A 110,168-nucleotide genomic window follows, 5' to 3' on the forward strand; every position below is an offset into this window, starting at 1 on the left:
TTAACTCAATTTAACATACTGATTTTTCAAGAAAAAATTCGGGTAGTTATTTTAGCAATCATTATTACACCTTATTTTATATGAATTGCACAACAAAGTTATCGAATACCAATTAGATTTTAATAGAATTTTTTATTTTTTCTATTAAAACACTGCACTTCCATAAGTTAGATAAAATTTTTAACTCAAAATTTGGATTATATAGAAGTTGATAATCTTTCTAAAAAAAAAAATTATTTTTTCACTTCACAATATTTTGAATGCTTTGATAACTTTACACCACCTTTTCAGGTTCGAACTAACTACTAATTGATTCAAAACGATAAATAAAACAAAAAATTGAACGAAAAGTGTCGTTTTACACAAAACTGACAATTTTTTCTTCACTATAAAATCTTTTTCGTTTTTACTATCAATGATTAAGGAATCTAATTATTTTAACAAGATATTGAATCAGTCCGAATATCTTTGGAAAATTCGGTACTTTTTGATGAACAATGTGACTTTAAACTCCACCGTCAGCCTCAAATTTGTGAACAATTGTTTCATCCGTCGAAGATTTCAATAAAAAGATAAATGACGCACATTTTTGAATGGAATACATTATGCTTAAAATCAATTTCAGAATTTTTACTATCATTTATTCGTTGCTCTTCTGATTGGGGAATCCTTTGGTACTGACGCTGGTTGTGGTTTTCCGAACACCCAACCGCCTCTTACCACCGTAGCTTGCGTCCGTTGCTGTTGTTGCTGTGGATGCTGCTGTTGCCTTCTTCCATTTCTTTGCTGCTTTCCGCCGCGTCCTGTTCCTTGCTGCTGCGCTGGTGGCGGTGGCTGCTGCTTTGCCGACGTCTGCAGCACTGGCGTCGCCTTCTTCGGCTGCTGCTGTTGTTGCCGCTGCTTCTGTTCTTGTCCGCCTCTTCGCGAGCGACCTCTATTGCCCTTAGGCTGCGGCTGCTGCTTCTGTTTCTGTTGCTTTGGCATCTCCCGGAAGGACTTTGGCGTCGGGTATTTGTCAAGGATGGCTTGCACCTCAGCAGTGACCGGAATTGGGAAATCATATTTCTGGTTGACAAGGAATGCCTTAAGCTTCTCCATACCATATAAGTCGTTGCGACGATATGTTCTTAATGCCTCACTTTCGAAATCTTTGAATACATCCTCATTCCAAAATATTTCTAAGCCATACGAGGCAAAGCGGAAGAAGCATTCCATCCCATAATGCGAATTGGAACTATAATCTTCACGTGCAAACGTGAGAAATTCTTGATACATCTCGGCATCAAAATGTTCGCGGAGATAGAAACACCAGAAACAATAAAGAGAATTCATCTCAGATGATTGCCCAATGCCTAAGCGTGCACGTTCAGCAACGGCTTTTTCCTTGAACTGGATGTATTTGGCTTCAACAAAGAAACCATCAGCCATGAGCTCATGTGATATATGATCGTAGTAATGATGAATATCATTATCAATTTCTTTGCTGATGATATCATCAGCAGTAATTTCACTATTCTTTTTAAGTGTGCCTTTCTTGACTTTGGTGATGTGGATGATCTTAGAACCGCCTCCTGCGACATAGTCTCTGCTACGACGACTAATGTTTGGAACTAAATCATCAATATTTGAAAATTTAAGTTCCTGCATACGATCACTGTATGAGTGATAACCTTCATCATACAGCTCGAGTCCATCTCTGATTGTTCTGTCATTGCTCAAAAGAGGTTTTCTATAACCCGCACCAGTCCTATGACGATAAGCAACTCTATCTTGCCTCTTTTGTTTGAACTGGACATGAGGTCTGTTGCTACTTTCGCCTTCTTCATCTCCTTGATAATATGCAGAATCAATCATATCATCATCTTCATCTTGGTCAAAATCATATGCATAGTCCTCTTCCTCTTCTAATTCGAAGTCATACTGTTCCTCTTCCTCTTCTACATTATCTGTATGCTGGGAAATTGGAGCAATAACATCCCAATCTGACATTTTTGAAATGTGATATAAAATAAACGTCTCAAGCAGTTCACCTTTGAAAAACTTAAGATAACTTTCAATTACTCAGTAAAAGAGATTTTAATTAATACAAAAAGTTTGTCTATTGAATTGAATTTCATCGTGATTTTTATTGTTTTTTTCGGTGTTTTGGAACTAAACGAAACAACTTTAATGTTCTAAAACTTGTAACCATCAAGTCCTTGACATGAACAATCTAAAAAATTTGGGAATTTGATGAATGAATAAAGTTTAACAGGAAATCATTTTTCCAATAATTTCTTCAAATCATATCTTCTCTACGTCAAGCTTTTTAATAAAATTGCTAAGTTTTGTAAATAAGCGCATGCTCCTTCAAAAGAAATCATAACAATAATTTTAAAAAAGGCTAAATATAGTCAGTAAAAATGCTTAGTTTAGTACAATTGACATTAACAAATGGATATGAGAAAGTAAGTTTCATTTAGAAATTATAACGAGCAATTTGTAGAATTGATTTTTGAATTATGATTTTATAAAAATTTAAAAATTATAATATTTAGTAATAAGCAAGCACATGAAAGATATGTTTTTAAAAACTAAATATCAAAAATTAGATGTACAAATATTTACAAATTAAAATAAACAATCAAATTAGTACTTCTTTTGTTCTAACCCATATAAATAAAATATTAATTGTAATCATAAGTTTTTTGTTGATTTTTTCTTGGATGTAATATCATATTTTGGCGCATTAACCAATTTCTCCAAATCACGGCTTGACATTTATACAATTACATGTAAAGCATTGAAACTAATAACGTTTTCTCCGCGCTGTTTTAGTAAATATCTCAATTTTGTACGTTACTATAAAAACATATCCAAATGTTGCTTGCTGCTCGTTCATCTCCCAATCAAAGATTACCACAAATCAACCCTTATGCATCTCCATCAAGGATTGCATATCAGAGAACTTTCCCAGTAAAACAAAAATTAAATCCATTAAATCCAATTCAAGATAACCAACCTAAAAATAAACATGAAATCTTTCAAGCAATGCTGGTATCGTTAAGGACTGATCCTATTCATCTTGCAATTGAACGCGCTTTTTCAACTTTACTTGATACCAAAAATTGTCTTTTATGGATCTGCAATCAAAAAGCCGATGCCTTAGTATCTCCAACTCTTGGGAAGTCTATTGGGGTGAGCACAGGGATTGTAGGGGATACTTTTCAAACGAAAAAACTTCAAAATCTCATGAAGCCCATAGAGCATCCACGTTATTGCCGTGCAATCGACCACGGTAAATGCCCATCCATGTACATTCCATTAATAACAAAAAATGATAAAATTTTTGGAATTGTTCAAGTATATCGTCTCTCTAGTTCTGTTCCTTTTTCATTTAATAACGAAGAAGAAGTCAAGTTCTTCATGCAAAGCTTTACACAACTTTCCCATTTAATTCTTCGTCATCAATCAATTCCTATTTCAATAGAAATCAATGAAGTCATAGAAACATTTGATCAGGTCAAAGAGAAACTCAGAAATATGTTCAAGTGTCGTGATGTTCAATTTTGGGTCCATGATTTATCATCAGATGAAGTATCCCAAATCATTAAAAATGAAACAGTCAAATCCGAACATGAAGGGCCCATTGAACAAATCATTCGAAATCAAATGTCCAAAACATATATTCGTTCACCTCCATCAAATCTTCCAACTGAATCAAATGAATTCACTGAAACATTACTTAGTTCAATGATCGAAAATAAGCAACAAAAACTTTTTATTATCCTTTTAGGCAAACAAACGCGTCGTACATTTAGTAATACAGATTCATTACGACTTTCACACATTTCCCCATTAATATTATCAGCGTTAACCCATTCGAAATCGAGTGGGGAATCCCGAGACTTTGCCTTACGTCTTAAAGCGTTATTAGAAGTTGCCGAAATGATCTCCGAACGCTTAGATATTGATACATTAATTCCTACCATTATGGATCGCGCATGTTCTTTAATGCATACTGAGCGATGTTCATTATTCTTATTAGATAATAGCAAACAATCACTTGTCACTAACTTCCATGGTGGATTAGACCGATCTATCACTATCCCAATTAATATGGGTGTTGCAGGTGCTACAGCTACAACTGGCTCAATCATTAATATTAACGACGCATATTCTGATCCAAGGTTTAGTAACAAAGTTGATTTAGAAACAGGCTTTACTACAAAGACAATATTATCAGTACCAATCTATAATAATCGTGGCGATATTACAGGCGTTACAGAGATGATCAATCGAATTGATGGCTCAGCATTTGATGAAGAAGATATTCGAATGATGATGGCGTTTAATGTCTTTTGTGGCATCTCATTAGATAATGCTAAGTTATATACAACATCATTAAATTTAACACGACAATTACGTGTGTTTGCACAAATGGGTACAGCTATAACTAATTCGAAGACAATACAAAACATGTTAACAGAAGTATTAAATAATGCAATGAGTGTTATTCAAGCGGCACGTGCTACAATTTATTCACGTGATTTAGATACTGATACTATAACAGTATTACAAAACGTTGGCGAAAATGTTGATAATGGTATTGAATATGCGGAAGAAGTTATAAAGTTACAAAGGCCAAAAATATTTGGTAGACAACAAAACATTTTAAAAGTAGATGAAAGTAGACCAACATTATCTCGAGTTTCAAGTGTTTTATCATTTGATTCTAATGATGGGTCAATGGTGCCAAAGAATTCATCAAATACTAATTCTAATGAACCGAATATTTGTTGTTTCCCTTTAATGACTAATGATCAAAAAATCATCGGCGCAATGGAATTAAAATGTAATTGGGTATTCTTATCAGAAGATATGAAATTACTTGATTGCTTTGCTATATTCGCTGCAATATTATTAGAAAAAAGTCAACTCGAAGATATAGCTAAATATGGACAAATAGAAACTACAATGAAAAAATGGATATCAAAAGAAGAAAGAAATACTTATGAAATACCAAATAACTTGAAAATACCTGATGAAAGAAAGCCAATAATATTTACAATACAATTCGATGCTTCGCAATGGGATGGTATTGGCTTATTTAAAGTTTTATGGGCAATAATGGATAGCTATAATTTATTCGAAGAATTTGATATTACAAATGAAACATTTTATCATTTTGTTTATGAAATCTCAAATACTTATAATAAAGTGCCTTACCACAATTGGCGTCATGCAGTCGATGTAACTCAGTTTGTGACATATCAGGTGAAAACGGCCGGTTTGGATAAAACTTTGACAAAATTCGACCTTTTGGGACTGACGATAGCTTCGATCTGTCATGATGCTAATCATGAAGGATTTACGAATATATTTAATGAGAAAGCAGAAACACCATTAGGTATACTATTCAAAAATCAAAGCGTTATGGAAACACATCATTGTACAGTATCAATTCGAATTATCTCAAAAGAAGAATGTAACATATTCCATAAGTTAACACCTGAAGAATATAAGAAAATGTGGACATTAATAATACAATTGATTTTATATACTGATATGTCCAAACATTTTGAATTACTTAAAATTATTGGCGCTGAACTCGATAAAGGTCCACTTGATATTAATAATAATGAACACAAACTAATGATAATGAAGATTATATTAAAATGCGCTGACATTTCAAACGTTTCAAGACCTTTCGAATTAGCTGATAAATGGTGCGATGTTTTATGCGAAGAATTCTTTAGACAAGGTGACTTGGAAATCGAAAGTGGAATGGAATTAACTTCCCCTTTAAATGATAGAGAACATTCCGATAAGCCAAAAAGTCAAATTAATTTCTACAATTTCGTGTGTTTGCCATTGTTTAGGATCGCCGTTAGAGCTATGCCGAAATTGGACGTAAATGTTAAACAGATCGAGTCAAATTTGGCAATTTGGCAAAAGGAATCTCAACAAGAAGCTCAAAACAAACAAGAAAATCAATAAAAATGTTCTTTTTTCATTAATACATTTTGAAGGTGTATGTGCAGAAATGAATTTCTCTTTTTTTAATTCTTTAGATTTAATTGCACAAATTAAAGCATTTTGTAAAGGCAAATAGATAAAGTAACAATGATGTTCAATAATATAAAGAACAATTTTGTAAATTTATTAACATTTTTGCTATTATTATATTAATAGATCAACATAGTTTCAGGAAGACAATTACATTTAATTGTAATCGTAATAAGATTTTTAATACCATTGAAGAATTCTTCGGTAATTACTGAGATCCAAAATTATTATTAATTTTTATATGATGTTAACATTTCAAAATGATTTTTTTTTCTCATTTCTCAACAAAATCAGAAAAAGGAATTTAAATTTTATTGATTTATACATATATGAAAAACACAAAACCATTAATTTCTATAAACCAATATTTTTACGAAGTTTTATAAAGTTAAGGAAATATTGTCTTCCCTGCGCTTTGCGATCTCTTGGTCTTTGGTTCATTAACACCATAAAGTAATCATTTAACATTTGTTGTGTAGCGCCGAATTGTTGTAATGTTGCACAAATTAATTGTTTTGCATTTTCTTCGTTAATCTGTAACAATTTCAAATGGAAGTTCATAATTTTTTCGCAAATCTTAAACCAATCGTTTGAATTTGGGTCGAATTTATTTGTATTAAAGAAATTAAGCATTAAAGGCGACAACATTGTTGCAATATTTATATCTATTTTCGCGATTGATGTCACAATGTTTACTGCGTATTGCATTAATTTCGGTATATCAAAACGTCTTTCGAAGATATCCTTAATAAATGCAATTAATACGTTAATTGTTTGTTGATTAAAACATTGTGGAGAAATATTTAATAATTTTGCACAGAATTGTAAGAATTTATAAATCATTTCCATAATTTCTTGATGTTCATCACTCATATATAATAATTCACCAACATTATTAAAAGTAGAAATATTAACATTCATTAATAATTCCAAGCATTGACTAATCCATGTGTTATCACGTTGAGGATCAATTAAAGCAAATAATGCTTCTGATATTGCAGTAATTGATTTAACGCCAATATTAGATATCGATGCAATTGCATTAGCTATAATTGGAATAGATAAATAACTTAATGATGAAAATGAACTATGTATATATAATGAAAATAATTCATCTTCGTTTATACATATGTTAAACATATCTTGTAAATATTTAGCAATGACATTAATATATGGAGCGTTTTCTTCGAATTTTAAAAATTTAATAAATGATAATATGACAATAAATGATTGATATTGGTTTCCATTTTCGGATAAAAATTTATTTAAATATTGAAATGATTCAATAAAGATTTGTGTTTTGTTTTCATTATTTAAACTACTTATTAATATCGCTGCTGCTGATACAAGTGATTGATTACATGTCTGAATGAAATTATATATATGAACAGGTTCAAATGTAATTCGTTTTGATAATTTCTTTACAAACAAAACAATACTTTCTGATATGGATTCTTTAACAAGTGGATTTTCAGATCCAACTAATATTGTATTTAGATCAGAAAATATTTGTGTGATTTGTTGTTCATTAAAAGATTCATTTACAGCTACAAATAAACTGATTATATCTGTGATACAAAATAAATGAAGTGCTTCAATAGAATTAGGTGAAATTTTTAATATAGGATAAAACCCATTTATAAAAGTTCCAATAATCTCTTTAACAAATGGATCTTTGGTAATCATCACATTAAATATAGTATGAATAATTGCTGCTGCTCGTGGCATATTAGAATAAAAGTCATTTTGTACAGCAATTTGTGATAATGATGTTGACGTAACTTTGATGTTTGTCATCATCGTGGAATGTAATATCATTGTTAACTTTTCACCATAATCAATAACTTTGATGACTTCATTCTTAGGAAGTTTCTGGAAATAGAGTTCAAAACGATTTAATGCTGAATCAAGTATTACTTGATCATACTTTGGATATGTTTTAATAGCTTCTAATATAAATGGTGTAACAGCTTCACTTACATCATTACTTTCATAACCAAAAAAATTAAGCGCAAGCCATAGATAACTATCAAATAAAGGCGTTTGTATGATCTCTAATCCGGCGGTGTTAATTGCATTTGATAATGAAAATAATAATGAATCTGAAATATCATAACGCTCATTAATAGCATTTACAATTGCTGGTAAATTAATGCTACTAAGAAGTTGTTGCTTGTTCTCTATTGGCATGCCACGTGAGGCTAGAGAATTAAAGATATCAAGTGAATCTTTGATAAGTTCTAAATGATTAAAACCGTTCAAAAATGAATTCAAACCGTTCGGATTCATAAGGTAATTGATGTTGATCCATTTACAAAAGTGTGCAAAGCAATGGAAAGCTACTTTATCACCAGTACTCATCTTGTTAATAAGGAAATTGGCTACTATTTGTTCTGTGCCGGTTTGACGCATTTGATTTTTGATACGATTGTAAATATTGTTGTCTTCGCCTGTAAGAAAAGAGGCGTAATCACACAAGGCTTCAAGGAAGTAGAGAATATCTTGTTCTGGATTTTGGATTTCTTGTTCCCAAAAATTAGGCCAAAATTGAGGATATGAATTCCACATAAAGGCAACTTGAGCATCGGCAAGAGATTTTACAAAAATTATGTTGTTTCTTTGGGCTTGTTGAACTTTTGGATCAAATAAAATGACTTGAAGAGATCGTAAAATCTCGCCTGGTAAGTTAGCAAAACGAACACGACACGCCGCACGAAAGATATTTAATGAGAACATTATAAGTTGAAAATTTGTTTGACTTGGATATTCTGATATTGCCCATTGAAGACCTTCTGGTGAATTTTGAAAGTCTGTTGCAAATTGACCTGCTTCGTTACGGACTTCATTTGGAATTCTTGGATCTTGACTATAAAGGATGAGGATTTTTTCTGTTGGATCAGCCATATGGGCATGAATAACGTTATCAAAAAGTGAATTTGAATTATTAAGTAAATCAATCAAATTAAATCCGTTATATATGAACCAAAAAAATCGAAGATTACATTTATATAAATATATATATATATAATCTTATACAAGAAAGACTGAGAAAGCGTCTACATTAGGTGTTTAATATGTAAGCACATGCAATATTATATCACTGGATATCATTACGTGCTAAATTTTGTAATACATATAGCATTGACTAATTTTTGAAAATCATGTCAGCAATTCTAGAAAATTAAAAAATATGAATTAATTTATTAAAACATTTTAAAATTCAAATTCTCAAATTTGATTGTAATAGAACAATTTACAAGATAATCTCAAAATTTAAAAAAACAAGTTGAACGTATGTCATCTTTTTTTATGTTCGAGAGTTCATGTTTTGAAAGAAAGCGAAATAATGGCATTAGCCAAAACATTGAATTAAGTTGGACATTGTCAAAAAGTTTAACGGGGCGCCCCGATTCCACTTCGTCCAACTGGGCGCTTCGAATTTTAATGGAACCTGTTGAGGAAATACAATCCCAAATACAGCCACATTTTACAACAGAATATCATAATGAAAATAGGAGATGTATTGATTGGGATTCTAGTGGATTAATTGCATATGCAACTGGAACATGTGTAAATCTTTCTTATGCACAAAATAGCAAACTTACCCATATACATTCAATTGAAATAGCTCCTTATACAATTTCTTCTCTTCGTTTTCATCCTACAAATCGAACAATTGCAATTGGAGATTCAAGCGGGAGACTTTTTTTATGGGAAATTGATAATCGCAGATTCATTGCATCAGCAAAGCCACTGCTTTCCAAAGCAGACATGATCACCTGTATTCAATGGAAAGATGATTTAATTATTGCTTTATTAAGTTCCAAAAAATTAGTTTCTGTAAAGTATACAAGAGGCAGTAAAACTGATAAGTTAATTAATTTTTCCATTATTTGGAAAATTACTTTACCTCGAAATTTTACAGATTTTTCATTTGACCCATTTTTTGAAAATCGAATTCTTTTTTACGGGTATCAAAACATTTTTTCAATATATTCAAGTAGTTCCATACAAGAAGCTCCTGTATCATTTCTTGAAGAAATTGAGCTAAATCAAAAATCACATATCAAAGACGCGCAATGGTCATTTCATCTCCCAAACTTCATATTAATTTTGGTTGAGCGAGACATGTTCTTTTTTAATATAGAAAGTCGATCACTTATTCCATTAATTGATCCCAAATCAATCATTTCCGAATTTCTTTTTATAACACAATTCCAAGATGACCACACCAAATTCATTACTTTCCATAAACATAACGTAATATCAATATATGAAATGCGAAAGAACATGTACACAGTCAAAGCTAACATCCAATGTAAACTTTCGAATTCAACTCCGGTTTCAGCGGTTTTAAGTCCGTTAAACGATAGATACTTAACGGTCTTCTATGATCCTATCGGTCTTTCATTTTTTGATTTGAAAAAAACGCGTATTACATCAATTGATCCAACATTTCCATCTGAAATTACTTCGTATGATAGTGATGGCACATGGTATGTCTTAGGAACCAAGACAGGGTATCTTATTTTTGGCAATTTATATGATACTATTGATATGAAACGTTTTAAAGTTTCAACGGAACCGATTACATTTCTCTTATATGATACACCTAAACTCCGTGTTTATTGGCAAACCAATAAAGACATTGGAATTGTTGATCTTGGCACGCGTAAAGTTACAACATTTAAATCGCATGGTACAATCATTAAATGTTATGGTTCACATCATGGCGCAATTATAGTTCAACGTGACTCGCATGTATTAGGGATATTTATCGAGGGCAAAGAGCGTCCATTAATACTTAAATCGGAGATCATTGATTTATCAATTGATGAAATGTATTCTAATCAAAAATCGGGAAAATTTTATGTGTTACAACGAGATCATACAGTAATGTTTTACACATATTCATTAGATGGGATACAATTTGTTGGCGGCATTAGGCCACGTCAAATCGAAGGCGAAGTATTAAGTTTAGCGACATTTAATGAGTTATTTGTAATAGGTTATAACGATGGTTCGATTAAGTTTTATAATTCTAATACACAAGAATCAAGTCATGAACATTTAAATTTGTTTGGACTTCAATCATTACAATTTGGTATATATAATAACATATTATTTGGTATATCGAATGGCCGCACATTATTTAAGTATGAAAACAAAACTATTAATATTTGCCCATATTTAATCCAAAGTTATAAAGTCATTAACAATTCATTGTTATTGATAAAAACTATCGATAGCATCGTTAAGTTTATACGTATTTCTGATTGGAAACAAATCAGTAACAACTCTAAATATTTACCTGCGCCGACTGAAGATGAAAACATTATAAATTATATTAGAAATAGAAAAGAAAATCAATGCTATTCATCTTTGGCACGTGATTCATGGATATATCTGAACAAAAGAAATGAAACTATAATGAGATTACACACTAAATATTGCACAGGGAAAAATGGAGAATTCGAAAAATTATATTTGCAATTCTATAGAAACATTATCGAAAATGATATAAACATAATCAAAAAATTGAAATTTTCATCCTTAATATTTCTGGGTGATTTTAAAGAAGCAGCGGAATTGTTATTCGATCCTGATCCTTCTAAAGAAAACTTTTTATACCTTTCGATATATTCCATAATGTTATTAATGATTAATAATAATAAAAATGAATTGGACGAGAACGTTAAAATGCAATTGAAAACAACAGCGATGTCACTTTTCTCAATGAAAATGTATGAAGAAGGATCGTTCCTATTGAAGATTGCCGGTTATGATAAGGAAGCGGCCGTTTATTTGATGGAAGATAATATGTATTCGATTAGTTATAAGTTTATTAGAAATATGAATAATGTTGAAGACCATAAAGAATTGTTGATAATTTTGGGATGCAAATGGTGGAAAGTTGGAAATGCTAAATTTGCTATTCCAATGTTTGCAGGTGCTGAACAATTTCATCCAGTTTTGTATATAATGTTCGCAAGTGGAATGATAGTGGACGTGTATTTCTTAATGAAAAAAGTCAAAGAAAATGGTTTGCTGAAACCTTTAAATGAAAAGTTCAAAAAATTAATACCACAACTAACTGAACTTGACCAGCTTTGCATGATTATAGAGCAACAATTTAATATTCTGTTGAAAAAATTGGGAATTAATAAATAAAATATTTTATTTGTTAGAATTAATAAATATTTTATATAATTTATTTGATTTTAAAACTAAATTTTTAATAATGTTTTGTGTATGACAAATAAAGAGATAACAATCTGATTTATTTAAATTATTTTTTGTAAGTAAAAAGCATATAGCAATATACCGAGCAATATAAAATATTAATGGAAAGATTTCAAATGGAATGACTGATAATCAGGTTTAATGATTATATGTTAGTCTTAAACAAGTTTTGTCTGCATAATTATCTTCCATCAATATAAACATCTCAAAAATTGTTACATGTAAAGACGTTTATGTGTACGTTAATTTAATTTGTAATGCTTACTCACGTTACTCTATTTTTTGATGATACCAAGGAAGAGATACATGCAGATGACCTTTTTTCTTTTAATTCAAGCCGTGATTTTACAAAATTATCATCCTTAGAAGCTATTGTAGATTTACGAGAGTTATCTCTTTCATTTCTTGGTGATACCTTCCCTAACATGAAAAAGCTTCGATTGAGTAACTCCATTATTCCAAGTATCCGAGATATTGGCTGTACTTTAGTTAACTTGCGATATCTTTCTTTAGCTCGCTGTAATATCACATCTTTAGATGGAATTTCAACTCTTTCTCAAAATCTCGAAGAGCTTTATCTTGCTTTTAACAATATTTCAGATCTTTTTGAACTTATGGGCATGGAAAAACTTCGAATTTTAGATCTAGAAGATAACAAAATCACAAACATCAACAACATTGAAGTTCTTCAATTATGTAGTAGGCTAAAAGCAATTACGTTAGCAGGAAATCCAGCAGCACAAATACCAGATTACAAAGAAACAGTATCAAAACTTCTTCCTCAGCTTATATATCTTGATGAAAAGCGAATAAAGCCCAGAGAGCATTCGCCAAGACCTTCTCGAGCTGAAAGGAAAGTGCAAATTGATTCACCGCTTAAAACTAAACAAAAGTCTGAACCTCTCTCGCCACATGTTTCATCTCATGTTAACTATGGTTCACTTGCATTCAAAGACCCTATTGTATCCGAAATGATGAGAGATAAAATCGAAGAAAGACCAACAACTGCAAACCCACATTATGGGAGAGAGCTTCAACAGCCCAGCCCAAAGAAGAGCCAAAAATCTGTTCCAAAGATTATACGTCCGGTTTCTTCAAAAGCAAAACGATAATATTCATAATGGTTATTCGTATTTAAAATATTTGTTAATAAAACAATATTAAAACATTTTAAATATTTAAAAAATATTGATTGATTTTGTACAAGCATTTTTAATTCAAATATAAATACTAGCAGCTATGTTCTTTCAAATAAACATATATCTTTTATATTTCTTTAATAATGGATAAATGAATAGTGAGTCAATGTTTAATCAATGGAAGGGTTACTACAATAACTTAGATAGAAAAATTTATCGTATTTAGGTCACATTACTTGAAATCACTTTTAATAACAGTTCTTTGATATAAGCAATATAATTTGTAAAAATTGGTATAATAATTAATATTTTTGATTGCATAATATTGTCATCTTTGAACAAAGAATTCTCAATCTCACAAAACTATATAACCACTTTCAATGCAAATAATTATCCAATTATAAGCAAATCACAACCAATACCCGCAACATCATTCCTTAAATTTTTCACGATAATGCTCTTGTTTTCAGCGCAAAGCAATTCAAACAAAAAGACATTTTAAGGTAAATTAGATGTAAAAGATCAGAACTATCTTAAGATAATTAATATTCGAAAACGGAATTCATTTCTTTACCAAAATCACATTTAATACGAACGTTTATTCAGTCTCTGCAAGTATCTGCGGAGAGTTTCTTTAATAGTCTCTTCAAGTCGTTAGAGAACGCGCTCCACTTTCCTGCTGTTTCCTTCAGCACCTCTATTGACCCCCTCATTCTTGATCTTGACGAGGAGCCCGATCTGGAGTCAGACCTACTTCCTGAGCTTCTTCTTCTTCTGCTGCTTGTTGACGACGTTTTCCTTTGCTCCACTTGCCCGAGCGCGAGTGGCGTCACCTTATTATTTTGCAACTCTTTGCACACGCTTTCGCTCCACGCGGACATAGCGTCCAACTCTTTGATTGCCTTATTTAAGGCGATACTTTCGCATCCAATCGAAGACTTTGACAACAATGTAATTGCTTCTGATATTTGTCGTAAATGTTCTTTACCTTCGCCGGATAACTTTTGCATGTTTTCATATGAAACTGGTAATGTGACTGATGACATCGCTGTACTTCGCATGTTCTTATCATTGGAATAATCATTGATCTCTCGGAAACGTGAAACTAATACTTCTTCACATTTGTTATAATATTGAAGACATATTTCACGTGTGTCATAACTCGATTGTTGTTGGAACTTATGAACTTTCCATAATTGATCTTGATTAGAAAGTATTAACTTCTTTAAACTTGTATACATTTGAAGTTTTTGAGTGAGTTCAGTATTAAGTTCTTGGATTTGTTCTTTAAGTATTGTGATCTTCTCTGATAATTGTTGTGATGCACACATCGTTTCATTTGTTTTGTTGACGTTAACTTCTTCGACATTACTATCAATCGATTGCTTTAAAAGTGTTAATATTTCAATGCGATTTGATAAACTTTCTGCTTCTTGAGTGGCTGTTTCTTCATATTCTTTAAGTTGTTTGCGTTGATCTAAGATTTGTAATATCGATTCATGAACATTTGGTTCTTCAAAATTTGGTATTTCATATTTAATTTCAGTGATCTTCTTCTTAAGTGAGAAACAAAAGTTAGCAAGTTTCGTCATGGAATGATAATTCTTTTCGATTTGTTCTATGGAATGAATCTTATCTTCTGTCCCAAGACCATTAGATGCTATAAGTTGACGAAGACGTTTCTTCATATCTTTGACTACTTTACGTTCTTTGGCTACTTGTAACAAAATTGGTGGTGTAAGACCTTTGAAGATATTCACCCCAGAACGTAAGTTTCGCTCTAAAAAGCGAATGTATTCAGGGTTATCACAAGAAAAGGTGTCAAATTTGTTTTGAAAGATTTTATAAACTATGATTTGTGAAAGATCAATACCAACCATTGAGAATGAACCAGGGTCTTTAGGGTTCTTAAAACAAAAGAATGGCTCAAAAGGATTAAGTTTTGGAGATGATAATGGAATCCATATCTTATGTCCGAAATGAAACATCATTAACTCTTTGATGTTTTTCTCTGGACTTCGATTCCCGGAAACCATTAGAAGATCAAAACAATGTGTAACATTAACACAATCGACATCAGCGTTGTGATAATCTGTTTCCACTTTTTCAATGCTTTTTGATTCAATGTCAACAAGAATTATGTCCGAATTTACTTTCTTTTGCTCGTTATAGCCACCTATGAGGCAAACTTTGTTGTCTGGTAATTGTGTAAGAGAATGATTATAGAATTTGAAGTTGAAATCAAAATCAATTTTGGTGACAACATTTGTTGTGCAATTGAGTACATAAAAATCATCAAATACTTGATCCTCATAACGCCCTCCACATATTACAAGATTCCCATTCGGATCACCTGTAGCTCCATGAAATGCTCTTTGTGAAATGGATGTTGTAATATATGTCCATCTCTCGCTTAACTTATCTTGTGTTGGGTGGAAAATCCATGCATCATTGAAGTAAATGCCATTTTCATCCAAACCCCCAAAAAATAAAATACTTTGTTTAACAACTGACATTGATTGGCCATAACGTCGCTTGAAAGGAAGAAGTGGATCTTGTTGCCATGAATATGTATGTCCAGGAGATGATAAATCAACATAATAAAGAACTCCATTTGATGAATAAAAAAGAGTTTGATTAACAAAGCAAATATTATAAGAATATGGAATAAGAGGTGATTGTTCTGTGTTGTCTTCAGGAATCTTTAGTTCGGGCTTGTTTTCGAGTGTAATAGTGGTGACTTGGGTGTCTGATGACATTTCTGAAAAGTGACAAAATTTGTTTGGGTTGTTAACGGTCGTTTATATTTATTTATTCTTTGAGTAATTATCTAAAAGATAAATAAGTCTTTACTTGAAGAAAATGATCTTTCTAAAAGATAAATATTGGGATGTTTATGAAAGCATTAATAGGCGTTAGTAATCCAAAGATGATTTTTTTTTGATTTGGAATTTCAACTATTGAATTAAATTCTATTTTCAAAAATCATAAGATCATATTAGATATATTTAAGAAATCAGATAAGATAGTAAGAGCAATATGTTTCAAAGATAGGCATCGTATTAATTTGTCATTTTAATGAATATAATTCCATTTTTTGCTGTTTCCTCAACCGAGCGATAAAAAAATTTAATCGAATTTTGATCGGCATATTCAATTCTTATCATTCCAAATTCAATTGCAATTTGGTTGGTCTTGGTAGTTTTAATATGTCGAACGAAGATTGCCCAGTTGTTGCAACCTTTTTCTCCTTCTTAGGTGTTGCCATCGCCCTTGCATTCACAGCCATAGGTTCTGGTTATGGAACTGCCAAATCAGCCATTGGTGTTTTTGCTGTTTGTTCAATGCATCCTGAATTCATTTATCGTGGTTTAATGCCAATCATTATGGCTGGTATCGTTGGTATTTATGGGTTAGTTACAGCAGTTATTATTGCACCAAGCGTTAGACCACCATATCCACTTTTCAGAGGATATGCAAATCTTGCAGGTGGTCTCTCCGTCGCTTTAACAGGTCTTGCTTCAGGCATGTGTATTGGTGTTGCCGGTGACGCTGCCGCTCGTGCTATGGCTGAACAACCACGTTTGATCATGGGAGCAATGCTTATTCTCATTTTCGGTGAAGTTTTGGGTCTTTACGGATTCATTGTTTCAATCATTTTAAGCACAAAGACTGCACCATGTGAATAAATCACACCCATTAAATTAAACATAAAAACCAATTGATTTCTTTTTTATTAATTAGCTATCTGTGATTTTTTGTTTACAATTATTTTCGTTTAAAAAATACATTTTAATGGCTTGATTTTAAAAATTTGAGGAAAATTAGGCCTAATTTTCTGAACAATGGCCATGGAGTTATTGACGATAACATTTATAAATACAGAATGTCTAATGGTGATTCGAACACCAAAATAATTGAAAATTCTAAATCACAGTATGTTGAAATCAATCTTCTAGTTAAACTTGAACATATCATATTTAATTTAACTGAAGAAAATCTAAATTTATCAATTGAACAAACAATGAAATTATTTGACCCAAAATTTCCTTATTCATGTAACTTAACTATTTGTGCTTTAGTATGTCATGCATTTTGTTCGAAAGTCAATGTAAATGATTTGTATTTAAGATATTTAGAATTAATTCAAACGAAAGAAGAAATTCAAAAAATTGATCCTAAAATATTAACAGTTTTTAAAACCCAAACTTTTATACCATATTATTTAATAGAAAAAATGATATCGCAAAATCTAATAGATAAAAATATCACTAAAAACATTTTTTCACCTTATTTTGCTCATTACAAAACAGAAAGAAGAGAAATCATAAAAATGAATTATTACCATCCATTATATGGTTCTTTTTTTAAAAATTATGATGAGCTTTCAAAGAATAATTGGGAACTTCATAAGAAATTAATTAGAGAAGGACATAATCCAAATGAAATTGCAAAAATAATTCGAAATGATGAAATAGAAAAACTTCAAGAAATATCAACACAAACAAATTTTGATTTTAATAAAACAATTGAACCATCAATTTATGAAAGATATTCATTAGTTAATCAAAAACATGTTTCATTAATTGATTATGCAGCATTTTTTTCTTCTGTTAAATGTTTTAAATATTTACTTATGAATGGCGCTAAAGTCGAAAACACAGGTAAATATGCAGTTGCAGGTGGAAATGAAGAAATCATTCATTTATGTGAACAAAATCATTCATCATTTGAAGATGCATACGAAACTGCAATTAAATTTCATCAAAATGATATCTTCATATATTTATACGAATACAAAATAAAGAAAATTGATAATTTAGAAGAATTAGGAAGGAAATGTATTTTTTATCATAATTATGAAATTTTTGCTTTTTTATTGAAAGAAGGAATGAAAATAAATGATGATATTATTAACGAAACTTCAAGAATCGGAAATATATTTCTCGTAAAATCTTTTCTTAAAAAAAATCAAACACCAAAAGATATTTTAGTTTTTTCGTCAGAATCAGGAAACTTTGAACTTTTTAAATATATCATGGAACAAAAAATTGACGTAAACATTAAAAATATAATTTGTTTTAATAATTTAATGTTTCAATATAATATTTGAGAATTATTTAATATGTTTGATACAGCACTTATTTGTGCATCTTTAAATGGTCATATCGAAATAGTTAAATTACTTCTTGGCCAAAAAGGAATTGATGTTAATGCTAAAAATATTTATTTATTTTATTTAATATTTGTTTTAATTATTTTATATTTCTAAATAATATTTGGAAATTATTTAAAATATTATGGACAGCACTTATATATGCATCTAGAAATTGTTATATAGAAATAGTTAAATTACTTCTTGAACAAAAAGGAATTGATATTAATGCTAAAGGTATTTATTTATTTTATTTAATATTTGTTTTAATAATTTAATAATTTTAAATAATATTTGGAAATTATTTAAGTTATTTTATACAGCACTTAGAGAAGCATCTTGGTATGGTCATATAGAAATAGTTAAATTACTTCTTGAACAAGAAGGAATTGATATTAATGCTAAAGATAAAATTTATTTGTTTTATTTGATGTTTATTTTAATAATTTTATATTTCAAAATAATAATTGGAAATTATTTAAAATATTTTTTACAGCACTTATATCTGCATCTAGAAATGGTCATACAGAAATAGTTGAATTACTTCTTGAACAAGAAGGAATTGATATTAATGCTAAAGGTATTTATTTATTTTATTTAATATTTATTTTAGTAATTTAATAATTTTAAATAATATTTGGAAATTATTTAAGTTATTTTATACAGCACTTTTTGAAGCATCATCAAAAGGTCATACAGAAATAGTTAAATTACTTCTTGAACAAGAAGGAATTGATATTAATGCTAAAGATATTTATTTGTTTTATTTGATGTTTATTTTAATAATTTTATATTTCAAAATAATAATTGGAAATTATTTAAATTATTTGAAACAGCACTTATTTATGCATCTTCAGAAGGTCATACAGAAATAGTTAAATTACTTCTTGAACAAGAAGGAATTGATATAAATGCTAAAGATATTTATTTGTTTTATTTGATATTTGTTTTTATAATTTCGTATTTCAAAATAACAATTGGGAATTATTTAAATTATTATGGACAGCACTTATTTATGCATCTTCAAAAGGTCATACAGAAATAGTTAAATTACTTCTTGAACAAAAAGGAATTGATATTAATGCAAAAGATAAAATTTATTTGTTTTATTTGATGTTTATTTTAATAATTTTATATTTCAAAATAATATTTGGAAATTATTTAAATTATTTGAAACAGCACTTATGAATGCATCATCAAAAGGTCATACAGAAATAGTTAAATTACTTCTTGAACAAGAAGGAATTGATATTAATATCAAAAATATTTATTTGTTTTATTTAATATTTATTTTAATAATTTCATATTTCAAAATAACAATTGGGAATTATTTAAATTATTATGGACAGCACCTATTTATGCATCTTCAAAAGGTTATACAGAAATAGTTAAATTACTTCTTGAACAAAAAGGAATTGATATTAATGCTAAAGGTATTTATTTATTTTATTTAATATTTATTTTAATAATTTAATAATTTTAAATAATATTTGGAAATTATTTAAGTTATTTTATACAGCACTTTTTGAAGCATCATCAAAAGGTCATACAGAAATAGTTAAATTACTTCTTGAACAAGAAGGAATTGATATTAATGCTAAAAATATTTATTTGTTTTATTTAATATTTGTTTTTATAATTTCGTATTTCAAAATAATAATTGGAAATTATTTAAATTATTTGAAACAGCACTTATTTATGCATCTTCAGAAGGTCATACAGAAATAGTTAAATTACTTCTTGAACAAGAAGGAATTGATATTAATACTAAAAATATTTATTTGTTTTATTTAATATTTGTTTTTATAATTTCATATTTCAAAATAATAATTGGAAATTATTTAAATTATTTAATACAGCACTTATGTCTGCATCTTCAGAAGGTCATACAGACTTATTTAAATTACTTCTTGAACAAGAAGGAATTGATATTAATGCAAAAGATATTTATTTATTTTATTTATTATTTGTTTTAATAATTTTATATTTCAAAATAATAATTGGAAATTATTTAAATTATTTGGAACAGCACTTATTAGAGCATCTTTTTATGGTCAGATAGAAATAGTTAAATTACTTCTTGAACAAGAAGGAATTGATATAAATGCAAAAGATATTTATTTGTTTTATTTATTATTTGTTTTAATAATTTAATATTTCAAAATAATATTTAGAAATTATTTAAATTATTTGACACAGCACTTATTTATGCATCTGAAAATGGCCATACAGAAATAGTTAAATTACTTCTTGAACAAGAAGGAATTGATATTAATGTTAAAGATGTAATTTATTTTAATAATTTGATATTTCAAAATAATATTTGAAAATTATTTAAATTATTTTATACAGCACTTATTTATGCATCTTCAGAAGGTCATACAGAAATAGTTAAATTACTTACTTACTCTATCAATTGATAGAGTGGTTCCGACCAATTATTGTCACAAAAAATAGCCAAGTAAAGTTAAGAATTTTACTTAACGTTCATTCTTATTATTTTCTTTTTTTGACTCTGGAGAGCTATAAGAATAATATTTCATCAATTTATCGAGATCACCGCCAAAGCCACTGCTTAGATCTTTAAGTTTATTATCTTCTTTCTTTGTCCAAGCACAATATTTTCTTCCAGATTGATATATTTTATGTCTTCCTCATATGTGAGATTGAGAAAATGGGTTCAACGTTATGCACTATGTGCTGCATACAGCACCATTACTTTTATTATGTTTTTTTCCAGAAATTCCTGATTTCGTTCGTGAAGGCTTCAAAAAGTGAATCTTTCACAATTAAGTAAATAAACTTTTCAATTGAGTATAATAAACCATTAAAATTTTTCATAAAAAGTGCCATCAAGCTATTTAGTTTTTCAAAAATTAGTTATCCTGTGTCTGATCACTGTTTTTATGAATTTGCTTTTGAGTAACCTAACAAAGTTAACCCTTTTTGTGGCATTGATAAATTTACAAATAGAATCATGATTTCTTGCATTTTTTCTTCGATTGACGATTATTTTCCATCCAAAAAGTTAATAACTGTAAAATATTTGAATGATAAATCACGGTTTTAAACCGTCGTGCAAACTCAATAATATTCACTTAATAAAAAAACCTAATAGTATACTTAGCAATGTTATTGTGCATATTAATATGTATAAATAATCAGAAAATTATGTAATAATTTTTTGATCAAATTTCGAAATATTCGATTTATATAAATAAAAGTCATATACTCAAGTAATCAGAATTTAACCAAATAATTTTTACTATAAAATTTTATTTATATTTTAAGTGTATATGCTTGAAAAAAAGTTCTGAACACCAAATGAAGAAATGCATTATTATCATGAATATTTTTCAAATGTTGAATAAAATACAAATCAAAAATTCAGATTCCAAAAAAGTTCAAATTATTTTTACTTAACATTTTTTAATTTAAATTTGGAACAATATTTTTTTGGAATTCCTCAACTATTTGATACAACTGATCAATCACACTATACATTCCTGGTAATTCTGTCTCAGATAGTTCATGTGATTCGATCAGTTCTGTTAAAATTTGTAACATTTGAATCCTTTCTTCTTGTGATTTCCCATTACTTAACATTGTAACTATTGAAAAAATTGCACAATCTTGGTCCCAAAAATCTATATAGTCCACAATTATTCTAAACAAGTTAATATTAACTCTTTCCATGAAGTTAAATCGATAAATTAATTCCAATGAATAAACTATTGAATGCAATGTAAACTTCTGAATACATTCAAGAATTTTTATATATATATCTTCTTTCTCAGTCTGATTCCATTGTTCAATAAAAGTTAAAAACACTTCAAGTGTAAGCTCGACGGAAAGTTTAGATTCGGATTCTAAGATTTCAAGAAGACGTTTAAGAAATGCATGAGGTGCAATTTTGGAATATCTTAAAATTTTGAGGTAGGCTATGTTAAGCTCTTCGTCTAAGCGAAAAAAGATTCGTTCAGAAAATGATAATATGATTTCAGAGTCAATTTGAAAACCATGAAAATGAAGAAGTTGAATAAGAAACATTAACCCGGAATCATTATCAATGTCTTGGCATATGTATAGCTTTTGTAATAATTCATAAATCGCTGGAAAAATTTCAGCTGGAATTCCATCTGTTGATCGTAATAAAAAGAGTAAAAGGAAAATCTTTTTGTGGTTTTTGAGAATACCTTCAAAAAGGTCAGAATAAAATTTGATAGGAATATAGTTTCTTTCTGTAGTATCTTCGAATATTTTGATGAGAATTGAATCTGCTATTTGTGCCTTAAAAGGATCAGCAAATGAGAAATGAAGCAAACTGGAAACACTATCCTCATTACAAAAATCATGAGAAGGAAATGAACTTAATTTAATGGTATCAAGTAAAAATTTTCTAAGGAATTCAGACATCGGCGATGCACTTTGTTCTAAAAAAAATGTTTTAGCCAGAGTTGCATTTATATTAAACGTTTCTTTACAATCCATATTTGCCAAGATGTCATATAACTGGACACTTGTTTCTGGACTAAAATTTTCCAACAAAATTGGTATGGAATTAATTGTTTCTTTCCCTAAGATTATTTTTTTTTCATTTCCTTGAGATGTGCGATCTTCGTTTCGAGCCGAAAAACTCATTTAGAATTTTTTGAAAAGTTTACACTCAGGGAACGTTAACAAATTAAACGTTTCAAATCTCTAAAGTTTACTGAGAACTCAAATAAATTTATTATAATATTTTATATGCACAACAATCTCTTTTGAGAAGAAGTTGGGGAAAATTATATAAATTTTAAAATTGGTTTTTATTGGTCATACAAAGATGAAAGATTTATCTTCAAATTAACGAAGGGATCTTAAGAATGTCTCAGGAAGCCAATCCACATGATTTTCTACCAATATTTGTTTTAAGCCTTTTTCACTTGGATCAAATATTGAAGCAAGTGCTTCTTTCTCATTTTGATTTGTTTCATATTCTCCTAAAAACTTTGAAACGAGTTTAACCTTGATGTCTGTTGGCATTGTAGCTTTTTTAACTGTTCTTGCAAAAACAAATACATCAAGTTCATCTGAAAGATCTTCAATTGGGATTTCTAAAAGATATTTAGTAAGATAACTCTCAAGGGCTTCTAATTCAGATGGTAGTTCTAAGTCATAGCATTTCTTAACAAGCTTTAAGATATTGGAAGAGTTCAAATTATTGTTGAGAAATTTGTGTAATTCGCTAGTAAGCTTGGGAATAACATAGCACCTTGAAATTGCCAATAAAGGGACAACTTGTTCAAAGTTAAAAGAAAGTTTTCCATCATACATCCATGAGATAACTTTTGGAAGAAGGTTTTCAGGATTTACTTTTGCAGAAACAATACATGTAGATGCTTCTTTCATACCTGACGTGAAAATATTAAAGAAAAATTCAGATGAATTTGATAAAATGTAGCGGTGAGATTTTATTGTTTCATACTCTGTTTCGTTCTTAAAAACATGAACTTCACAGTCTGAAAGAAATCCGCTGTTAAGAAATTCTTTGTAGTCAAATTTGGAATTTAGGAATATTTCCTCTTGTTTGTTCATTTTGCCACTTTTAAAAAAGAGTAAGTTGAGGTGACTTAACGTCTTTTTGAACGTTAATGATGTTTTTTCTTTTTTATCCCCATTCTGAAGGAGATATCAAGATCACAGATAATAGTACAAATCAAGTTAAACATATTGTACTTTTTAAAAATTGAAATATATTTCTTATGATTCGAAAAAATAGATTTATATTGGAAACATAACCTTATTAAAAGACACTGTCAACCAACTTTCCCTCTTATAGATTTATTTTTAATTTTAAAATTATTTGTAATGTATTTAATACATATCAGATTTTAACATATAAGAACAGTCGACAAATTTTTATGAAGATATAATAATTTTTTTTGAAATTTCCTTTGAATTTAGTCACTTTCCATTTAAATTTGTGTACGATACAATATACAAACGGTCATCTAAGCGAAGACTGGATGTACCAATTACCACATCTAAACCAGTATATACAAGTATTGCTCAAAAAATGTTTAGAATATTTTTATTTTCTGTTTAATTTTGTGATTCCTTGTTGTGACTATCGCTCACTCGTGAAGGAACGAATCTTGATGGATTTGTAACCGCAAAATTAATTCAAAAAGTTATTTTTTCTTCTTTGTCAAGAGCCTCCAATAATGAATAAATTGTTTCAAGAATTATCCTATTGATAGAACACATAAATTATAAAAAATTGCAAAGACAGATTTTTGAATTTTTGCTCTGATCTATATATATTGAAAATCTTGTATAACTTAAAAACAGAATGAAAACTATATAAAAATTATATCAATTAATATTGACTATTATTAGTTCTATATATTTATTGAATTTGAACTTCTGTATTTAATCCTAAAGCCCAAAAAAGCATTTTGGAATTTTGGAGATTGCTCATAAAAAAAATAAGAAAACAAAATTTGGTTAAGATAATTTTATTGAATAGAATGTGTATACTTATTTATTTATATTTTTTTTTAAATTTAGTTCAGTGGAAAATGAAAAAAATTGATTTTCTGATTTGAAAAGACCGTTTATTTGGTTTACAGCGTCTTATATAAGAACATAAGAAAAAAAGCCAAAAACAAAAGCTTCTTTTTATGAAATTCATCATTATCCCGATAATTCTTCGATAGGAAATATGAAGATAACTTTGTAACAGCAATATTAGATTTTGTATTTTATTTAAATTTATATCATAGAAACTTTTTGAATCAAAAATAATCACTCGAACGATTATAAACAAATCAAAGTTACATTTGATATAACTGAAATCCAACAACAGAAAAAACTGTTGTGAATAAATAAAATGTAAATATTTTTAATTTGTACTAATAAAATAGAATATAAATCGCAAAATAATTTAACCAACATATGTCTATAATAAATATAAAATATAAATGAAATCTGTAGGAAAAATCAGAGTAAATTCAGCATCTTTTAAATGTCACCTTGTATGTTTCATATCTGACTAACCGTAGAAACATACCAAAAGTGATGACGATAATGAGGTCATTTTCACTGAATTTTACACTTTACACCACTGAATTTTTGACAACTCCAGCGACAGTTTTTAATAAAAAACGATTAATCTGCTCTCAAAAACCATGTTTTTTCTGATTATACAATATTTAATGTTGTCTGTTTGTCACTTTCATCGGGAAATTAAAAAACATAATATTATGCTTTCCTAAAAATATTTATCAAATTACTTAATAATTAGAAATAGTAAGACGAAGTCCTAAACAAATTTTTTTTTCGAATGTAAATAAAAATTTTTTGAGCTAAAATTCATATTTTTGCTTATAACATGCCCCATAATTTTTCTCCACAATTAACCGTTTTGATTTGATCCGAATGAACTGAAAATCGACTTTTGCGAATCATTCAAAAAGTTATACCACCAATCATTTGTGTGGATTTCAAAGGGCTTTGAAATTCAAAAGGAACTTCCTCCTCTTAAAAAATCTGATGAATAGAAGCCACTTCACTTGGATAAATTGGATTGCATTCAAGCTCGTCCCCGTTTTCAGCGAATTCATTTTACACGTGAAGAAGATGATATGCTTAGAATGTTAGTTGAAAAATATGGTGAGAGTGAGTGGAGGCGCGTTTCAAGAGAAATGCCAAATAGATCGACGAGACAATGTAGAGAAAGATGGCAAAATCACTTAAAAGTTAATCCACTTAAAGAAAAATGGAGTCCTGAAGAAGATGCTTTGTTGAAAATAAAGTATAAGGAACTTGGTCCAAAATGGAAATCAATGGAACCATTCTTTCCTGGTAGAACTTCAATCAATATTAGAAATAGATTTAATTGTCTTCGTAGATTTAGTGCTTTATATTCATTTAGTCAAGACCAAAAAATTGATTCAGTAGCTTCAAGTGATGCAAACCCTAATTCATCAAACGTTCCAAATGGTGCGAATGCCAATTCTGAAGAAACAAGTTCAGATGGGAAAAACAGTATATCACAATCATGGGCTGATTTTATTGATCCATATGAGCCTATGTTTGATATATATTTCAATTTAGATTTTTTCTATCAAGATATATAGAATAGAGATACAAAACTAAAATAAAAAAGAAGAAAATTCATTCGTTTAGAATAAAAACTGATTTGCTTTTTAATTTCGTTTGAATGTTTATCATTCTGTGTTATATCATAATACAAGGTTTATAAAAGATATTATAATATAGAAATTATTTTATATAAACAAAGAATTTTATAAATAAAAACAATAATTGAATGTTTTACTATATAATTTTTTTTTTTTTGTATCTCATGTATAAAAGTATTTCACATTAATTATTCATTGTCTTGTTTTCGACTGTTAATTTATACAGAGCATACCTTTTTTTTTATTCTCGAGATAGAATAATATATTTATGAATAAAAATATGTAAGCATTAAAAGCTTTTATCTAAAGAATATTATCAAAATAGTATATAGTATACTTATGCAATATAATTAATGCTACTTCTACATTTATAATTTTAACTCTATTCTATAATAAGAAATAATATCTGAAGATGGATATAAAATAGAAATTATTATTATAATATATGATTAAAAATAATAAAATTAAACAGTAAGATAACAATAACATGGTTTTTTTGAAAACGCTTATTTAAATTGAGAATACTCGTCACTTATAACGAAAAAAAAAAGCTTCACAAGATATAAAGTCAAAATTTCCTTCAATAAGTTGAATCCCCAGATAGATTGGTAACTGACCGATGAAACAGCACTTTTTGTGAATTGGGATATTGTATCCACTTTTGATCGTTTTGTTGTTTGTTTCAAATTCTCGAAACGACACGTCAATTCACATCACTTTATTTTTAATGGATACAAAAGACTGCTTAGAGTACTGCAACAAAGCATGGTCCGAAGGTGGCTTTGCACTTGAAGGCTTAAAGGACTTCATCCGTGTTCCAAACCTTTCACCAGACTATGACAAAGATTTCCTTACAAACGGATTAATTATGAAAGCTGTCGAAACAGTTAAGACTTTCCTTGAATCACAAGGTATTGATGGACTTAAGACAACTGTTTTTGCTGAAGAAGGTCATGAACCACTTCTTCTTGCTGAAATTCCTGGAACATGCCCAACAGCTAAACCAATTCTTGCATACGGTCACCTTGATAAGATGCCTCATCTTGATCCAAAGGGCTGGTCTGAAGGTCTTAGTGCCACTAATCCAGTTGTTCGTGGAGATAAAATCTATGGCCGTGGTACCAATGATGATGGTTATAACTGCTATTGTGTTATGACAGCCATTAAATATCTTCATGAGAAGAAGCTTCCATATCCAAAAGTTACAATAGTTCTTGAAACTGGTGAAGAATCAGGCAGTGCCGAAATCGACAAATATCTCACTGATCTTCGTCCACGCATTGGTGATGTTGGCACCATTCTTATTCTTGATGCCGAAGCCCAAGATTATAAGACCGTCTGGTGCTGCCAATCACTTCGTGGTGTTGTTATTGGTGTTCTCTCTGTTGAACATCTTGCATCACCATGCCATAGTGGTATGGCCACTGGTTTAGTTCCATCAACATTCCGTATTGCACGTCAACTTCTTTCCCGTATCGAAGATGAGAAAACCGGAGAAATCCTTATCAAGGAAGCACATGTCAAAGAAATTCCACAAAATCGTATTGATCAATGCAATGCCATTTACAAGCAACTTGGAGCTGAATCATATTCTATTGTTTCACCACTTCCAGGCTGCCAACTTATTGCCGAAGGAGGTCAACTTCTTGTGAATAAAGGATGGGTTCCAGGACTTGCCGTCACAGGTTGCGATGGAATACCATGCATTGCCGAGGGATCAAATGTTATGCGCACTAAGACAGCATTGAAGCTCTCACTCCGTACTCCACCAGGTGTAAAGGCGCAAGTTGTAGCCGAAGCTGTTAAGAAGGAACTTGAAAGAGATCCGCCATATGGAGCTAAGGTTTCATACACTATCATGGGCATTGGCGACGGCTGGTGGGGCCACGACTTTGACGAAAAGACTGACGCCGCTCTTAAGAAGGCTACAAAGGAAGTGTTCGGTAATGAGCCTTTGTACTATGGCGAAGGCGGCTCTATCCCACTATGTAACACATTCCAAGAGTTATGGCCAGATGCACAATTAATTGTGTCTGGTTGCGCTGGTACTGATTCTAATCCACACGGGTTCGATGAGAGCTTAAATATCGATTACACAAAGAAGTTCGCAGCAGTAACTGCAGCACTTATGACTGGAATTTGCCAGTAAAAGTCTTTGAAATTTAACGACTCCTTTTTGTAGTTTTTAATGAAAATGTTCTTTGGAGATGTTAAAAGAAGTGAAAAATTTTAAATTTTAAAGAAAATATTTCTTCTGATGACTATAAACTTTATAAAAATTGAATTCGTTTTCATTTTTTTTTCAACATCGACTGCATGAGGTTATTTTTGGGAACAATCACTTTGACAATGGGATTGTTATTGAAAGGTTCATGACTATACACCTTCACGAAACTCATTAGGCTCTATTTGTTGATGATTTGGTTCAATATATTGTTTACGCATTCACATGGCTTATACTTCATTAAATAAACCAATTTCATTATTTAACCAATTTGATTATGCAAACAATTTCATTATTTAACTAATTTCATTATTTAACTAATTTCATTATTTAACCAATTTCATTATTTAACCTATTTGATTATGCAAACAATTTCATTATTTAACCTATTTCATTATTTAAACAATTTCATTATTTAACTAATTTGATTACATCATTTAGCTCATTACGTAAAATAATATTTCAAAATCGTTCAAATGCTGAGAAAAGAATTGTTTATTCACATAATTCTTTTCATCAGATGTATAGTCCCTCGGGTATATTTTCCTTTTTCCTATACATCACCTTCTCCTGCGCCTTCTGGAAGTCCGCCTGCGTCACGTGCATTCTTCCCTCTCTAATTGCGAGCATTCCCGCCTCGGAACATATTGCCTTAATGTCAGCGCCGCTAATTTCTTCTTTTGTCATTGCGAATTCCATCAACGACACGTCTTTCGCCAACTGCATTTTCGCTGTGTGTATATTAAATATCTTTAGCTTCGTCTTAATGTCAGGTAAAGGAAACTCTATCTTTCTATCAATACGTCCTGGCCGAATCAATGCCGGATCCAAAGTTTCGATTCTATTCGTCGCCATGATAACTTTAATGTCGCCGCGGTCATCGAATCCATCGAGTTGATTCAACAACTCTAACATAGTACGCTGCACTTCTTTCTCGCCGGAACTTGACGAGTCATAACGTTTGGTACCAATAGCATCGATTTCATCAATGAAGACAATCGATGGAGCTAACTCATGCGCAGTCTTAAATAACTCACGAACTAATTTGGGGCCATCGCCTAAGTATTTTTGGATAAGTTCAGAGCCAACAACACGTAAAAATGTGGCACTAGTACTGTTGGCAACTGCTCGCGCTAAAAGAGTTTTGCCCGTGCCAGGCGGTCCAAAGAGAATAACACCCTTCGGCGGTCGGATACCAATGTCATCATACATTTCAGGATGCGTTAATGGTAATTCAACAGCTTCTTTGATTTCAACAATTTGTTCCTCAAGACCACCTATGTCAGCATAGCTTTCTAATGGGGCGTTCTCTACTTTCATTACATCAACTAAGGGATTAACATCATCATCTAAAAGACCAACTATCGCTAACACTTTTTCTTGGAGAAGAACAGCTGAACCAATGGCAAGGGCTTTGCGATCAACAAAGGAGGCAATGGGAACATAGAAATCTTGCATAGAGCGTGAAACTATGGCATGATCATCATCTATCATTTCTTCTAAGGTACCAACAAGCATGGTTTGACCTCGGATTTCTTCAAGACGTTTACGTTGATCTTCTTGGGTTTGTTCTCGTGTGGATAAAGCTTCACAATTGTTGATAAATTCTTCTTCCATGGTGAGCCAATCTTTAACACGCTCAAGTTTAAGTAACCGAAGCTTACATTTGGAATGTGGGGTGATTGCTGGTAGTTGTGATGCTTTTGATGAACGTTGGATTTTCTGTTTATTTAATGGATTTGGTCTTCCTTTCTTAATTTCTGCTTGTTTCTTACCATTTCCCTCTTTCTTTTCTTCTTTATTGTCTTCTTGCTTTTCTTCTTCTTTTTCTTCGTTTTGTTTTTGAACTTGTTCTTCACTCATTTGTTTGATAACCGTTTATTAGTTGGTCAAGTTTTGACATGTGATATGAACAAATTGTTCTGTAGAAAAAATTTCTTCAGAAAAAAAATTATAAATCACATAATTTTTTGGTTTTATATTTAATATAAAAATGTATTTTATTATCGTTTTAGTGTGCTGTGGGTAATATTATAATATTAAGAGTAATACGAAATTAAATTCAAATTTAGAATAAAAAATCATTTTTAAACTTTAATTAATTGCTTACCATCATATTGTCTTTAGATTTATCATATACATTTATTTTATTTGCTCTTTGATTACTGAAAATTTAATAATTCATTCCCCGAAATTTGGAAAACCGTTTTATTCTGAACGTTATTAATCCTCTCTCTCAAAAAAATCAAATAAAGTATAGAAAACTATGGTTTAGAGAACACTTGAAAGTCCTTGTTTTTAATGTATTAAGAATCACTTACTCCCCAGCCCCGATATACTTTGGCTCAATACAAAACTGTGATTTGAAAAAATTAAGTTTTAGTTTTGAAGATTCCATTTTCAACATGTCAATAGCTTCATTTGCAATTTTCATAAATGGATCTTCTTTGACTGTTATACCTGTTGGCATGTTAGGAAATCCTTTTTGTTGAGCAAATAAATTAATTTCATTATTATTTAAATAGCAAAAAGGTCTTACAAAATAAAGACCTTTCTTGGGCATTTCTACTACTGAGTTGCATTCGAGTTTCCCACTGCACATATTTGTTAACAAAACAGCATTTAAAAAGTCTAAATTATCAACAAAAGCAATTTTGTTAAATCCAAACTCCTCTACTACATCAATTAACATCTGGTTATATTCAATCCTATTGGGTAATTGATCAATTTTTTTGAATATGATTTTTGTTTTTAATTTATTACAAAATTGTGATAAATATCTGTATGTTTCTGAATTAACATTTTCTGTTTGATAAATGTGTATAGCTGTGATCTGGAATTGATTAGTTTCCTTGGTATTCTTGAAACTTAACCAATGTAACAAACATTGACTTAAATAATCACAATCTAGAGGTACTAGAAAACTATCTGTGCCATCGTTTTTAATAATTTGGAAATCTTTACACGCTTGCTCAAATAACCTTGAAATTCTTTTGGCGATCTTCATTTGAGATTTGAAAAAACCCACACGTACAAAAGTGTTATAAAATTAATTGAATCGTTATAAAATCATTTTGAAATGATTTTATTGTCATAAAATCAAAACAAAATCAGGCTACTTTCAATTCATAACCGCAATTGTAAAAACTGTTTACAACAATCTGCCACAATGTTTGGCTAAACAACAAAAAAAAGATTTAAATTTATTTATTACCGATTTATAGAATGTACCAGATGCCTGCAAGAACGAAAAATGGCATTAGTGATGAAAATTGATGGTATTGAATAAAGAAATGTTTTTGCTTGAAGTTTTGCTTGAATACCATATTTAGCATGAAAAACAGGATAACCAAAAACATGAGCTCCCAAATTGGCACTAATCAAAGATAGTGTTGAACGGATATATTTTCCACCAATTTTATTAGGAGGTGGTAAAAACATATCTGAAACGCCATTCATAAGGTTGAAGCCAACTTGTGGAAGTACATTATCTTCAACTTCATCAAAATAACCTTTAAATGAAAATTTTCCCATGTTTAAATAATTGTTAATAGGAACTTCAATAACTTTTCCTACACATGTCGATAAAACTGCCATGGAACAAGTCCATGGAATCCATTTTTTGAATGACGTTAGATCTGGTTGAATCAATCCACATGCAATTCCGTCTACTAAATTAAACGACGATAATTCAACACCTGATTTAGTCATTGATAATAAAGTTTTTGGTACACTAAAATTACTTTTTTCTTGGCTAAAATGTCTAGCTAAAAAAGATTCAAGACCTCCATGAATTGAACCTGAAACAAATATTTCAGATGATTCTTTTATGGCTGCTATGATGTCTTTTCTTTGCTGCTCATTAAGTTGTAATTTGCTTTTTTCTTTTTGCTTCATCTGGTGTAAATACAATCGACCAAATTATAATTCAAATCCCACATGGGAAAATGAGCAGCAAAAAATTATTTTTCCTTACTCATGGTGTTGGTGGGAATTCAAACGGATGTTTTTTCCCATCACTTAAATCTTTTCTTGAAGGAAAGTCAATTAAAGTTATTGCTCCTTCATATCCAAATTCTCCAGATCCAATTTTCGATGAATGGAAAGAAGTTTTCCTGAATAAAATTAAAGAGGAATGGAAAGGTGAAGATATATATTTACTTGGTCATTCACTTGGCGGTTATTTCACATTAAGACTTTTGGGAGAATGTTTTGACCATGAATGGACGAAACATCTAAAAGGTGTTGTTTTAGTAGCACCAACATCAACGAAAAGACCTGAAAGACGCAGATTTTATTCAGAAGAAATTAAGTGGGAAAATATTTTGAAATTAACCTTCAAATTAATTCTTCTTTATTCTAACAATGATGAAAAAGTTGCTCCTGAGCACTCTCAGTATGTCATTGAAAAGCTTTCATCTATGGATGGATTTGAATTCAGACAACCAGTTAATCGAAATCATTTCATCTCACCCGACGAACCTGATGTGATTGATGCAGTGAATTCACTAATTGAGGCTAAGTAAACAATTATTTTCATTTAACTAATAATTTTTCTTAAAATTTTAAAACAAGTGTATATGCAGAATGATTGGGAACTTCATAAGAAATTTATTAAAGAAGGAGCTAATCCAAAAGAAATTGCAAAAATCATTCGAAATGATGAAATAGAAAAACTTCAAGCAATACCAACACAAATAATTTTGATTTTAATAAAAAAATTCCATCAATTTATGAAATATGTTCATTTATTAATCAAGAAAATGTTTCATTAATTGATTATGCAGCATTTTTTTCTGCTGTTAAATGTTTTAAATATTTACTTATGAACAATGCAAAAGTAAATAATACAGGTAAATACGCAATTGCAGATGGAAACAAAGTAGAAGATATCACTCAACATTTGAAGATCCATATGAAGCTGCAATAGAATTTCATCGATATGATATCTTTAAATATCATTATGAAAACAAAGTAGAAGAAATACGACCAAAGTCAATGCTCCAAACGCCTGGAATTTAATCTTATGATTTTATAAGTTTTTGTTTTAAAATAGATAGTTATGAAATTTCAGTGTTTTTAAAAGAAAAAGGAATTAATATTATTAAAATTCAACATATATAAATTTAATTGGTTGGTTTTAACTTAAAAAATCTTCATTGTAAATTCATTAAAATTTTCATTTTATTGTTAAGGTATAAATCATCTGTTAGCAAATATAAATAACATTTACAACTTAATTAGAATTTTTTTCTTTAGGTTTTTCGTCTAAGAAAAAATTAAATTTTGTCATGATAAAAAATATTTATTAAAAATTAAAAATTGCATTACCTACAAATGCTAATTCAATAAAAATTATATTTTAACGAATCCTTTATCTAAGAAATCTGTTCCAAACGGGTCTTCTTCGATATGTGAAGTTTGTACACCAGAAAAATCGGTTATTGTTTCTGGCTCTTCATTCGTAGCATTATTCATTTTACTTTTGTCCTCTTGAGTTTTTTCATATTCATATAAAATCGATGACGAACTTTTATCTTTAGCATGTTTAACAACACAACCAAGAGTACCAATAATTATTAAAACTATAACAATTGAACCACAAATGATTCCTATTAATAATTCTAATGAAATTTTATTATTATTTGAATCATAATTATCATTTAAATAAAAAACATTAAAGAAATCTGAATAATAACTATAGAATGTGGTGTATGTAATAACTTTATAATCATAAAATACAAATAACGAAACAAAATGTGTGTATGTGGTAACGCTAAAAGAAATTGTATCTGAATTAGTTAAATATGAATACGAAATTATTGTTTGTGTGAAAATCATATCATAAATTAATGTTTGGGAATAACTTTGACTTATAGTAACACCATCAGAAATATTATGTGATGATATTTGAGCATGAGTAAAAGCATCTGAAGAAGTGAATGTACTTGTCGCAGGAAATGTATGTGTTGGATCAAATGTCATCGACGGATAAAACGTAGATGATGGATCAAATGTAGATGTTGGAGAATATGTATTTGACCCTGTAAATTTTACTGTTGGTGGAGGGAACATCCTTCTACTGATGAAGTAAAAATACTTAAATGACCGAATTTATTATTTTGATATCCGTTTGTCACCAGAACATTTGGTGATGCTGAAAAAACATGTTCTCCGCCAAATGTTGGTGAAGTTTCTCCATAAAAATAAATACAATTAAGGCTAATGCATCGATAAAATGCGTAATCACCAATAAAATTTACATTTTCTCCAATGGAAATTGATTCCAATGCAGAACATTCATAAAACGTTTCATCTCCAATTGATTCTACATGGATTGGAATTATTATATATTGTAATTGATCACAGTCATAAAACGCTTCATCTCCAATTGATTCTACTTTAGCAATATCAACATTTGTTAATTTAGAACTTTCAAATGCTTTTGGACCAATTGATGTAATAAATTCAGGAATGTAATAGGTTTTATCTGTTTTTGCAATTAAGAAATTATGGAATAATTTATGATATCACAAAGAACGCCATCATATGAAAAATATTTATTTTCATTACCTATTATTACATTAATATATGAAAGATTATTACAAACAGCAAAAGGATTATCACCAATATATTCTACTGAACTTGGAATTTCTATAGAATTTATACCATGACAATAATAAAATGCTTCTGTTCCAATTGATTTAAGTGTTGAAGGAAATGTTAATTCAGATATATGATAATTCCCTTGAAATGCTTTATCTTCAATTGATAAAACTGTTTCAGGAAATACAAATGATCCATTTTCAATTCCTGCTGGATAACATATAATTTTCGTTATTTCATGATCATAAAGAACCCCATTTAATGAGAAAAAATTAGTATTATCTTCAGAAACATTAATATATTGAAGACCTTTACATGAGCAAAATGGATTAACTCCAATATTAGTTACGGATGATGTAATTGTAACATTATACAATGAATCGCAATAATAAAATGCTAAATAATCAATTGTTGTCACACCTTTACCAAATGTTAATGATTCCAATTTTTCACATGAATCAAATGCACGAATTCCAATAATTTTAACTGAGTCAGGAATCATAATGCTTACAAATGAAGAGCAACGTGCAAATAAATAATTTTCAAGTTTTTCTATTTTATCAAATGGAATTAATGTTAAATTATAGCAATATGCAAATGCGTATGTTCCAATTGAAGTAACTGAGCTTGAAATATTGATATTCTTTCATGAAGTACAATATTGGAATGCAGAATTTCCAATGGATGTTAATGTATCTGGAAATGTAATATTATCTAATTTACTACAATATGAAAATGCATTATTAGAAATTGATCCCAAGCTAGAACCAAATATAACATTAGCTAAGTTTAAGCAGCTGTCAAAAGCATAAATTCCAATTGAAGTACATGCTTCGATTTCAACAATGCTTAATAAAGGCCATTCATCAAAAGCAAAGCTGGGGATGCTGGCTATTTGATCTGAAATTACAACATATTGAGTCAGACTCATGTAGTTGTCGCTATTGTCCTCATTTGATTCGATATTAAGTTTCCCAGATGTTTCATCAAAAGATTGAAAAGAATACTCAACCAAAAAAAGAAACATGACAAAATGAGAATTCTTACTTCCACTTAATGTGATGCCAATTTTAAGATGTTTGGTTAAAAAATATATGATTATGGAGATAGTTAGAATTAAAAATAAAATCGTGTAATTAATGAATTTGGTTTCAAATATGCCTGCAATGCTAGTGCGTTTTGGTGCTTCAATATTCCATGGATTAAGAGTATCTGAAAAACTATTCATTATTGGAGTTTTGTTATTTTTAATAGGGAAATACTGAAAATGCACTTTTGGTGCCTGCAAACATTTGTCTCTTAGATAGTTTTGAAGTGAATTTCTTGAGAAAAGAAGTAAGAACTTGAAAATCATAAATTTTACAAAACTATGATTTTTATTAGAATTTTTCTATATGCATTCAAAGTCAAAACGGTTATTTATTAAAAAGTAGTACGATGGACCCAAATCAGGCGCAGGTGAAGTGAGACATCGGTCCAACGAACTTAGATCTCGATGCATATCTCAACAGAAACAATAACAAGTATTCGAGACTGAATCTACGGTAGCTATTTCACCTATGAATAAGACTATGTGCGGTGATAAATGTTATGATATTCCAGTATGTCCGGAAAATGCCAATTACTCAGAGGCTTTGTGAACTTCGCAACATACATAACAGTATAGCGAATCATATTTGGTTTGTATTTATTGAGATCAGTGTATTTACTGGGATGAAGTTCTTCCTCATTCCAGCAACACTTTGAATTCACTTTTTGATAAATTGAGTGACTTATGATCGTTTCTATAATTTTTATGGACATTCCTCCTCCACCTCCTCCACCAAGTCCATCAGTTTTGCAACTCGTTCCTGATGAAGCTCTTGCAATTGAAAAGTTGTTTTTAGAATTAAATGAAAATAATCTCGAATTAATTTTTCAGAAAGTTTCAAAAGTATTAGAAGTTCAGCCAAGTTGTCCTTTACTCTATGAATTTTATATTACTCAGTGTATTTATATGGCTTATTTTACGCAAAATAAAGATGCAAAATTATACATTTCATTTTTAAACTTGTTATTAAATACAAAAAATTTAAGTTTTTCAAAACTACTTAAGGTATTAACCATTTATCTTTACATAAAAAATACAAGTGAATCAGAATGTCTTCTTAACGAAATGAACGACCATAAAATGATACCTTCAAATCTTTATTATTATTTAAAAAAAATTATAAATAAAGAAGACAAAGAAAATCAGAAAGAAAATCATATATTGGAGATTCTTCGAAATGATAATTTAGAAGAATTACAAGAAATGTCAACGCAAAATAAATTTGACTTCAATCAAACAATTGAACCATCACCTTATGAAAAACATTCATTTGTTAATCATAAAAAATGTTTCATTAATTGATTTTTGTGCATTTTATAAGTCAATTAAATGTTTTAAGTTTTTATTAATTAATGGATCAAATGTTAAAAATACATTAAAATATGCGATTGCAGGCGGAAATTTAGAAATTATTCATTTATGCATACAAAATAATTCGACTATTAGCTATGTATTAGAAACAGCAATTCAATTTCATCGAAATGACGTTTTTTATTATTTTTATGATGAAAGAAATCAAAAATTTGAAGAAAGAAAAAACTTAATCTTTAACAAAGATATAAATGAATTAGGAATACAATGCTTAAAACACATTAATTATGAAATTTTATCTTTTTTAGAGAAAGAAGGTTTATCAAAATTAAATCTTTCACTCCAAGCTGGTGCATTAAGTTTGCATAATCTTCCATTTATACATATATTTTATGAAGGAAAAATGATTAAAAAAGAACTTTTTTCCCAATTTCTTGGATATGGAAACCCTATGGTAGTGAAATGGCTCATCAAACAAAAAGGAATTAAGATTGAGAATGACGATGTTAAATTACATAATTCTATGTGATAAATATTTATTTAAAATTTCATTAATTTTTTTGAAAAAGCATTTTTATGGGCATCAAAGTATAATCATGAACAATTAATTAAGTACTTTTTAAAACATGGAATTGATATTAATGTTAAAGATATTTATTTGTTTTGTTTAATATTTATTTTAATAATTTTATATTTCAAAATAATATTTGGAAATTATTTAATACAGCACTTATGAATGCATCTTATAATGGTCATATAGAAATAGTTAAATTACTTCTTGAACAAGAAGGAATTGATATTAATGCTAAAGATAATATTTATTTTTATTATTTCATATTTCAAAATAATATTTGGAAATTATTTAAATTAATTGAAACAGCACTTATGAAAGCATTTTTTTTTGGTCATACAGAAATAGTTAAATTACTTCTTGAACAATAAGGAATTGATATTAATATCAAAAATATTTATTTGTTTTATTTGATGTTTATTTTAATAATTTGATATTTCAAAATAATATTTGGAAATTATTTAAATTAATTGAAACAGCACTTATGAAAGCATCTTTTTATGGTCAGATAGAAATAGTTAAATTACTTCTTGAACAAGAAGGAATTGATATAAATGCAAAAGATATTTATTTGTTTTATTTAATATTTATTTTAATAATTTCTTATTTCAAAATAACATTTGGAAATTATTTAAATTATTTGAAACAGCACTTATGAATGCATCTTATCATGGTCATACAGAAATAGTTAAATTACTTCTTGAACAAGAAGGAATTGATATTAATGCTAAAAATAATATTTATTTTAATAATTTGATATTTCAAAATAATATTTGGAAATTATTTAAATTATTTAATACAGCACTTATGTTTGCATCTTGGAAAGGTCATACAGAAATAGTTAAATTACTACGTGAATACAAAGGAAATGATATTAAATAAATCATTTTTTTTTTTTGTTATTATTATTGTTGAAATGATATGATTTTTGAAAAATACTACAATTCAGAAGATAATGAGATCTCATTCATTTCTCTTGTAAAAAGTCATTTCAAAATAATAAAAAAAGAATTTTCAGATAAGAAATCAATAAAAATACGAAGAATAACAATTGTATTAATGAGTGTTCTCAGAGAGTTCCTCAAACTTCAAATCATGCAATATCTTTTCAACAATAATTTTATGTTAATAATGGCATCGGCAGTAGATTGCAAAAATACCCTCGTTATGAAATTTTGACTGTTCAATCTTTCCAAATGCGATATGATTTCGACCATACTTTTTCGGGAATTTTGGAATATTTCCTATATAGTAATATTGTATGTAGATATATTTATTTTCTAAACTATTACCTTGATCATTTTTATTGAAATTTTGAGAAAAAGTGAAAATACATGAAAAAAACAACTTCTCCAAGATTTATGCAAATGCAACTTTTTTATATGAAGTGGCGCTCTTCTTTATTTATTTGTGAATAAAAAAAATTTGATTATTTTTTTAAGAATATTTTTTATTTAAATTATTACGAATGATCAATATTCTGGTGAATTGAAAAATGCAGATAGGAAAAGATTATTTTTAATCCGTTTTTTGTTCTTCATTATATTTTTTCTCTTTTTCCTTGATATTGAATATTTCTATGAATAGCTTGTGATTTTTTGTTTTCGTATTTTTATCATTATCGAATGTTTTTTTATTAAATTTAAATATATTTTTGTCTTTTCATCATGAATGTGAGAAATTTGAAGTAATTTATGATATTTTACAATATTATTTGTTAAATCTATCATAATTATATCATATTTTACATATTTTATTTTGATAAATATCAATCATAAATAAATTAAAAAATAATATCTGATGTATTTTTCTTGTTTAATTTTTCTGAGTCGTTAATGAATCAGACATCGATCGAATAGTATTATTAAATTTATATATTTCGAGTTGATATCTTTATCTCCATTATCTTTATTCATAAAAAATGATCGATTTATCATATTTAAATTCAGGAATACCGGATATAAATAGTGAGGCATCTGTCAATGGTGATTTTTATATTTTTATATCATGACTATATGGTCATTTTTGAATTTTTCGATCGAAAAAGCCAATTTGTGAGGTTAACGACATCATTTTCTATATGCATTGAAACATTGAATTAAGAAAAACCGTACATATTCAAATTACGAATTTTAATTCAAAAAGTTAACCAATGAATTGTAAATTATTCAATTTATTTTTTTTTGGGAAACATTTCTGAAAGAATGAAGCATAAAAAAATTTCAGCAGTACAAATATATAGTCAGGCTGGCTCATATATAAATGAATATTAAACTTTATAATTAGGTGGGCCCCATTAAAAAACTATTGCACAATATTTTTTTATTGCCAAAAAAATGTGTTCAAAATGTTCATTTTTTTTTATCAAACAAATAAAAATCTCATGTTTTTCAATCAAAAAATGCATATTTTGCATAACCATATATATGAAAAATATTACTAATCGATTATATATTATTTGACACATTTAAACGTTAGGTTTTATTCATCTCTTAAATTTTTATCAAATAATAATATCGAAAAATTAAAGTCTCATTTTCTGCAACCAATATATTTGTGAAGCCAAATAAAACTATTTTAATTACAAAAATTTTGATTGAAAATGATCACATATCAAAAAATATATAAAAAACCAATTTTTGAGTACTTTTTGACCATCGAAATATAAATATCTTGGTAAATCATTAAAATTGAAAAATATAATATTTATATTTTAATATCTACTTTATTTTAATATTATAACTAGAAAAAAAAGACCAACACAACTTCACAGAGCTTTTTAGATACGATTTAAAATAAAGTGATAATAAAATGAAGAAAATTGAATGAAAAAAATCATTCTTAAGATTTCAAGAACTACCATTTATAAAAAATCATATACATCAAAAATAATTAAGATTGGTCTTAAAAAATATATATTTTGAAAAAATCGGTTTCGAAATTTCCATTTCGATCTGTAATTTTTTTCTCAATTTGAAGACAGATTTTTACTTAAGTGATGATAAGGACTTAATAAAAATCAAAAAATTCATCAGAATATGTAAATTTTCCCAGTTTGAGTACCTCTAAAATAACACAATTTAAAAAATTCAATTCTTTCATAGGAAAGTTAAAACAGGTAGGATATTTAATTTACTTCTGTTCTCAGTTAACATTTTTGATTTATAAAAAATTGAAGAAGCAACAAAAAGTAGAAATTGTTGGTCAAATTTCCGCAAACATAACAATCCATATTTGTATTTCCACAAAATATTCATCTCTCTAAGGTGGATCTCTTTATCGCAAGTTTTCACAACTTTTTTCTCTTTAGTACTCTTCGATCACTGGGAGTTTTAATGAAAGATTTGGAGCAATATTTTCAGGATCACAAAAAGAAACATCATATACTTCAAGTATTTCTTATGCAAACATAACTTATTGTGGAGCCAAAGCTTAAACTGCTAGTGTATGTTTCGAGTTCACAGTACATGTTGGAGATTGCTTCTTTTCAGGTTCCAATGGCAAATCGCCAAGTTATATCTCTGTCTATAGCACAGAATGCCTCATAAAAATCCAAAATTGTGTTTTTGATAAACTTCAGAATGAGGCCATCGGCGAACGATACAAAGGAAATACAGTTTTGAAAAAAAATAATACATTTAGATAATTTATTATTTGCATTTAATTCAAATTGTGATAGAAAATTAATTTTTAAGTAAATGATCTCAACGTGGTAACCATTGGAGCACTACTTATAACTTTAATTATTTTTAGCAAGTTTTTTATAATATCGAAGACCAAAGGAAATTGAGAAAGAAAGAGACGAAAGCGTAAAGTCAGATAACCCAGTACTCATGAATTTAGTAGCATAAACGATTATTTCTGGATTAATAAAATTTATTTATCATGAAGTTAGTTAAGTGGTTCAAATCTAAAAGGCAAAAATCAACTTGACTCAATAATTTCCAGATCCATTATTTTGTTTGTTACTATTCTTTTATTCTTGGACTTGCATTTCAATGTCCATATGTATCAAATATACTTAAATTTTGGTTTCAAGAATTCTCAAATTTGCATTGTGATGTCAACATGTATGTTTTTCATTTCTTCGATAATAATTTATTTCTTTTTACCTGACACTAAAAACAAAGAAATCAAAACACGTAAACAAAGTTACTTACATGCAGTTAAATTATTTTCCATCATAACCAACAATCAAAAGAATTGGCGCTTGTTTTACTTATCGATTTTCTATATAATACATTTGTTTTATTACACACTCCGCGTTGGTTACTTACCTGAAAAAGAAGAAAATAAATGCGAACTCATCAGAATTTGGAATTTTGTTTAAAATTTGTATAAATAATAATATTATCACCAAATTCCTTATATTTTAAGCAAAAAATCTTTAAAATATACTGATTTTATTAGCAAATGAACGGAATCAAAAGAAGATTTCATCTTGAAGTAACATCTCAAAGCATATTCATAAATGATATTCTTCATTTAAATCTGATAATTATTAAATAAAACAATATTTTGTGCAAAATCATAATTGTCAAATCCTTAATGATATATTTCAGCTGATGACTAAATCCAAAACAAACATTTCAAATAAATATATATATAAATTGATTGCACTGTTTCTTATAAAATCACAAGAAAAATATTTTAATTTAATTTGTGATTTATTTCATTTCAATAACATTTAATCAACATAAAATATATAATTTATTCATTTAATCGACTTCTTCAACACGTGGTCCTGATGAGTGTCCACTATTTGCTGATGCTCCACTTCCTCCTTGCATGTTCGCGCCTGGCATTCCGCCTTGTGCGCCGCCTGCCGCATGTTGATAAGCCGATTGCATAATTGGCATCAGTTTGCCTTCGAGTTCCTTCTGCTTCGCTTCGATTGTAGCGACGTCTGCGTCTTGGTTAGCGTCGATCCATGCGAGCGCGTCATTGATTTCCTTGTTGATTGTGTCCTTGTCTGATTGTGACAATGCGTTAGCGAACTGCTCTTGATTTAATGAGTTGCGTACGCCGAAGCAGTATCCTTCGAGTGCGTTCTTCGCTTCCACTTTCTTACGCACTTCTTCATCTTGTGCTTTGTACTTCTCTGCGTCTGCAACCATTTTGTCGATATCTGCTTGTGAAAGACGTCCTTTCTCATTCTTAATCGTAATCTTCTTAACGTTACCTGTCGACTTATCTTGTGCCGAAACGTTCATAATACCATCTGCGTTAACATCGAATGTAACTTCAATCTGTGGCACGCCGCGTGGTGCTGGCGGAATGCCTGTTAAATCGAATGTACCAAGCAAGTTGTTATCGCGTGTTCGTGAACGTTCTCCTTCATAAACTTTGATTGTAACTGCAGGCTGGTTATCGGAGAATGTTGTGAAGACATTTGACTTCTTGCATGGGATTGTTGTGTTACGTGGAATCAGCACTGTCATAATTTCACCTGCTGTTTCGATACCTAATGAAAGCGGTGCAACATCTAACAATAAGATATCTTTGATTTCTTCATGTGTATCGCCTTTGATAATTGCTGCTTGAACTGCTGCGCCATATGCAACTGCTTCATCAGGATCAACACCACGACATGGCTGCTTACCGTTGAAGAAGTCTTGCAACAATTGTTGGACACGTGGAATACGCGATGAACCTCCAACAAGAACAATATCGGTGACATCGGACTTCGACATGTTCGCATCTCTTAAAACTTGTGCGACTGGATTCATTGTTGACCTGAAAAGTTCATCATTTAAGTTCTCGAACATTGCACGTGAGATGTTATCCATAAAGTCGTGGCCTTCATATAATGAATCGCAGACAATTGATGCGGATGTGGCTGTGGATAATGTTCGCTTAGCACGTTCGCATGCTGTTCGTAATGTACGGAGTGCACGTGGCGATTGTCTTAAGTCGCATTTGAACTTCTTTTGGAAACGATCTGCGAAGTAATTAACCATACGATTATCAAAATCTTCACCGCCAAGATGTGTATCACCTGCTGTGGCACGCACTTCGAACATGCCGCCATCGATATCAAGTAATGAAACATCAAATGTACCGCCGCCAAGATCGAAGATAAGAACATGACGTTCGTTATCAGATTTTTCGTTAAGACCAAATGCAATAGCAGCGGCTGTTGGTTCGTTGATGATACGAAGAACATTTAATCCGGCAATAACACCTGCATCTTTTGTGGCTTGACGTTGACCATCGTTGAAATATGCTGGAACTGTAACAACAGCATCAGTAACTTTGTTGGAAAGTTGGCTTTCGGCGATTTCCTTCATTTTACCTAAAACCATAGCTGAGATTTCTTCTGGATAGAATTGTTTGGTTTCACCCTTCCATTGAACTTGAATCCTTGGACGATCTGCATCACCACGAACAACCTTGAATGGCCAATGTTGCATATCTTTTTGAACAACTGGATCACTAAACTTACGGCCAATCATACGCTTGGCATCAAATACTGTGTTTGTTGGATTCATGGCTGCTTGGTTCTTTGCGGCATCACCAACAAGTCTTTCATCTTCGGTGAATGCAACATAAGATGGGGTTGTACGATTACCCATATCATTTGCTATAATATCGACACGACCGTGTCTGAAGACACCGACACAACTATAAGTTGTACCAAGATCAATACCAATTGCTGACATAATAAAAAAATGATCTTATGAAGGCATTTTTTGGTTGAGCATTTAATGATTCAATTTAAGTATTCGACCATTTAAAGTATTGAAATATTAACGGTTCCTATGATGATGGTAACAAAATAAAAAGTTTAATTAACTATATAAATATTTTTACTTAAATATTGAAATATATTCTAGTTTTCTACAGGTACAGTCAATTGAATTCATATTAAAGCATTAATTTATCAAAAATGTTTTAAATATCCAAAAGACAATTATTTGCGATATTTATATTTTTTGATAAATTTATCTTCATTAAAATCAACAACAAAATAATCTTCTTGAATGCTTGAACTAGATAATCTTATTGCAAATGTGTTTATAGTCTCATTTTGTTCTTATGTTTCATTTCCATTAATTTCCAATTTTTGATTTCGAATTCAAATTAACAATATAAGTAATGTTACAATAATAAAAATAATAACAACACAAACAATAATTACAATTGTTATATTTTTTTGCATATCATTTCCATTAATATATGTGAAGAAATTCGAATAATATTCTAATACGTTGAAAGAAACAATATCTGTTTTTTTGCATCTTTTTGATATCAAATAATTTCAAAAAAATTATCACAAAATTTTTGCATTTTTATGATGTAAGCAAACATATTCTAATTCAAAGAGTTTTAATTCAAATAATTTTTCTAATATTTATCATTTATGAAAAGTAAATTTTTCTTGATCCAAATTAAATGAAAGGAACAATTTCAGCAAATCTTCTTTTGACCTCATCATTTCCCAAATAGTTCTAAAGAATGAATTCCAATTCATGACTTCTTCAGTTTTCAAACACTTAAAGAAGTTTGTATCTCTGAAAGCAATTTTTTCGAAAAAGAGAAACACTTCCATCAAAAGTTCCTTATCCATAACATTAAACAAATACACAAGTGCTGCTTGGAAAGCTGCTTCTCCAGCATTTTTATCATAATGATTACAAAGTATTCTAATATTAGAAAGTATTTTTGTAACGAAGATAAACAATTTACCCAAAGAATTCATATTCAAATGATTATTCAAAAGTGCCTCGCAATTTCTCTTCATAACATTTGAATGCTTTACATTATCTGGACATTCGTATTTCGATTGAACATTTTGTAGAAGTGATTTAAATGATTTAATAAGAGAATTAATTTTACCGAAGGCACTAATATTTAAATGATTAAAAACGCATAAGTAAGCACAATATGAAAGAGGTTTTTGTTCCAAATTTCGATTACAAAATATGTTTTGAACACTTTCATCAATAGTTTTCGTTCTACTTAATCCATTTTCTAAAAATTTATTTATAATTTCAGAGAATATCATATTTCTATATTCTAAAATACGGTTTTGATATTTTTGATATTCATTTTCATAAAATTTTAATGTGATAATTTCTTCATGTTCGTTTGAAAGCTTTAAAATTTCGTTTTGTTGTTGATTTAATTTATTGTTATCATCAAAGAATATCGATGGGAAAATATGTCGATTTGTACCATATGAATGAAAAAAATCTATGGAAAGTGGTGAGAAAAGTGGTCTATTCCCAATATCGCGTTGAATACTTAAAATTTCATATTGACGAAGTTTGAAAAATGGAATTTTTAATAGAATTGAAATATCGATTGAAGAAAATATTAATGTTTCATATTGTAATGAACATTGCGTAGAAAATGAAGGTAAAACATCATAACATTTCCCATGTCGTTGATCTAAAAATGCTAAACATATCAAAAGACATTTATCCTCAATTTCGCATATGTTTGTAAGGTATTGATATACTCCTTCATTAAATTTAAAAAATGTGGAATTTTCATGGTGATTTTTCCATAATAAAAAAGATTTTTGTAGAAAACCATGAACCAAAAGTTTGAGTTTGCCTTCAAAATTTGAAGTAATTAATTCACGAATAACTAAATAATGTGGAACTGGAATAATCTTATTTAATGATTTAATGGTGCTACAAAGCTCTGATAGAATTTGACCATTGGTAATTTGAGAAAAATCAGTAAATCGTTGAGAAAAACAGTCCCAAAGGATATTTGTATAATAATTAAGAGAAAGAAGAAATGATGATATCATTGGAAATAAATGTGATTTGGGAGCTTCCATACTAATGAGACCTAGAAGAAGCTGTGACGCTGTTTCACAGGATTCATGTGTTGAAAAAAATCCAAATAATGCTGGAAATGTGGAAAATGCAAAAAGTGTACTAGAAAATGAATCTGTACATTGAAATATGGAGAAAATAAAATCACGAGGATTAAGAGATACCATCCTTATTATTTTGATAATAGCTTGGCTAGAATCTAAATCAAGTATATCTAGGTCATAATCTTGACTAAAAAATAAATCTTGCATGATTTCGCTTTTTGATATTTTCGGATCTCCTGATATTCGTGCAAAAAGTGAATAATATAATAAATAATTAGATCTTTGAATAATCACATTTTGCATTTGAATACTTTGCAATCTAGACAGTACTGCAGACTTGTATTTTTTTGTCCCTGTAATTTTCTGTTTTACTTCACAAATTCGTGCTTTGTTTTTCTTCAACTTTTTTTTTCTTTTGTGTAATGTACATAAAATAGTAATTTGAATGTTGTCAAGAAATATTGAATCAAAAAATATCGTCTAGTAAGTGGGAGTTCAAGAAATGAAAGGTAACATTCCAAAATGTTCAAAATAAATGGGAAATGATTATACCAATCAAGGAAGTAGTTTTTGGCTTTTCATACAAGTGATAGATTTTTATTTTAATTTTTCAAAGTAATTATTGTATCGAAAAAAATACGAAACTAAAACAAAATTTCTGAATTATTACTATAGCTTATTTTTATAAAAAAATGTAAGAATCATATTATCTTCTTAAAAGTTATTTTATAATTAATAATTTAAATTACGGTTTCCTGAATTCGAAATTTTTTTAACTTTTTTTTATTTGAAATCAATTTAAACCAGTGCTGTTTGCAAACAGTCATAATTATATTTATTTGATTAAATTTCATTGACATTGGAAAGCTGGAAGAAAACCACAACCAAATAATCACAGAAAAAACCCCGTTAAAACAAACGATACAAAAACATTTGACTACTTTATTTTATTTGCTGTTGTTTATATATTTTCATCAATTTTCTGAGCAAATCTGGCCTTTCCTCTGTAATTTAGTGGTTGAACACAAAGGTTTTTCAATTCGGTTTGATCACTTTTTCAGAATTTCGAAAACGATGGCCGACCAACATCGTTTTTATGAAACTGATCTCACTTTTACAATGAGGATTGTTATTGCCCTCGGAGGTAATGCTCTTCTTCAACGCGGTAAGAAGGGAACTTTTGAAGATCAACAAGAGGCTGCTGCTCTTGCCATGTCTCAAATTGTCCAACTTGTTAAGAATGGCTACGATCTTGTTCTTACCCATGGAAATGGTCCACAATGCGGTGCTATCTTCCTCCAAAACGTTAACAGCGAACCAGAAATCCCAGCAATGCCATTACACGTTTGTGGTGCCATGTCACAAGGTTTCCTTGGTGAAATGATCCAACAAGAACTTGATGCTGCTATCAAGAAGGAAGGCCTTAACAAGAAGAGCGTTTCTATTGTAACCCAATCCTATGTTGATCCAAATGATCCAGCATTCCAAAAGCCAACCAAGCCAATTGGCCAATTCTACACAGAAGAAAAAGCCAAGCAAATGCAAAAGGAAAAGGGTTACACAATGATGGAAGATGCAGGCCGTGGCTGGCGTATCGTTGTTCCATCTCCAGTTCCAGTTTCATTTGTTGAACAAGATGCAATCAAGTGCCTCGTTAACAATGGCTTCATTGTCATTTGCTCTGGTGGTGGTGGTATTCCAGTTATTGATGACAATGGCCACACCAAAGGTGTTGAAGCTGTTATTGATAAGGATCTTGGTGCATCAGTTCTTGCCGAAGTTACCGAATCCGAAGCCTTCATGATCCTTACTGATGTCCAAGAAGCTATGATCAATTTCCGCAAGCCAGATCAACAAGCTCTTCGTGATGTTACTGTTGCTCAAATGAAGGAATACATTGCACAAGGTCAATTCTACTCTGGATCAATGCTTCCAAAGGTTCAAGCATGCATTAGATTCGTTGAACGCACTGGAAAACCAGCCATCATCACATCTCTTGATCATGCTCTCCAAGCACTCCGTGGTGAATGCGGAACAAAGATCCTCCCATAAGTAAAAAAGTTACAATAATTTTGTTGTTTTCCCATGAATTTTGAATAAATATTTTAATTTGCAAATGGGAACTAATTTCATCAATAGGTGTCATCCATTTTCGATTTTTTATTTATGTCTCAATCTTTAATAGAATCTAATTCTATTAAGCAAATTGAGCCTGTTTCTGATTTATTAACTTATTCGAATCTTTATCAAATCCTTTCAATATAAATGATAAAAAACAAAAAATGCTTAGTTATACTTCATTACTATCTGATTCAAGTTTATCTTCGCGCTTTCAATCAGGATTTACAGATAATATTAATCGTGAAGGTACAACTATTTTTTCAGTCACTGACAAATCTTCCAAAAACAGATATGCCATTAAACTTATTAGAAATATTAAAGTTGAAAATATTTTTAATGAAATCTTCATATTATCAAAAGTTTCACATACTAATATCATTAAATTCTTTAACATTTGGTTTGAACATAATTCACAAGATGACATCTTTTCATTACATTCAAATGGAATTATGTTCTAAATTAACAATTATCGATTCATGTAAAAAAGATTCATTTCACGACAAACTTCAAAAATGCATTATGGTAACAAAAGGTGATAAATATCTTCATGATAACAATATCATCCATCGTGATTTGAAGCCTGATATTATTATTATTATTGGAAACGATGGCCTTCTAAAAATCATTGATTTTGGCATTTCATCATTTCATATGCTAATAAATGATGATGCTATTGAATATGGAACAGTGCCTTATGATTCTCCTGAACATTATGAAAAGGAAAAGCTTAGTCCTAAAGTTGATATTTATAGTATTGGAATCATTTTCCTCGAAGTATTTGGGTCATTTAATACTCAAATGGAAAGAGCACAAACTATAATGAAACTTAAGGAAAATGGCGAAATGAATATAAATATTGAAGAAAACTTAAAATCACTTATCAGGAAAATGACTAATAAGGATTCAAGCAAAAGACCAAACGCTGATGAGGTAATCAGTGCACTTGAGTCTTTGCTTTAAAACAAACAAAACTACTAATTAATTAAAAAAAAAAATAAATAGTTATAACTAAAATATAAAAGCCAATTAATATATTGGAATCGTATATTTAAGTAAAAAACACATTATTTTAATTGTTTTTAATTGAAATTTAGCAAAAAAAAAGTTCTTTGGGCGAATGTTGTTCATAAAATTAGTCTGGTTTAAGGTTATAAGTAAAAAATCTTCTCTCTGGAGAATATCATTGTTATACCTTCTCTAAAAATATAAATAGAATCATTTTGTTATATAAAAAAACTAGAAAAAGAAAGATTCGAAGAACCTCAAGAACTTTTGTTTATAATGAGGAGAATTATTTCACACACTCCTATTGAAACTATAACTTATTTAATGAGTACACACAAAGATGTAAAGAAGTCATCCAGAAAAAAGGTAGCTAAAATTAATAAACTAAACATAATTTCACATATTTTTGAATATAAATTTATATTTATAATGAGTAGGATTCAAAACTTAACCGGACACCCTATATTTTCCCATAATCATAAGACATCATAATTACACATTTCTTCATGTTTACCACCAATAACAAATTCTATTTCTATATCTAACACAAAAACAAATTTACATATAAAACATCATAAGTTAAAAAACAAATTCTAATTTAAATGATATTTAAAATATTATTTATTTTCCTACCGCCAATCTATATAAGAGGTCACCTATCCAAACACAATTCAATAGCAAATAAATCACGATCAGCACCCAATGCCCCTTTGATATATGATTTCTCAATCTAATCAACATTATTGCAGGTACCGACGTATGTAATGGGGACAAGAACATATACAAAACCTTTTGCACTATGTTATAAACTTGATCATTAATTGTTGATAAGAAAATACTTACAATATAAAGCACAATACTAAAAGCAGCCCACATTAGTATTGGTATTTTACCTTCGCTTCCTGATAACATTACCATTGACTTACAAGCAGCTGCTGTAGGTATTGGTAATGTACATATGAATGATAATGCCCATAAAATTAAGCCAATTTTTGTCGTAGGATTCGACGAATCTGTTTCTAAAAAGAAATTAGAGACAACATTAGGTAATGCAATGTATTGGAAAAGGCCACTTAAGAAATTATATACACCAAAAACAATTAATGATGATATAGTCGAATTTCTCATTCGCTCATAAGTAACACCTTTCATATTAGAATATGCAATGTTGATATAAGCAAAACAAAAATATGCAAAAGTATGATCACGTAAACAATTCGTGAATTGGCTAAAGGATTTATAAAATGTAAGACCATAAAAATATGATGGTTTGGACTTGGAATTATAAATACTCCAATAAATACTAATAACAAATGTACATAGAACCAAAATATATTTGACATCGGAATAAATGGCTAAAATTGAATCTTTGGTCGAAATTAATGTTGGTAAAAGAAGAATAAAACATGAGCATAATGGAAAGATATATGGATCTGTGGCAATATCTGATGTGGTACCAATGAAACTACCAAGAAATCCGTTGAAAAATGTTCGCAAATATTTGATATTATCATTTAAAACGGATATACAAGCTAAAATTATACAGACACTGATAGCCCAACTGAATGGATTGCCTGTTTTTGCCCACATTTTTTCTGGACATAATTCTTTGGTTTTTTTCATTACAAATAGAATCATGTAAATAGAAAAACTATAAAGAATAACACATACAACATTTGCAAGTAAAGGAATTAAAGCACCTCCATCATAGTAACGAGTCATTGTTGCAGGTGAAATGCTTAATATTGAATTAAGAAAAATAAATGATGCTTGATAAATTGATATTGATGAAACAGAATTTGGCTTTAGAAGAACAGTATCTTCATTTTCATTATTTAGGGAGTGGATCATACTTTGGAACATTTTGTATCTTTTAAAACGAATCAATATTCAAAAAGTGGAAATCTACAGTTCCCAAAACTTTTCAATGTTTTATACTAAAACTGTAATAAATCGAATGGCAGCCACAAGAATTTTCTGGGATGGTATATCAAAATTAAATGATCCAAAATTTGTACAAGACACCTCCAATTGGATTGAAAGTTTTATTAATACCCCAAATGATTTATTAATTCACATCAATTTTAATACAGATATTAATTTCTCTATTAATCAAAATTACTCATGCTGTGTCTCATTTTCGTTTGCCCTTGATGAACAATATATTTTAGCAATACATATTTCTCCTATTTTTTCAAAATATCTTTTTTTTACACCTCCATTCGACAAACTTAGAAAAGCCATCACAGATAAACAACACCGTATATTTTTTATATCAAAAGAAATCGCTGACGATTCGATATTGCTTTTTCAAAAGATGTTTAAATTTCATATTCCTAAAGCATTTATATTATATGAAACAACTAAAGAATGGGAAGAAGCATTTTATTCGACGTCAGCTATAGATAGGCTTCATGAACTTTTGGATCAAGTTGACATCAATAGGGATGAGATTAAAAATAGTATAAGAAAAGCTTCAACAAATTTGTCATCTCCACACCTCCTTCCCAGTGATGAGAGATATCAACTTGTTTTAACTATAATCATACTTCACCAAATGATGTTTGCAATAAAGAACAATGAATTTATATCAAAAACAAGAATTCCAATTGGAATGTAAATAACTTTAATAAATTATTTGTTGTGTTTTATAAAATTTATTTGAATATTAATTTTATGAGATTTAATGTCATCATCTTTTCAAAGGTAATAAAAGAAATTCTCAGTTTGTTTAGCAGAACCCCAAACAAAGTAAAAATTTATATCTATTAAAACAATACTGTTTTAGCTTTTATGTGTGTCTTTTGTATGCGACCAAATATCGACAGAAAAATATTTTTAGATGAATACCACCAAAATTGCTGATATTGAGATACCAGAAGAATTAACAAGAGCGCAAAAAGCAGAATTTTTCGTTTTAAAAAGAATGCTATCTAAGCTTGAAGGGCAATGGAATGAATTAATAGAAAATTCAAATCCTGAACAAATCCAATATAATCACATACTTGAAAAAGAATATGAAACAAAGTTTCAACAAATCGAAGCGCTTAGAGAGCTAAATCTTCAAATTGCAAAAAAGCAATACGAAGAAGAAAAAGCTAAAATTGAAGCAGACTTTGAGGAAAACAAAAAAAATTTATTTAAACAAATCATCCACGGATACCATAGCTATTATGTTACAATAATGAACCACCTGAAAGAACTGATGGGTTCTGATTTTAATTCATTTTTATCAGCGAATGAAATTGATTTCCCTCAGATTCAAGAAAAAACAAGAGGAGAAAAGAAGCCAATGCATCAACCTGAAGAAGTCAAACTTGTGCTTACACATTATGATAGTGAAAAGCAAATTAAAAAGATTATCAGTTCAGCTGCAGAATCAAGAGCAGCCACAACAACAGAATCCGATGGAGGCGAAAGTCATAGTCATAGTGAATAGATTATTAAAATTGTGTTTTGCAATACATAAAAAATAGCTAATTTATCAAAGAAATTAATTTTTATAAAATTTACTCGTTTATTTTAATATATTTCCCAAAAAAATTATCCTATTGGAAAAATTCTTCAAACTAACGTCTTCTTCGAAAAGTGCTGGTAATTTTTTTTTATTTGTTTTTTTCATTTTTATTATTTAGTGTTATCGTATTTGTTTATTATAAGAGTAGTCACTCGAAAATATAAATCGCTAGCATTATACCAGTAAGACGTTACTGAATTTACATATTTGAATTTAAATTTATTGACTAAATTCAAGTAACACTTATAAATTTACATTTTCGCCATTAATAATATATTTTTCTTTTGATTGCAAGTTCTTAAAATTTACCATTATGGTGTCAGAATCAAATTCATTTTTTTTATAAGAATAAAAGTCCATGTTCAAAAGTCATTTTTCACGGGGGTTATTTGAATCAAAATTAATACGACATAACGATTTGCATTGAATTTGTAGACAATTCTTATTCAGCCATGATTCAAAAATTTCTATGTGGTTATACAACGATATTTTATGTCAAAAAATTATTCGGGTTTAATTGATATAATTACAAACATAAGTTTTCAACCAGTAACTCATCTCATTCATCACATAAATTGAAAGATAATGATTATCATTTTCTTTGATAATTCTGATCGGATTTCTTCATGATCTCGTAAATAATAAGTGAGATGATCTGCTTTTCAATCAATTATTGCGGTTATTCAGCAAAACAGAAAATGAGCTCGTACAACAAATTCTGTTCAACTGTTGCAAAATTTCAGATAAAAACGCCGGAAGAAATCATGTCTTTTAGCAGTTGTGCGGATAAAATTACACCAAGAGGCTTCAATCTTTATCAAGAATATATGATATTAACCAGAATAAAACCTGTGTTTAAAGAGATCTATGACATGATCCCTTTAACTGCAGGTGGTTCTCAACCAATGCTTCTTACAAATTATAACAAAATTAGTCAATTGTTGAACATTGTGAAAGGCTTAGTTGCTGAATCTGATAAAGTTTCTCCAAAAGAGCTTCAATGCCAAGGAGTCATAGCAGAAATCGAGACAAATATTTCTAAATTTGGAGAATATGTTCCACATCTTACATCTTCAATGGCACCTACATACCAGGCATACATTCCACAACTTCAAGAATTCCTTCAGAACTCAATGGTTCTTATTGACAAAGCCATAGATTTGACATCCAAAAGTCAAGCTGATTCACTTAAGTCATGTCCCCCAATTAACCTCGAGCAAATTCCAAATGCACATCTTGAAGTTGCCTTAGCGTCAACGCTTACGTCCTTAATGATAGATCTTATTTTTATTATTTCAGCTGAGCAAATCAAAGAGTCACAATATGCCACAAACATCAAAGAATGGATTGACCACATTACCAAATCAATTGTTGCTATTTTTGCCAACATTAATCAACCATCACATATTATCATAAATAACATACGAGTTTTATCCTGGATCAAACCCTCCATAATCTCAATATTATCACTCATAGAATCCACATGTCCTAATATGGATGATTTTCTTTATGCATCAGTCCATGCTATTACACTTCAACAACTTTATTATACATTAGAAACTACAGACACAGTCAATTCCACAATCGAAATTGTACGACAAATTGGTTTATCATATGCTAATAAGCAACAAATGAAGAATTTCATTCCATCATTAAAAGCAATATTAGCAATTGTTGGAACACGTATTGAAGAAGGAAGTTTCATATATAGTGGGAGTAGTATCAAAGCAACATATTCCACATTAATTGGTGTTATGGAAATCTTTGAGAAAGAGAGTTATGAATCACAAGCGATTATAGCATATACAATATGTCGTCTTTATGCATTAACAATTGGAAGTTTTAATGGTGGCGACATGATATTATCAAAGATTTCCACTGAAATATCGGAAATATTAAAGAAAATCTTTGAAGAAGAACTTAATTCGGTTGCATTAATCCAAAAGGCTTATTCAACAAATTTATCTTCATTTGATGAGAAAGTATTAGGACAATTAAGTTATCATGTATCACAACTTAATTCCATACAAAAGATTGATCCGTCATCGAATTTCTTTATCGAAACAATTCGTAGAGCTCATGATTCAATCGGATCATTACCAATGGTAATATTACGAGTTATAGATAAATGTACAAATAATAAGATCCAAACCATATTTCAGAATGAACATAGTAACTTATTAACAAATGCAGAATGTTTCACTAAATGGACATCCGAATTATTATTAACATTATCTACAAATGTACAATTAAGAGTAGAAGCAGCAAGTAATACATTATCATATTTACAAACACTTAAAATCGATTTACCAAATGGAATTCCGACAATATTATCAAATATTAATGGTTTAATGCAATCTACACCACAATATATCTTAATGGGCTTTTCTGATGTTAATAAGTTATTAGAGAACTTAAATATTATTCGACAAAATTCTACAGCAATTTTAACTAAGTTATCAGAATATGAACAAACAAAAATATATACATTATTATCATTATTAGTTAAAGCATTTAAGATATATACAAGTGATTTTATCTCATGTGCAAATCAATTAACAAATTATATAATGTTTCAAGAAGTAGAAGATTTAGTTTCATCATTAACATCATTATCTACACAAATAGTACCAATGATTACTGAAGCAAGTATTAAATTTAAACAATCACAAGAATCATTTTATTATTTCTTTTCTAAACCTTATTCTGGTATTAATACGATATGTTCAATTATACAAAAATATCCAAACTTAGCAGGTACATTAATTAATTTCCCGACAACAGCTAAAACTATTTTAGAAGTAGTTTGGCCTATAGCTGCAGAAGTAGCACAAAAAATACCTACTGCAGATACTAATAACTTATTAATGTATACTAATACATTACCTAAGAAATTAACTGACTTATCAACAACATTATTAACTATGCCTCAACCACAAGAAAATGTTAATATTCCTGAAGAACTTCGAGAACTTACTAAGTTAGAACAAAGTTCACAAAAGTTATCACCACAATTAAAATATTATGCGCAAATATTATTAGGTTGGGTTAAAGATGGAAAGACACAAAATGCTTTACCATTAGTTAAACAATGGTTTAAAGCAGTAATTAATCCTTCAAATGATTATAATGATGCATGTCAAAAGTTCCTTTTATCATTATGGAAATTATTATCGAAATCTTCAGATACTAATCAATTTTTAGATTCATTTTGTTATTTCTCAGTATCTATGGGTAAACATGAAAATGCATTTGGTGAACAATATACAGAATTTGTAAAGAAAAGACATACGTCAATATATAACTCAGTACATACATTATTAAATGGTGAAAAACATTTAACACGATTTGGATTAAAAGTTATATCAGATCTTGTACAAATAATGTCAATTAGTACATATTCATCAATTAAATCAGAAGATATTCAAACGACATTAAAATCGGAATATATTAATGTAATATTAGCAATTAAAAAATATTCGGAAAATCATAAAAGTATTAAAGTTACAATAGCAGTAGTACAAAGTATTAATCAATTATTAACATTATTTTATATTGCAGAATTAAATAATCAATCAGAAAAATCATCAATTAATAATGATACATTTAAACCTATACTTACTGCTATAATGAATAAGAAAGAAACACAAGAATTAACTACATCAATTATCTCAAAGATATCACAACGATTATGGGAATTATCACCAAATCTTTATACAAAATTAACAAAAATGACTGAAGCTGATATAGTATGTGATGAAATTTATGATCGAGTCGAAATATTTAGATCAGTTGGTAATAATATATTAAAACAATCAAATATTAAAGAAGCACAACAAGAAGAATTAATTAAATATTTAAAGTCTTATATAATATCATCATTAGAAGCAGGAGAATTATCATATCATTCAATCCAATTAAGGAATCTTAAGAATACAACATTAACAAATTCATTTGTTGAAAGTTATTCAAAGATATTTTCAACACTTTATAACTTTTCATCAACTACTTTAACTATATTAACTAATACTGAATCACTTAATATGAAATTACGTATGCAAAATCGTTCAATAGCACGTGAATTAGATAATTTCATTAATTATTCCGAAAATCCTCCAAAACCTGAATCACCAGAACCAGGATTTAAGACACTTATGCAAACATTATTTGTTACGTTATCTACATTAATGATTCATATTTCACGTACTATAATATCAGCTACTAAATCTATTGTAAATGAAATGTATGAACAAAAAGATAAAACTATCCAAACTGATTTAAATGAATCAATTAAAGAATTCGAAAATATTTCAACTACTATTCGTTCTAAAGCTTTTGGACCTTTAGCTATGGACTTTTCGACAAACATTGTACAAATTGATTCGACACTTAAACAATTTGTTAATAATTCCATAAATTTAGACTTCAAAAATGAATTACCAGTAATAACATTATTACAACATATCCAAACTATAGGAGAATCATCATTACGATTATGTCAAATAGCACCAACGATTATTGATAAATCAGTTGGACCAGATCAAATTAGTGCTGATAAGATACCGAATAAATTCGAGTTACCAATAATGCCCGAAATTAATTTGATACCTATTGATGCATATCAAGAATTAATGGAAGAGAAGCCTACATATGAAGGATTAATTGATACATATAAGAAAACATTTAATAATACTGAAAGTCAAAATGAAGAACTTGTTGAAATCACATTAAAATTATTTAATGGGTCTAAAACATTTGTTAATTTATTATTACAAGTCGTTGTCTCAAGTTATGATAAACATTTACAAATCCAATTACAAACAGAAATTCATACATATGTAACAAATATTAATAATATATTACAATCGACAAAAGATTTCTTATTACGTAAATCGAATTATGAAGAAAACCTTAATGAATCAATTGAAGTCTTTGTCACACAAATACCAAAATTAATATCATTAGCAGAACAAATCTCTAAAGTAGAAGAACCAGCAAATAATAATGAAGTTGATGAAGAAGAAAAAGATGAAGTTACACGAGAACTTGCAGCTACATCACGTGCAATTGAAGAGATGACGACACGATTAGCGAACTTTGGAAATCAAATTAACATTGAAGATAATGAAGATGATGAAGATAATTATCAAGAAGAAGAAGTTGGTGAAGATGTAAACATTGATGATTCAACTAATGATACTGAACGAATCACAAACATTGAAGCAGAACAAGGTACATTACCAGCGTTTGTTATATCACATGCAACGCCAATATTACAAAACACTTCATTAATCCTAAAACGTGCACAAGAAATCACACAAAAAATTATCGAAAATGTTGGACATATACAAAATGAAAAATTAATTATTAAAGTTGCACAAGATTTATCGGAATCTGCAGAATTACTTTTGATCACTGCCGAAATATTAATACAAGGAACAGAGAAAGAAGCCGAATATAAAGTGGTGACTGCCGCAAAGATTATTAAGGCTTCGATTTCATCATTGGTGACACAAGTGTTGGCAAACGGCGGAGATAGTGAAGGAATTATGAATAACTATGTAAGAAACGTGGCAATACATACAAATAAGATCATTAGAAAGGCAACAAAGATTATTAAAGAAGGTTACGCAGTGGAAGAGGCAAAACAACCAAAGAGAGTCACCGCAAACGCAATGATCGGAAGATTGAATATCCAGAATAAGATTAACCAATACCAGAAATTGCTTTTGGATGAAGAGGCGCAACTTAAGCAATTTAGAAAGAGATTCTAAAAGTTACCTCGCAATCATTAATCTGTTTTCTTTTTGATTTTTTTTGTTTTACTTCTTTCTGCTGTATCTTAAACTACTGAAATAAATAAATAATCCGAAATAAGATTCAGGAATATGCTTCGGTATACGTCTTTTGAGGATATGGTTTCTTTAGAGAGCTTTAAAAAGATAACTTCTATTAGATTTCAATTTGTTGATTATAAGAAAGGTAAAAGAGTTGGTGGAGGATTCTTTCCTTATATTAATATTACTGATATTGATTTAACAAGATATGGAATTTTTAATAATACAAATGATCCTTTAATAAATGAACCTTGCATAGTTAAATCATTTAAAAGTATTTCCACGCAAATAACTTGCTGGAATGATATCTTTATAAGGTTTTTTACCAGTAATTTTATTAAATAATAAAATTTTATTAAATAATACTGTATATTTGTTAGCTTTTTTATTATGATCAATAAATGTTGCTTTATTTTTGAAAAAAAGCTACTGTAGTATTATCTATTATCGAAGTAATCTTTCCAATAATCATGCTATTTATTTTTGTTGTTAAGACAGTATCATCATCTAAAATACTACCATCATATAATATTATATCACCATATTCATTATATGATATTCCTGTTAATTTATTATGAATATCAGTTAAATTATCATTCGATAAATATTGATCATGAGTATGATTTGTTAATGAAAAGATTGTTGTCAACAGGTATCTTTTGATATGTCTATCGTTTGTCAACAGATTTTTGGTGCCAAAAATGTTCCCGAACAGTAACTATTATGAAGCAATTCTAATGAAAATGAATAGTGTTTAAAATGTACAAATTGAAAAAATACATTTGAATAAAATTAACAGATGAACAATGATGCTTGTACTTTAAATTACTTTAAAATGTCATAAAGTAATCTTCTTTATCATCATTTCATAGCTATGAAATAAAAAATAAACTTAAAAATAAGCTGATTTTTGATACCATAAAGTGATAACCTTTTAAGATTTGGAATGTAATACATTTAAGTCGAATAAATTTTACGCTGACATCCAAACCTTGATGATGATTAACAAAAAAATTTAAATAAATATTTACAATATCAAACAACATTTTGATTTTGCTTCTGAAGACTTTTGTGGAGTTGCAATAGGTGCCTTTTTCTCTGAGTTAAGAAGCTTTGGTTCTGCTTCTGTATCTGTGTAAATGATGTTTGACTCCGTCACGCCTTTGTCCGTGTTTACGTCGTCAGCTTTTCTCCATTTTGGTTCATCTGTTTCCTCTATTTGAACAGAAGGTTGAGGTGTCGGCTCTTTTACTTCCTCTTCCTCCTCTTTTGATTTTTCTTTCTCTTTTGATTGAGGTTCAGTTTCAGATGCAAAACTGATTTGACTCATATCATTCTGTTTTTTGGCTTCTGATTGATCATCACTGGATGAGCTTGTATCATTTTGAATATCATCTTGAGTGCTTTTTGCTATTTCTTCTAAGTCTTGCATTGTTGATTCACCAAATGGAATATCTTTGGGATCATGTTTACTAATCTCACTTGTATTTTCATCATCACAATCATCAGCTATTCGGCTAAACCCATCGGGCATTTGAGATATTGAGCCTCGCCGACTTGAAGGATCAATTTTTGTTGGTATTTCAGAAGAGGATGATGAAGTGGGAGCATAACTTTCAGGTTCGAAGTAAGATGACTCCCTGTCATCAATCTTGACATCTTTATCACCCGTTTCACTTTCCATGTGCTGTTTTGAAATTCAAGCTTGAATGAAGCCTATCGATGTTTACGTAAACCATTGAATTATACACACAAATTTATCATCAATGCAAAATGCAATATCATTGCTTTGGAATACACTCAAGTCAAAGTCTAGAAACGTATTGGCGAATTCAAATATTTCCTCCAATTTTAAAAATTATATACTTTTAGATTTTTGTATTGATTGATTGAATTTCAAAATATTTATAAATAAAGGACTAAACACAATAATTACATCCTTATATTCTAACTAAGCTATTAAGCTCTATGCTTTTCATAAACATTTTATTTTTCAACTTCCTTTCACATGAAATTTTTTACGAAGAAGACTTCTTTCATTTGATAAAATCGAAAATTTTCATCATGAAATATTTATTCAACATAAGCTTTACATAATGTTTACTCTATACAGGTGGGTCATCTTCCGGGAACCAAATCAAATTCATTGGGTCAATTCTTGGCTTCTGAGGACTCGCCTCAAGTTTGCTTATTGCCTTTGCCAACGCCTCCTTATTTATATCGAGTTCATATTCTCCTTTTACGAACACTACGCATTGTATTTCCTTTAATATTTCGATTATATCATCCTTTTCGATCGAAGTCAATCTTTCTATTTGATCTATTGATTGGATATCAGATTTATAATCTCTTAATAACTCAATTATAGTATCTCTACTATACGAATGAAATGCGATCTTCCCTAAATCGCTAAGAGGACGCTCAGGACCGCCGGAAACCTTTTGACGTTTTGCGAGCTCATAACTAAGCGAAATCAAAAGTCGGCCATAGCCTTTCTTTTGATATGGAGGAAAAACCACAATGCACGCGAGAATATTGCCTTCTTCGCTTGCAAGTTCACGGCTATAATATGCTGCGGCATGCGCGCCCTCAGAATCACACTCACATAAAACATAAAAAACAAATCCTTCAACATCATAGTATAATGTTTTGTGGTCTAAAAATAATTTGGCAAGGAGACAAAGTGATTGACACGCAAATTTTTGATGGCGCCCTTGGAGTTCAAAGATACTAATGTTGCCTTTGCGATATATTTCGCGGCCTGGTGGAAATTGTTCTTGTTTTTCGGCAACATGTTGATCTAAATTTTCTTTGGTATCAAAGTATTGAAAACATTTCTCGCAAATATAAAGATGTGGGAGATCTCCAAATGGTTTTGGATATGGAGAAAAATACCAGGTTCTGATGGAATATTTTCCAATTGTAATCGTATCAATGTTTCGGATTTTGGTAACTTCTTTATGAAGCTCTTCGAAATGTTGTATTTCAGCTGATTGTTCATCTTCATCTCCTGATGAGCCACCAATAAGACGTCTTGAATATCTGGTTAAAACTCGCTCTTCTTGATGATTTGGATGAGCCTCTGCGTCGAATTTGGATAGATGACTTGTTAGAACCCATCGATCTAAACGTTTATCTTGATGCAAAAAATGAATATATGCTTCAGTTTGATTATTACGAAATTGGAAAATTTGAGCCTCCATTTCTTCTCCCATTTCTTCACAGAAACAAGAAACAAGATCATTGATTTCGAACTCGGATTGATTCATGGTATTTTTAGGTGAGGTGTTGTAAGTTATTCAAATAAACGTTCTTCTAACCGACCATGACTGTCATAACCGTTTCCTTTTAGAGGATGTCAAAGAGAGGACGTACAGGTCAACAAGGCACCAAGTTCGCAATGACACTTGCTCTTCCAGTTGGGGCAGTTGTTCAATGCGCCGATAACTCTGGTGCCAAAACAATGTTCGTTATTTCAAAGCGTGGACATAAGGGAAGATTAAACAGACTCCCAGCAGCAACAGTTTCCGATCTTATCGTTGTTACAATTAAGAAAGGTAAACCAACACTTCGTAAGAAGGTTATGTGTGCAGTTATTGTTCGTCAAAAGAGATTATGGCGTCGTAAGGATGGTGTTGTAATAGGATTCGAAGATAATGCAGGTGTTGTTATTAATGATAAGGGTGAAATGAAGGGTTCTGCAATCACAGGTCCAGTTGCAAAAGAATGCGCTGAGCTTTGGCCAAAAATCGCGAGTGTTGCACCTGCAGTTTTCTAAAGAAAACTCTTTGATTATTTTATTTTTTTTGTAATTTCTTAGAAAAAGAATTATATCATTAATCTTCTTAAGAAAGAAATCATTTAAAATGTGATTCTGAATAAATGAGCATCTATTAAATGCTATCCAACTAAAGACTTTTTTGTAATTTAAAGTTTAATATATTATTAAATTCTTTTTTTTTTTTTTTTATTAAGCAAAAAATTTTAATCACACATCAATTCTTGTGCGACCAAAATTAAATGCAAAAAATATATATTTTCCCGGAAAAAATTTAAATTTATGACAAAATAAAAAATTCATGTTTTGTAATTTTTGCACCACATGTTGGGCACCTCTTTGGTTCGGGTAGGTTATCAAAGCAATCTAAGCAAACAGCTGCGTGATAGCAAGGGTAGGTCATCATTGAAATAAGATTTTGCTGACATATTCTACAATAACCAAATTTGGTGACACGGCACGAACACACACCAATTACTTCTGGTTCTGATGAATCTGATTCACTTCCTGATGAAACATAAATTACTTCAGACATGTGATATAAAAATATATTAGGCAATGGCCGTTATTTCAAATTCAATTCTTATAAGTGGCTTTGCCCGTATCGTTCATGTATTTCTAAATGTAACCGTTTGTCGTAAAAAGAGAATTGTGTTCCTCAGTAAACATTGATCAAGGAGTATATTATCACAAACATTAACACCTGCCACTAGCATACCAAAGAAGTGATGCATTAATTTTTGTTTCTCTCTTAAATGTATTTTAAATGACTTATATTTGGAAATCAATTACTGTTCTTTGAAACCACAACTTTCATTTTTTGAAGAAACGAAAACTAATTTAAGATATGATTTTGACTTTGAAGTGAAAATGTTGTTTTAAACCTATATCATCTCAAAAAGCAAAAAAATAGGGATGTTTAAAAACATTCTTCTAAAAATCAAAAATATTTATCGTTAATGGACGAAGTTTTTCAACATGTGAAAAAAGTTGGTTCTTCGTTGTTCCTAGGAAGTAAGTGACTTCCCATGGTGAAGGAAGTTTGAACGGTTGACATAAAAAAATTGAAATCTTTTCAATGGAAAAAAGTTGAGTGAAGGAAATTTCAATGTTGTGTAAAAATCATCAACTAAACAGTTATATATTGATTCAAGGAATTAAAACTATTTCTGAGTATGATTTATATCTTCAAATTTTATGTGAAACTAGGAAATCCGTTACATCTCTTCCCAAAATCAATGATTCACTTAGATGTGATTTTCATCATCTTAATCAAAATTCTTCAAATTTAATGTCTTTTTTGTACAAAAAAAATTTGTCAAATATTTTATTTATTGCTATAGTTTTTCTTATCTTATATTTAATGTCAAAAACTTATTTATTAATAATTTATCGAATTATTCCAAAAGAGAAAATCAAATTTAAAATTTTACCATTTTTATTCATTTTCTTTTTTGAACAAATATTTTCAGCATATGATGGTAATACTAAAACACTTACAATAATTAATTTAAATGATTATAATACGAGATCTACATATAAACAGGATACAAAATATCTCATAATTCAAGGAGGAATTAATATAATAAATTCCAACTCATTTTTAGAATGGCCTTCTTTAATTTCAGTTGATATAGGGAATACGATTATATCGATTGAATCTAATGCTTTTGATAAATGTCAAAATCTTGAAACAGTATTTATTGGTGAATCTGTCGAAACGATTGGAAGTCAAGCATTTTCTAATTGTATTAAATTAATCAATATTACTATTGGAAATAATGTAATAACGATTGGAAGTAATGGATTTTCATCATGTTCTTCATTAATAAATATCACGATTCCAAATTCTGTTACATCGATTCAAAGTTATACATTTTCTTCATGTATTAAATTAGAAAATATTATTATTGGAGAAAATATAAATTTTATTGGTGAATATGCATTTTTTTCATGTATTTCATTAAAAAATATTACAATTCCTAAATCAGTTTATACTATTGAACAAAATGCATTTGCTAATTGTACTAAACTTTATTTTATTAATGTATCTCAAGATAATTCATATTATTCTGAACGAGATGGAATTCTTTATGATAAAAATTATACAGAAATTGTTTATTATCCATTAGGAAGATCAAATGATACAATAAAAATCTCAGATTCACTTATGAAAATTGGAAATACAGCATTTAAACAATGGACAACATTAAAGATAGTATATATAGGTGAAAATATAACAACAATTGGAGCATATTCTTTTGAAGAATGTATTAATTTAGAAATTGTTATCTTTGGAGATAAAGTAAATTCTATTGGAGCTTCAGCATTTTCTAAATGTTCATCATTAATAAACATAACAATTCCTGACTCAGTTGCAACGATTGAATCCTATGCGTTTCAGTACTGTTCTTCATTAAGAACAGTTATTATTGGTCAAAATGTAAGTTTAATTGGAGATTCAGCATTTTCTTATTGTTCCTCATTAACAAATATAACAATTCCTGATTCAGTAGCAACGATTGAATCTGGTGCATTTCAGTATTGTTCTTCATTAAGAACAGTTATCATTGGTCAAAATGTGAATTCTATTGAAAAAGAAGCATTTGCACAATGCAGCAATCTCACATGTATTTACTTTTTAGGTTATATAACTCCAAATGTAGAAGATGATGCTTTTGATAATATTGAAAATAAAACTGTTATGGCATCCGACTTATATCAAAATGAAACATTTGGAGAACTTAACATATCCAAAGGAACGCCAATTGATGAATGTGATCAATATCCGTGGTCAACACACACATTTACTAAATCAAATACATATACAAATACATTTACAAATCCCTTTTCGAAATCAAATACATACACCAAATCAAATACATTCACTAAATCAAATCCATTCACTAAGCAAAACTACTGAAATCCTTTCTGAGTCTTCATCAGACAATGAAAAGCAAACCATACATATTGATGATGAATTTAATAATGTAATTCGACATGATGAAGATCAATGGTTAATACATTAACCTAAAAATAAAAAAGAATAAATTTTAAAATAAACGTAATTAATGATTTTAATAATATTTGTTTTGATGTAAATTTTAACTAAATGTTTTTAATGTATTTTTATAAATATATTCCCCATAAAAATGGAAGAACGATAGACAGATAAATTCAATTTCATTTTGAAAAGTTGGCAATTTGTGAAAATTTGAATACTTTATTTTACATCAGGTTCTCACCGAACTAGGATGCGCACGCAGCCAAATGCTGTTTCAGCTCTAATTCTCTTACCTTCATATTGTTTGAATGCAGCTGAGCATGTTATTCCATTAATGGATAAACATGAAATATTACAATTCAACTTGATTATATTCTTAATCAAATTCGTTGTAATAACAATTGAAATGGAATTCCAAAAAGCAATTTCATCACATTATTTTTAGTATGCACAACAAATTAAACATTATTTCCAAGATATCTAAAGTTTTCATTATTAATAGTATTGAATACTTCAATGAAAATAATAACACATTAATAATTCATGAATATTCTCAATTTAATAACGAATATAAAAATATTACGGAATATGTTTTTATATACTGTAATATAACAGAAATACCAGAAAATGCATTTTAAGGATGTATTTGAACAATATCATTGTACCGAATTCAGTTACATCAATTGGAGTATTTGAATTTTCATCATGTACTAATTTAGATAATATTACAATTAGTGAAAATATTACAATTATTAATTCTTATTTATTTAATGGATGTATTAAATTATATAATATTAAAATCCCAAATAACGTTAAAGAAATCGGAAGTTCAGTATTTTCAGGATGTTCTAATTTAAATAATATTATAATACCAAATTCAGTTACATCAATTGGATCATTTGCATTTTCATCATGTATTAATTAAGATAATATTATAATACCGAATTCAGTTACATTACTTGGATCATATGCATTTTCAGGATGTATTTCATTAAATAAAATACAATTAGCGAAAATATACCAATTATTGATCACTGTGTTTTTAATTCATCTATTAATTTAATTAATATTACTATTCCGAATTCAGTTACATTAATTGGTCAATATGCATTTTCATCATGTAAATCACTTTATTTTAATTAATTTTGGTGAAAATGTTCAAGAAATTCAAAATTATGCATTTAAATCATGTATAAACCTTCATTGTATTTTCTTTGGAGGTAAAACAGAACCAATTATTGATGAAACGTCATTTATCGATGTACCTGCACGAATTGTTATGCTAACACCATTATACAATATTTCTACTTTTTTATAAATTTAATGTTACACAAGGAACAATTTCAATATGTTTTTCAACAACATATACAATTCACTAAATCAAATACATATACATTTACTGAGTCAAACTCATTCACTAATTCGAATACATTTACAAAATCAAATACATTTACAAAGTCACTTCCAAATGGTGCAAACTTTTCACTCACTCTATCATATACAGAATTTATATCGAACACGCAAACAATTTCTTTAATCCATTCTCTTCTTCGCACTTATTCTCTTACACTATCTGGTACATCGCAAACGAATATACAATTATACAACATATTATAATTATTATATGAATTGCTTCACTTTAATATATTCATTATCTATCGCATTCGTGTTAATTGTTATAGCAATCGCTATTTTTCTTGTTAAGAATAATAAGAAAAAAGAATTTTCTTCGAAAAAACATGATACCAAAAATTCGATAACTTCTTAAACACCTTTGGTAGAAGAAGTAAACAAAGAAATTGAAAATTTGGCTAAAGATGATGAAGACCAATGGATCTGATAGCCAAATAATATTTAGTTTCATAAAAATGGGTTCATAAATTTCTATTTTTATTAGACATTTTTTAGATTAAAAATTCATTGAATCAAATAATTTGAGATTTTACTTTAAATTAATTTAAATCCCTTTTAAATATTTTTTTTTTATTCATGTAAATATTGCTTAAATTTGTAGTTTTTACAAAATCTCATAATTTTTTTAGGGATTTTTATTGTAAACTGTTATACTAATTGTTTATCTCATTGCTTCCTATTAAAATAAAATTATTTATATGAAATATAAAAAGAGTTTTAAATTTGTCAATAAATCAAATCAGAGTCTTTCGATATTCGAAAATTAAAATTTAATGTCTCATATTCAAAGATTAAATAAACAATTACGGTCTGAATTATGAAAAAAAGTTATTTATGATGAAGCAATACAGGCGTTTTATGATTATAAATGATATTTCTTTCAAATCATATTACTCTCAAAACAATAGTGAATTGAAATGTTTTCTTGTCGGTCGAGTCGAAGGTAACTTTCTAAAAATCGGGTACAAAATTCTTGCTGCGCCATCCACCTCATCAATTGGCGGCACAATCCAAGGCCTATTCTTTTCATAATATTCATCCACCGATATCCAACCTGGGTCACATCCATGAATCGAGAATGGTATTCCATTATCAGTCATCAATTTAGCTTCAGGCAAACATCTTGTTAACATATGCAATGCAGCCTTTGCCATATTCGTATGTATATGTTTATCATTTTTCGATATGCTGAAATTACCTTCGCGCGCATGCACCGTTATGAAATATGGCGCTGTTTTCGATTTCTTCATTAATGGAATCATCGTTTGGAAAAATAGAGCTGGCGCAATTGCATTAATACGCATCAGTTCTTCCATTTCTTCCTGGCATATGTCATAGATATTCATACACCACGTATTGGTAAATTCACTTTTTACAAATTTGGCATCGCCATAACGATTCGTTTCTTGTGTAGAAGATTTAACTTCATCGCGTTGTTTCTCACGAACACGAATGGTTTGCGCTGCACAAAAGATAACATTTGTGACCGATTCATGCTTGTTTTCAATAAATCGTTTAAATTCTTCAAAAAGTGATTTGAGATTAGAATTATCCAAATCAAGACCTTTGTCATAAATTTCAAGTCGGTGAAGCCATTCTTGACTGTCTTCATACCCCTTGAAAAGTTCATATGTTTGTTGAGGATATCTTGATGTACCAATTACTATCGAACCAGCTCGAAGTAGTTTCAATGTAACTTGATGCCCAAGCTTGGTTCGACAACCAATAACAACTGAAACTTGGTTTGGTAATGGACATGAATACATTCGATTTTCTTTAAATAGTTCTCCACATCTTATACATGAAAATGGATAAACTGGGTGTGGTGTGCGAGCAAAGGTACCACACCCGTAGCAACGGAAATATCGGTTGCCTGAACGATGAATACTTTTAGTAGTATATGGAATCGTTCTATCCATCTTATCTAATTCATAACAGGAAGAACAAAATTGTCGTGTAACAGCGTTGTTTCCACCAACTTTTTGGAAAAAGTCAATGATTTCTTCTTGGGAAATCATCACTTTTTTTCGATCATTTTTTCTTTTTTGATTTTTCTTTATGCGTTTAAATAAATAATAAAACATTATAAGGAATATTATAGAAATTACAAGCTGATAAGTTGAAAAGTTGAACATGATTGGAACTTCAACAAGGCAGCATTTCTTTTCAAAAAAAAAAAAGAATTCTTGAGGAATTTGTATTGTGTTCTGAATAAATCATTCAAAAAGTGAACAATAACAGACAATTGATCGTTATAGACTGAAGGAAGTCTATCGTTGCCTATATGAAGCAGCAAAGGCAGATTAAATATAATTTGGCACATTGAACTTCACAAAAACAATGAAGAATATTTATATTTATTATAGATGAAAAATTATATGTCAGTAACCCTCAAAAGATGAATAGAGAGTGTGTAACAAAATAAATGATATTTATTAAAATTTATTCAATTCCTTGAAGAAAATGGAATTTTATCAAAAGTTAAAAGCTCACAGCAAAAAAAAATGTGAAAATATAGTATTTAGAACTGAAGATTGTTGTGGACCGCCCCAAAACCGTTAACAATATGAGCATAGGAAAAATTTGTTTTGTGTAACGGCCGTTAATAATGCACTTTTTTATAAACAGTGAAATCACATAACATATTTTGCAAAACTCTCAAAGCACTGTATATTCTTTTCTTCAAAGTATAGAAAAAATTGTTTTCAACTTAAGTGAAAAGAACATTGAAGAATCAGTTCAATCTATTAATAATTTATTACCTGAAGATTTTCAGAATACTTCTATTTTAATTATTTGTGAACTAGTTTTTACTGCATTCCCTAGTCAAAGGAAAGATGCTGATATATATCTAAAATTTCTAAATTCAATCGAAAACCTAGAAAAATTGAAAACAAATACAAAAATAATGTGTGTTTTTGCAAAATTCTTAAAACTAATGTTTACTCAAGAATCTTTTTATCTTCTTCAGAAAATGTATGATATGGAATTTATTGAATCAAGTTTTCTAGAAAAAATTAAAACTTGTTATTTTGCACATTTAAATACAAAAGAAAATATCAAAAAATTAGAATTTTCATATCCTAAACCAAAGTTCACAGATTATTTTCTGATAAGTCTTGAAAAACTTTCCAAATCCGATTGGAAACTACATAAGGAACTAATTAAAGAAGGAGTTAATCCAAGACAAATTGCAAAAATTCTTCGAAATGATGATTTGGAAAAATTACAAGAAATTTCAACACAGGATAAATTTGATTTTAATCAAATCATTCAACCATCACTTTATGAAAAATATGAATTTATTAATAAAGAGAATGTTACATTAATTGATTATGCAGCATTTTTCGGCTCAATTAAATGTTTTAGATTTTTAAAACTTAATGGAGCAAATATGAGAAATACATTTCAATATGCAATTGCGGGAGGAAATATAGAAATTATTCATTTATGCGAAGAAGATAACACAACATTTGAAAATATATATAATGTGGCAATTGAATTTCATAGAAATGATATTTTTCGTTATTTATATGAAAAGAAAACTAATGAAATTAGCAATTTAACAGATTTAGGAGTTACATGTATTCAAAATTATAACTATGAAATCTTTTCATTTCTAGTAAACGAAGGAATGGAAATTAATCACGATATTATATATGATTCCGCTTGTGTTGGTAACACTTTTCTAGTTCAATACTTCCTTGATAATGTATTTGTTCCTAAAATAATTTTAAATGAGTCAATATATTCAGAAAATCTCGAACTTATAGAATATTTATTAAACAGAAAAAATGTTCAAAAAAATGCAACAAATGATGTTTATTTTGATCAATTGTTTTTTCGTTGATATCATGGGCGTTTTTTCAAAGAATTTCGAACACCACTTTTTATCGCTGTAACTATAGGTTCTTATGAAATTGTTAAATTAATTCTTAGTCATAAAGGAATTTTACTTAATATTCAAGATATTTTTGAGTTTTTTTTGACGTTTGTTTAACTCTTTAACAATTTCAATTTATAACTTGGAAATTCATCACTTTTTTTAAAACTGCACTGATTAAAGCATCTAAGAAGTATCCTGCAATTGTAGAATTATTACTTCAACAAAAAGGAATAGATGTAAATATTCGGGATATTTATTGTATTGATATTGCGTTTATTTCATATATTTGGATGTTAAAAGAAAATTTAAGTATATGATTTACTTAATTAGATCAGCTCTTATGACTGCAACTCTTGCAAAACGTACAGACATAGTAAAATTGCTTCTTCAACATAAGGATATTGATGTAAATACATATGACATATATTCTTATTTTTTGATATTTATTTCTTATTTCCGAGGTTTTTTAAATAAACTGAATTTATTCCTTTTTTAGGGACAGTGCTTATGATAGCTGCTGAATATGGATACACTGATATTGTCAAATTACTTCTTGATCACAAAGATATTGATGTATTTATTGAAGATGTTATACTTTTTTATTTAGGATTTTTTATGTGGACTTATTGCTTGATTTGAATATTTGAAAAAATTCATTTATAATATTTGCTTCAGCATATACAAGAGCTCTTAATAATGGAAATGATGAAATTGCAAACCTTATAGCAAAAAAAAGTGGTATTTTTGAAGATTATTCTGACAAAGACGATTTTTAAGATTTTTTAAATGACTTTCTTTATATTAGTAATTTGAATTCAAGATATATCTTTTTGATATAAATAAAAAGTTTATCATAATTTCTTCTAATAAAAAATGTTACCCTATTTTAATGAGTGAATCCAATTTTTTTGGTGCTATTCATACAAATCTACAATAAAAATGGAAATGAAATTTGAGGGCACCCTTTCTCGTTCAGAAAATTGAATGAGCGCTTTGTTAACGTACAAGAAAATGGAAGTGGATTTAAGTTGGGTTGATTCTCATAAACCAATTGTTTTGATGAATGGATTAAGGTCTTTTGAAAAATTAGTTTTGACGAGAAGGATTAACGAGGAAGATATACAAAATATTTATCCACATCTTGTTACACTTTTTTGTTCACCAAGTATTTACATTAGAAGCTTAGCGTTAAAACTTTTTCATCAAATTTTAATAACAGATTTAGACAGTATTTCATTAACACCTTCACCATTTCCAAATTTATTTAAATGTTTGATTTCACCAAAACAAGAAATTTATAGCAATGCCATTTTATGTATTGATTTATTATTTAATGCAGAAAGTTCAGATATTTGGTATCCTCTGTGCGAAAAAATTTTATTCAATTCAAAATCCTACAGACAAAAAGTCCATATTATGGAATTATTATCAAAACATAAAGGTGTTATTCCACTTCGTACATTGGTTAAACTTCTTGATGACCCAATATTTCAAATTCAAAAAATAGCTGAAGAGATGATCAATGAATATGATACATCAAAAATCCAAGAAGAGCTAAACAAATCAAAGAACATCCAAAACAACAAACAAAATGAAGCCAAAAAGAAGACCAATCCACTGAAAAATCCACGCTTGTATAATTTTTCACCAACAAAACGGTCTCAAGAAACGAAAGAAAACAATAAAAAACAAAATAAAATTAATGTTAATAAAAAGCAAAATTCCAAAAGAATCAAAGAACAAAGCATTAAATCGACATCTTTTAATGATGAACATAGTTTTTATGTAAATAACGAGAAATTCTCAAATATTTCTGATAGTGAAAATGAAACAATGAACATAACATATAATAGCATAATAAAAGAGGAAAAATCAAATTGTTCACAAAACCCTATAAAATATAAAGAAAATGAGTCTCAAACATCACATAGTAAAAAGAATATTCAACAATCACCAACAATGCGAAACAAATTTTCAAGAATGATAAAACAGCCTTTAGCAATTACACTTAAAGATATGAAAACTCTTGATTTCCAAACCCGAAAGTTAAAATTAAAACAGATATACTATGCTTTAGTAAACAATCCAAACCTTAAATATTCACCTGATCAATTACTTGATTGTGTACTTACAGCATCACAACCAAATAAAATTATATCGAAACTTATAATTAAAATTATTTCTATAATCATTGTTGAATATCCTGAAATAATTCCTATTTTTCTTGATGAAATTACTGCTTTTCTTATCCAAACTAAACAATTATTTCAAGCTAATGATGAAGTTTGTGATGAATTAATTGAAGCATTATTAGTAGAAATTTCAGCAGAAGATTTACTTACATCAATTCTAAATAAAATTGGATCTAATACGCATAACATCGAAAAAATAATTTTTAAGATTTATCAAATAAATCCAAACATTAAACTTAATAGAAATGATTTATATCATTTATTGAGTTTTCTTTTTTATGGTGTTTATTCTTCAAATCAAAACAATGAAAATATAATTGTTATAGTTTTTAAGCTGTTTCAAATAATATCTGAAAATCAACAAAAACTTTTTGCTGATTATGTTTATCAAATGCCTTTTGATAAACGAAAAATATTAATGAGTTACATTCAACCAAACATTGATAAACAACAAACTAAAGATATTCTAATTGGTTATGATAAAAACGAAGATCCTTTCGAAGTGATATTAAAAGAACTTAAAACTAATAACGAATGTAATTTTTATAAATTAGTAAACGCATTTAAATATGCAAAATTTCAATCAGAAGAACATAAATTTAATGTTTTTAAGAAACTTATTCTGTTTCTTTCTCATTTATCAGATGAAACAATTAATGAAAACATCGAATTTATTGAAAAAATTTGTTTACATTTTGATTCGCCAATGTTTTTATCTATATTGGAAACAAATAAAATAACTCCACCTTTGATCACTGGTTTAACTATTTTCTTATGGAATTGTAATGAATGTGTGTTTAATGGTGCTGAAAAGTATTACCCAGTTTTATATAACTTGTTTTGTAAAATGGATGGGAAAAGAAGATCAGATATAATGTTAATTTGGTATTTGATTCAAAATGAAACACATATAAGTTATGATGAATTTGATAAGATTCCAAAGCCTCATCAAAAACTGATGCTTCGTCTTCTTGATCAGTTTGATAATCAATAAAATGTATATTTAGTGTTGCTTAATTTTTTTAACATTTTGAATTTGGCTTAAAGATTGATCATTACCAAACATTATATTACAGTCACTTTCCTTTGTTGGATAAACAAGTTGTTGGTTCTCTTTTAAAATCCTATTTTGTGAAACCGATCAACTTATGAATTCTAAATGCGTTCCGCTTTGTTGATCACTCGGAAACGAAGTTTTGGGGATCTGATCCAAGATTACTGCATTTTTACCCAAAACTTTTATCATGAGGAATGAATGCAACAAATAGATATAATTTTCTTGGTGTTCTCTTATTGAAATCCCACCAAAAGGAGCCATCTCAATGAATAAGAAGCATTTCACAATTACTTCATTAGAGCACTAATTTACATATTCTATAAAGGATAATAAGAAACAATAGTTACAATTTATTATTTCCTTCATTCAAAACACAAAAGTTTCATTTTAATTAATTCAAAACATTTCAAACTTATAAAGAAATCCAAGGTTTAACATAATATTAACATATTGTCAGTTCGCCAAATCAGATATCACATCTCTTTCCTGTCTTTCATTACTTCTAATTGTTTGGAAGTCGAAACAAATCATTGGCTTCAGTTCGCCCATCTGATCAGTCCTCATCATTATGTTGACTCCTTTACTTTTCAGGTCGTTTAAAATTTTTTCTTTTGCTTCTTTTTGTGATTTGCATTGTACAAAGTATGTATGCGAATAAACGCATTTAGTGTTTTCACCAACCCATGACGTATAACATTGTTCGACATTATTTGCATTATCTTCATTTTCATTTTCATCGACAAATAATTTTTCGATATTTGACCGCCATTTATTTCGTTCGAAACTTGTAGAACTTCCTTTAGGTACTAAGAACTTCAATAACAAGTTACCAAATGGCGCATATAACATTACTGCATCAAGTCCATGTTCCTTATTGAAATCCCATATAATATTTGAAGTTTTACATGAAAACTTCATCTTAAACTTGTCAATAGTCTTTTGTATTCCCATTATAATGTTATTTTTGAATAAGAATATTTCGATTTTCCCTTTGTTCAAAAAGCTTTCCATACTTCTCCCGAAAAACTCGAAGTGCTCGACATATAGTCCTCCTTCTTCATGCATTAAAGTTTTTATTCCCCAATTTTCTGATTCGGAAACAATCGATGGAGCGAATTTGTTATTCGAGTTCTTTTTAGGTTTTGAGAAATTTTTCAATTCAAATTGACCGTGCGTCAGTAAAACGTCATCGACGTAAAATGGCATAGTTTCGCCGTGTATCGTCGTAACGAATTTAATTGTTTGAAGTTCTTTTTGAGACTCGACGATTAATTTCCTCTCATTAATAATCCTAACAATGTATGCGAATTTTGCGTGAGCCTTACGTAAGTTTGGTAAGTCCAAATGCTTATCAGGTGTTGCATTAATGATAGCCTTAATTAATTCAGGATAATAAGTAAATTGTTGAGTCGGTACAATTAATGCGTCATCAACAGTTAGTTTAGAATAACCACTTGGCAAATTTAACAATTCGCTTAATACTGGTGAATTTCTAATGATTAAAATCGTTTTATCATAAATAGCGGCTATTTGTAAAAATGGCAAAAATGCATCTGCGAAATATAACAAAAATGATCCTATTTCTGTAGAAGGCTTTAAGTTGGAACAAATGTCCTTAAATCTTCTTGCAAACAACCTTAACAAACGATGCATTTGTTTCACTTGTTCCATATATAACCGTATTGTTGGGTTTGTACCGAATTTTTCGGAGAAATTACAAATGCAATTTAATATTGGAACAGCATTTAATTGCGTGCTAAGTAATTCGTTGATAGCACTTGCTCTTTTTTCAGGAGATTTAACATAATCGAGAATTTCATCATTCCCATTTTGTCTTGCGTACGTTGATATTACTGGGTCCACAATAAAGTTTGCACCATTTTCGACCAAAACTTTAACAATTTCTTTGTTTTGGCTATTGATTGCATGATGTATAGCAGATAATCCATCCGGACTAACTAATGAAGGGTCTCCTCCCATATCGATAATTATTTGTATGATTTTTACCGCTTCGTTTTTGTTTTCATATTTTTGATTTATCGCATATATTAATAAGCAAATTCCTTCTTTGTTATATACATTTGCGGAATATCCTTTTGAGAAATGATCATTTAAACTATTTAATGTTATCGGACTATTAAATATTGGAAGTTGTTCATATTCCGATATCACCAACGAACAACGTGTGTTTTTTAATTTCGATGAGAATTGTAATGGCGTATCATTATCAATATCCTTTTGACTTAAAAGTTCTTTAATTTGATCGAACTCTAATAATGGCTTATGATTATTTTTTGTACTAATTAACTCTGTAAGTGCTTTAACATTTTTATTATCTGAACATATATGTAATATGTTTTGTTTCTTACTATTAGTAACATAAATATGCGCTTTGTTCTTAATTAGTAATTCGAAATTAGTTCGGAAGTCATCAGATTCATGTTTTAATAATTGGATTAACGCTGTTTCCCCTTCATGATTAATACAATTAATCGGAATCTTTGATGTTTCGATTGATGATTGAAGTCCTAATGTAGAATTTAATAACGCAGAATAATGTAATATAGTATTACCCATTTGATCAATCGCTTTTGATAATTGTGGACATGCTTTTAAGATGATATTTCGTGACTTATCACTTTTATGTGTGGTCGTTCGAAAGATTAATGGTTTCCCATGATCTAAAATTGAAGGATTCATTCCATAATCTTCGATAAGTATTCTTAAGACTTCTTCTTCCTCTTTAATGACTGATGAGATTAAACATTTTTCTGCATTGGGTTCAAAGTCTGTGATTTTTTGCGTTTTCATCTTGTTTAAGATCGTCATCGCTAATTCGGTTTTGTTCTCTTCAATCGCATTTTGTAATAACGTTTTATGATCTTTGGCTAATACTTTTAATGGATATGTGCCTTTCGATAATAAGTGTTCCATCATTAATGATGCTAAATGACTATCATATGTGATGAGCTTCTTACTAATAATTGATACTTCATAAAATTGCTTCGGATTTAAACTCATCACTGATTTGACCATTTCGACATTTTTGGATGCAACAGCACATGCAATGATTGTACGACCTTTAGCATCAAGTGTCTCAAAGTTCGGTATCCCAACACAAAACATTTGGAAAAAGGCATTAACGTCGCCTTTAAGTGCTGCAAAGTGATAAGCGGTGGTTTTTCCAGTGAAAAAGTTCGGATTCGCTCCTTTTTCGATGAGCGCAGAAATAAACTGGATATGCTTGTAAGAGATGGCATAAAGTAATGGAGTCATTTGGTGGATATCTACAACATCAATAACTTTCTTGTTGTATGATTTAAGAAATAATATATTCCCTTCAATCGCTGCTTTATGAATATCACACAATGTAAAGGATTTGCCAGTGGTCCCCCATTGAGTTGAACGCGCAACGACATCGGAAATTAAACTGTTTTGAGATCGTTTATTGATAACGGCACCATGTCCATAAAGATATTCAACAATCTCTGGAGAGGTGGCCATCTCTATTGGCGTCTTCTCCATTTTTGGATTCTTTGATTTAAGATTAATATCAACTTTGAAATTATTATTTGACGGAATTAAAACTTTAAGCATTGGAAGATTGTTGGCTTGAACTATATAATGAATAAGACCAAAACCATCGTCGTCATATGAGTTAACATAACTAATATCCATAGCTAACATGATAACTTTGAATGAATTTAATGAATCATTATTAAGACATAATTTACCAATTTCAACAAAATTGGTGGAAATGTAACGAATGGATGAGTATGGTACAAGAAGTTCTTTGAGTCCAAAAAAATAATTTGTTTGTATGGCAAGTTTGATTGGATTGATTTTTTTTTCGTTCTCAACAATAGCAGAAGCTCCATTGGCTATTAAATTCCTAATTGCTTGAATGTTCTTTGTTTTTGTTGATATAAATAAAGGAGTTTGTAAATGTGAATCAACTGCATTTAAATAAATAAATCCGCTAAGAAGAATTCTCCAGTTGGTAAAGTTTGGTGACGCTGCTAAAATATGAAGTAGATTTTGCTTTTGATCATCAACTAAAAAATCTAAACCATATACAGTTGTAAATGAACTCTCAATTTGTTGTTGGAGATGCCTTCTATCTGAGTTCATGCATATATCAATGAGTGTCGAAATGTTTGCTTCCGCAAAAGAAAAACTCATTCTTCTCCTTGAATTGTCACAAGAAAAGTTTGTGTGAAAAACCGATTTTCCCCCGTTCAAATTTATTCCACCGTTAACTCATAACAAAACAACGAACTTGAAACATCTTTTTGAATACGAGCTTAATTAGTTACGATCAATTCCAATACAAATTGAGGCGGGTTGTTAAGTGAAGTAACTTAACGTGTTTTTTAGATTACAGTAAAATTTCACAAAAAGAAATTGACTAAGTTTATTCGAGTCCCAGAATGAGGTTACATGCAGAATTAAAACAACATACCTAATATAAATTTGTATTGTCACTTTGTTTTATATTCTCTGTTCTTCTATTTTATAGAAAATAATTGGAGGTAGCGACCGGTTGTGAAATTCTTGTACTTTAAGGGTCGCTTCCAGGTACGATCAAAATCAACTTTTTCAATACTTCCGATTAAACCCCTTAACGTACAGGAATTAAACAAAAGTGGGTATTTTAAAGGGTCTACTCGAACGACGATCAAAATTAACTTTTTGAATATTTGGGAAAAATCTTTGTTTTTTTTTATCGATTTTTTAGTATGAAATTAATCCTTTTAAATAATTTTTTATATCCTTGATTACCATCGGCTAAACTATGTATTGATAATATTTAATTGAATTTTCATTGACAGCAATTTGATCTTCATTGCATAACTGAGTGTAATCCAATATATTATATTAATTTTAGAAGTTTATTACCAATACTTTCTTTCAGATTATTTATACTTTTTCATGTCCATTGTGAAAGAATGAATTAAATAGCAATTGCATTATTCATTCCAAACGGGGGTCATCAAAATCAAAACCTTTTAACTATGAAAAGCCTCAATCATAAGTTATTAATGATTGATTTGAGAAACACGTTTAATGAAGAAACCGTTAAAGTGAAATGTATATAAAAAAGCTTTTTTCTCAATTGTACCCAAATTTAATGCCATTTACAACAATGTAATACTTATGATATGTCAGTGTTTATTCAAAATATAATTATATGTTTTAATATTCAATGATTCAGAGATAAACATATAATTTAATTATTTCTTTTTATTACACATTTTCACGAGAACGTTTATACAGACATCACCAACAAAAGAGTAACGTTACTCTTTCAAAATTCATACAAACTGTTTCAAAAAAACAATTGAATAGGACGGTTAACCGTTGCTTCACTTCACCCACATTTTTTGATTTAGAGAGCTATTAATGAGCTCTTCTGCAAGTTTTCAACAATTTGATGAAGGGCACAAAAAGGCACGTGACACATCTAAAATAGTGTTAATCGTTATTAACGTTATTTTCCTATTAATAATTATCGGACTTGTTGTTTCCCTTTTCCTAGTTTTAACAAAAACAAAAGCAAAAACTGGTTTACCAGTTTCACAAGTACAAATCATCCCAATTCTTGGCAGTTATTATGGGAACGAAACAAAAGGTGCTGCATCACTTCAATTCAAAAATGATATGTTGCATTCGAAGTACTATACGATGAACGATTATTACAACATGAAATCAGAGAACGGGCTGCACATTCTTCATCATTTCAGGACTTATCAGCAAACTTCTTCATATACCTGTGGTTGTGGCTGTATAATAATGGCGCTTGATTATCTCACACACCAAAATTCTACATTAAACGAGTCATATTGTGCAGAAATTGCTGACATTGGCACCGACATCCACAACAACTCATACGGAAAGCTTGGAGCTCCGCCTCAAAGCATTGAGAATGCTTTAATAACTCTTGGCTATGAGACGATATCAAATCGAAATGTTGGAGAAATGCCTTTCAACGATGAATTGTCGTTTAAGAATTGGGCGATTCAGATGATTGACCAAGGATATCCAATCATTGTTCACCACATGGACTGGGGCGGTCACTATCTTGTTATCATTGGAATTGATACAATGGAAACAGAAAGAACAAAAGATGACATTGTAATTGTCGCGGACCCTTCTGATTCAACTGACCATCGGCAAGATGGATATAACATATGGGGATTGGAGAGGTTTTATAGTTTATGGGGAGTTCCTTCCTATAATTACCCAGGTATTGATATGAGATATGAGTTTATTGTTGTGAAAGGATAGAAAACAAATTGAGCAAAAACACATGTTAGTAAATAAAAAGTTTGATATAAGTCAAGTTATAGGAAAACTGATGTTTCTTCATTAATTTTCATCTACAAATTATTTTTTGATATTTTGGTGCGATTTATTTCATTTGAAACTTGTAGAACTTCTTTGGACTTTAAGAACTTTAATAACAAATTATTAAAAAAGCATATAGTATTACTGAAATCCCAATTAGTATTTAATGTTTGACATGAACATTTCTTCTTGAACTTGACAAGAGTTTTTTAATTCCCATTATAATGAAATTTTACCATAAAAATATTTAGATTTTTCTTTCGTTCATACTTTGAAATAAACTCGAAAAGCTTAACATAAAATTCTTTATTTAGCATTGGTTTTTTCCAATCCTGATGCAGAAATTGTCATATCAGTTTATATAAGTTTAAAAACATATATAATAAATGGGCCAAAATATTTTTAATGACTTTAATTAAACATAAACAAAAATTATTTTAAATTTTTATAATTTATTAATTTATTAATCAGATAAAATAAACCTAAAATAAATTGATTATTGAGAATCCAATTCATCAATTTATCCAATTATATATTTACTATAAGGGATATACGAAATAATTTTAATTACAATATAAGTACAAATGAATGTACATATTGCAATTGCAGGTACGCATATCACACAATGCTTTAAATTTGGGTCGAACAACATATGGAATCCATCCAACACCAAAATATGTGCCAAGTACATTCCATATGATTTCAGTGCTATATCCTGAAATATCTTAACAACTATTTTATTATTACATTGGATTTTCCTTAACAAAAGAAACAAACCAAAAGTCATGCAAACAACATTAATTGTATCATAGTTCCAACTTAATTCCAAATCGAAGGCGCTTTTAGTGCCAATAGACAACAAATATTCGAAAATAATTGTCGTAGCTACATAGCCAACAATAACAAATATTGCTCCAAGCCAATACAAATCATATTGGCCAAGATGGAGCTTAACGAATGAGCCTAAAACGGCATATCCAACATGCCCTGTAAATGGAAGTAGACTTGGAGTGTTATTCCATGATGCTTCGCCCCCAAATATTTGGAAACTTTAAGTGAATATATGGAATAAAACCTGTAATAGCCCAAAATATTAAATAATATATAAATTGCCCTTTGGTTGCAATTTTAATCCATGGTGAAATAATTGGTGCAAATAAATAAATGGCTAATAACATATAGATATACCATAAGTGACCAACTTCAGTACCAAAATTAACAAGAATTTTAGGTATGGATAAAAATGCGTCTTTCAATGTTATCCGTCCACGAAAATAAAAATAAAATGCATAGACAATACACCAAAAGACAAACGGATATAAAACACGTGTTAACCGAGTTTTTAAAAAGGTAGGTATGTCGGTTTTAATAGGATACAATAAATATCCTGAAATCATTACAAACAATGGTACACACGTTCGTAAAAGTGAGTTATAAAGTCCAACATATATTGGATCATCTCCTTCTCGAACAGTTAAATCAGGGCGAATATAATAATATTCACCTGAATGTATTTGCATAACCATGTAGCAAGAAATAACGCGAATGAGATCAATTCCAAAATATCGTGGTCGTTGTGTTTGCTGATCTTGATTCGTTGAATCAATTTGAAGACTAGAAAGATTAGAATTTAGTTCAATATTTGTATATGCTTGGTTTTTTTCATGATCGCCCAAAAGATTCTGATTGTCTGTGGGCATAAAGACCTCACTTTCTGTATCGGTTATTTGGCAAATTATGTAAAGTTTTAAAAATATCAGAGATCTTTTCTCATGCTTGCTTAATTCATTTCATAATAAAATCTATTATTCTTACGCAGGCTGAATATAATTTCAATATATTCTCTTGATATAAAATTTAATTTTGATTTTCCAAATATATTTCCATTTGGATTTTTCCAAATATAATCATTTAACAAATGTAAATTGAAAACATTATTCTACCTAAGTATTTGGAAAAGTATTTTTCTTTTCACTTTAAACAAAATCTAATATATTCCATGAAATATCAACACAAAGAACACTACAATATCCTGACCAATTATATATTCAAATTCCTTTTCAAATGAGCCTTCTTTCTCGAGCATTAGAATGTGCCAAAAAATCTTTGGTATCAAAAACTGCTTTTATGCTTTTTCTTAAAGATAAGGAGAAGGTGATAAAAGATCATGGATATGAGTTTATTTTTCATTATTTTGACAAATCTGTTTATAAAGAAAATAAGCCTATTGAAACGCATACTGTAAATGACCCGCTTCTACCTCCATATCCTGAAAATGTTGAAGTTGCTCATCTTGAATCTGGAGCAGATCATTATGTTTTCATTAATAAATTTATGGTAGCTCCTGGTCATGTCGTTATTTCTGCTGCAAATCCAAAAGCGATTCAAGGAGATGATCTTGATGAAAAAGATTGTAGTGCTTTATCTCAAGTAATTAATGGATATAATTTCAAAGGTATTGCATACTATAACAGTGGCGTTCAGTCTGGGTGCTCACAAATGCACAAACACATGCAATTTGCTCCTCTTTTAAAGAAGCCGATGTTTGATGTAATGAAAAACAAAGAAAAACTACCATATAAATACTTTATCACAGAACTAGGAGACATAACTCCATTTCATATATATAGCGCGTACATGGATTTGAAAAAAAGAGCAAATTACAATGGATCATACAATTTTGTAATTTCAGATGGAACAGCAATAATGGTTCCGAGAAAGCTTGCAGGACATCCATTGGGAGTAAATATCAATTCCTTAGGAGTGTCAGGACATTTTTTCCTATTTGAAGATTGTAATCCAAAAATCTTAAAAATGCCGTTTAGAATTCTCCAGGATCTTTGCGTTGAAGACAAGTAACCATTTTTTGTAAACTATATAGAAATAATTAATTTTTAATCATTGCATGCAATTTATTAATATCTGTACTACCTTGGCACAGGCAATCGCTGCTCTTTGTAAGTCCTTTGTTTCCTTAAAATTACCAAAATATGGTGTACTATTATGAAGAAATTAGAAATCAAAATTTTGGAGCTGGACGTTTGACAATCTTTGTTCGCAATAAAATGAAGCTCAAAAATGGGCAAATTTGTGCAGCATGTGTAATATATCCAGAACTAGAAAGCTACCAATGGATTGTCGCTAAGATAGAAAAAAAAGGTGTTGGTAAAAAGTATGTTGTACGAGATGAATACCCAGATGATCCAAAGTATGAAATTTATACAGTTGAATCCAACAGGATCACGCCATTTCCATCCAGTAGTACAGATTACAAACCAGGCGATAAAATACTCGCTTTATGGCATGATGAAGAAACAAATCAATGGTCAACAATGTTTTACACTGCCACAGTTGTTGAGAAAAAGAGTGCAAACAAATTAGTTATACTTTACAAAGGCTCAGTAGAACCAACAATTATTGATACAAATAAAGTCACAAAATTTCCACCCGGATTCGATCTACAAACAGAATCTGAAACAGAGGAACCACCAAAGGAAACCGAAAATACAGAAAAAGCAGATGCAACAACTGAAGCAAATCAAGATTCAACAAATTCTCCAAAGGAGAAAGAAGAAGCAGAGATACAAGCAAAGATTCATGAAAGCCAGGAGAATAGAAGAATCAATTTCATGTTCAATAAGCCAATGCAAGTCGAAAAAACTCAAATACAATGTCTAAAAGATGAAGATTTTACAGAACTTGCGGGACCAAAGAAGGAGTTTAAGAGAATGGAGACACAGAAAGGAACCCCTTTGTTAGATTCTTTAGAAGATCCAGAATTATTTTCTCAAAACTATTATACACATATTACAGGAAGCGGTCGATTATCTGCACCAAAGTCACACCTCAAAGGTTATTCTGCATTTGTTAATGGAACACAAGGTGAATGTGGTAGGTTGGGTATGATATTTGGTGAATGGAGTATGCTCAATAAATAAAATTGATTTGAACATCAAACATTTGATTTAGCGGTTTTAAATTTACAAAAAGTGCCAAATTCTCGACCAAATGCAATCAGACGAAGAAGAAGAAATATATTCAGAACCCCAATCAGAATATGATGAGCTCTCAAGTTCTGATGAAGAAGAACCAACTGACCGTTCTTTTGGACAACAATATGAGGCACTTTTAAATGCTGAAGTTCCATCCGGAAAATGTCCAATTCTTTGCTTTTCTAAAATACCAGCAAGGATAACAAAAATGAGAGAAAGAGAAAATAAAAAAATCAGAGAAGGAAGACAATTGGTTCAGGCTAAAAGAACATTATTAAATGCTACACACAAAGGAATTGAAACATTTGACGAAGAAAGAGAAAATAGACTCAGAAAGAAAGCAACAAAAGGTGTTATTCAACTTTTCAATTCTGACGCAAGAGCTCAAAATAAACCTGAATTACATGAACCAGTGAAAGAAGAAGATGTTCCTAAAAAGAAAGAAGAGTTCCTTCAGCTCTTATTGGAAGCTGCAGGTAGGGAGGAGTAAATTATTAAAAATGATAGAAATCATATATATTAAATGCCACTGTTTACAACTTCACACTATAATCTTTTTAACTTCGGTACAATTCATGATTTTTAACAATATCCATATTTTAAATTGTTAATTTTTGTGATTGATTTTTTTTTTTTTTGATAAATATTTTTTATACAAAAACATAAAGGGTATAAGCTGTAATTGCTTTTTTATATGTAAATTTAGATCGGAAACATTATTAAACCAAAATGTTTTACTGACGCTGAAGAGACAGACATAAAACGGTTATAGAAAACCGTTAAATTGACCACATGCTGTCCTCATTCTTAAGGAAATTTTCAAATCCTTTTGCCAAGAAACGTCCACTCCCAGATGTTGGAAGAATCATATTAACTGCTTCATGCAAAGGTGGTGTTGGTAAATCAACTGTTGCATTAAATACTGCCATATCTCTTTCCGAACTTGGTAATCGAGTTGGTATTCTTGATGCAGATCTTTATGGACCATCCATACCGACAATGACATCCACAACAGGAAATACACTTCAAAGAACACAAGATGAACTTTTCCTTCCAATTCCTGCCTATGGAATTGAAACCTTATCCATTGGAAATGCGATCAAGAAGGATGATGCTCTTCTATGGAAAGGACCACTTGTTGGTGGATTAATAGGTGATTTATTAACAAAAACCCTTTGGCCGCCATTAGATTATTTGATTGTTGATACACCTCCAGGTACTGGAGATGTACAACTTTCACTTTATCAAAGCGTCAAAATTGATGGTGCAATTTTAGTTACATCACCACAAGAAGTTGCTATAGCAGATGTCATACGTAACATTGATATGTTCAAGAAAATGAACATTCCAATCCTTGGTATTGTTCAGAACTTTGATGGCTTCGTTTGCCCTTGCTGCAACAAAGTAACAAAAATATTTAACGGTCGCGGCGGAATTGATCTTGCGGAAAAGTTCAAGTTAGAAGTACTAGCATCGCTTGCAGTAGACCCAACACTTGCAGAAGCTGCTGATGCTGGGTTCCCGGCTGTACTTAAGAACCCTAACTCGGATTATGCGCGCGCATTCAGAACACTCGCATTGAGAGTGATGACAAAGATGCCAAAAGTTCCGGAAGAAGAAGCTAAAGCAGAAAAAGAAGAGCCCGTAAAAGAAGAGAAGCCAACAAAAGAAGAAAACCCAAAATAATTAAATCATAAATAATTTCTAACGTTAGATTAATATCGATTTCAATTCCATGTTATTCTTTGTTTAGTTAAAGGAAATTATGCATAATAACATCAACCTTTTCGAGAAATGATTCGTAGTCACGAGACTGCCTTAAATCAATAGAGTAACGTGCTGAAAGCATGTCGGCAAGCTTTTCATCAATTGTTTTGCCTCCAATTGACTCGTCAAAAAATGATTCTATTTCTTCAACTGTATCTTGTGCAAATTTTGATATTGTAAATCGAGTTCCCTTAGAACCAATATCTAAAAAGCCAATGGTTGAAGTGTTCATTCCCATAAACAGCTGATGAAGTAAAAGTTGATGGAACAAATTGAATTGCGTTGATTTTGGCTATTGTAATACTTATTTAAATAATCATTTTTCGTTAAATAAGAACACGACTCAACCATTCGTCTATAATAAAATGATATTGTCAAATCATATTATTGTGTTGCATTTATTAAGCATAAGTCCAATGTTTATCTTTAATACAGAATGCAGATTCACAAACTTTTAACCATTTCTTGAAAATGCAATTTAATTTATTCAAATGAGGAGAATGCTAAAAGAGGATAAATCAGTACATTAAACTTTTATTGCAACAAAGTTATTTTTCGACTAATTCCTTATGTTTGAATCGAGCAATTCTATGAACATTGCTCTTTCCTTATTCAAATCCACTGTCGGATCTGACACAAATTCGCAGTACTCTTCCTGCGACATCTGCGAAAGCTTTTTCTCGGAATTTTCGACAATATTATTATTTCCAAGTCCATAACCGCCTGGCAAATAACTTGATGTGAAAATCATATCTTTGAGATTTGGGTCCAAATCTTTAATTTCTTGCTCAAGAGCCTGCGTTTCAAACTTATAAATGTGCGATGCAATATATTTAATATGAATATCAATTCCGGCTCCAAATTGATTAGTTAAATTAAGTCCTTCAAGTGCCTTTTGAGGATCTAATGTATCTATATAGTCATCCTCAAGTTGAGGCAAAAGAAAATCGATTTGAAGTTGTGACGCAATTATGTACATAAATTCGGGATCATAGTGTAAACGGTCGCTGAATTGAATTCTGGCGGTTGTAAATATTTGGGCGATGCATTCGAAGTCGCCTTGCTTAGGATATACACTGAACTCCCTTATGGTTGGATCTTCTTTAAGTAGTGTTCTAATTTTACGAGAAAATGTTGCTGCTAATATGGGATTAACACTATAACGTTTAGAATTATGAATAAAAGTAAACAAGTCAGAACCTGGCGGTGGGTTAGGAGTGAGAAAGTGGTTGAGTGCACAAAATGTTTTTTCAGGTCGTTTTGGTTTATACATTTTTAAAGAAAACGGATATCCATTAATTGTTATAGTAGAATATCGAGAAAGAGCTTGATTTAAATCACCATTTGAATCAAAATATATTCGGAAACATAATTCACTATTAAAAAAAGTTGATCCAATTTTCTTGAATTTTGTGTTAGCAAAACAAATTGCTATGTCATCCTTAGTAATCATTGGAGTATTTCCAACCAAGATCGCAGAAGTTGGTAAATCTTCTTTATTTTGGTTTGAATTTGACATTAATTAAAAAAAAAATAATTCGAACAAAGCCATTCAAATATTTTCTATTATTTACATAACGGTTTATTCTATTTCATTTATCGAAACATTTCGAATTTATTTCTTCTTCTATTAGTCTTAAATAATTAGGCAAAAGGAAAACTCCGTCAGACGAAAACTCTTCTGCTATTTTTTCTTCTCCGTCCACTTGTATTGTCATTTTATCCAAAATATCAAGGAATTGTATATTTTTATCATCTTCGTTCAAACATTGTTGAATTTTCCTATTGAACGAAGTTACAATTTCCAATCTTCCGATTGGCATATAATACATTGGGTGTATCCAAATCATAAAGTTCTTTTTCTTTCTTAAGTCATTTATGACGTTTATCAATGATTCTATTTGTATTTGTAGCACTTCATCAAGTGTTCTAATTTCAGTTTGATCATTAAATGTAATTAACCATTCACTACAATCGATTTCGCAACCCGCGAAAACTATCAAAGAATCATTCGGTATCTCATCGATAGCTTTTGAATAAGAAAATTGGATCCACGATGTATTTTTTGATACGAGATCAGTCGGATGTAAATGTTCAATTAAAACAGGCTCGAAAATATATTTTTCGTCTTTATATGTAATCGTTCGATATGCCATTGTTAAACTATGTTCATCACCAATTACATATATCTTTTTCGATGTTTTATTAATTGGTGTTTCAATTGATTGTATTAATGAATAAATATATTCATGCAATATAATCTCATCATTTAAAACAGTTTTGGAAAAGTCATATTTCCCAATAATTTTTTGTAATTTTGTTGAAATACTTCGACATCGTTCAATTTGGCCATTCGAAAATAAATAAGTTTCGATTAAAATTAATGACCAAATCGAATCAAGTTGAACAAGTTTAAAAGGGCATTCTAAAGTACCTTTTTGTTCAACATAATTCGAATCATTATTGCCATTATCATTATCTTGTGTAATTGTAGATAATTCATCATTTTGTTGTCGTAAATAATCCATTAATAAATTAATCATTTCATTACATTGTTCAATTCCTAAACGTAATGAAATAAAATTACGAAACGTGCCAACAAAAATAGCAGGATCAAATGGAAGAATTTTAAGTGCCCTTCGGAAGAAATAATCAGCAACTTTACATGAGCCATGTGTATAAAGAATGTTCCCAACATAAAATAGAATGTGCGGATTCTTCATCCCATCGCCAAGTTCTTCAGCAAGTACAATTGCTTGGCGATCATTAATGATATGATTACCAATGAAACGACAACTTTGTTTATGATCAGGATCAATAGAAAAATTCTTGATTATGATATGTAATGCATCTCGAAGAAGTCCTTTTTCGGCATATATCTGAGCAAGAAGAACAGACGCTTTTAAGTTAGAATGATTGGATTTATAAATAGGATAAATAAGTGTATAGGACTCATCAAGTTTCCCAAGCATAAAAAGTGATTTGGCAATTGAATGGTTTATGCTCTCAAAATCAAGAGGACGGTTTCGAGGAATGAGAAGAAGGCGCTTGAAGTACTCAATGGCTTCATTATGAGCACCTACTCTTTGTTTAGCTTTACCAAGGAGACTTAGACATGTGTAATCATTGGGAAAATGACGATATGCATTTAGAGCAACTTCGACTGCTGATTTGAATCTATGGAATTTAAAATGTAAACGAACTTGAAGTTGATAAGGAATTGGAGACCTAGGATCTAACTTAAGAGCTTTTTGAATGTTTAAACTTGCAGTTTTAGAATCTTTATTATTGATTGCAATTATAGTTTGTGAAATAGCATCATCAAACATCTGTTTTTTGTTGTTAGGATCAACTTCAGGTTCTTCAAATTCGGGTGTAGTTGGAAATGATTGTGATAGAATTAAATCAAAACGAAGAGAACTATAATTGAATATAGATGTTGATAAATCTGTAATTTCTGTAATTTTGCTTCTAAGAGGAAAGGTAAAATCTTCCATATAAAGTTTGAAAATTGATGGATCAAAAGATTCATCATGTGTTTGATGAATTATTTCTGTAAATCGATCAATAATATTTTGAAAAGTAACGTTCCGTTCTGTTGGTGTAATCTTAATGAAAACATTATTTGAACATTTGCTTTCCAAGAACAAAAAAAACTCCATTTTTAGTAGCTAATTGGAGACCGTTAATATCGACATGTGATGCAAAAAAATGAGCTCTGCCTCTGCTGCTGTCCAAGCCATATTAGATTCTCTTGGTATCAGCATTTCAAAGGCAACTCTTATAACTTCTATTACTGATGATGCTGAACGTTACATTCAAAATTTTCTTTCTTCAGTTTTACTAATTTCTTCAAATTCAAGATCTCAATGCATAACCTCACAACATATCAATCGAACACTAAAGGCAACACGTCAGCCATGTTTATTTGGATATTCAGAATCAAACATTCCAATTGTTAGTGTTTTTTTTGATCAGTCTGAATTAATTGTACCAAAAGAAAATACTGTATTAACAAAAAAATTAACTGAGATGGAGAGAGAGCCATTACCAACACAAAATTCATATCAATTTGATTATTTACTTACAGAAGGAGTACCAACCCACAAAAAACTTCTTTCTAACCGCCGAATCCTAGTCAAAATTCCGAAACTTATTGAACGCTCTGCGTCGGTTACTCCTTTACAACCAAGCTCAGCGCCTTCAAACATAGATCTCACAAGAAAGCACTCGGTTTCTATCACTGATAGGGTTTACGACCATAACCAAAGTGCTGGCGATGTTATTACTGGTGAATTACAACTTTTTTATGTGAGAATTATTAACTTAATGCACGAAGATCTACTTAACTCAAAAGAATCAGCATTGAACTGCTTAGTAAATGAAAGTGGATTCCAACAATTACTTCCATATTTCCTTCAATTTATATATGGACAAATGATTCTCAATTATCAAGATGTTCAATTAATGACAATTCTAATTCAGATGACAAGAGCATTGGCAGCCAACAAGTATCTGACTTCGGATCATTATGTTCATTGTTTTCTTAAAATTGCTTTTTCTGGATTACTCGGATTTGGCTTCACTACAAAAGAATATAAAGAAGACTTTTTACTACGCGAAAATGCTGCTGAACTTATATCAATTTTAAGTGACAAATATGAAAGATCATATCCGTCGATAAAATTGTCAATATTCAACTCACTGATCAAAGCGTTATTTGATCCGGCGACAACACTAAACGCTCACTATGGTGCTCTTTGCGGGATAGAAGCACTTGGGGTTAAGGCAATTGAACATATTAAACCTCATTTGAAGTCTTATGAAAAGTTTATTGTTTTTGCAAATAAAAACAAAACCATTAAAGCAACAGAAATGATTGTGAACAAAATTAAGTCAATGTTGAATGACAGGTAATGTTTGTTTTTGTTTCTTGAATAAATTGTTATTTTAAAATGTTTTGGATTTTTTATACTGAAATTTTTTACTTATTATTATTGATTGTTAAAATAGAAAAAAAAAAAATTAATAATATCTTTATTATATATAATATTTGTGAAAAATTCATATTAATGTACATAATTTATGAAGTTTTGAATTTTAAAAATAAAAAAACCTTTAATATCAAATAGTAAAATGAAATACAAACAATAATTTTTCGGTATTTATAAATTTGTTCTAAACTTTGAAAAGGCTTCAGACTTCCTCCCTAACTCAGTTGGTTAGAGTGTCAGACTGTTAATCTGGAAGTCGTGTGTTCGAGCCACACGGGAGGAGATTTTTTTATGTTTTTTGCACCTGATGGTTTTTTGCACTAGGAAACCAGATATTCAGAATCTACTGTCTATGAGGAACAAGATGATGCCATTTCCGATCGAAATGAAAAAATTGATAATTATTATATCGAAAATTTGGACACGAAAAACGACCCAAATCGCCACGACGGCTCATCCCCGCCTCTAGAAGACTTAGAAGAATGTCCCAATATCGAAATCGGCCACAACGAAGAAGAATTATATGATCAATGTTAATCCAGATCTCCCTTTCCAAAACGAGATACTCTTAATTCGGGGAGCTCATTACAATCCTAACTCAGAACCACAAAATGAATTCACACCAACACCACCATCAGAATGGATCATAATCACAGCAGACTCAACCATCTCAAATTTCCTACCGTCAAGATGTAATCACAACCGAGGAATTATTCTATCATGAGGACTAGCAAGAATTAATCAAGTAAACCTCGAAATTAACTCGAATTTACCTCCCATCTTCCCAACGATAGAAGAAATTCAGAAAGGTGTGCTTGATTTACGTTATTTTGTAGGACCAAACATACCTCAGTCAAAACCAAAACCGATCCAATTATTTTTTAACGACCAACGTATTCAATCCATTGTCAATATTGCAAAAGCCACTATCCAAAATTATGTCATTACTTATAAGATCAACATGAATAATACTCGAAATACCTGGAACTTATTCCAATTTGTTACGAACGATAACTCGATCAAGAATAGTCAAATCAATAACATCCAAAAAACTCAAATTAACACTAATAATTCACTACAACAAACACTATACATGGAACAAAATAACTTGAACTTAACGAATGAGAGAACAAATCAACAATCCAATGAGATACAACATAACATAGTAAATCATAAAGTCAATGTGAAAGAACAGACAATTAACACTGAAGCAAAGGTAGTCAATCATACTGTCGATATTAAAGAACATTTAATTAATACTGAAGCAAATGTTGTTAATCACAATGTTAATATTAATGAACATATCATTCAAACTGATGCAAATGTTGTACATCACGACGTTAAAGTTAACCAACATCTAATTAAATCTGAAGCCAATGTCGTTAATCATAATGTTGAAGTTAATCATCATTTAGTCAAATCCAAAGCTGAAGTTACTAATCATGATGTTGAACTTGAAAATCATACAATTAAATCCACAGCTAAAGTTGTTAATCATGATGTTGAAGTAAATCATCATTTAGTCAAATCCAATGCTGAAATTGTTAATCATGATGTTGAAGTTAATCACCATTTAATGAAATCCACAGCTGAAGTTACTAATCATGATGTTGAAGTCGAAAACCACACTATTAAATCCAAAGCTGAAGTTGTTAGTCATAATGTTGTAGTAAATAAAGAAAGAATCGATACCGAAGCAAACGTTCAAGAACTTAGAATCAGGATACACAAAGATGTTCAAACATATGATGTTAAAATTCCTGAAGTTAAAATAAACTATAAAAGCGTCCCTAAACAATTAACTATTTCTGAAGCTCTTGCTAGAAAATTTAATACTAAAACAACATCAAGTTCGGAAACAAATGATACATATACTTCAGATGATGAATCAGATTCATCTGATTCGTCGGATGAATCAAATACAAACAATAACGATAATTCGGACTCAGATCCTTTTGACGATGAAGAAACAAATGAGATAAATTATGATGAACTAATTGAAGATGTTAAAAAGATCGAAACGAAACAAGATGTAATAGATCTTATAAATAAATGGAAAAACACAGCTAATGCACCAGGTTGGAAACACGAAGGAACTCACATTTCACAACATCCATTGTTACATATTATGTTACGAGAAAATAAGTGGTGTTACCCAGGTCTTTATCCTTGTCAATGTAAATGCAATAAAGTTCTCCCTTCAGGGAGTGCACTTAGAGCTCATATGGATAAAGAACATGTATGTATAACAGATAAGAATCATATATATGGTTGTATTAAAAAATTGTTACAGATCAAAGACATATATTGGGAAATTCATGAAAATGAAAATAATACGAAATATTATACAAATAATATTATTGTTTGTCCTTGCCCGGGATGTAAATATTTCACCGACGCCTATAAATCTCTTCTGTCTCACACACGGCATCCCATAAGGAATTCGATAATAATAAAGAAGAATTAGGATGGTATTGGACAATGATAATAACATATGCGAAAACTAGAAACATCTTACCTAATGCTTTAAACATATTACAAGATAAAAAAGGATTCATTTGTAAAATATGTAATATACATTGGGGTTCAAATAATATTGGTATAGTTAATCATATTAAAAAGCAACATCCAAATTTTGATTATGAAGGTGGAGACATTAGATATAGAAGAATTAATTGTAAATCAATCATAAAATTTGGATATCAATAAAGATGTACAAGAAAGAATTGATGAAGACATAAATAAAATGAATGAACAAGTTGATAGATATAGGATAGCAACAGAAAGAGAAAGATCAAATGTTAAAGAAGAACCATTAATTATAAATGTTAGACAACGATTAAATGCTAATAGAAGAAGAATCAGGGAAAACAACTTAAGAGTTAATAGATTAAGAGATCAACAACTTAACCAACAAAATACTAATGAGACAATTAACACAAACATAAATAGTCCACAAACTTCTGAACATGAGGATAATTATAATAGTTCAGAATATAGTTATTCTGAAGAAGAATCATCAAGTGACAATAAAGAAGAAACTAATAATACGAATTTAAATATAAATTACCTTAAAAATCTTACAAGAGAACAATTATTAGAAGTAGCAAATAAATGGACTGAAGAATGTAATGAACAAGAACTTCAAATGATCTCATTACCAAAAATTCGGGGAAAGAATAAAACAAAGATCATCAGAGAAATCCCCAAACTATTCAAATATATAATAAAACATTTAATTAAAATATGTGAACCATTAAATGATAGACCAGAAGACGAAAACTTTTATATTTGGGAAGGTTGTTTATCTAAAATCAATCTATTAAATAGAGAAGAAATTTGTAATACTTTAAAAATTACTGGAAATAAAATGTTACATAAAACACAAGGGATAGTTAGAAGTAACAGAAATAGAGAAATTAATATGGAAATGGAAACAGAAATCAAAAATATTTATAAATTTAGCACTATCATTAGAAGAATTCATCACTTCTATCATAAACAGCAAACACAAATGATATTTAATATGATTAATAGGTTAAAAGATAAACTCATCAAACTTCTACCAAACATCAAAGATGAATTTAGAAATTGCATTGAAATAAATTTACCCAATGACATTGATAATCTAATGAATATGACAACAGATTATTTAGAAGGTAAACTACAATATATAGAAGCAAGAATTAATACGTTACAAACGAATCTAGGAGCTAGAAGAAAAGAGAATTACAAAGATTTAATACAAAACATGTATAGAGAAGATCCTAGAAGATGTCTTAGATGGTATGTTATTCCCAATACTACACCAGAATGTAAACTAGAACCAGATAAATTTGTTGAAACATATGGAAGAACATGGAGCCAAGAAAAACTAATAGAAAACAATGAAGAACTTATGTTAGATAAAATTATTGAGGCGGAAGATAATAATAGTTTAATAACGGATTTATATGATGATGAATTAATTGAAGGGGCTATTATGTCGAGATCGAATATCTCGGCATATGGCCCTGACGAGATTTCAAATCTAATTTGGAAACTTGGAAAGAAATATACAAGAGAAATGATCAAAAACACAATGTGGGTTACTATGAAATCGAAAAAATGTCCACAACTTTTAAAAAGAGGAAAAACAGTCATGATATATAAAAAAGGTGATATTAATGATCCCCATTTTTGGAGACCAATTACTATCACTTCAACGTTCTACAGAATTTGGATGGTCGTTATATCAAGAGCGTTCCAAAACCTAAATAACAGACATAGATTCATATATAAGTCTCAAAAAGGTTTTATGCAATATCTAAATGCTACATCGGAACATTCGGTTATGTTAAATGAGTTGATTCAACATGTTTCAAGAAATGAAGGATCAATTTATATAACAACTATCGATTTTGCAGATGCATTTGGATCAATATCACACGCTCAAATATTCAAATCAATGAAAGAAAAAGGCTTCATCAATCACATCGTTAATTTAGTCAAAGCATCTTATAAAGACACGACGACAAAGATTCAAATCCCATCGAAAGGTTCTTCAGATACGATTCATTTCAATTGTGGAGTTAAACATAGATGTCCCCTTTCACCAATCATTTTTAACATTTGTATAGACGCTTTATTAAATAAATTAGAACAACAAACTATTGATGGATTCCATATTAAAGATAAAATCATCTGTGCACAAGCATATGCAGATGATTTAGTTCTAATCTCAGATACTAAAAGGGGAATAAACAATTTAATCAACACAGTGGAAAGATTCTGCAAATATGCGAAAATGGAAATACAACCACAAAAATGTAGAACCTTCTCTTATATTAATCATAACAATAATCGTTCTTCAGCTGCTACAGAGTTTAAAATTGGTGATAAACTTATCCATATAATTAATATTAGAGGAGGTACTCCATATCTTGGAATAATGACTGCTTTAATGAAAAATACGAGAACAAAATCAGCAGCTTCGGAAATTAACAAAGCAATATCAGATGTAGGTAGCATTGGCTTAATCTATCTTGTTTTGTTAAATTATGGTATTCTGCAGATAACGAACTAAGAGAAATTTTTCGTTATTAATGTTGAAACGAAAAATGTTTTAGATATAAAGTTAATATGGAGAATCCTCAAGAAGCTAATGATTTATTTTTTGGTATAAATAATCCTAATTACAGAAGAAATTTATACGGAACGTCAAACATTTTTAGCCGTGTAATTTCTATATTATGTAAAAGGAATATTTATTTGAAACTGAACAATACCGAAGAAGAACCAATTAGTATAGCATTAAATGATATTATAACAAATACTGATGAAAATAATTTCCTGGAAATAATGAATAATTATTTTAATGAGTAACACTACAATAAATTAATATCTTCTGGATTAAGAGGTCATACATTCAAGACACTAAAAGATAGCAAAATATCCAATCACTTTATTCCTTAATATTCTTGCTTATTAAATGATGAGATCATCAAATTTGCGGTAGAAGCAAGAACCAATAGCTTCTACACAGGACAATATGCAAGATTAAATAGTAATGACCTAGAAAATATTGGAAATTGTAGATATTGTCAAAGACCAGACTCATTATAACATCGATTAAACGATTGCAAACATTTATTGAACAAATTTAAACCTAGACATGATGCAATAGTCCGTGAATTAGTAGGAATGCTAATATCAAGAAGTAACAGATTAATCCATCTTGATAGTGTACTTCTAATTAATGGTAACAGAATAACCGGTGAAAACGATACTAAAAGACCTGATATTTGGTATGAAACAGATGATTCATATTATCTTATCGAAGTTACTGTCCCCTATGGTGATGTAAGTGAAGAAAATGAATTGTCGTTAGAGGTAAGGTACAACGAGAAGAAAGAAAAATATGCGGAGCTTTTAGTAGATATCAAGAATCAATTTGGCAAAGATGCCAAACTCTTTGTCATAGTGATTTCTTCACTTGGTGCATGGTACTCGGAATCTCTTAAAGATTTAAGGATCATAGCAGAAACAAAGGAAAACTTTAAGAGATTTGCTAAAAGAATGGTAATCGCTACACTATAGTACTCTAGAAAGATCCTAATGAATATCTATAGTGAAGAGAACAGAAGGAACAATAGTTCTGAAGAAGACAGGTCGGCGTCATCAACTTCATCAACGTCATCATCGGAGGAATACAAGGAACATGAAGAGACAGAAGAGTACCTCGTCAACCCTAATGAACAAGCTGAAATAAAAGATATTCAAGATTTACCCGTGGAGTCAACAACGGATACAGAAGATGCAACAACGGGACAAGAGATGTTGTGTTCTACATCATCATCCTCTGGGGGTGAAGATGGTGATGAGAACAATGATAACATATTAACCCAAACCCCAACCTTTTAAATCACTTACTTTTAGTATGCTTGAGTAATAGACCCACACGGGAGGAGAATGAATTTTTTTGAAACTTCTTTTTTGCCCCCGCAAACGCGATATTCGCGTTCTCCTCCAGGAGAGGACTACATTGATGTAAATTTCGACCGGATTCGTAAAGTTGACTATCAATCTGATGCACATTAAGTTTTTCAGAACGACCAAGGAGGGTCACCAGATACAAGAGCAACCCCAATTACCATAGAATCTACCAAAGAACCACAAGTAACAATCCCACCACAAGATTATGAGATTGAATTTATCCGATAAGCACCATTTCCACACGAGATTGTTCTAGCACAAGGTATTCACTACAATTCACAACCCACAACACCTCAAGGTGAGGAATTACCTATTCCACCAGAATGGGTAATTATCTCATCAGATCCGACTATCATAAATCTTTTATCAATAGATTGTGGAGAATCTCGAGGTCTTATTTTATATGAAGGACAAGTCACGATAGGATCAGGAATTTTAGTTATACATGAAGATACTCCTAGGATTCCCCTATCGTCCGAAAAAATTAAACGAGGTCTACTTGATTTAAGATATTTTGTAGGACCAAACAAACCTTGTCAAATGCCCTTGAGATATAATTTAAATGATCCAAAAATCAGTTATATCTTTAATATCGCAGTCAATTGTCTTAAACAAAAAATCTATATTAATCAAACATTGATCAATATTAGTAACTTTTGGAGAAATACCAACATTCTTACCGATCATTTAATCATCAATAATGGAAATATGAATCATGAAAATACATAAAGTTTTAACCATGAGAGTATTCTTAATCAAAACTCAACAAATTCGACTATAGTTACCGAACCAAATGTTCAAGAACATGAAATTAATCCAATATTCAGAACTGTTACATCTAATCCTACTGTTGTTAATCATTCTGTCAACCCAATAAACGAAACAGTTACATCTAATCCTATGGTATATTCTCATAATATTGAACCTCAATATTAAACAATCACCTCTAAGCCAATAATTAAGGAACTTGAAATTGAACCGGAAAATCGAATAATTACATTTACACCTACTGTTACAGGAAATAAAATTTAGCCAAATAATCAAACAATTACATTTACACCTACTATTACAGACAATAAAATTGAACCAAATAATCAAACAATTATCTCATATCCAATTATTGAACAACATGAAGTACAACCTTATTATGAAACTATAGTTTCTAACGCTACAATTTTGAATCATAATATAAATGTTAATAAAGAAGAAATTACTTCAGAGGTTTTAATTAAAGAACATAACTTACACATTAATAAAATTCCAATTGAGACTACTGCAGATATTCAAGAAAATATTATACATGTAAATAAAATTAAAAAAGTTATTGATGTTGATGTCCCAGAATTTGAAATTTGTCATAATAAAATACCTAAAGATTCAAATATGTCAAAAATAACATCATTTAATTATTCTAATTTATCTAGTGATGAAGATAGTTTTAATGATGATTCAGATATTAATACTAATCAAAATTCAAATGATAATAAACCAAATAACTTAAATAGTAATAATCATAAATCTGATTCATATAATGAAGATAATTCCACTAAAGAATTAGAATCAAATTTATAACAAGAATTAAATGAAGAAATTGAAGGTTGTAAAACTTGTGATGATATTAATAGATTAATTGATTATTAAAAAACTAAACAAAATTTAAATATTTGGAAACATGAAAAGTTGAAATTAGCAGAACAACCAATCGTTCATATCATGATAAGAGAAAATAAATGGTGCAGACCAGGACCTTTTCCTTGTCAATGTGAATGTGAAGAAACATTTAAAACTGCTAATGTATTATTAAATCATTATAATAAAAAACATAATCATAAACCTGACACCTATCATTTATATGGTTGTTTTCGAAATTTAATTAATAGAGATTTAATTTGGTTATTAAAATATGATAATAATGATCAAAATTATTATAGAAATAATATAATTTCTTGTCCGATTTCTGAATGTAAATATTTTACCAATAATTTTAATCTTTACTATCTCATATTACACATAATCATCAAGATTTAGATAAAGAAAGAAATACTATTGGTTGGTTATGGGCTATTATAATAAAATATGTTAAGAAATATGATGAAATTCCTTCAGTAAGCAATATTTTAACTAAAAGAGAAGGTTTTATTTGTAAACAATGTAATATTTGCTGGGGTTCAGATCTCAAAGGTATTTGTAATCATGTTAAAAAACAACATGCTTTATACAGTTTAGAAGGTGCAGAATTATCTTATTCTAAAATTAAATGTTATCCTATTTCAAGGACTGAATTTGATGAAGATTTATTAAATAAAATTAATCAAGATATTAAAAATAATGAAGATAAAATTATACTTAATAAAACATTCAAAAAAAATGAAAGTTTATCCATTAGATAAAATCCAATAGATTTAACTGATAAACAAATATTAACAAGACAACAAAGATTAAGTCGTGAGAATACCATGAGAAACATTTTGAATCGTAATTTACGATTGGAAAAATTAATTAAACGAAAATGACAAGAATATGAATGAAAATAATAATGAAAATAATGAATATTTTAATATTGATCCTAACAAAATTGTTATTCCTATAGATTCTAATAAGATTGAAGATTTGAATTATAGTTATTTAAATAATTTAGAAAGAGAACAATTATTAAATATTGCTAAACAATGGACTAACTTAAATTTATTCCAAGAGAAACAAAATATTTCATTACCTAAAACTTGGGGTAAAAATAGAAGTCTGATTCAATCTGAAATCCCTAAATTATTTAAAAATAAAATTGATCCTTTAATTAAATTATGTGAACCTAAAAATGATAGACCAATAGATGAAAACTTTTATATTTGGGAAGGTTGTCTTTTCAAAATTAATCTCTTAATTAGGGATGAAATTAGAGATATACTTAAAATTCCTTTAAATAAAATGTTACATAGAACAAATACAGTAGTAAAAAGTACTGAAGAAATATAAAGAATTAGGAATTTAGAAAAAGATAATCATAACCTTAATAAATTGACAATTTGGATTAAGAAAATATATTATGAACTTTGTCATAAGAATAGAACTCAATCTATTCATAATATGATCAATCAAATTTCTTTAAAGATTTTAAATTTAATCCAATTCCTCCAGGATGATATAAAATCTTTATTAAATTTCAATAATATTGATGATATTCTCCTTAATCTAATGAATGTTTCAGAAGATAATTTTCAAGATAAAATTGAATTTATTAATGCTAAAATTCAAAAACAGCAAAATATTATAGGAAATAATAAAAATAATAAATATAAGGATTTAATCCAATCAACTTATTATGAAGATCCAAATAGATGTCTTAGATGGTATATTATCAATAAAACTTCACCAGAATGTAACCTAGAACATGAAGAATTTATTAATGAATATGGCAAAAATTGGAACCAAGAAAAAGTCTTAAATAATTCAGATGAATCTGATGTCCCTAAAATTTTAACAAATAAAGATAATAAATTCTTAATTTATGAATTATTTAATGAAGATATGATCAAAGAAGCAATTAAATCGAGATCTAATTTATCTGCACATGGACCTGATGGTATATCAAATTTTATATGGAAACTTGGTAATGATTATACTGTTAAAATGTTAAAAATTACTTCAGATATAGTTATTAAATCTCATAAATGTCCTGAGATGTTAAAATTAGGTAAAACTATTATGCTTAATAAAAAAGGTGATCCAAATGTTCCACATTCTTGGAGACCCATAACAATAGCTCCAAGTTTTTATAGAATTTGGATGGTTATTTTATCTAAAGCTTTTCATGAATTAAATAATATATATCCTTTCATTTCAAGAAATCAAAAAAATTTCATGCAACATCTTAAAGGTACAACTGAACATATTAATTTAATAAACAAATTAATTCAACATGTTTCTAGAAAAGTAAGTTCAATATATTTAACTACTATTGACTTTTCAGATGTATTTGGTTCAATCCGCCATGATCAAATTTTTTAAGTTTTAGATCAATTAGGTTCTGATAATAAAATAATTCAATTAATTAAAGCAACTTATAATAATTCATCAACTAAAATTCAAATTTCAAATAAAGGTTCTTCAGAAACAATTATTATTAATTGTGGAGTTGAACAAGGTTGTCCTATTTCACCTTTAGCCTTTAATTCATGTTTAGATCCTTTATTAACAAAATTAAATGATAAAATTTTAGATGGTTTTCATTATAATAATAAACAAACAATTAGTGCACAAGCTTATGCAGATGATTTAATCCTGATATCTGATACAGAAATTGGTATGAATGATTTAATTAAAATAATAGAAGAATTTTGTAAATATGTAAATATGAAAATTCAACCAGAAAAATGTAGAACTTATAATTATATTAATCATGATGATAAACGTTATTCTGCTATAACTAATTTCAAAATTAATAACAATCTTATTCCTATGATGAATTTAAATAATGGAAATACTTATTTAGGTATAATAACTGCATTAACTAAAAATATGGAATTTAGATCCTCCAAATATAAAATAAATCAAGCTTTCGAAGATATTTGAAATATCTGTTTATCTTCCTTGAAATGGAATCAAATGGTTGATGCTATTAAAAGATTCATTACACCAAGTATAGATTACGTATTTATTAATGGTTCAGCTTCAAGAAATAAAATCCAATTTTTAAATAAAGAAATTAGATCAGCTTTAAATTCAAACTTAAAAGTTAGTTCATGATTATAAGAATTTTATTATACTGCATGGATAGATGGAAATGCAGGTTTAAAGGATCTAAATGATAGATATGATGATTTAATTATTTCATGTTTTCTTAAATTATGGTTCTCTAAAGATATTTTACTTAGAGATATATTTCGTTCACTTTGTTGGGAAGAAAAGAAATATAGGTATAAAAATGTCGATCAAAAACAAATCAAAGAAAATGATTTATTTAAAGATATCTTTAATATAGATCTTAAAAGAAATACACCTGGAACTTCAAACCTTTTTAGCCGGGTTATTTCTGTTTTAAAAAGATCTAACATTAAGATTGACTTATTTTATAAAGATGAAGAAGAAGAACAATTTGAACAATCTAATCAAGAAGAAGGAAATTTAGATCAAATTACGATTACTTTTCCTGATATCGAAACGAAACTAGTAATTACTCCTAATGAATTACTTAAATGGATGAATGGATTTCATACTTTTAAACATTTTATAAACTTACCTTTATTACCTTTACAAGGGCATACATTTGAAAAATAAAAGAGAATTCTAAATTATCTAATTATTTTATGAATCAATATTTAAGCAAAATGGTAGACGATTTAATTAAATTTACAATAGAAGCTAGAACCAATAGTTATTTCACAGGTCAACATAGAAGATTAGCAAATGATGATAATAATAATTTATGTCCTTTCTGTGGTCAACAAGATTCTTTAAGACACAAATTAAATGATTGTAAAAAAGTTATACATACATTTAAAATAAGACATGATTCAGTTATTAGAGAAATTATAGAAATGATTAAAGCAAAACCAGGAAGAAAACCAATAATTCATTTAGATTCAAGTATTAAAGATGAAAATAATCATACTTTACAAGGTAACATTAGCAATTTAAGACCAGATATTTGGTACACTGAACAAGATTGTTTTTATTCAATTGAGATTACTATACCTTATGGAGACTTTAATGAAGAAGATGTTAATTCTTTAGAAATCGAATATGAACAAAAGATTGATAAATATAAACCATAATGTGAAGAAATTAAAAATCAATTGGGAAAAGAAGCTGAACTATTTATTATTGTTATTACATCTTTAGGTGCATGGTATCAAAAATCTTTAAATGAGTTAAAATCTCTCGCAGGTTCATAGAATAATTTTAAACGTTTTGCTAAAAGAATTTTAATTAGTACGCTCAGAGAATGCATAAATTTAATATCCAAGAATTACGAAAATTTAGTAAATAATAATGAAGAAATAGAATAAATGATACCTCCCAGCGACTTAAGTGAGAACACGAAGTCTTTGGATAACGATAGTTATTCAGAAACCGAAGATATAGAAGTCTTGACTTCAGAATAAATGACACTAGAGTGTATTTCTTCTTCCAGTAAAGAAACGGTTCCCGAATCTAATTAGTGTTCCTAATATTGCAAACTTAACAAGTCAAAGCACATCGAGTGATTGACTTTAATCTTTAATTAATAACTAATTTAATGCTTTAAATCAATTTAAAGAAACCACACGGGAGGAGATTTTTTTTCCAAGAAAAAAAATAACAATTCTCATATACCCTTATCTTTAATAATACTAAAGGAATATGAATGAAAAATTTAAGAATAAATTCTTTATATTTTTTTTAAAGATATTAATTTACATAAGAAAATGAAAAATTAAATATTTAATTGAATGATATATACTGTCAAAAAAAGGTTTCTCACTTTTTTGAATTTGTCAGAAATTTTTTTCAAATAAAATTAATTTTTCTAGACATACAATAAATTATTTTTAAGAAAACTAAAATTAATTATGAAGTAAATATATATATTATATAATAATTTAATAATAATTTGATTGGCTATTTATTGAGATGACTTAATTTTTGTATTTTTATATGCAATAATCTCTGTTAATCCAGCCAAACTCTTTTTGGGTAAATAGTGATTCATTATCACTTAAATCGGAGTTGTTAATAATATCTTCAAGATAATCCTTGCGAATAATGCAATATTCGGAATAACTGATGCTCGAATCTTCAAATCAGCACGATAGAAAGCGTTTCGATTATTTGAAGATATCGTAGCTTTCTCCATGCTATAAATATTTATGTGAAATAGGTCAATTTGGCTTCCTTTTTTATATGCTGATCTGCAAAATGCCTTTTCTTTTTTAAACACACCAAAAGTAACCAAATCTAAAGGCTGAAATAAATTTGTTGTATGTGGAGGAAATGTAATTGCTCTAATATTGTATGAACCTAACGTTTGCAGTATTTCTTGACTCACATGGGAAGAACAATTATCCATTAAAATAATTGCATGAGAATCAGCTAATTACATTGCATTTCTAGTATTTTGTATGTATGGGATTATTATATTTTTCAAATACTCATGAAATATATTTGTAGTGACATAACTTTTTTCCTGATATGAATAGACAAAATCCTGATTATTTTTATATCCTGAATTAAGTAGTTCTTCATCAAGAGTCTTTCTATTTGATACAATAAGAGGAGGACAAGCATCACCTGCCATAGAAATCGCTGCACAAATTGAAATTTTTTATTTGCTCTTTTGATCGAAAACTGAACTCTTCTTACATTGAATTTAATTGGAGCTATTACTCTTTTTGTTTTTCTGTCTACCCAATCGCTTGATGAAGCTTCATCAATATTAATTATAAGCTCTGTGGGTGTATCTTGAACGAAATTAATCAAATTTTCAATATGGCCTTTTGCTGTCATTTTGGAAACTGTGAGCCTCTTTTCTTCTGGGTATGCTGTGTATGTAGTGATTTTGTCACTATGCTTATTAAGCAAATTTATGTACCATGAACACACACACACACAGCGCTATGTGAGCTTCGTGCTACGCACTCGCTCCCACTCGCGCTACATAAACTAAAGGATGAACGGCTAAAATCGATTGAATTATCATAAATCGGTTGGTTTTGATTGAAAGTAATAAAATATATTTAAATTCATGATGACATTTATATTTAAAATGTGTGAGGCATTAATCCGGCTGAGTTGTTGTTAATCCTATGTGGATTTTAGTGTTTTGTTGTTAATCCTATGTAGATTTTAGTGTTTGGAGCTTAAAGTTGTTATTAACTGAGATTTTGAATGTAAAAAAGTACCTTTTAATTTTCAAAGATGTTTTTTTAACCCTTTTTTTAACCCCTTTTTTTAACCCTTTACGAAACGGAGAAAATGAGCATTTATTGAAGGATTTAACGCAAAAGTTGACGGTTGATATATCGGTAAGAATTTGACGTTTATCCTATGTGGATTTTAGTGTTTGGAGCTTAAAGTTGTTATTAACTGAGGTTTTGAATGTAAAAAGTACCTTTTAATTTTCAAAGATGTTTTTTTAACCCTTTTTCTAACCCTTTTTTTAACCCTTTACGAAACGGAGTAAATGAACATTTATTGAAGGATTTAACGCAAAAGTTGACGGTTGATATATCGGTAAGAATTTGTTGTTAATCCTATGTGGATTTTAGTGTTTGGAGCTTAAAGTTGTTATTAACTGAGATTTTGAACTCAAAAAGTACCTTTTAATTTTCAAAGATGTTTTTTTAACCCTTTTTTTAACCCTTTTTTTAACCCTTTACGAATCGGAGAAAATGAGCATTTATTGAAGGATTTAACGCAAAAGTTGACGGTTGATATATCGGTAAGAATTTGACGTTTATCCTATGTGGATTTTAGTGTTTGGAGCTTAAAGTTGTTATTAACTGAGGTTTTGAATGTAAAAAGTACCTTTTAATTTTCAAAGATGTTTTTTTAACCCTTTTTCTAACCCTTTTTTTAACCCTCAACGAAACGGAGAAAATGAGCATTTATTGAAGGATTTAACGCAAAAGTTGACGGTTGATATATCGGTAAGAATTTGTTGTTAATCCTATGTGGATTTTAGTGTTTGGAGCTTAAAGTTGTTATTAACTGAGATTTTGAATGTAAAAAGTACCTTTTAATTTTCAAAGATGTTTTTTTAACCCTTTTTTTAACCCTTTACGAAACGGAGAAAATGAGCATTTTTTGAATGATTTAACGCAAAAGTTGACGGTTGATATATCGGTAAGAATTTGTTGTTAATCCTATGTAGATTTTAGTGTTTGGAGCTTAAAGTTGTTATTAACTGAGGTTTTGAATGTAAAAAGTACCTTTTAATTTTCAAAGATGTTTTTTTAACCCTTTTTCTAACCCTTTTTTTAACCCTTTACGAATCGGAGAAAATGAGCATTTATTGAAGGATTTAACGCAAAAGTTGACGGTTGATATATCGGTAAGAATTTGACGTTTATCCTATGTGGATTTTAGTGTTTGGAGCTTAAAGTTGTTATTAACTGAGGTTTTGAATGTAAAAAGTACCTTTTAATTTTCAAAGATGTTTTTTTAACCCTTTTTCTAACCCTTTTTTTAACCCTTTACGAATCGGAGAAAATGAGCATTTATTGAAGGATTTAACGCAAAAGTTGAATGACAAAAAAATAAATTATTTTCAAACGAAACCGTAAAGTTTTTTTAATTTTGTAAAATCATCCGAAAAACGCTTATTTTATCCGATTCGTTAAGGGTTAAAAAAAGGGTTCATTTTTTTATTTTTTTAACCCTCAAAAATTTTGTGTCCAAAATATCTGATGAATGGCAATGTAAAATTTTCACCGGGACACGACTTAGTGGCAAAACGATTAATAATTGATCGAGTACCGATTATGGGCAAATGATTTGAATGCTACCTTTGCATCGAAAGAAGAACGCGCTCATCACAGAGCATTTTTTCAACACTTTGCCATCGGCAAATGTAAATTATATAAAAATAACTATCACATAACGAGATATTTTAATTTTTAAATTTCAATGTCAGTTTTTCACTTTTTCAATGAACGCCTTACGTTCAATTCCCTTACGTAGCGTTTTTTATCAACGCCTCAAGTTCGATTCCCATCACCATTGAATTTAATTTTTGAACATTTTTTTTGCTCTTCCTTGTATTTCACATAACATTTCATTTTTCCTTAACGTTCGACTCTAACACTCATCCTTAACGTTCACATTATCCTTCGTCATAAACTTCGTCATAAAATATTTTTTACATTTGCCACTCAATTCGTTGTCGATTCAAAAATTTTTACGTTTGACACTAATTGAAAACATGATTCAAATCTTGTTTTCTGAACTCATTCAAATATCATTTTTGCCCGCCAATTTTTCATCCTTAACGTTCAATTACCACCTAAATTTTTTTCATTGTAAAATAATTCAATACTTTACTTTTTACGTCATTGAAAAAAAATGCTCCTGTGTGGAGAAACACGCGTTTTAAGATTTCAATGCAAAATTAACTTTTTCAGAACTCATTCAAATCATTTTGCCCGCCAATTTTTCAGTACTCATTCAATTATTAATCGTTTTGCCACTAAATTCAATGTCAATTCAAAAATTTTTACATTTGCCATTCATCGTAAATATTTTTCTTTATCCTTTCAAATAATTTTTACAACGAATTTTACAACAATCACTCGACCGTTAAAATTCATCAACCGTCATTTTCTCCGTCCGTTAATTTATACCAAAAATCAAACAGAAAACCGTTAAGAAAATTTTTTTGAAAACCGTTATAAAAAGTTTATTTATTACAATCTACTTTTTCAGCGGTTGTTCAAATTCATCAACCGTCATTTTCTCCGTCCGTTAATTTTTCGTAAACGTATCACTAACGAACGTTAATTTTTTTCAAAGGTTAACTTTAACCTTTTTTTTAACCCTTTTTTTAACCCTTTACGAAACGGTGTAAACGTGCGATTTTTGGCATCCGTTAAGTAATGACATGTTATATGAAATGAAAAGACATGTCAAATGAAATGGAAAGACATGTGATATGAAATGATAAGACATGTTATATGAAATGAATTTTCGGAAATGTTATGTGAAAATGAAAAACAGAAATGTTATGTGAAATGTTTACATAAAAGTGACACAGACATGTGATATGAAAATTTACACAAAAAGTGACATAATAAATATGAAAAATATATATTAAAAATTAAAGGTTAAAGTTAACCTAAAAGTTAACCTTTTTTTTAACCTTACAGTAGCTCCTGTAAACATGCAATTTCAGCGTTAAATCATTCAAAAAATGCTCATTTTCTCCGTTTCGTAAAGGGTTAAAAAAAGGGTTAAAAAAAAGGTTAAAGTTAACCCTCAAAATTTTAATGATACTTTTTACATTCAAAATCTCAGTTAATAACAACTTTCGACATAGAATTAACGTCAAATTCTTACCGATATATCAACCTCCAACTTTTGCGTTAAATCATTCAAAAAATGCTCATTTTCTCCGTTTCGTAAAGGGTTAAAAAAAGGGTTAAAAAAAAGGTTAAAGTTAACCCTCAAAATTTTAATGATACTTTTTACATTCAAAATCTCAGTTAATAACAACTTTCGACAGAGGATTAACGTCAAATTCTTACCGATATATCAACCTCCAACTTTTGCGTTAAATCATTCAAAAAATGCTCATTTTCTCCGTTTCGTAAAGGGTTAAAAAAAGGGTTAAAAAAAAGGTTAAAGTTAACCCTCAAAATTTTAATGATACTTTTTACATTCAAAATCTCAGTTAATAACAACT

At 29.2% G+C, this 110,168-nt stretch overlaps 28 protein-coding genes across 28 annotated transcripts; 16 read left to right on the forward strand and 12 right to left on the reverse strand.

The window, feature by feature from the left end:
- Positions 1 to 636: 636 nt before the first annotated feature.
- Positions 637 to 1,989, reverse strand: GO595_000651 (la-related protein 1B-like; the record flags this gene model as incomplete). The annotated part of the gene is made up of 1 exon (XM_067919874.1): positions 637 to 1,989. One exon carries the CDS (start codon positions 1,987 to 1,989, stop codon positions 637 to 639), a length of 1,353 nt encoding a protein of 450 aa, XP_067779120.1.
- An 870-nt stretch (positions 1,990 to 2,859) lies between these two features.
- On the forward strand, positions 2,860 to 5,979 carry GO595_000652 (3'5'-cyclic nucleotide phosphodiesterase family protein; the record flags this gene model as incomplete). Its single annotated transcript, XM_067919885.1, has 1 exon — positions 2,860 to 5,979. One exon carries the CDS (start codon positions 2,860 to 2,862, stop codon positions 5,977 to 5,979), a length of 3,120 nt encoding a protein of 1,039 aa, XP_067779121.1.
- Positions 5,980 to 6,367: 388 nt separating this feature from the next.
- GO595_000653 (armadillo-like helical domain-containing protein) lies at positions 6,368 to 8,952 on the reverse strand (the record flags this gene model as incomplete). Its single annotated transcript, XM_067919896.1, has 2 exons — positions 6,368 to 6,402; positions 7,488 to 8,952. 2 exons carry the CDS (start codon positions 8,950 to 8,952, stop codon positions 6,368 to 6,370), a joined length of 1,500 nt encoding a protein of 499 aa, XP_067779122.1.
- Positions 8,953 to 10,326: 1,374 nt separating this feature from the next.
- Positions 10,327 to 13,403, forward strand: GO595_000654 (leucine-rich repeat-containing protein 56; the record flags this gene model as incomplete). Its single annotated transcript, XM_067919907.1, has 2 exons — positions 10,327 to 11,107; positions 12,658 to 13,403. 2 exons carry the CDS (start codon positions 10,327 to 10,329, stop codon positions 13,401 to 13,403), a joined length of 1,527 nt encoding a protein of 508 aa, XP_067779123.1.
- Positions 13,404 to 14,032: 629 nt separating this feature from the next.
- GO595_000655 (Kelch motif family protein) lies at positions 14,033 to 16,189 on the reverse strand (the record flags this gene model as incomplete). Its single annotated transcript, XM_067919918.1, has 1 exon — positions 14,033 to 16,189. The coding sequence occupies one exon, from the start codon at positions 16,187 to 16,189 to the stop codon at positions 14,033 to 14,035; it is 2,157 nt and encodes a 718-aa protein (XP_067779124.1).
- A 450-nt stretch (positions 16,190 to 16,639) lies between these two features.
- GO595_000656 (V-type proton ATPase 16 kDa proteolipid subunit) lies at positions 16,640 to 17,119 on the forward strand (the record flags this gene model as incomplete). The annotated part of the gene is made up of 1 exon (XM_067919929.1): positions 16,640 to 17,119. The coding sequence occupies one exon, from the start codon at positions 16,640 to 16,642 to the stop codon at positions 17,117 to 17,119; it is 480 nt and encodes a 159-aa protein (XP_067779125.1).
- A 6,311-nt stretch (positions 17,120 to 23,430) lies between these two features.
- Positions 23,431 to 23,976, reverse strand: GO595_000657 (BTB/POZ domain containing protein; the record flags this gene model as incomplete). The annotated part of the gene is made up of 1 exon (XM_067919940.1): positions 23,431 to 23,976. One exon carries the CDS (start codon positions 23,974 to 23,976, stop codon positions 23,431 to 23,433), a length of 546 nt encoding a protein of 181 aa, XP_067779126.1.
- A 3,522-nt stretch (positions 23,977 to 27,498) lies between these two features.
- Positions 27,499 to 28,920, forward strand: GO595_000658 (peptidase M20; the record flags this gene model as incomplete). The annotated part of the gene is made up of 1 exon (XM_067919951.1): positions 27,499 to 28,920. One exon carries the CDS (start codon positions 27,499 to 27,501, stop codon positions 28,918 to 28,920), a length of 1,422 nt encoding a protein of 473 aa, XP_067779127.1.
- A 591-nt stretch (positions 28,921 to 29,511) lies between these two features.
- On the reverse strand, positions 29,512 to 30,858 carry GO595_000659 (26S proteasome regulatory subunit 4-like A; the record flags this gene model as incomplete). The annotated part of the gene is made up of 1 exon (XM_067919963.1): positions 29,512 to 30,858. One exon carries the CDS (start codon positions 30,856 to 30,858, stop codon positions 29,512 to 29,514), a length of 1,347 nt encoding a protein of 448 aa, XP_067779128.1.
- Positions 30,859 to 32,942: 2,084 nt separating this feature from the next.
- On the forward strand, positions 32,943 to 33,521 carry GO595_000660 (leucine--tRNA ligase; the record flags this gene model as incomplete). Its single annotated transcript, XM_067919974.1, has 1 exon — positions 32,943 to 33,521. The coding sequence occupies one exon, from the start codon at positions 32,943 to 32,945 to the stop codon at positions 33,519 to 33,521; it is 579 nt and encodes a 192-aa protein (XP_067779129.1).
- A 9,770-nt stretch (positions 33,522 to 43,291) lies between these two features.
- On the reverse strand, positions 43,292 to 45,235 carry GO595_000661 (cytoplasmic heat shock protein 70; the record flags this gene model as incomplete). The annotated part of the gene is made up of 1 exon (XM_067919985.1): positions 43,292 to 45,235. One exon carries the CDS (start codon positions 45,233 to 45,235, stop codon positions 43,292 to 43,294), a length of 1,944 nt encoding a protein of 647 aa, XP_067779130.1.
- Positions 45,236 to 48,483: 3,248 nt separating this feature from the next.
- Positions 48,484 to 49,461, forward strand: GO595_000662 (Carbamate kinase; the record flags this gene model as incomplete). Its single annotated transcript, XM_067919996.1, has 1 exon — positions 48,484 to 49,461. One exon carries the CDS (start codon positions 48,484 to 48,486, stop codon positions 49,459 to 49,461), a length of 978 nt encoding a protein of 325 aa, XP_067779131.1.
- Positions 49,462 to 53,377: 3,916 nt separating this feature from the next.
- On the forward strand, positions 53,378 to 53,974 carry GO595_000663 (uncharacterized protein; the record flags this gene model as incomplete). The annotated part of the gene is made up of 1 exon (XM_067920007.1): positions 53,378 to 53,974. The coding sequence occupies one exon, from the start codon at positions 53,378 to 53,380 to the stop codon at positions 53,972 to 53,974; it is 597 nt and encodes a 198-aa protein (XP_067779132.1).
- An 842-nt stretch (positions 53,975 to 54,816) lies between these two features.
- Positions 54,817 to 59,826, forward strand: GO595_000664 (uncharacterized protein; the record flags this gene model as incomplete). Its single annotated transcript, XM_067920018.1, has 2 exons — positions 54,817 to 57,445; positions 57,566 to 59,826. The coding sequence occupies 2 exons, from the start codon at positions 54,817 to 54,819 to the stop codon at positions 59,824 to 59,826; spliced, it is 4,890 nt and encodes a 1,629-aa protein (XP_067779133.1).
- Positions 59,827 to 60,916: 1,090 nt separating this feature from the next.
- Positions 60,917 to 61,573, reverse strand: GO595_000665 (uncharacterized protein; the record flags this gene model as incomplete). The annotated part of the gene is made up of 1 exon (XM_067920029.1): positions 60,917 to 61,573. One exon carries the CDS (start codon positions 61,571 to 61,573, stop codon positions 60,917 to 60,919), a length of 657 nt encoding a protein of 218 aa, XP_067779134.1.
- Positions 61,574 to 61,994: 421 nt separating this feature from the next.
- On the reverse strand, positions 61,995 to 63,158 carry GO595_000666 (MOZ/SAS family protein; the record flags this gene model as incomplete). Its single annotated transcript, XM_067920039.1, has 1 exon — positions 61,995 to 63,158. The coding sequence occupies one exon, from the start codon at positions 63,156 to 63,158 to the stop codon at positions 61,995 to 61,997; it is 1,164 nt and encodes a 387-aa protein (XP_067779135.1).
- An 86-nt stretch (positions 63,159 to 63,244) lies between these two features.
- On the forward strand, positions 63,245 to 63,667 carry GO595_000667 (60S ribosomal protein L23; the record flags this gene model as incomplete). The annotated part of the gene is made up of 1 exon (XM_067920050.1): positions 63,245 to 63,667. The coding sequence occupies one exon, from the start codon at positions 63,245 to 63,247 to the stop codon at positions 63,665 to 63,667; it is 423 nt and encodes a 140-aa protein (XP_067779136.1).
- A 5,313-nt stretch (positions 63,668 to 68,980) lies between these two features.
- Positions 68,981 to 70,102, reverse strand: GO595_000668 (putative oxidoreductase; the record flags this gene model as incomplete). The annotated part of the gene is made up of 1 exon (XM_067920061.1): positions 68,981 to 70,102. One exon carries the CDS (start codon positions 70,100 to 70,102, stop codon positions 68,981 to 68,983), a length of 1,122 nt encoding a protein of 373 aa, XP_067779137.1.
- A 5,570-nt stretch (positions 70,103 to 75,672) lies between these two features.
- GO595_000669 (serine/threonine-protein phosphatase 6 regulatory ankyrin repeat subunit A-like) lies at positions 75,673 to 79,401 on the reverse strand (the record flags this gene model as incomplete). The annotated part of the gene is made up of 1 exon (XM_067920073.1): positions 75,673 to 79,401. The coding sequence occupies one exon, from the start codon at positions 79,399 to 79,401 to the stop codon at positions 75,673 to 75,675; it is 3,729 nt and encodes a 1,242-aa protein (XP_067779138.1).
- Positions 79,402 to 80,622: 1,221 nt separating this feature from the next.
- GO595_000670 (Peptidase C39 like family protein) lies at positions 80,623 to 81,507 on the forward strand (the record flags this gene model as incomplete). The annotated part of the gene is made up of 1 exon (XM_067920084.1): positions 80,623 to 81,507. One exon carries the CDS (start codon positions 80,623 to 80,625, stop codon positions 81,505 to 81,507), a length of 885 nt encoding a protein of 294 aa, XP_067779139.1.
- A 3,125-nt stretch (positions 81,508 to 84,632) lies between these two features.
- On the forward strand, positions 84,633 to 85,505 carry GO595_000671 (SGF29 tudor-like domain-containing protein; the record flags this gene model as incomplete). The annotated part of the gene is made up of 1 exon (XM_067920095.1): positions 84,633 to 85,505. The coding sequence occupies one exon, from the start codon at positions 84,633 to 84,635 to the stop codon at positions 85,503 to 85,505; it is 873 nt and encodes a 290-aa protein (XP_067779140.1).
- Positions 85,506 to 85,575: 70 nt separating this feature from the next.
- On the forward strand, positions 85,576 to 86,049 carry GO595_000672 (uncharacterized protein; the record flags this gene model as incomplete). Its single annotated transcript, XM_067920106.1, has 1 exon — positions 85,576 to 86,049. The coding sequence occupies one exon, from the start codon at positions 85,576 to 85,578 to the stop codon at positions 86,047 to 86,049; it is 474 nt and encodes a 157-aa protein (XP_067779141.1).
- Positions 86,050 to 86,351: 302 nt separating this feature from the next.
- GO595_000673 (iron-sulfur cluster carrier protein ApbC) lies at positions 86,352 to 87,245 on the forward strand (the record flags this gene model as incomplete). Its single annotated transcript, XM_067920117.1, has 1 exon — positions 86,352 to 87,245. The coding sequence occupies one exon, from the start codon at positions 86,352 to 86,354 to the stop codon at positions 87,243 to 87,245; it is 894 nt and encodes a 297-aa protein (XP_067779142.1).
- A 67-nt stretch (positions 87,246 to 87,312) lies between these two features.
- Positions 87,313 to 87,564, reverse strand: GO595_000674 (dnaK protein; the record flags this gene model as incomplete). The annotated part of the gene is made up of 1 exon (XM_067920128.1): positions 87,313 to 87,564. The coding sequence occupies one exon, from the start codon at positions 87,562 to 87,564 to the stop codon at positions 87,313 to 87,315; it is 252 nt and encodes an 83-aa protein (XP_067779143.1).
- Positions 87,565 to 87,885: 321 nt separating this feature from the next.
- GO595_000675 (tetratricopeptide repeat protein 28-like) lies at positions 87,886 to 90,823 on the reverse strand (the record flags this gene model as incomplete). The annotated part of the gene is made up of 2 exons (XM_067920139.1): positions 87,886 to 88,483; positions 89,715 to 90,823. The coding sequence occupies 2 exons, from the start codon at positions 90,821 to 90,823 to the stop codon at positions 87,886 to 87,888; spliced, it is 1,707 nt and encodes a 568-aa protein (XP_067779144.1).
- A 214-nt stretch (positions 90,824 to 91,037) lies between these two features.
- On the forward strand, positions 91,038 to 92,243 carry GO595_000676 (transcription initiation factor TFIID, subunit TAF6; the record flags this gene model as incomplete). Its single annotated transcript, XM_067920149.1, has 1 exon — positions 91,038 to 92,243. The coding sequence occupies one exon, from the start codon at positions 91,038 to 91,040 to the stop codon at positions 92,241 to 92,243; it is 1,206 nt and encodes a 401-aa protein (XP_067779145.1).
- Positions 92,244 to 93,413: 1,170 nt separating this feature from the next.
- On the forward strand, positions 93,414 to 94,787 carry GO595_000677 (DUF4474 domain-containing protein; the record flags this gene model as incomplete). The annotated part of the gene is made up of 1 exon (XM_067920160.1): positions 93,414 to 94,787. The coding sequence occupies one exon, from the start codon at positions 93,414 to 93,416 to the stop codon at positions 94,785 to 94,787; it is 1,374 nt and encodes a 457-aa protein (XP_067779146.1).
- A 3,215-nt stretch (positions 94,788 to 98,002) lies between these two features.
- On the forward strand, positions 98,003 to 98,398 carry GO595_000678 (uncharacterized protein; the record flags this gene model as incomplete). The annotated part of the gene is made up of 1 exon (XM_067920171.1): positions 98,003 to 98,398. One exon carries the CDS (start codon positions 98,003 to 98,005, stop codon positions 98,396 to 98,398), a length of 396 nt encoding a protein of 131 aa, XP_067779147.1.
- Between the last annotated feature and the right edge of the window lie 11,770 nt (positions 98,399 to 110,168).

Source organism: Histomonas meleagridis, assembly GCF_020186115.1.
Source record: "Histomonas meleagridis strain 2922-C6/04-10x chromosome Unknown contig_11, whole genome shotgun sequence".
In the NCBI taxonomy this organism is placed as follows: domain Eukaryota; phylum Parabasalia; order Tritrichomonadida; family Dientamoebidae; genus Histomonas; species Histomonas meleagridis.